Here is a 142,635-nt window from a genome sequence, read left to right on the forward strand (position 1 = left end):
ATTAAAAATAAATATCCTTTGCCTCGCATTGATGATTTGTTTGATCAGTTGAAAGGTGCTGCTGTGTTTTCAAAGATAGATCTTTGATCCGGATATTATCAACTGAAAGTTAAAGAATATGATGTGCCGAAAACTACCTTTAGAACTCGATATGGTCATTACGAGTTTCTAGTAATGCCTTTTGGTCTAATTAATGCCCCTGCTGCATTTATAGACTTAATGAATCAAATTTTTTAGCCTTATTTGGATAGATTTGTAGTTGTGTTTATTGATGATATACTAATCTATTCAAAGACAGAACCCGAGCATGCTCAACATTTAAGGATAGTGCTACAAACTTTGCAAGAAAAACAATTATATGCAAATTTCAGCAAATGTGAATTTTGGCTTCATAAAGTTGGATTTCTGGGTCACATTGTTTCAGCCGAAGGGGTTCGAGTAGATCCGAGTAAAGTATTTGTAGTGGTAAATTGGGAAACTCCAAAGAATGTAATGGAAGTGCGAAGTTTCCTGGGTTTAGCTGGATATTATCACCGTTTTGTTAAAAATTTCTCAATGATTGCTTCGCCTATGACACGATTGCTACAGAAGAATGTTGAGTTTGTGTGGTCTGACGAATGCCAGCAAAGTTTTGATCAGTTGAAGAAGATGTTGACAAAAGCTCTAGTATTGACTCAACCAGAATCAGGTGTGCCATATGTTGTATACAGTGATGCATCTTTGAATGGTTTAGGTTGTGTGTTGATGCAGTCAGGAAAAGTGGTGGCCTATGCTTCTCGACAGTTAAAATCACACGAGAAGAATAATCCTACGCATGATTTGGAGTTGGCTGCAATTGTTTTTGCTTTGAAAATTTGGAGACACTATTTATATGGTGAAAAATGTTATGTGTATACAGATCATGAAAGTTTGAAGTATTTGATGACGCAGAAATAGTTGAATTTGAGACAGAGAAGATGGCTTGAGTTATTAAAAGATTATGACCTTGTTATCGATTACCATCCTGGAAAGGCTAATACAGTTACTGACGCACTCAGTCGGAAATCATCTTTTTTTGCACTCCGATCAATGAATGCCTATTTGTCTGTTAGTGAATATGGATCTGTAATAGCGGAATTGATAGCCAAGCCTGTATTTCTCCAACGAATTTGGCAGTCACAAGATGAAGATTCAAAGTTGGTATTAAAGAAACAAATAGCTCGAGACAAGCAGGATTCAGAGTATAGCATTGATGAAAATGGTATGTTATACTGTCGTAAAAGAATTTGCGTTCCAAATAATTCAGACTTGAAAAATGATATTCTTTCTGAAGCTCACAGTAGCAGGTATTCTATTCACCCTGGAAGTACAAAAATGTATTGTGATTTGAAACAGATGTATTGGTGGCCTGGTATAAAAAGGGAAATTTGCGAGTTTGTAGCAAAGTGTCTAATATGTCAACAGGTGAAAGCAAAATATCAGGTACCAATAGGTTTGTTACAACCTATTATGATCCCAGAGTGGAAGTGGGAACATATTACAATGGATTTTGTATCTAGGTTACCTATGACCCCAAAGAAGAAAGATTCAATCTGGGTAATTGTCAATAGATTAACAAAATCAGCACATTTTATTCCAATCAGAAAAGATTTTCCATTGGAGAAGTTAGCAGAACTGTATATCTCTGAGATTATGAGATTACATGGAGTTCCAACATCCATTATTTCGGATCGAGATCCAAGGTCTACATCGAGGTTTTGGAGCAAACTACAGGAAGCTTTAGGCACAAAGTAAATTTTAGTACCGCTTTTCATTCTCAGACTGATGGGCAATCAGAGCGGGTATTTCAGATTTTGGAAGACATGATGAGATGTTGTATACTTGAGTTTGATGGTAGTTGGGAAAAGTATTTACCACTGGCCGAATTTGGTTACAACAACAGCTATCAATCCAGCATAAAGATGGCGCCATTTGAAACTTTATATGGAAGAAAATGTAAGACTCCATTGCTTTGGTTAGAATTGAGTGAATCCAAGCTAATAGGGGTCGATTTAATTCGGGAAACTAAAGAAAAGGTTCGGATTATTCGAGATTGTCTGAAAGCTGCTTCGAATCGTCAGAAATCATATGCTGACTTGAATAGAAGAGAAATAGAGTTTAATGTGGGTGATCAAGTGTTCTTAAAGGTGTCGCTGTGGAAAAAAGTATTACGATTTGGCAGAAAAGGAAAACTAAGTCCAAGATTTATTGGACCGTACGAGATTATTGAAAGTGTCGGCCCTGTAGCATATCGGTTAGCTTTACCTCCAGAACTTGAGAAGATTCATAATGTGTTCCACGTGTCTATGTTGAGACGTTACAGATCAGACCCTTCACATGTGATTCCGCATACAGAAATTGAACTTCAGTCAGATATGACTTATTCAGAAGAACCAGTGAATATTTTGGCTCAAGAAATTAAAGAATTGCGGAATAAAAAGGTACCATTAGTTAAAGTATTATGGCATCGACATGGTTCAGAGGAAGCAACCTGGGAAACAGAAGAGTCAATGAAAACACAGTATCCAAATCTATTCTCAGGTAAGAAATTCCGAGGACGAAATTTCCTAAAGGGGGGAGAGTTGTAACAGCCAAAAATTTCAGTGGTGTCGGAATAGTGATTCGAAATCACTAAATCCGATGACTGGGACTAGGAAATTAAAATAAAATAATATTTAGAAGTGAGAGAGATGTTATAAACATTTTAAATAGGTGAAAATTAAAATTTAAAGAGAAATTATTAAATAAATTAAGTTGAAAATGAGGTATCGAGACCTCGATTTCGTAAAACTGAGCTGAAAATATTTTTATAAATATTTATGGAGTGTTAGTAATATGACGGTAAAATTTTGTTAAAAATTTTATCGTTTGGGTGGTTAATTAAATAAAAACAACTAAATTGTAAATGTGTAAAACTTGTGAAAGTGATTAAATAGCTTAAGTGTCTAATGAGGAAGGACCTAAAGAGAAAATTTTTCCAAGTGAGATATTTTGGACGGCAATAGCTGAGAAAAAGTCAGGAAATTAATGAAATAAGGGCAAATTTGGAATATTGCCAAGATTAACTAAATAAAGTTAGGACTAAATTGGAATTATCTAGGTTTTTCTTCATTTTTCTTCTTTTTCATCAGCTAAAAACGCCATAGGAGGCCTGTAATAAGCTTTTTTTTCATATTTTTGCATCATGTGAGTTTAATTCTTGCTTTTTCTTTATAATTTTTGTGTTTTTAAGACTTTTACAATTAGGTCCTACTATTAAATTCATTTGTTTTTTATTATATGAGTGAAATTTAAAGTTTACATGAATAAGTTCTGTAATTTTATGATGATTTAGTATGGATTTGAAGTTTTAATCTTATTATATGATGATTTTATTAAGCAATTTTAGTGGAAATTGATTTTTAAGACCTAATTGTAAAAAAGTATGGAATTAAGTTCTAATGCTGAAATTATGATTTACAAAGGTTATGAAGTAGTTTAAAGTAATAGAATAAAATGGTAATTGAGAAAAATTAGTTCAATTGGAGGGTTAATTGAGTAGGGACTAAATTGTAAAAATTGTAAATTTTGGGGTAAAAGTGAAATTGTGAAAATTAAAGTGCATAAGCTATAAATTAGAGTAGAATTTGAATAAATGCTAATGAATAAATGGAAAAATTTTATATTATAGATCAAGAAATCGAGGATAAAAGAGGAAAAGAGAAAATTCCGGAATAGTTCTAGAAATCTCTACAACTACTGTAAATTGTTTCGGGTAAGTTCGTACAGTTAAATTATTAAAGTTAAATATTATTTTATAAATGGTGAATGATATTTATGTATGTTAATTGTTGAAAATAAGTAAATTATGTACAAAAGTTACTAAATTAAACTGAGTATTTCGGAGGAACGGAACGCAGTAAATGAGTACAATCGTTCAGTAAAAAAGATAAATTGATGGTAAATTACCCAAGTAAACCGAGATTCAACATTTGTTGCGAATTCTCGTGTTTGCTTTTCGTTTAGCTCTTGCAAAGCTTCCGCTAACTCATATGAGTCACAGTTAACCCTTTTGGGGTTTCAATTCAGCTCTGATGAGCTTCAGTTAGCCTTCAGGCTTCTGTTTAGCACTTGTGTGCTTCAGTTAGCCTTTGGGTTTCCGTTTAGCAGTTGTGTGCTTCAGCTAGCCTTCAGGCTTCCGTTTAGCACTTATGTGCTTCAGCTAGACTTCGGGCTTCAGATCACGATGTACTCAAATCCGTAAGCCATTCCTTGAAGGGATATGTTGGTAAGTCGTAAATGTAACGTGTGGAAAAAGAAATGTAAGTAATGTTATCATTATTATTATTAAGCTTCATTAAGTATTTTTTTTTAAAAAAAATGAGATTATGACTTACAGGATAAAAGTAACTTACTTGAAATGTCCATATGATTTGAATTTTGGAAAACTAATATTTCGTAAGATTTATAGTTAAAGCTGACGAACTTACTAAGCTATAGTCAGCTTACTTGTAATGTTTATTGCTCTTTGTAGATTAACGGGAGGGTCAGAGGATCGGATCATCACGCTCAAGTCACACTATCTCGATTTTTCGGTAGATTTTGATATAAATACTTTAAATGGTTTATATGGCATGTATAGGAGCTTATATGACTATGTTTTGTATTAACTCATAAATATGTTAGTTAAGCTAACATAAGTTGATATATGATATGAATGGAAATTAACTATGATGTTTAAATACCACTTGAAAGTATGAATGGATATAATGTTAGATAAAATAAGGACTAGTGATATTGTCATGAAACGAATGTGATTTGGATGAAGATTGTATTTATTGAGTTGTTGTTTGTGTTGAATTGGTTGCAAATTTAAAATTGCAGGGAAGGTTAGATGTTTCTAAAGGGGTTATTTTGAGTTTTTTTAAAATAATAATAATAATAAAAGTAATTATATTACGAAAAAAAAATTTGGAGTACTTGAATAAGTCCTTATTCATTTATAATACGTGATTTAGGCCTCGAGGGTTCATAAAAGAGACTTAATGATTTAATTTTAATATGTTTGTTGTTTATTCATGAATTGTTTGTAAATTAACCAATATGTTCAGTAATGTATCGTAACCCTATTTCGGTGACGGTTTAGGGCTAGAGGGTGTTACAGATTAAGCTAAAACGAATTCAAAAATATAAAAATTATTAAAAACAGGGTTGAAATCACATACCCTGCAAGTGTTTAAGCTAGCGAAAACTTCAAGCTCTAAAATGGATACTTTCTCTTAATTTCGATGGAGAAAACTAAATGTAAAAGATGATACCAATTTTTACCTATTTTTATTTTAAGGTAATTTATCAAATTACTATTTTAACCTTAGTCTTTAACTTTAAAAATCACTTAAACTATGTCCATATGTGTTCACTACCCTTAAGAATGGTACGATTACCATTTAAGTCCATTTACTTTAAATTTTCATAGCCATTTGACCCTTTTAACTAATAGAACTCACTTTTTCACCTTTTACGATTTAGTCATTTTTACTTAATTAATCACTTAAACATCAAAATTTCTTAAAAACATTTTAATTCAACCTTATTTTAATCTCATAGACATTAAAACAATAATAAAATAAAAAATTACTCGTCAAAATTGTGGTCCCGAAACCATTGTTCTCATATAACTAAAAACTAGTTATTAGAAAAACTAACATTTTACAAGCTTTTATCACCCCTTATATAGTGTGAACTACCATTATTATGTCACTTTATACCTTGTATATAACTTTAATTGTTATAACAGTTAGCACCACTTGTGAGAATTGGACAAAAAGTTACAACTCAATTAGCCTAGAACGCCTTGAAAGTACAAGTCGACAAGGTTGACTACAAGTAGCGTGACCATTATTATCAAAACCAGTATCATTGCCAGTATGAGTATGGAGGTTGTTAATACAGTCAGGGAGATTACAGATAACATGGTTACAAGCAAGACAAATATTACCAATAACAACCAGGAGTGTAACATCAAGCTTGAGAATTCATTGATTTCGTCTTCCAATTGCACATTCAATCGCAACTAAACTTACTAACACTATAAAAATAAGAGATAGACACAAAGTTTAATTTGTAGCTTGAAAACTTCTTATATCTACGGAACCTTGCCTAAAGAGTAATCCAATATAAATATCATTTATACAATATATGGTTTAAGTTAAACTCACTCACTAAATCACAACCTCATTAGTCACTCTTGTACACAATTAAGATCACTTTTTCACTAAAACTTTCCCCCTTAACCATTATCCCACATGTTTAACATGAAAGCTTCAACAATGTTTTTAGAGATTAAATGTCTTATTGAGCTATATGTTATGAATGATGAAATTAATCTTGGAGACTATCTTTTGGTATTAAGCTTGAGCACTAATAAACAAAATTAAACCCTTTGGTATTGATTTTTATGGCGGTTGTTTTTAAACATGTTATGTACTAATTTTCATTGTTTTAATAAATGACCAAATAGTTGTATTTTTTTCTTCTATTCAACTCCAATAATGATTTTTTAGCAAAACACATATTTTCATGAAAAAATGAATTACTAAATTATATTTGAATAACGAGTATAGTGGTAAGACATATTGCATCATTAGAGAAAAAATCAAGTTTGAACATTGAAAATGATATTTTTGTCTAAAGGGATGGAATTTTTAAACAGATAATTATTTTATCCACTACTAGTGGAATAAAAAAAATCACTAAATAGTTCTATTTTTTTATTACAAGCACATAGGTCATCTTAAATCCACTTATGGATTTTTTTTACTCTAGTAATAATCATCCCTTTTAAACCTTGTGTGTCCTACATCTTTCAGCTAACCTAGCTTCCTTCATCCTTTAGGATCAGCAAGGGGTAGTACATGAATATTTACCTATTGTCTATCGATTATGCCTTTCGACCTAATCTTAAGCTCTGATTCACTTTCTATGGACAAACCTTGCAGAGAAATCCTTGGGTTTTTAGGGCAATAGATTCTCACAAATGTTTGTGTTACTCAAGTCGGCATTCTCACTTTTGCTTCATCTACTCCCGCTCACGTGTCACAAGTCATGGATCAAAGCTCGTAACAATTATACACAAAACGTCCCATAGAAGTAAACTTATTAAATGGGGCTCATTTGACCCACGTGAACTAGCCCGATTCATGGAACCCGTGGAGAAACCCATCTACTTGTAGCCTTGGTGGCCTACTGAAACACTTAAATAAAACTAGAGTTACCAGGGTAAACATTGTAAATCCTAAAAGGATAAAATTGCATAGACTTTAAATCCTTTAGGACTCTTAATTGTAGATGGGCTTTAATCTTGACCATTAATGTAACTCAATTTGTACCGTTGGATCTAGGGAGTTCAACTATAAATAAAGGTCCCCCCTTCATTTGTAATCACTTCATTCATTCCATTCATAGTTGTGAATATATTTGAGAGCATTTACTCAAACACTTGATATGTTATTTTTCCTTTGGCTTTTTTATTTTTCGTTGTTTTTTCGTTTTGAATGTGTTTCCGCTATATTTTTCGGTGCCTTAAAGAATTTTTGCGAGAATTCTCACTTTTGCGAGAATTACGCTGACTTAGGCAAATTCAGAGTAAAGAAATCGTTTAAGATCGCACGATTTGTGAGACTAAAGTTTTAGCCCGTGACAATTGGTATCATAGCTAAGGTTGCAAATGCGCCATTAAGATTTCGAAAGGAACAGATAAGTATAATGCCCCGATGGAAACTTGTTTTGAGAGGGGTAAAAAACAAAGCAGATCAAGGGATATGTGGCTTTGGAATGTCGTGTGGTCCATCTCGAATAATCCATGGGTAGTGAAGGAAACACTCAAGGTATTGGAGACACACACTGATGAGTTAGACCCAATGAAAGAACAAATTAAGAAATATGTGATAGAGGCCCTTCGTTCCAATATGGACACAGTGGAAACACTCATCAATATTGCTATGGGTAATCTGACAGAAAAAAATGATGTTCTTGAAGCTGGGATGACGACTATGAAGGAAGAAAATAAAGCCATAGTGATGCTTTGAATGCAAAAATCAAGGAGCTAGAGGGAGATCTTGCTATGTGCAGAACTGTTATGGTTAAAGGGGTGTTGAGTGCAACACTAAACCGAAAGATTGATGTCCCCAAACTGGAGAAGTTTAAGGGGGCAAGGTTTGCGATTGAAGTAGACAATTTCTTGTGGGAGATGGAGCAATACTTCCGTTCCGTAGGCATCAAGACTGATGATGATAAGGTAAATATTATTGTTCGGTATTTTACTAATTTTACTCTTCTTTGGTAGGGAAAACTTGTCGTGCTTGAAAGAGAAGACTATTTATTAAGGATCAATCCAAAACCAAAATAAAAATCATGCCTGAAGCTAGAATTTCATCACATCTGTTTATTCAATTTAAATTTATTTCTGTTTATTTTTACTGTTAATTTGATTTTAATTATCTTTATTATTTTTACTTTTTTCATATTTAAATTCTCCCTTTTTATTTTTGCATAGACCGTCACACGATAGTTGCCTAATGTGCAACCTGATTAAATTAAAGTAATAATTTTAGATACCACAATCTTTATGTGATCAACCTTATTCCCTATACTACTATTTATATATTGTTTCGGTATGGGAATTCATTTTTGGTGGATTCAACACCCATCAACCTCAATTTGGTACCACTATCGTGGCCAGCATCAGAACAATACTTTACCTCTAGATGTCGAGTCAACTGTTGTACTTCAATGGATTTCGAAGAGAACTAGCTAACTCTGGGTTCGAGTGGCATTTCGGCTCTAACCACAACTCATCTGTTGATTCTTCAACAACAGTTAGTTTTGGCCTCCACTTAGACCTAGTTTAGGAATGCTTCTAAAAAAAACACTTTTGTGACAAAAGCATTCCTAATCAAGTTGATTTTTTAGAGAAAAAGTGCTTTTCCAAGCCAAAAATTGGCCCAAAAGCACTTTTTGTTTAACTTCTCCCTAAAAGTGTTTCCCTCTCCCCAAAAGCACTTTTGAGAAGCATCCTTAAACTAGGCATTAGTTTCACCCAAGTTTTATCCTAGTCGTGGATAAATCACCCAGGTTCGGGTTCATAAACAATGACAATTACCCTATGAAGACTCGTTTTTTGCTACAACTCCGATGGGTTCTCTTAACCAAGCCACTACCTATGAGTTGCCAACTAATTCTTTAAAAGGTTTCAATATTTTCAGAATCAAACTGGACTGGCCAGTTAGACGAAGATCGATTGGGGTATCGGTTTGGAACAATAGATCAAAATGATTTACTCATGAACCAATCAGATCAATTAAACTGGCAGCCAACCTGATTAAATTAAATTTCTCTATTTTTTTAATAACCTTTTTAACAATTTATTCAATTAAACTCGACAAATTGATCCAATTCAACCACCTATCCACTTCTAAAAACCTAGATTTTATATACATATAAAAGCAGAAATTCACGCAAACCGAAGTAGGATTAACACTGATAATCCTTTGTTGAAATCCCACAGACGGTGACCATAAAACAAATCATTAAAACTTAGGTTGTACCATCTCAAAGCTCGAAAAATAAAACCAAGCGAAAAACTAGAAATCAAAGAACAAATTGTTTACACAAATTTCTCCACAATCAAAGATTGAGAGATGATTTTTAATCTACTCATATTAAAAAAATTAATGAGCAAAATCCAAAACAGGAAGAAGAAACAAAAAGAACTGAGAACAAAAATTAAACATTAAAAGATCTCAAGAACTTCCAACACAAAGCCATTGCAATGCGGGCAATTCCCTCGCTGAACCAAAAGCTCCTTCGAACAAAGCCGACAATAAGTATGCCCACACGGCATAAACACCGAGCTCGTAAGGTTCACCTTACAAATGCAACACGTGAACTCAATTCCCTTCGCTTGCACAATCTCTTCTTCCTCATCTTCCTCATCTTCGTCATACTCGTCCTCATCATCTTCGCCCATGTAACTCGACCCTGACTCACCCAACAAATCCATCAACGACATCGTAACAGGTTCCTCAGTCACGGATGAATCATATTTTTCCGCAGCTTCTGCAGCAGCGGCTGCTTCTGCTGCTTCTTGTGAAGCCACTGCTTCTCTTGCTGACAATATCCTCTGGGCTCCCTTTGGCGATGATCCAGGAGAACCATCATCGTCGTTATGGATATTTTGTGGCTTGAAGCTTCTTGATGGTGGACCGTCGCTGGGCATAACGGCATCGACAGGATCTTGGTGATCTTGTGCGTACCGTACGGAACTCCTCCGACCCAATTGCGCCGCCTTGGGGTTCCTTACCGGAGTACGATCACCTATTTCGGCAATGCGGTTGGTTTCAGCAAAGGAAACACGCCGTGGGTTTTGGGGTTTCTTAGCTTGAATGTTAACATCAGATGCCGGGATGGAAATCGAGGTGGTCCAACCCGAACCAGTTTTCCTGAGCTTAAGCTTTTCACGAAACAATTTCCAACTCTTCTTGTCTTTGTTAGCTGGATCATCTCGTACAGTCTCCAGAGGCGTATGGTTATGACTCGACGGCGGTTCAGACCGTTTAGCATGTCCCAAAACATCGTCGAGAGTTAAACCGGCTAGACTGTTGTCAACCGCCGACATCTGCTAAAAAAATCATATTCATAACCTTTGATTATCACTTTCCACCGCATTGCAGTTAAAACATAATAAATTAATAAATAAAACAAATATCAAATACCTTAAATTTTACGTGGCAAAAAAAAAAGAAACAACTATAATGAATTTTTTTTTCCCACAGCTCTCAATTATTGTTCACCTGTTCAAACAAAAACAAGCACTGGTAAATATATTTATTTTGTTCTTTATTCATCTTGACGAGACTCGTCGCATATCAGTTGTTATCCTTTAAAATAAAATTTTAAAGAATTTTTCAATATTTTCGGTATTGTTTTTTAACTCCGTTAAGAATAGCAAGTGCTTTAAGAGTTTAATACGACAAATTATATGTGTGTGCATACCGTCGACAAAGAAAATCTCAACGTTTGTATTAATGCACACATACAACTTGTCTTATCAAGAATCAAACAAAGCATTCTTATTCAGTGAACCATACACGACTGTTGATCGAGTTGGAAAATAAAACATTCATCAAGGATAAGAATGAGCATATTAAATTCTATGCTATTAAGATATCAACCGTTACACGACGAGCCTCTAATAAAACTAAAAAAAGAAACGATGAAATGGGAGCACGCACGCATCCGAGAGGGTAATCCATGTAAATTGGAATAAAAATCTCTCATCATTTTACAGATTACTGGTTCTGTCTTTTCCCCCCAAAGGAAGAAGAGTTTGAAAAGAGGGGATGGTAAGGGAAAAGAGAGAGGAGAGAGGGATTTGTGATAAAGGGAACGAGCGAGTATTATGGGGAATATGTGGAGTGGCCTATTACTTGTTTCTCTTTTGAGAAATTATCTCGTTGTGAGAATATTTATTTTGATTTTTAATTTAGCAAAATTGTATATATTAGTTTCAATACTCACATCTCCTTTAAAATATAAAAAAATCAAATTATTATATTAATTAAGTTTTTATAATTTGACTTTTCTTCAATTAGGTTTGAATAAGATTAGATCGATTCAGTCGGTTGGATTTAGAACTGGTCGGGATCTCAGTATCAAAAAAATCATTAGATCAATTGACTTGGAAATCAATATGGACCGGTTGAATCAAGAAAAAAATCAATTAAACCTAATAGTTAAACTTGTTACCTATAACACCCTAATCTCGAGTACGGAGTACTCGAATACTAAGGCGCTACATCAGGTCACTGAAGCAACCCAGCAAAATTTTCAAATAATTTTAAAACATTGAAATACATTTTATATAAGAGAAAATACTATACATAGTTATACTGAAAATAGTAATAAAAGTAGTTATACAAAATATGTGGAGCTCCAATATCGTCATATATCAAAATAGTCAAAATTACAAAAAATGATAAATGAGTTACAGACATACAAAAAAAATACAAGTAAGGCCTTAGGAATACAATGCCCACTAATAGATAAGGTACTGTACTTTGAATACGTGATGCTAGGAGTCTCTCATCGATGATGTTCCTAGGACACGAACAAAAGTCTACAAATCTAAACATTAAGAAAATTTGAAGGCTGAGCTTTACAAGCTCTGTGATACACAACAAATCTACCATACTTCAAGCAATTCATAAATATAAGCATGCAAATCAAATGTATACATAGAAACATGACATGAGTATCGAATAATTAAAACATGAGTCATTAAATCTACATAACCAAATCACTTGCATATCAAACTTGTTAGATTGGACATACTGCTCAAATAATCGGGTATCCGAATAGTCCCACGCCACTCATGGCCGCTAGTCAAATAATCCTGGGTGTCCGTAGGGTTATCCTGAGCGCCACTTATGACTGCTAGTTAGGTTAGAGCCTGAAGGCTGAACGAAAACAAAACATCAAACATATAATCACAAAAATACAACCATGACATTTGAGTCTCGTACTCTTTTCAATTTGCTTATCATTCCAGCTAAAATATTAACTAAAGAGACATAACAGTCTGCTACCTTGACATTTTGACATTTCCTCATTCAAAAATTAATAACTCTTAATACATAACTCTAAATTGAGAACCGTTTGTTTTAAACGAAACTAGACTTTTGTACGGTTATAGAGATATAAGGATCGTTTCCTATTTTATCTTATAAAATTTTTGGTGATTTTTCAAAATCACTGCTAAATCTGTTTTATAAGAATTCTGTTGCCAGATTTTTATGACCTTCCAACACTCAAAAATTCATATATTTTAAAATACAAATCAAAATTGATCTCCGTTTATTCTAAACGAAACTAGACTGACTCACGTACAACAATGTATAGATCACTTCTTAATTATTTTTATAGAATTTATGGTGAATTTTTGAACTTACTATTTATGTAATAATCTGTTTCTAGCATATTTCACAACTAAGTTTTTAGCTTCATTTTAAAACATCCAAACAAGATTTCCACCCAAAGACATATAACATGCATGCATTATCACACAAGCATCATATTTATGACTTATCAAGAAGTATAGGAGAGTTAAAGGGTACCTCCTTGATGGAAGAACACCAACAAAGTTTCTTGCCTAGCTCTCCACCACTTTGCCTTTACCCTTAGCTTTAGAAGATTCACCACCCTCTTTAACTTCTTTGAGATTTGGAGGATGCAAAAAAAAATGGTGAGAACTCACTCAAACCTCTCTCCCTCTAAAAGACTTACTAAGAAAAAAAATAGATGAAGAAAATAAGAAAAATAAAAATAAAAATAAAGCAATTTAAAAGGAAAAAAAATAATAGGGTAATTATAATATAGGGAAAAATAGGGACGAATCTAATTTATCTCATACCTCAATCTACCAAACCATATTTTCTCATTAATTGAGAGAAGATTTTTTTTCAAAAATGGTAAAATCACCATATTAGCCATCCATCTTCTCCTACTTCACACAAGCTTCCCAACATCCTTATTTTTTTTTATAGAAAAGGTCCAAAATTCACCCAAATTAATTCCAACAAAAACTCAATCCCAAGATACATTTATCCATCGCCAACCCTGGTCAACACTTGAATGTTGATGCAAGAATTTGGGGCCGTTACAAAACTGGTGAATTGATTTTATTCAAATATTTTTAAATTTTTTTTATAATTTATTTAATTGAATTGACTAGATCGGTTGAATTGACGAACTAGTGATCCTCAAATCTTGTTTTTCTCTAATTTAGTTATAGGCTTGGGTTGAGTTACATTGTCAATGTTATAGGTAATCCATTATATATATTAAACTTCAGCTTTGTAATAAGATTTGGATTATCAATGAGTACTGTATGTAGTGGTAACTAATATTATAGTTGTATGTAGTGGTAACTGATATTATACTTTTAAGAAGAGAATTCAAGTTCTAACCTTTAAATCAACTAGGCGTACAAGGGAAGAAATTCTCTTACTTGAGTTGACAAATGGCTAGTTTAGCAATGTTTCGAAAAGTGATTTTAAAAAGTGATGTGGAAATGTGTTTTTGAGAAGTACTTTTGAAAAGTTTTGTTTAAGATTTGAGTGTTTAATATTACTGTCAAAAAATACTTTTTAGAAATAAAATGTTCATTTTAAACATGGTATTATCAAGTTACAAATATACATTTAAATAATATTCAAATTAGTTAATAGTGTTATATTTTAATAAGAATATAAAAAATAATTCATTATAACTTGTTAATATTTTAATATATGAAATATAAATTTTAAATATTTTTAAGCAATAAATATTAATTATTTATAAAATTTATTTATAATATATAAACTATATTTTAAATATTTAAATGTAACCTTTAAATATTTGTAATTAGATAATAGCACATTTGTATTATTTTAAAAAAATATTTTTTTTATTTTTAATTAATGATTTTAATATATTTATAAATTAAACACCAAGAAACAAAAGAAGAAAAAGTATTATGTTATTAGAGAGGTGAAAAAGTAATTAAGTACCAAATGTATTTTGGGAGAGGAAAAGCAAAAAAATTAGCTTATCCTTTTTAAAAGTATTTTTTAAAATTCAAAAATTTCAACCAAAAGTAACTTGTTTAGCACGACCTTTTTTAAACACTATTAAACAAGCCCAACATCAACTAAATTTTTAGCATTTAAATTATTGGGTATTTAGCTAAACTTTTTAAAAACTTTGAGGATTTTAATAAAAATTTTCAAAAAAATTGTTAGATGTAATTAAAACTTTCAAAAATCACTTACTGGCCTCTAAAGTCTAGAAGAAAAAAAATGTACGTGCAATTGATTTTTTTTTTAATTTATTCAAGGTTCGGTTAAAGGTGTTTGAATACCAACAAATATTGAGTGTAATGGTAAAACTTATTACGTTTTTTCGAAAGTAAATCAAAATTTGAATATTAAAAAAGACGTTTTTGAAAAAGATAAATATAAATTTCGTAAATATTAATTATCATGGGTTGTAAATAAGATACATTGCTTTTAAAATATGACTCGAGTTAATTGGAAGTTAGCATTCCACACAAAACCTAAAGGAGAATTCCCACACTCTTTGATTGCTTGGCTGGCAATATTAGACATGTTAGGGGTAGACTTTAAACTTGAATGGAATGCACTAGTTTACACTTTATGGCAAAAATTTATGATATTTTGTTTCATTGAAAATAATTTTTGAAAAATATTAATGAATAAAAGTTTATATTTTTAAAGTTTAGTTGATTTTATGTGATTTTTTGTTGTTTGACAAATGTTATTGAAGTTTAAAGTTGTTAATTGCTCCAACAAACTAATATGAAAGGAATTGTCCGACTATAATGACCACTCCATCTTGGAATTACAACAATCGTGTAAATAAAATAACAAATAACATCAATGTTTGTTTAAGCAAATTGGTTTCTCTACATCTGTAAATGCTAGCTTAGTGAGTAATTCTACTGTCTTTAATCACCAATATAATAAGTTAATAACATTCTATCATTCCCTAAATATAGAAATTTCACATTTGTACCTAAAGTCTGGAACACTCACTTTTATACCTTAAGTATTTAGACTGTAAACACTAAAGGTTTACTGTTCAATTGCACCCATACAATCAGTTTGACCATGAACAAATAAAGAGCTATCAATATGCTCTCTTACATAACCTATACAAATCTAGAAATATATATAAGTGTGTAGGTTTGCTAACATGTTCGTGATTAAATATAAAGCAACTCACTATAATTCTTAACATGCTAATTACAATGAGTTTCTAAGGATTGTCATTGAGTTATGGAGATTTATTCAGATCTAGTTGCTATTTTTCTAGAAGAATTTACTTTAGATTTAATCAAATTGTCATAGAATTTTTTTATCCAGTTTTAAAAAGTTATAAAATGATTATTAAATTATTCGGGAGTTTTAATTTAAATTATTTTTTAACGTTCAACCATAAAACTTAAAGCGACAATTCAATGACCGGTATAATAAATTAATATCTATCGACAATTAAAAATATATACATTAGATTCCATCAATCTAATTGTCAGTATTAAAAATTAAGAAAGAAAATTATTCATATTTTAATTTGTAAATTTTTAATGCTTAAAACTTATTTCATAAAATAAAATTGAATTGTAAAGGAAGAAAGGGAAGGAGAATTTTCTATGAACGCAAAAATTGTTGAAAATTGGAGGGTTGGGAAATGGATTCACACCTTAATTAATGATTAATTAAAATTCTACAAAAAAAAAAAAAATGGTAAGAACCCTCGTATAGTGCGCTTCTCGATTCTTCCACAGAGCTCAATTGTTGAAACCAACCAAAAACTTTTCCTTTTTCAGTTTTATAAAGTCCTTCTCCTTTCTTCCCAAAAGTCTAAGCTTTTTCCTTCTCGTCTTCCTCAATAATTAAGGGCCATTTTCTTCCTCGTTCTCTCAAATAATTTTTTTTTACATTGTCCCTTTGATTTTTCTTGTTTAACTAATTTATCTCTTGAATTTTTCATATAGCTTTCAATCTAACATAGTTGGTTGCTTGTTTTCCGAGATTCAACCATGTCTCATATCCTCTCTTTTTTCCTTTCTAATTTGTCTGATTAATACATAATTTATAGCTTTTAAGCTTTGGTATTTCTTGGTTTCTGTTTTTTATTTTTGGTGTTAATTCCTTAACTCAAGCTAACGGGGTAACCAGAGAGAACGAGATCGAGAAAGGGCACAAGCCAGAGCAGCCCACAAAGCCAAAGGTTCCAAAGACGATGGGTTAACCCCTGAGCAACGGCGTGAAAGGTTCCTCTTTCATTTTTACCTTTCCTTGAATATTTTTAATTGTGTGAATTTTGCGTCTTCGTTTTTTTACTTGTGGCTTTGAGTCGATGGACAGAGATGCAAAGGCATTGCAAGATAAGTTGGCCAAGAAAGCGGCTCAAGCGACGGTTGAATCCGAGCGGCGAAGTGGGATTAAAAACAAGAAATAACAGTGGGAAGTGATTATAGATTGCAGGATAAAAGAGAGAGTGTGATTATATTAATTGGATTGGGAAAATCGTGTCTTTTGTTTTTCATTTTAACAAACGCTTGGTGTGGATTTGTTTTAAAGTGATTTGCAATGGAATTTGATTTCCTCTTTGAACATCAGTATCTAATTGATACTTTCCAATTCTAAACTACAGAAATTCCAGCTGACCATTCAACTAAAAAATTAGCCTTTGAATAAGTTCGATTCAAAATAATATTATGAATCTAAACCCATAAATGTTATAAAAAATTATAAATGAGAAGTAAGATTTTGAAAAATCCTTTTAGCTACATGAGAAAAATTATAAAAAATGGAATGAGCAATGTTGAAATATAGGACCGACAAAAGAGGTAAGACAGCATAAACTGTAATGCTAACATTTACACATTCATTCGTATACTAATGTAAAACCTTATGCTTCCACTACAAGTAAACTATATATATATCATCAACATGTACCCTGTATCAGATTCTATGCTAGTCAGAGTCAGCAATAACGAGAGAGATGATCAACCACCATAATCGAGAGGGGGCTCGAAAGGGCCGCGAACACTTATCCTTTGGTTCTCATAATCGTGATGCTGCCTTTACCACCTTCGGTACGTATTTTAGTTTTGCCAACAACAAGCTTCCCGGAAAAGGCTGAAGTCGGCAGATCTTCGTTGCTTTGTTTCGGTTTTGACGGTGGGGGTGTTTGGATTCGCTGGTTTATATCCTTGAGGGTCACGTCTCCGTGGAAACCGCAGGGTTTAATGAAAGCAAATGGGTAGGCAATTGAAGATGGCAGTTTAGTGGGAGGACATATGAATGACTTCCTACCTAAATAAGCAAAAACACAATGTTCTTACGTGTTGATTCCACAAATAAGACGTCTCAAAAGCATAACGAACACAAAGGTTACCTTTGAAAACAACATTTTGAGGGGTTTGAGTTGCCTGTTTTTGAACAGCATCGGGGCCAGACTCAGGTTGGGCATTGAAATACTCTATGAACATAGAAACAATGTTGTTAAAAAGTGAATATAACAACTCGTAGAGAAAGACGACAATCATGAAGGCACGGAACAAGAATCATTTACCCGAAATATCGATTTGAATGTCAGATGAGGTGTTAAGGCTCCTGAATCGTATATTATAAGGTAATCAGAATATATTAATATGACGATGAAACGAAAATGTTGAAAATCCATAGAAGCATACATATCATTAGAGCTAAGAAGCATCTCCGCATTGTTGAAATACTCAGCAAGCCACCCTTCACACAACTGATCTAAGCCCTCATAACTGAAAGCCGATGCATCCTCTGTAAAATGTTGTTACAATTAAAAACCCGAGTATGCATTCGATTCAAGTTGATTATTATTTGTACGAAAACGGAAAACCTGAAAATCCGGCAACCTGCTGAGATGCATCAGGTAAAACCTCTGCCAGCAACTCATCCCTCTCCTAAACATTGAAAGAAGAAACAAATAAACAAAAGCATGTAAATAACACAACAGGAAAGTAACTTGATACCAATCCAACAGAACTCACTCTTGATTTTAGAAATGTAGATGGCATTTCATCACAGAAAATGGAAGAATCTACTTCGGAAGTGTCAAATTGAAGCACTCTACGTCTTTTAAGTCGAGAAGAGGTCTCCCTCGTAACCTCTGTTTCCTTGCTAGTATCATCTGAAGTTCACAATCTTACTATTACTTTAAGAGAAAGAGAAGAACAGATGTTATAAAAACAAAAGTTTCAAATAAAACGAAGGAAGAAAACTACCATTACAAGTATAATGGTATGAGAGATCACCACATTCCTTAACAGGGGTCGTTTCATTGAACATGTAGGAAAGGTCTTCCTCATTCAAGGTCACCGGAGTCCATACACCTTGGGATGCATCTGTATAGATATTATCCATACATCATTTTGGCTACTTCAAAACTATTAGCTTGAAATCATCATCAACAGAGGCAATAATTTACCAGAATCAGAGTTCTTTTGCACACCATAATTCTCCCCATGCCAATCCCAAGGACTTCTGGTACTGCTACCAATCAAATAATAAACATAAATATACACACACAGACACACATACGCACATACATGCACGCACACCCACACACATAGCTGAATAATATTCAGGCCAAAGCAGAGAGGCAATGCAAATGGACTTCACAACGAATCATCCAATGCAGTACCTAAAAGTGGAATCCATGTTTACATCTCACAAGCATTAAGCAAAATCTTACATAGTGTTTACAACAATATAAGTTCGTAACTAAGTCACCAATTCACCAAGATAATCCATCCATCATATTACAAGTCAATTATGAAACAACAGCAAACAGTTAACATTTCCACCTCAAAAGTAAAAATTGAAGCATTGGATCCAATAACAGTGACTCAAACAAGCATCCCATGTAGAATCACAGAAAGGATACAATGTTATTCAGCAGTGATGTTTAAGCTAATAAAAAACCACAAAAAGGGACAAAAAAAACAAAAAAAAAAAACACAGTGACCCCCACCATTTTCATCAGAGCCCACACCTTCATTTCACTCTCTCAATTACCCATTTCAGTTACAGTAAAAATCAAAGCAAACCCATTTCTAAACGAAGCATTTAATCCATAAAAAATACTTAAAATCAAAGAAAAACACAAGTTCATCCCCAAATGAAATGCTAAAAAAGAAAATACAAAACTCAAAAACAAACATCAGAAACACATGCATTTTAAAACCATAAGAACACGAAATAGAAAAAAGAAATTTACTGATCATTGTTGTAATCCATTTCCTCAGCTTCCCTTTCAAAACTGAACCAAACCAACCCTTTTATTTCCCCCTTTTTTTCTCAGTCTTTACTTCTTCAACAACACCGCCAAAAGTAGCCGTTACACAGAGATCGACATTTTCCTTTTTCTCTCAGTCTTTCACTATTTATCAAAGGCAAAGGGAACGAACCCAACAACACGAATTTCTTTTTTCCTTTTTTGCTTTTGACGAGGGGGGCGTGATACACGGGATATTGGGCTGCGGTTGAATCAGGCGCGTGGTGTTCGGGAATCGACAAAAGCAGCAATGGTATATATACACACAGACGCACAAACACACAAACACTAAGAACAACGTGAGAGAGAAACAAGGGGTGCTGCTCTGTAAGGAAAAGATGGGATCGTGCTTTTAGTTGCGGGGAGAATGAGGTGACTATCATCGGGTAAAGATAAAATGGGACCCTTTATTCTGCCATTAAAATCAATGAAATTTATTGAGTTTTTTATATGTATATAGTATAAAAATTTATTTTAGGGTAAATTTACACCAAGGTCACTAAATTATTAATAAATTTACGTTTTAGTCATTTAACTTTAAAATGTTAAAAAATGGTCACCAAACTATTCAGAAGTTTTCGTTTAAGTCATTGAGCTGTTAATTCCTTTTAAAAAATCCAACTGACGAGCTCCAAGCGACTATTCAATGATTAGTATCTATTGACAAATAGAATAATATAATTTAGATCTAAGTCAATCGAACGGTTGTTGGATATTTGACCCTTATTTGAGAACTTTTGTAAATATTAAGTCATTATATCAACAACCCTTAAAAGGTTAGACAAAATTTAAGTTTTTAACCCCAAAAAGTAATAATAGTTTAGTCACTGAAATAATTTTTTTTAAATTATTCAATAACTTAAAATAAAAAATTTTCGAATAATTTAGTGATTATTGTATAATTTTTTGAAATTAAATGATTAAAATATAAATTTACTAATAGTTTAGTAATTTTGGGTGTAATTCACCTTTTTTTTTTTTTTTATGCATGCATGTGGACGAATTCTATACTAAATTTGGGTGTTTTGATCGATGAATAACAGATAAAATCAGTGTAATGTTTCATTTATCATTAGTTGGATTTGGAATCGAGATTTTGAATATGTATTTTTTATTAAGTAAGTATCACTATTCAATATGGTAAGTAGTTACTGAAAACATGTATTTGTTTTATAATTTGTGACTCATAAAATTTATATTTATTATATTTGATTGAGTGGTTATTTAGTAGGAAAAAAATGAAAATATTTTTATTTTAAAATAAAATTATATTATTTAAGGATATTTTTATTATTTTATATCTTTTATATAAAAAAATAAAAAATATATACATACATGATCAAATTTAAACTCATGCATTAGTTTATTTTTCACTCAAATCATGATTTGTGAATATATCATAATTTAATATGATTTAAAAAATTTAAAATTTAAAGCTATAATAATAATTTTTATAATAAGAATGAATCACACAATCAAAGTAATAATAATAATTTATTCAGACTTGAAAGACAAAATAAATTTCAGCTGGGCTTATACATAATTTATCATTAAATTAAAGCTGAATTTTTAATTTTTTAACATCTGCGAATTGAAAAAATCACCCATTTCTTTTATTCAATTTATCTCACCAACCAATTTATTTTTTACTAATTGAATTGATTTTGTATTAATTATTTGAAATTTCAAACTTTCAATATGTGTGAGTTTAAAAAAGTTATCAATTTTCAATCTCGTCCTATGAGTTTTTTTTTCTAGAATTATAATTTTGAATTTTTTTATTTAATTTATAATTCTTTTCATTAATATTATGGGATGTATCTCGCGTTTTCGGACAAATAATTTTAGGACAAATCAGAGAAGAAACAGAATCAACATCACGATGAGGAAGAGCACGACGTCCCAACAATGCGACAGATGACGTCAGGACGCGGCTACATGTACTCAACTTAAACTGGATTTCTTCTCCTAGTTAAACTCTACTGTCTTTTTCTAGTTAAACTTTGATTAGTCTAGGAATATTTTAGTCATATTAAGACTTTAATATTAACATATTTAAAGGTTGTAACCCTGTTTAGAGAGTTAAACAAAATAACTCTTAAGTGAGATTTTATGAAGAGTTTTGGAGAGAGTTTTTTAGATAACTTTTTATTCGGGTTTTGAGTTTTGATCTTTGGATTATTTTCTCCATCTTGTACTCCTTTTCGACTTTTGACAATTTTTAGTGAAGCTTTCTTTACCCGTGGTTTTTATTCTCTTTGAGGGAGTTTTCCATAGTAAAATTTGTGTGTTCGATTTTCTCTACTTTTCTTACTCGTTGTTTATATGGGTCAATCCCCAACAAATACAGAAGATTAACAAAAAAATAATCACATTCTTTAAAAAAATAAAAAATTATCACGAGATCTCATGAATTTACTCATTCCCATTAGAGATAAATATACAAATTATACATGCATTTTGATCTAATGTGAAATGTCATACATGAATTTTGATTTTGTGTGATTATATATATAAAATTTTAGCTTGATTCAATTTTTACAAATCATTAACAACATTATTGAATTACCACCCTTGTACGTTGATACATTGCATAGGCAAATAACTATATACTAATCCAATATTAAGATAAATGTATGTATTTATTTCTTAAAATGTGTATAATTGAATTAAAATCAAAGTTTTACATATACATATACACCACAATTTAAATTTCATTTACGTAATTGCATTAAATTAAAGTTCATATATTAAATTACACATTAGACTAAAATTCATATATAAATTTGATATTTATCCCATCCCAATAAATTAAAATCTCATCAACAATTTACTAACAGGTATTTGATATAGTGATAAATTACATAAAAGATAAATTTAAACCTTAAAAACTATATTACTAAAATAAATACCTTAAATCTTATACTTTTTTTGGTTCCTTGTAAATTAGGTGCATTTGTTCTTTGATTTGGACTAATAGTAGATAATTTAAATCAGAATAATTCTAGATAAAATAAAATAAAAGTATCATCTCTTTTTATTAATAATTCGGGGTTTAATCTCAAGAATTTGTAGTTTACAGTTTCATAATTACAATTAAAAATGTTTACGCGTCGAATCAAACCTAAATCTAGTTCTAAAAGAATTTCTAAACTCAAGTTTGGACTTACCTCACCCAAATGGCCCATTTATCTATTTAAAAGATCATACAAATATTTTTTATTTAAATTTAACTATAAAATTATTTTTAGTCTCTTTTAAAAAATTAAAAATTAAATTTAATCTTTTATAGCTTTGATTAAATAAAAAAATACAGTTTTGGCCCATTTAAAAATTATTTATTCAATTTATATCAATTTCATCTTAGCCCTCCAATATAAAAAAAGAAAAACTTGTTTCTATTATACTTGAATAATCTTCTTTAGGTATACCATTTACAACCCTCGATATTTAGCGCATTGATTAAAGGTATTTATCTTGATGCGCACATTGTGATATCGGATCGTAAGAATTATTTACTAGTGATGTATAGGACAGTAATCAAGTTTTACAATGATGTGTGAGTTGTACCAAAATTGAACAATTAAAAAGAAAAATATCTAGACCTTTCTCTTTGTCTAAGGTTAATGGACCCTTTCAAATGGAAGATCCCTATAGGATATCAATGGATCTTGTCAACTAGACTATCCCCTATAAGGATAACATATGGATAATACAGATTAAAGTTGGTCGAGCATAATTCTAATTGTTTTATTCTGAAGTAAAGATATTCACAGGGCAGTTCACCCTATTCAATTTTTTACAATCGAGAAGTATTCGATTCTCTTTTGGATAGGTTCTGAAAGGAGAATAAAAGTTGGAACTCCATCCAACGTCTATTATTGAAGTCACCCGATCTTGTAGTACCTATTTTTAGAACGACCAACGTCAAAGTCAAATACACTTCTTGTTTATATTTGAATTTTTTAAATCGACTTATCATATTTGATTATTAAATTTTATAATATAATTGTTAATTATATATATTAAAGGTGTGAAAATGTCATTTTTATTTCACGAATAATTTTAAAAAATTAACATGTCTATTTTTAAAAATATATTTTTAAAATATTTTACTATGCTCTTACTCTTATCAATGTGTAAATTAAAATTTTTTATCAAATAATTTTAAAAATATTAATAGAAATATTATTATTTTTAATTAAGTCGAACTCAATTTTACTTTTTTTTTTAAAGAAAATAAAAGCATACAAATAAATAAATTAAGGTTTTCTTTCATTTTGAAAGTCAACCCCTTGCCCTCTAAATACGTCAAGCCCATATTCTGGACCCACAATGCGGTTCAATAAGGGCACATAGGTTGGCTATGAGGTTATCTTTGACTTTTCCTCTAATTATATCTTACGTGTCACAATTTACAAATTAATATATAAATTTCAATCCTTTCAAACAAATATATATACATAATTGATTGAGATAGTTGCAAGGAGGGAGTTAGAAAATTCATTTAAGAGGAGAGATGAATCGTGAATTTTGATATTAAAATATAATTTTACCTATATATTATTTTATAATTTTTTTAAAAATTTGAAATGATTACGAGACAAAATTATTTTTTTTAGGGTCAAGATTGCTGCCTATTCTTATCTACGCTCTTGTCACAAGTTAATTGACTTGTATTTTCTAGATAAGAAAAATAAAAGATTAGATTCTAAATTTACGAAAAATACATGAATTTAGAGCATATTTTAATATTTTAATATAAATTTAATTTTTTAAATCTATAATATAAGTGTTCCATAATCTAATATATGCATTTCTTTTTTTTTTAAATGGTATCATAATAAATTTAGCTCTTAAAATTTACTTTTTCGTCATTTTGATTTTAAATTTTTTTAAATGAAAAAATTGATCGGAGGATTTTAACAACGTCGATGTAGCAACTTATGTGCTATGTGGTAGTTCATATGCATTTCATTATTGAAGTAGATATTTTTTAAAACCTCTATAACTTTTAATAACATTTATGTATTTCTTATTCTTTTATAAAATACATGTGGGTTGCCATGCGATCTGTCACATTAACATCATTCAAATTTTAACAGTTCAATCAATTTTTTACCACTAAAATAATAATTCAACTAAAATTTAAAAGCTTAAAATCAAAATATTTAAAAAAATTAAGGCCAAAATCACAAAAAGTATAAATGCATCAAAATTTATATAATACTAGAAATGCTATTACACATGTATGGGCATGGAAATCACGAATTTAGAGCAAAAATATGCGTTTAAAAATAACATACAATAAACAATGCAACGCATGGTTTGAAACTAATTAATCATAATAGCACATGAATTATGTACGATATTAAAATAAAAAAATAAAATTATGAGTAAAATAAAATTTAAACACATAAATACAACATCTAAATAATACTAAATGCACTACAATTATTTATTATGATTTTGTTATCAATTGTGAGTTAGTATCGAGTTAAATTGTAACACCAATTTAATTAACAATATTATTAATACTAGGAACTCTATCAAATGCATATGTGTGTGGAAACCATGTATTTAGAACATAGATTTGTGTTTAAAAATAACAAACCCTAAACCCTAAATAATAACATATGAAATATATACGATATTAAATAGTAAATAAAACGAAATTTAAATACATGAATACATCATATTAAGATTACTAAATGAATACAATCATACATCCTAAGTTGGTGTCGAGTTAATTTGTGGCACTATCTCAATAATATATACAATTGATGAGTAACACAAACTCAATAAAAGGGTTTTATAAATAGTAAGTATATATACATAAATTTAGTGACAGAAAATTATTTACGTTAAAAATTATTTTTTTAAAAATTAAGTTTACTCAATAATTATTATTGGTATAGTGGTAAAAAAATTGTTTACAAGTCCATTGTGCATGGATTTAATCTCGAGATATGTTAATCATTTTTTAACCGTGAGTTTATGATGTTTTCCGTTAAACGGTGATATAAAGAATTATGTAAAATCATATTTATAAATAAATTTAAAATCTTTCTTTCTTTTTTGAAACTATATTCCTTTCACGAATGAACAATGAAGTCATGGCCTATAGCGTAATAAATTAAAAAACAATGGTAAGGTACGAAAAATGAAACAAACCTAAACTCACATACTATGGATTAAATATCTAACTTAAAATTGATTAATAAAAAAAAATTAAATATATATATAATGAAATTAATAACATATCATTTAACAAGTGTGTTGACACACCAATGCAATGCAGGGAACATCTTCCCCATGCAAAAATTGCAGGGTCTAATGAAGTTAGTTTCGTTAAGAAAATTCTTAAATATATATATTAATTATTATTTTTAATTTTTTCGTAAAAATATATAATAAATTTTTTTATTAGAAGAGAATGTACTTCTACAATGACAATAATATTTATACCAATTGAGATTTAATCGATATATAATAATTGTTAGGCCACTAAAATTAAAAGTGCACATAAAAAATGTGTGGAGATAGATGTTCTTTCTTGCACTGCATCCCTAAGTGAACTTTTTATTTTTATTTTTAAATTTTGTTCCTTTATTATTTTATATTGCTATATATATAATTTTAAAAATTAATAATTTGTATTAATATAAAATTTGAAATATTTGTCTATTATGTTGATTTTTTTTATATTAATATTTTTGGTATGTCGTTATAACCATTTGGCATATCCAATATCGTCTTCCCTTTTTGTATTGCTTCAGACATACGGATCATGTTGGTTATTATTTTATGCCTGCCTTAGCTGTTATGGCACCACATACTACATATGCCAAACAATCTCACTCTAATCAAGATTAGGTTTTATTAGTAAATTATCTCCTAAATTATATTCTAACTTTTGTATTGCTTTTTAATTTTTATAAATTATTAATTTTGTCTTATTTTACTTAAAAATATATGTTTATTCACTGATTAGGACAAATTTGATAATTACTAGTAAAACCTAAAGATTATTTTATATGATTATTGATTTAAATAAAATATTTTTGTAATTTAAAAAATATTGATTCGACTGGAATTATTATTAATTAAAAAGTATGCTCACCATTAATAGGATTAGATTAGCTAAAATGCAATGGCATTGGATTAGGCATGGGGCATGTAAATCATTTATTTGATTTAGGCATACATTTTCCTTTTTGTTTCATATTTAGGCATATTATTCTTTGTTTGCTTCGATCCAAATTATTGAGCCAAACTTTTAAATCAAATTTCATCTATAACAACAAAAATTTGACCATAAATTTATCTTTTCTTACAATTTAATTAATATTACTGGAAAACAAAACCGCGGGTTACGTGAAATTCAAAGGTGTTTATTAGTTTTTCATGGCTTATTTTGTAAAAAAAATATAATTGTAATTAGCTATTACAAATAATACATTCGTGAAACAACAGTAGGAACTATTGCATATGATGTATAAATGAAAGTACAATTACAATTAATATATCTATATAATCAGAGGTGGATGCTGGAAAACATTTTAGAGGCCGAAATTAAATTATAAATTCTCGAGGCTAAAAATTAAATTTATTATTATACTAATTTATAATATTATAATTTTGATGGGACCTTAAAAGCAATTTTATCATTTGGGAGCCTGCCCCATGCATTTGCTTGCCTATGACCATAATCAACTGTTACAAGGCACAAACATATCAACTCAACTATCGAAATATATCCTAATCTGAACCAATATAAATGTGACAAGAATACATGTAAACCTGTTCATGGGTCAAGTTATCTGCCTAGTCTTGAAAGTTCGTCCGAAATTTGAGAATATTTGGACAAAAAAAGTAAGCTCGTTTAAAATATGAGCTCAAGCCCGAGCTTGACCCTACCATTTTTAAGTTTATAATATTTTATATTATATAATTTAGAACACATGAAAAAAATAAACTTATACTAAATATATAATACTACTATAATGTGAACATTAAAAAAACATTAAGATAACTATATAAAAAAATTCAATAAATAAAAAATGAATAAAATTATTAAATATTAATATAAAATAAAATAAATGTTTTTAAAAAAAATTAAAAAATAATATAGATAGCCCTAAAATGGGCTTAAGTTAATCTTTTACAAATATGGACAAATTTAAATAAAATTTTAAATCTATATTTTGGACCGAGCTAAATTTAAAAAAACATAAAATATATTAATATCATACTTAGACTTGACCCGAGTCATAATCACCTTTAACTACAGGTGATGGGACTTGAATTTAATCAAAGCTCACGTATGGATAAATACAAATAATGAAACTCTTATCTTAAACGCTTAAAATTTTAACACCTTACCCTTTGCCAACACCGCGAATTCCATGTCTATTATTTTCTAAATGGCCGTGTGTGTATGTACTGCGTCACTAATCCCTAACATCATAACCAATCATAAAAAGTTACATCGTCTGAACTTGCTTCCAAGTTCTCATACAGCAATGGTAGGCTACACCAAGCAGCTAAGCAATAGCTATATCACAATAACAGGATTTGTTATGGCAGACAAAAAATAATATTAATATTAATATATAACCAAGAATAAGTCAATTACGTGTAGGAAAGTTAGACCAAAAAGCTAATTATCCTTTTTTCCCTTCTTTTTTTAATTTATTTTCATTTTGCCATTAGTTAGGATATAGAAAAGCTGGCGAAATAATCAAAATAAAATGTCACCAAAAAAAAGATCTCTATATAAACACTCACCAATCATCAATGAACACAACAAACACAGGCAAAATGCAGTACCATTTTTCCATATTAGCTTTGCTCTCAATATTTTTCTTCTTCATTAGGGTAGGATTTGCAGACGACACCACTGTTAAATTCGATGAAAACTATGTAATTACATGGGGAAATGATCATGTTTTGTCTTTAAATCAAGACACTGAAATTCAACTCTCAATGGATAAGTCTTCGGGTTATTTACCTTCTTCTCTCACTAAATAATATTATCATTTTTTTATTTTCCAATATACCCATTTTGCATGCTTTTTAACGTGTTGAAAATTACAGGAGCTGGGTTTGGTTCGAAGCTGAGTTATGGTACTGGGTTTTTTAATATGAGGATGAAGCTACCTGATAAAGATTCAGCTGGAGTTGTCACTGCTTATTACGTAAAAACCATATATATATGATTGTTTAGTTTTCCTTCTTTTTTTTTCCTCTTAATTATTTTACTAATGGGTTGATGGTAATGGTGGCACAGTTAACTTCGAAAGGAAAGAAGCATGACGAGCTGGATTTTGAGTTCTTAGGGAATAGAGAAGGGAAGCCTATTAGCTTGCAAACCAATGTGTTTGCAGGTGGTGTGGGGAATAGGGAACAAAGGGTTATTCTCTGGTTTGATCCTAGTGCTGATTTTCACAATTATCGAATCCTTTGGAATCAACACCAAATTGTGTATGAATTCATCATCTCTTCCCCTTCTCTCTTTAATTTTTTGCTTTACCTTACTTAATCATCATTTTAATATTCTATATCTTTATAATTTTTTAAAACTTAAATTAAAATTTTATCATTTTTAAAAGGGTTAAAATATTTACTAATTTAAAATTTTAAAAATTTTAAAAAGTTTAAATGAAAAATTTTCTATTTTAAAAGGACCGGCCTCCTGCGAACTCCTAATATACCCCTAATTGAAACTGAGGTGTTAAAAAAATAGATATTGTTTACCTTTTAACATATAATTTAATCCAATTTTTATATATATTAATACAATATTTATCCTTTGAGAATTTAATTAGAATATTTTAAATTAATAAATTAATTTATAATTTATAATTTAAAAATAGTTATTAGAGCCATATATGTTACATGGATAAAGGTGAATTCTCTTGTATAAAAGTGTTTGTAATATACTCATTTTATATGTGTTGATTTACAATTGTTTTTTTATATTTTATATAAAATAAATTAAAAATATTTTTAAAATAATATATATTAATTTGTGAAAGGTGATGTTTTTAATCATTTTTTAATTGAGTTGGTATCCAGTTAACTTATAATATCATATCAACTCATATTATTTTATGAAAGAGGGAGTTTTTAGTCATTTTCTATCTGTGTTAATTTGTGACACCAATTCAATTATTAACATCATCTGAGAACTGAGTTGTATCTATATAGTGGTCAAATTTTTGTTTTAAGTCCTCAACTATGTTTAAATTTGTGATTTATTTCTTATATTTCAATTTGACATAATTTGATCTTTTATTGTTATAATATCATTTATTAATCCAAATAGTTAACACAATTAAATATTCTGATTAAAATATTAAACAAAGTCTCCTACACAAAATGTCAATGTTAGTAGTGATAAGTGGGAATTAGTTTTTTTAAGAAAAACTCACATAAACATTTTAACTAATTTAATTAACATTATTAACAAGTTAGGCTAACTAATGATATTATAATAGTTGAGAAATTAAATTATGTTAAATTAAAGTATATAAACTAAATCCTAAAGTTGAGCATATTAGAAGGACCGAAACCACAAATTGACCCTTTCCTAACACACACATATATATATGTATCATGGTCTGGCAATAATAAAAATTGTACCTAAATGTACAGATTCTATGTGGATGACATCCCAATTAGGGTATTCAAAAACAACACAAACATTGGCGTTGGGTACCCATCACAAGCAATGAAAATAGAAGTTAGCTTATGGGATGGAGATAGCTGGGCAACCGATGGTGGCCAAACCAAGATTAATTGGAGCATGGCTCCTTTCAAAGCTCATTTCCAAGGTTTCGATATCAGCGGTTGCCCGAAAACTGACTCCAACAACAACAATAATAATAACGAAGACTGTTTTTTACCCAAACATTGGTGGAATTCGGAGAAATATTGGACGTTAGACTCGAAACAAAAGACAGACTTAAAAAATGTAAGAAAAAAAAATATGAATTATGATTATTGTTCAGACAGGAATCGATATCCAGTGTCTCCTCCGGAATGTCTTATTAATAGCTAGATTACGATGAGGTTTGAGGTTTGAGGTTTGAGATGATCGGTTTATGGCCGGAGCTTGATGGGGTGAACTTAAATAGTTGTTGAATAAGTGAAAATAGATGTGATGGGATGAGAATTGAGGGCAATAATGAAAACACAGTAAATTGTTAGTAAGAGAAAAATGTGTATTCATTAAATTGTTATACTATTTATTGTATAATTTTTAGGTTTGGTTACTTTGGTACATTAAGAGTAGGCCCGAATTTAAGTTAATATCTGAATAAATTTAACATTTAATTTAAATAAATAAATTCAGGATACTTCTAATTTTTTTAAATAATTTCATTCTAAATTCTGATTATATATGTTCTTTTTGATACAATACTTAAAATTATCCATAATCCCTCTGTAGCGCCCCCGTACCCGAGACCATCGCCGGAGTTGAGCACGAGGTGTTAACGTACTTAATTCATTAATTAAACAGCTCAAACAATTTATTTTTAAAATTTCCAGACAAGCTGGCTAACTGCGTCACAGTCGCTTAAAAATTCATATATCGAGTTACGAAACTAGAAATTAAGATCCGTAAATTTTTCCTGAAACTAGACTCATATATCTATCTACTAATTTTTTTTCTAGAATTTTTGGTCTGACCAATTAGTACAGTTTATTAGTTAAAGTCTCCCCTGTTTCAGGATTTGACTACTCTGACTCCTGTGCACTACGAATCAAATTTATTTCTGTACAGAAATCCAATGACTATTCCGTTTGTTTCACTTAAAAATAAACTCAATAAGGAATCCATACATATAAATTGTGAGTCCTAAATATTTTTACACAAATTATGGTGAATTTCTAAAGTCAGAACAGGGAATCCAAAAAATGCTCTGACCCTGTTTCACCAAAACGTAAATATCTCATAAAATACAACTCTTTTACCTATTTTGTTTCTTCCAAATGAAAATAGATTCATTAAGCTTCAATTATATATTTTATTAATCATCTAATTCTATCTCTACTATTTTTAGTGATTTTTCAAACTCACATCACTGCTGCTGTGTGATTCTGTTTTATAGCCAATTTCACCATTTTATGGATTTCCATAGATTGGTTAGCACATAAAGCATACGTGTTATCAAATATAATATCGATTAGCCACTCCAATAGCTAATCATTCTCAAACATTTCCATGCCATCCATGAGCTATATCATAAGATTATATACACAAAAGGATTATAATGCTACACATGCCATATTCTCAAAATATGCAAGCCACCATACCGAGATGGTCCGTTGCTAGTGTGAGCGTGCCTCCGACCGTCCTGATCTCCAAACCGGCTTGTCAAAACTATAAGGAATGGAAGGGAAGGAGTAAGCATAAATGCTTAGTAAGTTCACATGCAAATAACAAATAACTTAGCAAAGCAATTATACCAACCAACATTAACATAATATCACCAAAACATATATCACATTTCTATTCATCATTCATCGTCTTACTACATTATTGTTGTCGTATCAAGTCTCAACCCGAGGGTTAAGTACATACCTGTCCAAAGTGCCCATTCCACAACACTTACCAATACGTCACTTGCATCTTGAGTATTCTTCCATTTCACTAGAAGTTTACCCGTTGAACACATCGGAATATAACTCGGATACATGGAAAGTTTGCACATAAGTGCCACATATGTAGCCAAGCTACCATGTAACCCGCCCATAAGCGAACTCGGACTCAACTCAACGAGCTCGGATGCCTAGTTACATCTCACGAACTCGGACTCAACTCAACGAGTTCGAATGTTCGCATCCATAAGTGAACTCGGACTCAACTCAACGAGTTCGGATGCCCAAATATCCTAATCTATTCCTAAGGTTCAACGGGACTTTCCTCGTTCATACTCCTTTACCATTCTCCTTGGAATACCAATGACGATACTTCGGTAGTCTTTCACATTTTTCACATAATTCATAAAATTTTTGCATGTTGTCCAACAATTACCACAAAGCATAGAATTGCATGATAACAACCATAATGTCGTATAAATAGCATTAAATGATTTAAAATAGCGGTTATATTACAATATTTACATATGAACTTACCTCGTATGCGAAAATGGTCATTTTTATAATTTTGTCCACAACTTGGTATTTTGCCATTTTTGCCCGAATTTCGATTTTCCTTGCTCTATCATTTCAAATATAGCCTAATTAGGAATCATATTATTCAAATCAACCCAAAATCATATTTTGGAAAAATTACAATTTTTCCCCTAAACTTTCACATATTTACACTTTTCCCCAAATCTCGTAAATTAAACTTCATCCTATTTTATTATGTTTTATGATATGCTGATCATTTTTCCCTTCTACAGAAATATCCAATTCTCACTCTAACATGTACTTATGAACATTTGGTATTTTTACCGATTATGTCATTTTAGTCGTTTTTACGTAAAATCACTTAGCAAAAGTTATTTAACACAATCTCAAGCTTCATATTCTACCATAAAACATCAAAATTCATGCATATCATTCATGGGTAAATTTTTAAATATAAACCCTAGCTCAAAATATTGGTAGAAATAGGTAAACTGAGCTACGAGGATTTCAAAAATGTAAAGAACATTAAAAACAGGCATAGAAATCACTTACAATCAAGGCTTAAAAGTGTTGAAACCCTAGCTATGGTGGAGAGAAAAATTTGGCAGCAACTTATGGAGAAGATGATCATTTTTGTGTTATTTTTCCCATTTTATTTCATTTAATATCAAAATGACCAAAATGCCCTTCCTTATTAAACTTTCAAAAATTTCATCCATGTCCAATTTTTGTCCATAAACTTAGAAATTGGTCAAATTTCTATTTAAGACCTCCTAATTAATATTTCAAAGCAATTTCATACTAGAAACTTCTAGAATGCAAGTTTTGTAACTTATTCAATTTAGTCCCTAACTTCAAATTAAGCACTTTATGCATAGAATTTATTCACGAAATTTTCACACAATCATGAACTCATATCATAGACCTCAAAATAATCATAAAATAATTATTTTTATCTCAGATTTTTGGTCCTGAAACCACTATTCCGATTAGGCCCTAATTTGGGATATCACACCCTCCCCAACCTATAAAAAAGAGAAAAATGTGCTTCAGTGTACTCGAACTCATTTTCTCTTGCATTAACAATAATACCCATACCAATCGAATTAAAACTCAATCGATATATAAAAATTGTTAGAACACATAAAAAATGTGTGGAGGTAGAAGTTCTTTCTTGCACTGCATCTTTAAGTGAACTTTTCTCTTCTTCTTCTTTTTTTTTTGTTCCTTTATTATTTTATTATTTTATATTGTTATATATATAATTTTAAAAATTAATAACTAGTAGTATCAGACAATTATATTCTAAAAGAACGAGATAAATATTAAATTTATATATATGAATTTTAGTTTAATATGTAATTTGAGATATGAGCTTTAATGTTGGTGTAATTATAGACATGAAATTTGAATTGTGGTTCATATGTATATATTAAACTTTGATTTTGATTCTATTGTGCACATTTGAAAAAAATGAATACATACATTTATTTTCATATTCGGTTAATATAATTATTTACATATGCAATATATCAATATATAATGGTGCTAATTTAATTATGTTGTCAATTATTTTGTAAAAATTGAATCAAATTAAAATTTTATGTATAAAATAGCACAAAATTAAAGTTCATGTATGACGTTGTACATTAAATCAAAATTCATGTATAGTTTTAATATTTATCCCTAAAAAAGGGCATAACTTGAAATCTCTATGGGTAAGAAGAACAAGCTTTTATATTCACCGAGGTTGCATGTCTGAAATTGTTATTCATGTACGGATTGAACTACTTCCTTGTTCATCTTTAAAAAAATGATCTTTGAATTGTGATGACATGAATATGAACTTTGTTTCGAAGTCGGGAGTGACATGATTTCGTTTCCAATCATAGTAACCACATCCGACATGGTTGGTCTCTCTGTTACGGACGCTTGCACCCACAAAAGACCCACATGGATGCATTTCAATGCTTGAGGTCTCGAATCTCCGTCGCCTACGGCAGAGTCGTCAAGTAGCTCGAAGCTTCTTCCACTTTTCCAAAACTCCCAAGCCTGCAAATCAAAAGTAATGGGACTTAAGCTTGAAAATCATAAAACTTTGAGAAAAGGGTTAATCATTTCAGAAGTCCTAAAACTATGCTCAAGTTTTAAACTAGTCCTTGAACTTCAATAACATTCTAATTTAATCTTTAAAATATTAGTATCGAATTATTTAGGTTAGCTTAACCATTAATTTGGGCATTAAATAGCAATTTAAATTTAACATGAAGCATATTTAAATAAATGGATCAAATTGTAGAGACATGCAATTATTGTATGGAGAGTTTAGATGTGACCTAGGGTTAAAAAAATAGCCTTTTTAAAGAAAAAATTTATTGACACTTTTTATATATGTCTGATCCAAATCAAGTTGTTCATATAATAAGTATACACGTATTTATAATTTGATCTATGTATATTAAATATATTCTATACGAAACTCGAAATAGCATTTAGCATATAAACTAACAGTTAGGTTGACGAAATGATATAACTGATACAATATTAATAGTTTAAAGACTCAATTAAAATGTTTTAAAATTTTAATATCAGTTTAAATGAAAGTAACCCTACAAATTATATGATTTAATTTTAAATTTTGGAGATAAAACAAAACTAACACATCCCAACTAAATTTATGAGACAATCAGGTTGAAAAATAACCCAATTGATCTTTTGGTGATTTACTCTGGTGACATATAACCATTATAATTGATGGAATTAAAAACTGTTTTTAGCACTTTTTTCTTTTTAAAAAATACAAATCAAAAGTGACATATGTAATTAGTATTTACTTATTATGTTCCAACAACTCTATTCGTATTAGCTTCGGATTAATTTCACCCAAAAATTCTCGCCATGACTTTTAAATTTATATGAATGACACGTAATCTCGAGTGTCAATAAAAATAAAGAAGTCCTCGAACAATCCTTTCAATGATGTTAAACCGTGACTTCCAATTCAATTGCTCTCTCTTAGTTGGATCTATGACAGATGCACGTTACACTTAAATCTTAATTTTTTTGGAAATGTATTACAGTAATACAGTGTCCGTGCATCAACTATAAATCTAAGAAAGTACTAACGAACTGAATAGAAAGAAGTCCAAGCTTTTGTTCGGCATGTATTTGTAGATCAGCATCTCTTCACCAGCTTTAACGCAACAACCCAAAAGTCTAACAAGATTCATATGCTGAAGTTTAGCAATAAGAACGAACTTGTTCTTGAGCTCGACAAGTCCTTGTCCTGAACTCCTCAACAGCCTGTTCACTGCTATTTCTTCGTCATCGGGCAATTTCCCCTAATAAAACCGTTTTTGTAAGTCGACAACCGGGAACCATGTTGCATGTAGCACCAGGCAAAAAGGCTGGTTTATTGGTATCGGACAATCTCCCTTCCGGTTTCAAATGCCAACTTGACATAGCCCCATTTAAAACCGAATAGCTGAAATAGCTCTCATTCTCATTCGAAACGTAGCTTTTGAGAAGCTGTGAAAGGAGACGTCAACCATACAATGTTTTTGAAGCATTGATCATTCATGTTCAAGGCGCCGCTAGTCCAAAACACCTCTCTGCAGCGTCTTGCGATTAGTTGATCAATGCCACTGCCATTTTTACCCCATGCAAGAGAAAAAGCTGCAAGAGCAGCGACTAAGTTACGTGTTAGGCTACTTAGGGAAGAAGTGTCCATTTTCAACCATTTTGGAAGTTCTCCTCTAGCTTCATTCCACGCAGCAATGAGTCTGTAGGGAAACCAAAGCTTTCCTACAGGATTCCCTGCTGGAACAGTCAGGATTCAACTCCGTCACTACAACATTCCCATCATCTTCTAAGGTAGCCGATGAGCTTCTCAAAGCTCAACCGGGATTCACGACGATTGGATTCCCACAGTCGTGCATAATCATCAACAAACCATCTCCATCCATTGTGAAATTCCCACTGCGACCATAAACTGGACTGGCTCAGTTAGCCACCCACACCGTGCCAGCTTGGTTGTACCTTAATATCATTGTTATCGGAATCAACAAAACATACAAAATCTAACCTGAATCTTCCATTAGCCGAAACAAGGGAGTCTTCAAACCCGATCAATCCATCAGGTATAATGGTGTCACTTTGAGCATGCGATAGGTAAAACCCGATTGATCATTTAAACAACACCAAATCAAATTAAATCACATTTGTAATGTGCCTGGATTTGAATCTCAACATCTATAATCCATTTACTTTTCTCGAAAAACCGATTAGTCATCGTATTTTACAGAATTTTGCTTTTTGATAATTGCAACACTCTAATCTCTGTTGACATGTGTTCAGACAAGGTCAGTACATGGTTCTTTTCGAGTCACTTCGGAATTTCCCTCAACTCTTGTTTCCTTGATTCTGAAGATTTTGGTTATCTTCTAATAACCGGTCGTACTCGAGTAGTAAATCAGCCGATTGTTTTTGGAGGGAGGAAACATGTGCTTCGGCAGTTTCGATCTTTCTGTCTTTCTCTTCGGATTCAGACTTTAGGTTTTTCAAATTTTTTGATAGAGTTGAAATTTCTTCTTTCAGTTTCTTAATCTCCAAGGACGCTTTATCATCCTTCTCTTTAAGCTGCTTTCTCTCTTCATGAAGACGTTGGACTTCCTCTGTTGAAGATCCGACTCTACTCCTCAACCTGATAAGTTTTTTAATGTAATGGTGAATACGATCAATTATGAACCCAAGGAATAGGGTGAAACCTACAAAAACAAGTTCAAACAGTCAAATACGGAGGATCTACTCAATATTACATATGAAGCTAATACCAATGGCTAAGTAATTCTCGTTACTTTCAGGTCAAGCAATAACAGAGAAATATATAGCAATGCCGTAAATTGATAAGTAATACCACAAAGTCATGAAAGGTGATGCACCGGCATCATTTGACTGCTCAGACTGGAGCTAAAGAATGGTAAAAGAAACGAGAAACCCAGGCATCATCAAAGACCTTAAAACAATGAAAATAATCGGAACAACCAGACACCTTCAGCAGTTGATCACATTTCCCCCTGATATAAATTAAAGAGGATATCGCTTCCAAAGTAAAAGAGTGACAACTGGGATGGAAATTTGACCACAAACTCACAATTTAATAAAAAATACTAATCATCTTATCACTAGCTGCACCCTGAAAAACTTATCAGTTCTATACACAAGCGAAAGATACACATGAACTTGTTTGTTTACCATACGTAGCATATGACTATTGCAAAGAAATGAACTGAAAACAAGCATCGTTCGATCTTTATTACTTCCTATTCAAGCAAACAAAGCACCCATCTTGTGAAATATAAAGATGAGTATGTTTGGTTTACCATATGTACCACACAACCTTGTGATATGGACACTTTAATTGCAATAGGAGTTTTTAGTTTTATTTATTTATTATTTATCAGGTTTTACTAAGAGTTTTAGTTTTACTTATCTATTATATTAGATTTTTATTTTCTTCATAAACTCTAAGTTAGGAATTCTATTTTATGTCAATTAGGACTCTTTCCTTTGTCATTAACAGTCTATAAAAGGCTGTCAATATGAAATAAAGAGGTAAGCAATTATTCTATCAAAAGAAACGTTATTTTGAGAGGGGGTTCAGTCAAGGACGAATCTGCCTTTTGAGTAACCATAGGTCGAAGCAAGAATTCTTTCTCGTCTAGACCTGTGACTAGATCCTACGCCAAGGCGCATAACACCTTGATATGCTAACAGTTGACCACTCGCTAATCAATACAATATTCCTCGTATAATTCACATTATACGCACTTTTTCAGCGAAAAGTTGCATCCATTCAAGCAAAAAAGCGTTAAATTTGAAAGAAATGTTTTCAAATCCTTGACAGCAAACACCTTGAACCAAATGCATTGCATGGTAATATAGCTTTGTACTGTTTAATTTTAACCAAAGGAGTTCATTACAAGACATATAAGAGTAAGTCACAAGACGATGTTACAGTTCATAGCGAGAATAGTCCAGTCAGTTTGGTTACATATACATAAGCTTATTTAAGTTGACTATTTCCGAACACTACACGGAGAACAAAAACACAAAAGCAGCAATGTTAGACGTGTCTCTTGTGTTATTCTAGAATGTGCTAATTGATGATTGTGTTAGATCTATGACATCTAACCGTCCACCAGAAACAGCGAATGAATGAAAAGATCCACCAAGATATTCTTGGTATGGAAATACATGTATGTCGATGCGAGTCACACAGGAAAAACGGAAGGAACATATATTGTTGTTCCAATTCTTCATTTATCCTTTAGTATCTATGTTTGACACATATCCATATCCTCCAAATATAGGAAAAAGCTTTTAAAATTAAACATACCCTAGCTAGACATACACCCCTGTTTGACACTCACACCCGAATTTAACACTTGTTAAAAGAATGCAGTAATGCACCACCAGTAACCATCATTTACTACCTTTAATCGACTGATATGCAATCATTTCTAGCCCTTTTGACCAAGCTACTTTTCCTTTCATTATGAATATCAATGGACTGGATAAAAGTACCATCGAGACTATTGTACTAGAAGTCAGATTGCATTTTGCCGCCTCCACTCCAAAAATGGGCAAATTAGTCCCCATACATAGATCAAAGAGCAAATTGCTCCTTTTGTTAAAAATTCCATCCATTTCTACTATTAAAAATTGGTCCCTATACATCAAAATGAGGAATACATAGCATGTCATGTATAATTGTTTGGTTATTCTATCAGCAAAACCAGTTTTTAATGGTAGAACTTGATGAATTTTTTACTAGAAATGACTAATTTGCTCTTTAATCTAAGCTTACAAGTACTAATTTACCTATTTTTTGAGTAAATGGGGCAAAATGCAATCTGAATCCTATTCTTGGAGTGTTTTTGCCTATTTGTAACTAACAAACTACATTTTAGCGGGAAAATGAAAAACACTAAATAATCTTTTGCTAAACCAATCTAAATTCCAAGAAATTCATACAACACACAAGTAAATTGAATATGGGTAATGTCCCCCCCCCCCGGCGCGAAAAGAAAAACCTAGAATTCAGCTGAAATACTAATATAAAGGGGAGCAAAAAAGGCATACCAATGAGTGAAGCTTCAAGCAAGTGTGTTCTCCAAAGAACTTGATCCATAGGTGACATAGTACCAAGCTTAGCACCTTTGTTTTGGATCTTTAAAATGCTCATAAAACTTGATAAAAGGATTGCAGACATGGTGCCAGCAATGGTTTTCACAGTTGCAGGACCTTTCCCCATTTTTAACTGATCTAAGCTCTTTATAACAAGCTCTCTTAAAGGACCAATCTTTACCAATAAAAGGAATGCCATTACACCTTCAGCAAAAAGAACCAAAAACAATAACTGAATCATCTCCACGAAAAAAAAGAGGACTTGATTGTGAAATTTGAAAAATTCAGCAAGAAACCACTAAGACCAAAAAACTCACTTCAGTGAAGTAGGCTAAGGATCTGCATACTTAGCCAAAGGTAAAAGAAGAAGCCATTTTTGAATAAATTTACTGCAACTTTGTTTTGACAAGCTGAATTATTAATTAATATAATGGACTTCGCTATTTTTAAGGTGAAAAAGGGCAAAAAAGAAACATTGAAAAGAAGCCAATTTTTTCTTTGGTTTAAGCATAAATTATGGTAAGGCAGTGTTGGCACTTTTTCTTTTAATGAGAGACAGGACATTGGAAGCCTAAAAGTCTGGATAATTATCATATGTTGGGTCTAATTATTCTGTTAACGTTTAGAAATATGTTGGAAATGTTTTTTAGAAAATAGATTGATTTTTTAAAAATTTATCGATCTATGTCGTTTTTGAAGAGAGAAAGAAAAATGTGTTTTATAATATATGTTTTTAGTTACGTCAGTTGAAATCGCATATTACAATACATATTTTCACTAAAGATTGACAGTTTAATTTTTTTATTCAAGTGGTTAAATGTTAGTATTTGTCAAGTTTGATTTCTCTTCTATTCAAATTTGTACTTTTTATTTTATTTCATCTTGTTTTAAGCTCTCTTTTTTAATTAATATTTTTGATACATTAGCTCTTTTTGTTAGATGACTACATAATTATGATTTCGTCCTTAAACTTTAAGTTCAATTCCTTTTATAAATATTTTAATATGTTTTTTGTATATCAGATTGTTTTAAAAAAATTAATTAATATTTATAATTAATGAATATATTGTTTTCAATTTTTTTATTTTTAATTAATAAGTCTTTTATTTATAAAATTAAATAATAAATATGTAATTATTTTTTTAAAATGTCAACTAATCTTTTAGATATATTTTTCTTTATATGTCAAATATTTATTTTTTTACCTATATTGCAGGGGAATGGTTATTTTTAATATTATAAAATCAAATAATTATTTCAAATATCATTATTTTTTATATACATTGTGGGTATGGTATTTCAAATATTTTTACATGTAAAATTTTTAATAATTGTTTCAAATACACATACAAAAATATATAATATGTAAATTTACTACTCATGATATGGATTGAAAAATAAATATTACATATATAAGAAACAACATGAAATAAAAAATACATGTTAAAATGCTTATAAAATGAATTAAACTTAAGACTCAATTATGAAATCACAATTATCTAGCTATCTAACCAGAAAAGCTAATGTTTCAAAAATATTAATTAAAAATATTTAAAAAAAGCATAAAACAACTTGAAAACAAAATTACAAATATGAGTAGAAAAGAAATCAAATTTGATACTCAATGATAAAAGCATTAACACTTAACAACCTATCTAAAATAGCTAAGTTATCAATTTTCAGCGAAAACGTGTTTTCAACTAACGTGACTGAAAGCTTTTTCCTCTAAAAAAATGTAGATCAATAAATTTAAAAAAATATATAATTTCTTAAATAATTCGTGAAATGAATTTGGACTAAAAAATTAGACCCACTTAAAATCTAATCCAAACTTTCAAAACAACACAAATTTTTTATAATTTTCTTATATATAATTTTTTAAAATTTTTATAACTTGATATACTTTTAGTAAGTTTTTATAACTTTTTTTATTAATTTTTGTAGATTTTTTATCATTTAAATTATTTTATATAATTTTCTATAATTTATAAATTTTTATAATATTTATTTAATATTTTCTTTTTTTTCATAACATGTTAATAATTTTTATAATATTTGATAGTTTATATATATATTTTTAAAACTTTATGATATTTAATTCTTTTTATAGATTTTCTATAAATTTCCAATTTTTTTATAATATTTTAATAAAATTTTGGATAATTTTTTATAATAAATTTAAAATTTTCATTTTAATTATTTTATATAATTTACTAAAATTTCTAACAGATTTCAATATTTTTTTTTATAAATTTTTGAGAATTTTTTTATAATCCCTACAAATCAATTAAACTCCCGTAAAAAGTTAAAAAATAATTAAGTCATCTATGTTAATATTTTTACACGTCAGCTGCCACATTATCAAAATTTTCATCTCAACTGTTACTTTACTTATCATGTCACCCACCACGTCACTTGCCATGTTAACACTTAACGGTACACATCAGGAGCTTTAATAGAAATGACAGTTTAAAATATTTAATTGATTATTGTTTTTAGATTGAGGGGCCAACTGATTGCATCTTTCAACCAGAAACCCAAATTAATTTTAAAGGTAAATACTAAAAAAAAATTAATAGATGTAGGGTGAGTTTGGATAGGCGGTGCGTTCACTTGTGGTTAATGTAAAAACAACGGTGGCGGTGAGATTAGATACTGTAACAATACTGTAGCGTGAGACAAAAAGTAAACTAAACGCGCCGTACCGCACCGCAGCCCCAAACTCAAAATTTTATTATTTATCCACCAATAGATTTGATATTCTATGATTAGAAAATGTATAGTGGCATTTATTTATTTGCGTTTAAAGTTGATAATAATTTAATCAGCAAAGCATTCAAAATAATAATGATAATTTGGAATCTCTTCAAAAAGCCACAAAATTATGGTATACAAATATACTCTGTAAATCAAACAATCATATTTATTTCCAGAAGAAAGAACATTATCCATAAAATAATCTAGAAGTGGAGAACATGTGCTTTTTTTCCCTTTAGAATATCTCCTTTTTTTTTTAAGTAAACTAATATTTAAAATATATATTATTTTTTATCAACAGAAAAAAATACGTTAAAATAAAAAATAATTAAAAATCTTGAAATTTTTTAAAATTATAACTATAATCACTAAAATTAACTACCACAAAATACAATCTTATTGATAATTGAAATATGTTCAAAATTATACCAAAATAAAATTATAAATTATATAGGTTAGAAACTCGAATCTGGAATTTCCAAAACAATTTCACCATTAAATTAATGTGATTTTTTATTAACGGATTAATTAATTTTTTTGTTAAAAATAGATATTTTGAAAAGAGTCAATAATTGAAGAGCTGTCTAAAGAACAGCAGCCGACAAACAGATAAAAATTATAATATTATATTAAAATATTTATTAATATTAAAAATCTTATTACACCCTATTCTAGTGAAAATAAGAAATTTAAATTATAAATATACGTTAAAAAATCACATCCAATAAATAATAAAATATTTCATTTAAAATTAATTAATAATAATTCTCTAAATATATACGTTATTAAAATAATAAAAAAATTGTTTATATAATGTTGTCATCAATTTTGAGTTAATGTCAAATTAACTTATTACACCAACTCGAACTGATAAAGGTAATAAAATATGCATAATAAAATTAAAATGTATAAATATATTAAAAAGGTGTTAACTAATTGGTAAGTTAAAAGGTTTTATTAATGCAATTGACTGAATTCAAATCTTACTATATGCATATTTTTATTAGTTTTTTTAAGTGAAAATATTAAAACACCCTCGGATAGTATTACTTATTTTAATTACGGAATAACATTCCTATAACTTTCTAACTGAGTTGGCAATCCGATTGAGGGTGACATTCTCTTAGTCAAGAGCTTAATAATAATATAGATTGTTTTTAAATATGTAAGAGTTGTGTGACCCAAATTCCTGTTAAAGAAATAAAATAGAGTGGCAAAATAGGGAATATGTGAGGGGGGAAGGTCGAGGGCCGTAGAAGTAGAATCCGTATAAAACTACTCTTCTTCTATTTAGTATTGATTGCACAAGTAGCCGGAACTCCTATTGTATGATTAGAATTTCAATATTAGTGAATTTTCTTCTCCTTTACCTATGCTTTTTTTTCCTAAAATAGTTTCTACGTGATCGTTTTATATTATTATCATCGGCATTCAATTTTACAAAAGAATTTGTACATTATAATTACAAATCATAAATAATACATGTTCCATCAATTATAGTTAAAATCAATTTAATAAAAAGCATATCGAATTGGAAAGGACACACATGATTTAACTTAAATATAAATTACTTTGAGGTTTGAAATATGTCATAGATCCTTATACACTTCAAAAATTTAAAATTTAGTTTTTATACTTTTATTTTTAAGAATTTAATCTCGCAACGTTTTAGATTTATAAATTCAAATTTAATTATTAAAATATTAAAAAAATATTAAATTTATTGGTATAACATTATGAAATAAAAAAAATAATACTTATTTAATAGTAATGTAACCACAAAAATGACGTTGTAATGAATATGAATTTAAGAAAATAATTTTAACATTATTAAAAGTTAAACTTGAATTTTAACATCTAAAAAGTAGAAAAATTAAATTCTTAAAATTAAAAATATAAAAACTAAATTTTAAATTTACTAAAAGTATAATATTATAAACTTTTAAAGTAATGTTATTAAAATTAAACCAATCAATTGAATGGAAAATTAGATAGTTCGTAAATCCGGATAAAGGAATCGAACAAACCTTTAAACAACCAACTTGGATTCGATAAAAACCAAAAAAAAAAAAGATTAAACCAATTAAGCTGGTTTCTGATTTTTAAATAATTTATTAATTTTTAATTAATCAACTAATGTATAAAGATCATAAAAGATTGCTTAAAATCCAAAGAACAACCTACTTGGCAACATAATTGATATTAATAAACATGGAGAAAGACAGACAAACTGTCAAGTTTTTAAGACAAGTTGACAAGTCAGCCGCCAATAGAATTAAACGGCGTTAAATTTTGGACTCCTTTTTAACAGTTTAGCCAGCAAAGCCGAGCCTTTTTAAACTCTTGCTACTTCCAGCACCAAAAATGACTCCTTCCACTCCCCAACGACAGCATAAATTTAGATGAAGACGTTAATGCATTGGTGTGGAAGGATAGAAAACTTTGCCTACGGTTTGGGTTTTTGAGAGACATCTGAAACTGAGAAGGAACAGAGATTTTTATTACAGAGAGATAAAAAAAAAAAGAAAAAAGAAAAAAGAGAAGAGAGTGAAAGGTCAAACTTTATCAATGGCGTGGGTCAACGGTTGATAACCCTCTTTCTCTCCTTTTTTTTTTAAATCTCTAAATTCTCTCTCTTTCTTTAGCTATCTTTGAATTTCATTTGAAGGGTTCTTAAAAAAATTATTTGATAAAAAAGTAGCTTCTTTTTATTGGGAATTCTGGATATTCTTTCTCAAGTTTGCTGAGAGAGAAAGAAATGGCAGTAAGTTTTTTTTTTTTAATCTTTATTGTGTTTTGGTTTAGTTTACAGTACTTTTCTGTTTGTTTCCCGAGAAAATTTTAAATAAGCTGAGAATTATGGAATTCATTTTATCAAAAACTCTTGTTTTAGTTCTTTATTATATGATCTATTGATTTGGAGATACGAACTTAAGATTGTTTGAGTTTCTTGTCTTTTATCGTCTTGCTTTTTAATTGGTTGAATGAACTTGCGCATCACTTGTATGTGAATATTCTGATCTGGGTATATATTGTATTCTTCTCTTATGGATCAAATTGCCTTACACAATTTTATGGGTTTTTTTAGTTCAATAATGCAAATAAAACTCAAACCATAAAATAATGTGGATTAAATTGATTGAAAGAAAAAAGGTTGGAGACAGTGAGTTATTTAAGTTCCATCTTCTTAAGAGTGTTCATCCAAAACTAATTTGAAAATAGGGTTTTGGGTATTTGTAACACATTATATGTTATCTCTTTTCTCTTTATTTAATCTTCTTTTTTCACCTAATTTATGAACAATCATTGAGTTGTCATTTCGGTTTTGATTTCGGTTTCGGTTTTAGCAACGATCTCATGTACCCAAGTTTGGCAATTGGGAGGGTGAAGAAGATGTTCCTTACACAGCTTATTTTGACAAGGCTCGTAAGGGCCGAACCGGAGGGAAGATTGTGAATCCGAATGATCCCCAAGAGAATCCGGACTTGCGTCGTGATTATGTGGCTCCAAATAAAGCTCCTCCGGCTTCGAGAACGAATCCGGAAGCAAATGAACTGGTAGGAGATGGACCTGTTAGAAGGGGACATGAGTGTGGAAGGAGCAGGGATGAAGTTGACTTCAAACAGTATGCCGACTCTCCGGTACGCCATGACAATGTCAACCGTAGAGCTTTGGGGGACAGTACACCTACACGTTATGGTCGTGAGGCTCCTAGACAAGGTACGAGACCAAAGGTTGGATCTGAAAACAGCATAGAGAAATCACCACTCCATCACCAGGCTCGGGTCACAGGGAGAGGTACCATGGCATCACCTGCATATGAAGCAAAGACTTCGTACGATAATAGCCACGGCACTCCCGGGAGATCCAAGATGAGGCCGAATACTCGAGGCGATGAAAGTGTAATTTCTCTTCTCCATGTCATTTCATTTAAACCTTGTTGTTGTCTTAAAACTTGTTGCTAATGGACTGATTTCCAATACATTAGCCTGATGAAAGTGCTGCTGTTCCGAAATTCGGCGATTGGGACGAGAATAACCCGGCATCAGCCGATGGTTATACTCACATTTTCAATAAGGTGCGAGAAGAGAGGAACAATGGGGGCAAGACACCAGGCATACCAGGTGAGCAATCTCCATACCGTACCACTCGGAACCGGAAACAAGCTAACAGCAACGCTAAGGTACATTGTTCAGGAACCTGTCCAAATACCGCGTTTCTACGAAACTTATTATATATTCATTTCTTGCATACACTTTTTTCCTACAGAGTTGCTGCCTTCCATGGTGCCGAAAATGAGTCCAGTCGAATACTGTAAATACATCGAAGGCTCCTTCGAAACAGAGTAATCTCTGTCAAAGCGAGGTTTATTATATCTACTTGTGTGCCTTTTCTCTTTGATGATAAACACTGTATTCTATTTGGTGAACCTTTTTCTTTCTCGGTTATATTATCGGTATCAAACTTCCTTTTTTCGTTCGTTATGTTATTATCCGGCACTTGGGTAAACATAGAGTGCAACTAGTGTTTAGGTCTTAAAATCTAAGTTTAGTGTCTGGTGGTTCTCCATGTTCAATTTAATGTAAAATAAGCATTGAATGTAGTTAAATAATTAACAAATATTTTGAAGAAATGTGTATGTAACTTGTGTTTTGCTAGTTTAATTCAGTTTTTTATTAGTTGGAACTGATTTTAACTGTTTTTCGGTTCAATCGATCTGCTAGCCTGAGTTTTTATTTATTACATGTAGATTAGGATAAAAAGTATTCTCCATTTCAGCAACTCAAAGGCTCGGCAACCTCATCTAGTAGGTTTCTTTCTCCATTCGGTACGACCTCGGCTTATTTCCCGCCCATCACTGGACAATCTCAAGAGATGCAAAAACCGATGACAATCGTGATCATCTTCTCTTGTAGTTGCAGTCGCAGTTGCAGACCCATTTGTTCCCACTGATACCGTTTTGGAACCCTCTGTTAGTTCCAGACCGGTAAGTGAATCAACCACATTGTACTGTTGGCATTCCCGTCGGTAAAACAATGTGATAGCTTGCAGTTCATGCGTGTCGATAATCTCTTTCGGTATGCTCTGGCCGTACAGACATGCATCATCGTTAGCTTACAAAAACCAAATCAGTTTTGGACATTGAAAATTTTGTCTTCACTGACCTCGAGAACCCATCCGATATAGGTTACATTATTGACATGCTGGTTCATGTCAAGATCAGCTCGTCTCGGCTGCGAAATTTTAAAGGAACATTAAGACTTCCGACAACGAATACACAGTTATTATTGTTCGGCTCGTCATGTTGAGATCTTACCTTAAGTCCTAGCTTGGAATACCGAACAGGATCTTCTAATTTAGCAATCCTTTTCAAACTCTTATTGTTCTTCTCCGAAAACGCTAATCTGTAAACATGAGCGTCACACAAATGATACGATACAATTTCCAAGTCAAAGGAAAACGCGTACCGAGGTTCTCGTGGACAGAAGACAAGATATTCTTCCTTGACATCATCACTAACTTTTTGCATCCGTCTCGTGTCCTGGTTCATCATCACCCATTTGCTGCCATGTGAGATTGATTTCATGTTATAAATCTTCTAATGTGCAAAGAAAAGGGAAAAGAGGGGCTGGAGATGAACCTCGTAGCTCTGCCGATAACTTCACCAGTAGCGACTTCGTTTAGGATCCAATCCCTTCGGGTTCCGATTCTTCCCTCATTTTGAGACCATGTTTCAATTTCGATCACATCCCTCCTACAGCACAAAACCGACGTCAAACCGTGAACCGAGAACATGAAGAAATGACGGTTAAGTTTATATAAAGATGGGTACCAAGCAGGGTACTTGTATACTTCAATGTGCATGCGAGCAGTCACCCATATGAGATGCAATTTTCTCATGGTAGGAGTGGTACCGAACCCATCTGTTGAAAATCCAACACTTTGAGCATGGTTACTTCCAACCTCCTGCAATTCATAAAAAGAAAAAATAAAATAAAATGTCATAGGTTCTAGTACTCTTCACAAATTCAGAATTTAGTCTTTATACTTTTATTTTCACGAATTTAGACCCTTTACTTTTAAGATTTCAAAATTCAAGTTCAATTGTTAATATTTTAATATTTCACTTGATAACCATGTAACTAAAAAAAATAATGTTGTAATAAACTTGAATTTAATAAAATAATTTTAACAATATTAATAATTGGACCTAAATTTTAAAACCTGAAAAGTAGAGAGACTAGATTCTTAAAAATAAAAATACAATGATTAACTTTCAAATTGTTTGAAGAGTGTAGGTAATTATGGCCAATATTAACCAAAAGGAAAATATATATATGAAAATGTGGTAGGGTTTCATTTAGGGTTAACATATCATATCATATGATACCTGTATTTTATTTTACTATTTAATTTGGTATATGAGTTTTTTTTTTCTTCTCAACTTGGTATTGATTGGGAACAACATGTTGGGCCGATTGACCCGTAAACCAGTACAAATCGATTAAATTGGACTAAAATTTTGTTTAATTAATGATCTAATTGGTTCAACTACTGATTTGATTCTAAAAACCTTATCGAAACCGGACTTTGTAAAAGGAAAAAGGAAAATAAAAGGATACCTGCAATAAATTAGCAATGGTTTCAATAGTGGCAATTTTGTTAATCCCAACCTCAAAACCTCTAATAATAAACTTTTCTTTATAAGAGAGCCCATCTTCCGTCAATCCACCCAACCGGAGCCGGTTAACCAAACTCGACCCGACCTGTTGCTGGCACGACATAACGGCTTGAACCGGCGTCAGGCTGAATTCCGAGGAGGAGGGAGAGCAGGAGACTACTGCGCGTGGGCTCTGCCGACGAGAAGCAAGTGGGCCAAGTAAACCCACAAACCTACATTGAGCCAAGGCCTGATTTAGGTCCGTCACATTACAATAAGGAAACTTCAACATCTCTCTCGCTTTGCTTTTTCCCAACAAAGTAGAGACCTTTTAGTTTCATTTTATATTATTAGCAAGCTCTTGTACTCTTCATAAATTTAAAATTTAGTCTATATACTTTTATTTTTAGAAATTTAGTTAATTTATTTTTCAAATTTCAAAAGTTAGGTTCAATTATTAACAAAAGAGATAAAATTAATTTGTTAAATTCATGTTTACTACAACATTTTCTTAGTTATATTGCTATCGAGTTTTTTTTTTCTTTTAATTTCAAAATGTCACATTAGAAAATTTAACAAGAGTAGTAGTTGTATTTGATACTAGATGGACTAAATTCACAAAAATAAAAGTATAAAGACTAAATTATTAATTTATGAAGAGTACAAGAACCTATGGCATATTTTAACCTTATTTATTTGATACTTATGGGACTAGGGGATCTAGTCAGTGGTTTATAATTGACATTGGGATTGCATATAAATTACGGCATTACCATTTGTCACACATAATCCATGTTCATGAAACAATTATTATTTGTTTTTGGCAAAATTATGATGTTAGTCTCTCCCATATGCTAAAATTTAAAATTTAAGCCATATTTGATGGGTTATTGACAAAATCAAATTAATTAAAAATTAATATTTTAACGATTTAATTTTAATAATTATTAAATAATCTAAAATAAGAAATCACATGATAGAATTTTTTTATAAAAAAATATAAAAATATATAAGTAAATAGCGAGTTGCTTATCAATTAATAAAGAATATATTCAATTAATTTTAAAATACACTTTTTTAAAATAATAAAATTTATATTTATCAAATAATTTAATTATATTTTATACTTAATTTTAATTAATATATCAAACATATTATATAATTTAAATTCAGTATCTAATTAGGGACAAGTCCAATTTTTTTAAGGTCGGAATTGAATAATAAATTTTAAAAAAATAAAATCTATATTAACTTTTATAATATAATTAATTAAAATGATCAAAAAGCAGCCAAACTAAAATGCCCCATTCTAACTCATTATACTGGCATTAATATTTTAAGATGAATAATGATTTTTTTTAAAAATCAACGTTAATATATAATTAAAAAATTAAAAAAATTAATTATTTAATCTAACTACTAACACTATAAATAAGATTATCAAATCATTATGTAATAATATTGTGAAGGAATAAAATATAAGATTTGATTCACGTAGTCATAGTTTTGTCGTGATTCGTTTTTTTTTTCGTGCTTTGTTTGTTAGAATAAAGTGGTCTGAAGTTACACGTGATTGATTTTGTATTTTTGTAATTTTAAAATAATATTATATTAAATACCAATTTATTTCTCCATTTTAATATATTAAATAATATATTATTAGTGAATTTACGTTTTAATCATTCAACTTTAAAAATTATAAAATAGTTATTCAAAAATTTTCATTTAAATCCCCAAACTGCTAAAACCATTGTATGGTTTCTTTTATTGGCATTGTCACGAACTTATGAACTAAAATTTAAACAATTTTTTTTCTAATATTTAACATTAATTATCGTATCGACTTGAATTTAAGATATATATTTTTTTCTCATTGATGAATATTAATTCATTATATCGATTGTCGAATCATCACTCAGAACTCATTAATTGGACTTTAAAGAAAACCTTAACAATTCAATAATTTAAATAAAAAATACTCAAATCTAATGATCGTTTGTAACTTTTTAAAATTAAATGACCAAAAACATAAGTGACATTGGTTGTATTTTACCTATACTAAAATGATATAAATTAGGAGTGAGTGCCAGACCGAATTGGGTGAAAAAATTTCAAGCCAATCAAGTTGACAAGCCCTATTTTGTCATCTTAACTCAATTTGAAAATTTTTCAAATTGAGCAGAGTGAAATAAAATTTAATTCGAGTCAAATTAAGTGAAATTGTTTGAGTTAATTAAAAAAATTAAATATGTAAAATTTAAAAGTTTCTTTATATATTCTTTAAAATTATTTTAAAAAATATATTTTTAAAATTTTTATAAATATTTTAAATTTTAAAAATTATTTTGACCTTTTTTTTATATAATTTTTGTCAAGAGGAACTAATTTGCTTATTTTTAAAATTAACGAGGACTAAAGAAATATCTACACTAATCTGTTATTTGAATTAATCGAGTTATTCAATTTGTAAAATTCAACTCAAGCTCGAAAGTCGAATTACTTATTCAAATTGATTCAAAATTAAATAACTTGATTCGATTAACTCAAAATTTAATATTTTTTTTTTATTTTTTTGAATCAAATTGAATTTTGCTCCAAAAATAATAAACAAACATAAATAAATAAATAAATAAAAGCTGACCCAATGACCCATATTCATTACTTAAAACTAGGGGTGAGAAATTCGATTTGATTCGAAAAAATCGAAAAAAAAATTGGAATTTCGAATTATTCGAATCGAGTTAATCGAGTTAATTGAATTAATCGAATCAACTCGAATTTTTTTTCGAATTTCAAGTTTAAATCGAGTTAAATTCTCAAATTCGAATAACTCGAATAATTCGAATAAACCGAATATAAACTATATTTTTAATTTTTTTTTAAATTTTAAACTTTTACTAATTAATAAACCCAAACCCAATTACCCTAAGCCCAAATATTTTATTTTACCTCATTTTTTTCCCTACCCCAACCCCAAGCCCGTTTGCCTAGAAATTGTTTTCCCAAAACCCAATTGGCCTATTCCTCCGCTAAATCAATTCAAACCCCCATGCCAGCCAATTCTAATTATTTTTCTTATTCTCTCCATATTCTGTTTTTTTTATGAAACCCTAAAATTAAACTCTCTATTCAAACCCCCATTTCCATTAAAGTTTTGTTGTGTTCTTTTTTTTTGGAATGGTGTAGTTTTCTATTGTATTTTAGACTTTTGCTTATGTTTTTTTTTATTATAATTTTGTTGTTTATTTCGACTCATGCTGTTTACTTTAACTTTTACTTATGTTTTTTTATTATAATCTTGTTATATTTTTTTGTTGTTTTTTTAGACTAATATTGTTTATTTGAGTTGATATTGTGTTGCTTGTATTTATTTACTTATTTACTTTAATTTTTTGTTGTATGATCATATTTAAAAGCTTTAAAGAAAATTATTTTTAAAAAAAATTACATAAAAATAAATAACGCTAGTCATTTTTTTAAAATTTAACTCAAACAAATATATTTAATTCGATTTGATTCGAATTCCATCTCACTCTACTCGAGAAAATTTCAAATAAAGTTAGAATAATAAAATAAAATTCGAAAACTCGATTAACTCAAAAATTTTTAATTTGATTCGATCGAATGCTCACCCCTACTTAAAACAATTATAACAATACTTTTGTAATTCAATTTAGATAAAAAAAAATTAGTTTTACCATTAAAACAATAATGTCAAACCGACCCAGCTCAATTTGTGAAAGATATTATTCAAAACCTGACCTAATTTAATTGTCTTTCAAACTCGATCCAAAAATCTAAAGTTCAAAGATTTTTCAAATAGGGCAAAATAGCAGACCACAATTCTGTTTTTTTTTTTTTTAAATATATTTAATTCACAGTCCAGAATTTATAATTAATGGTATGAGCCCCATGCGATTTATCGACTGAACTCGGAGACTCAGCAGCCTCATCAAGTACGTTTTTTTCTCCATTCGGTACGGCCTCGGTTTATTTCCTGCCCATCACTAGACAATCTCAAGAGATGCAAAAACTGATGGCAGTCGAGATCGTCTTCTCTTGTAATTGCAGTTGCAGATCCATTTGTTCCGTGAATTTCGGAACCCTCCGCTAGTTCTGGACCAGTAAGCGAATCAACAACATCATCTCGTTGGCATTCCCGTCGGTAATCCAAAGTTATAGTTTGCAATTCATGCGTGTCAATGATCTCTTCTGGCATGCTCTGCCGTACAGACACGCATAATTGTTAGCTTATAAAAGTCGACGCAGTTTTGAACCATTGAAAGTCTAGGGAAAGGAAGAATTTTAGAATGTCGTTTTAACTGACCTCAAGAACCCATCCAATGTAGGTTACGTTATTGACATGCTGGTTCATATCAAGATCCGCTCGTCTTGGCTGCGAAATTTTAAATGAACATTAGACTTTCAACGAATACACATTTATTAGATAAATCAGGAAAACTTACCATAAGTCCTAGCCTGGAATACTGAACAGGATCTTCTAATTTAGAAATTTTTTTCAAACTCTTATTGTTCTCCTCCGGAAAGGCTAATCTGTAAACACCACAGGAGAATCGATATATTGCTCAAAACGAATAGCATAAATGAGAACAAGGAAAATGTAATGTCACACTAATGAAACTCATACAAGCTCCAACCCAGGGAAAACACTTACCAAGGTTCTTATGAAACTAAAGATACACAATAAAAAGTGACATAATTTAGTCCTATGGGACAGGGAAAACACATACCGAGGTTCTCGTGGACAGAAGACAAGATATTCTTCTTTGACATCATCGCTAACTTTCTGCAACCGTCTCGTGTCCTCGTTCATCATCACCCACTTGCTGAAATCATACCGTATGAGATTAAGTTTCAAAATACATCTAATCCTAAGAAATATAGAAGCACACATCGATTCCTGATCAGCACAGATATAAGACAAATGAGAACAAAATTCAAAATGGCATTCGTGATATAGACCTTAAATTGGATGTACGTAATATGCCAGACAAGAACCGTACTTACATAGATGGGCAAAAGCATTAGTCTTTTCATGTTATAAATCTTCTAATATGCAGAGAAAAGGCAAAAAAGGGGCTAAAGATGAACCTTGTAGCTCTTCCTATAACTTCACCAGTAGCGACATCCTTTAGGATCCAATCCCTTCTGGTTCCGATTCTTCCCTCGTTTTGGCACCACGTTTCTATTTCGATCACGTCACTCCTACACCACAAAACCAACACCTAACTGTCAATGGAAAACCTGAATAAATGTTGTGTAAGATAAGGTAAAAAATGCCCACCAAGCAGGGTACTTGTATACTTCAATATGCATGCGTGCGGTCACCCATATGAGATGCAATTTTCGCATAGTGGGACTGGTAGCAAACCCATCTCTTGAAAATCCAACATTTTGAGCATGGTTACCTCCAACCTCCTGCATGCATGCATATATATATATATGAAAATCTGGTAAGGTTTCATTCATTACACACAGCTGCACTTTTCACCAAGGTATAAATAGATTAAACAGACAATGTGCAGGTAACAAACTATATATATGGAAACCCCCACCATTAAAGGCCAGAAACAAGTATTCAAAAATTTGGATTCGGATTTCTTTTGCTTTATGAATTGTAAAAACATTTTCCAAGAACGAAGTCTATCGGATAGCCATATTGAACTTCGATTAAAATCAAAATCAAATCAGACCCCTAAACGGGATAAAGCTCTTCCGGTGCTATTCTCTATGACTCGAACTGGAACCGTTATTAAACTCTTTACCACTCGACTCGAAGCAATAAGCATTCCTAAGTATAAAAAGTTCAAATATTGGCAATGGCATGTAAATAAATAAAGGTAACATAGCATACCCAAAAGCCTCAAAATCCCAAATCGCTAATCCCCAAAATTGAAACTTACAAATGAATCTCTAATTGCATGCAAATATATAAAAATAATCCAAAAACCAGACTTTGTAAATAACAGAAAGGATTACCTGCAAGAGATTAGCAATGGTTTCAATAGTGGCAGTTTTGTTAATCCCCACCTCATAACACCTAATAATAAACTTCTCTTTATAAGACAACCCATCTTCAGTCAACCCACCTAACCGGAGCCGGTCAGCCAAACTCCCCAACTCAGATTCCACTGGATCTGACCCGACCTGTTGCTGACACGACAGAACAGCTTGAATAGGCGTCAGGTTGGAGCGAGAGCAGGAGACGACGGCGCGTGGGCTACGCCGGCGAGAAGAGAGTGGACCAAATGACCCCGCGAATCTACATTGAACCAAGGCTTGATTAAGGTCCGTCGCATTGCAATAAGAAAACTTCAACATCTCTCCGTCTCTCTCGGTTTTGCTTTTTTGGCAACACGGTAGAGACCTTTTAGCTTCAGATTTATTTTATTTTATTTTATTTAGGGTAAATTTCACTCAAGGTCACTAAACTATTAGTATGTTTATATTTTGATCACTTAATTTCAAAAAATTACAAAATGATCACAAAATTATTTGAAATTTTTATTTAAGTTATTGGACTGTTAAGTTGTTTTTAGAAAAAGTTCGGCTAGTGAGCTCCAAACGATAAGTATGGTGGATCAATACCCATTGACAAGTAGAAGAATATATCTTAGATTTAAGTTGATCTAACGATCAATGATGGAGATTAGAGAAGAAAATTGTTTAGATTTTGGTTCATAAATTCATAATGTTCAAAGCTATTTTATAAAAAAAAAATTGAACTATAAAAGAGAACGGGAAAAATAACTTTTAATTAGTGCAAATGATAAGAATAAAAGCAAAAAACAACGATTTTAATAGTTCAATTATTTAAATGATAAGTTTTGAATAATTTAGTGACCATTGTATAACTTTTTAAAGTTAAGTAACGAAAACGTAAATTTACTAATAGTGTAGTCACTTGTAGTGGAATTTACCCATTTGTTATTTGGACTTTATCGGACCGGGAACCGTGTGTGAACTGACGAGGATATAAGCCAGTGGTTTGTTTACAACTGACACTGGATTTGCACATAAATTACGACATTACCATTTGTCACACGTAATTCATGTTCAACAATTATTATATGTTTTATTTGGCTAAATTATGGTATTAGTCTCTTTTAGGCTAAAATTTTAAATTTGGCATAATTTAAAAGCTATTTTCTCCATTAATTATTGTCTTTAATTAATTGGATTAAACTGTTGAAATGATATTTTTAAATACTCTACGATAAAAAATTATACTTACAAGAAAAAAATTACGTATTAATTATTTAAATTAATTAATAATATTATAAAAATTAAAATTAAAATTACATCAAATTAAAATACCATATAAAGATTAAAACTCTACTTTTACTCATCAAAACTATGAACCCAAGTTGCTATCTATTGATTAAATATTTACTCCTAAAAACAGCTTATCTTTGAATCACAATTTTACTAAAAATAAGATGGAACCAAAACTATATTTTTACTTTTTACTTTTAGTTTTTTTTCAAGTAATTACTATTACAAATACAATTATAATATAATTACAAATGTCCAAATAACTACAAAATAAAATCAATATAATGATAAATTTAACCTTTCCATTTATATTTTCTGTTAATTTGACTCTTATCTTTTTGAGTTAAACATTAATTTTTTAACGTTGTTGGCATGACAGCTTGAACGAGAGTTCATATGCGCATCATGTTAACATACACATCATTTGTCTTATATGTCACGTCAACAAATAATTTAAAAAATTTTTAAAATAAATTTTAAAAAATAAATTCATAAAAATAAAAAAAATTAACATAAAATATACGTAAATTATAAAAAAACTACAATACTTAAAAATTAAACATTTTAATTAATATTCTCATTCACAAACATCACTAATACTCTTACTCAGATCATTAAAAGCTAAATCTATTAATCTAAAACCTAGACAGATCTTAAAATTTACGAGCCACACATTAGAATTGCAGCTCGGGACCACAATCTTTAACAAAATGTCAATAAATGTAACTGTGAATTTTTTAAAAAAATTTAATTATTTTAAATAAAGTATTCCAAAAATATGACTTAATTTTTATTCATAATAAATTATAAGAATAAAAAATTGGAGTGAAAATGTGATAAGTTAAGAAGAGAAATATAGGAAACAAATAGCATATAAGATTTGATGCGCGTCATAATTTTGTCGTGAGTCGTGCTTCGTTTGTCTTTTCGTGCATTGTTTGTTAGCTTCGAAAGTTGTAATAATTTACACGTGATCTCTGACTGATTTTGATTTTTATATCTTTACACTAATTTTCAAAATTAGATCAGTTATTAAATTAATAAATTATCAAAGATTAAAATATTCAAAAACTTGATTCAATTAATTTTGGATTAGTTCAAACCATTTTGGTAATTTTAAATTATATCAAAATACTATATTAAATACCAAAATTAATAATAATACATTTTTCTACTATTTTTTAATATATTAAAATAATGTCAAATCCTACAAATTCTTCTAAATTGTTTCAATCGTAGATTAATTATAGAATAATACAAAAAAATAATATTAATAATTGTATTGAATCATCGAAATTGCCCTTATCAAATATGAATTTAATTTCTATACTATTAAAAAATTAAATAAAATTAAATAAAAATATTATTAAAATTTATTGTTTAAAAAATATTATATAATATTTAATAAAATTATTATTTTAAAATTCCTGTGGTTCTATAAATAAAATAATTTATTTAAAATTAAACTACAACCAAAAAATAATAATTTTCAAAACATTGTTAACTTTATTACAATTTAAATTTGTTTAATTTTTTTCTCTCAAAAAACTTATTTAATTTTTTTAATAATATAATAACTAAGTTAACCCATTTAGTAATAAATAAACTAATTTAATTTAATCCCATTTCTGTAATACAAAAACTTACGAGATACTTTAACCTTGAAGCTAGTCATGTAAAATTTAAGCTTCCAAAATTTTCTAAGTGATTAAAAGTTAAATCCTGTTTTATAAGTATAGGTAAAATATATCTATGTTATAAGTCAAATTACATTTTATCTCCTCTACTCGAATAAACAAGTAAATAAATTTATAATATATTAACCCAAATAATAAACCAATTCAATCAATTAAAAATTTCATTCATTTATATAATATGCTACTTATACCAACAAAAACCAATTTTCAATGGCGCAAACGGATAATAGTTCAAATTTTCATTTAACATACAAAAATTAACTTGCTCATTTTTTAATAGAAAAGACTTTAATTTATCTCTTAATACAGAAACTTCCATAATAAATTCGAATCTTTTGAGCTGGGCCGTCAAACTTTTTTAAAATCAGATCATCTCAGAGTTTAAATCATTTCCTACCTTGAATCATTTCAAATTTGGCAGAGCTGAACAATTTATATATATGTGTGTATGTATATGGTGTCAAGTGGAAATGTATGAGTTTGTGGTGTTATGGTATGGATGTCTGCAAGAGACCAACCAAAAAGTGCAGAAACAGAGAATTTATCTTCAAAACATGCTTCATTGCACTGGTTATAATAATTAGCTTACAAAGTCCCGAGTTTCAAATAAGGATACGTGTAGACATAACCTGAAATGAATACAATCTAGTGCTGTCACAATGACTCAACTATAAGTAACTTCGGGAGTGAGTGTCAAATAAGAATATGGATCATGCCAATTCATGAGCATGTGAACATTGTCTGTGATGTTTATGAAGCGACCAAATATATGAAGAAATATACAAATACGAGAAACACATCAGGCCAGAAGCTAAACTAGCAAAACAAAGTCGGAGAAATCAACAACAAACAGGCTTTTACGATGAAACGTAAACAGCAATTGGTTTATCTACACCTGAATAACAGTAGGAAAAAAACCTAAAAGAACATGCATATATGCAAAAGCACAAACAAAACAAGCATGGAATACACTCTAATCTAACTATTGCTCATTCAAACAGTTATCATGTACTAAGAGTCAAATTGCATATTGTTTCTTTTATTAAAAAAAAAAGGCAAATTAATCCTCGTACATTTGATCAAAGAGAAAACTAGTCCTTTTGATTACAAATTTCATCCATTTTGACTGTTATAAACTATCGTGGCTGACAAAATAATCCATATACCTCATTCTGACATTCGAGAACTAGTTTCTAACAGTAGAAATGGATAAAAATTTTAACAGGCTATAAAGTGACATCAGTGGGAATATATGTATTTTTTTCAAAGTCCCAGTTTGCTTTTACATAAAAGGAACTCAAAGCCCTTGCGCAAATTTCCCAGAACTCATCACTTGGCACAAAAAAAATCAGTAGTAACAAAGTTTAGACGTTTGAACTTATTAGGTTCATCATTCCCAGCTAAAAAGGACATATATAATGGTCATACAACAAAATGTGAAAAAAGAAACTAAAAACAGTCATAAAAATGAAACAAATCAAAGTATTTACAGTCATAAGAAGAGGTAAAGCAGAAATGATATTACATTATACCATTCCATGAGAATAGAAATCAAAGACCAATCATAAACACTAGCTGTAAACCTAATCCATTACGAGTACATTCAAACTACAAATTACAACTACATGTCCAAGCAACCACAAAATGTAGAATCAAACTAATACAGAAGACGGATTACGAACGGGATCAAAGTATAGAATCAAACAATTACATCACAAACAAAGAACTGGAACAATCTAGACTAGAGCTGACTAACCTATCTTAAAACTCACACATGGAAATAGCACACAGTGAGACAGACACATATAATTGTGCATGGTGAGTCTCAAACCTATATACTCAAGACTCAAGGTCTCCGCCTTTGCCAACTGTGCCAAGACGGCAAGGCCTCATTGGCAACCTAATCCATTTCTCAAATCTAAGTTATTTAGTTAAATGCCTAAAACCATGAATTGAATCCAATAGACTACCATTAGAGGAAATATGCCATATAATATCAAGGTTCCATTTTTCTTTTGCATGTACGGAACTCGAAGCCCTTGCACAAATTCCCCCAACAATAATCACTTGGCACTCAAAAGCAGTATTATAACAGAGTTTAAAGCGTGGTCATACAATAAAAAATGCAACACTAAGTAAAAACATATGCATACAAAATGTCCCAAACATCACTTGGCAAAAAACCCATGTAAAGGTATCAACCGTATTTCAAATCTAAGTTCTTGAGCTAAGAGCCTAAAACCCATTTAAATGATAAAAAAAAAAACACAAACACAAATATATAATGGAAAACAGCTCAAACGGATTAAAACTATATAAGTTGCCATCAGAGGGAATGTGTATTTTTTTTTTCAAAGTCCCATTTTGGTTTCGCAACGAAGGAACTCAAAGCCCTTGCGCAATTTTCCCAAAAATCATCACTTGGCAGTATCAAAGTTAAGATTTTTTAACAATCATAGCAAATAAGGAATAAACAGACTGATAAAAGAGAATACTTTAGAGGAGAAAAGTCGAAGGAGGCGGCAACCATAGAAATGTGATCAAGGAAAACAAAACAAGAAACTTTTAACCTAATTTACAACCAAAGGATTGATGGGATATTACTCCGGGTAAATTACATCTAATATCACCAAACTATTAATAACTTTACATTTTGGGCACTCAACTTTAAAAAATTACAAAATAGTCACTTAACTCTTTGAAAGTTTTCTTTTTAAGTCACTGAACTTTTAAAATCATTATTATATGGCTTTCTCTCTTTGCATCGCCTACAAAAATCAAAAGCTCTCATTTCTTCTCTCTTCTACGATTCAATTTTTCTCATAAAACAACTTTAAATATTACGAATCTACGAATCAAAATTCAAACAACTTTATTCTCTAATCTCTGACATTGGCTATCAAATCGACTTAGACTTAAGGTATATTATTCCACTCGTTGATAGATACTAATTCATCGTATCGATCATTAAATTGTCGCTTAAAGCTCATTAATCAAACTTAAAAAAAAACTTAACAGCTTAATGACTTGAGTAAAAACTTTTGAATAATTCAATAAAAAATTAAAATACATCCCTTATAGGTTCGCTCCAAAATAAACCAAAGTATTATATTTCATTAATAAGCTAAAGTACACTTAAGCTTACTAAATTATTAATAAGTTTAGATTTTAGTCATTCAACTTCAAAAAGTTATAAAACGGTTACTGAACTATTCGAAAATTTTTATTTAAAATTTAAATTTTATTTTAAAAATTAGTTAATGAGCTTCAAGTAATAATCTAATGATTGATAGTAAATTAATATACATTGATGACTAAAAGAACATATCTTAAATTTAAATTAATTTGATAATTAATGTAAAAACTTAGAAAAAATTATTTAAATTTTGATTCATAAATTCGTAAAATTTTAAAACTATTTGATGAAAAAAATTATAAAAGAAAGAGAATGATAGGTTTATGAAAGCGATGACTATAAAAAAATTTTGTTGAAGAATAATTTTATAATAATATTTTAAAATTTTAAAATTAAATAACGCTAAACTTAATAAATTAGTTGTTTCGAATATAGAAAATTAAAACCATCAAATAGCACCAAATTTTCTTTGTAAACAAACATCCCCTCATGGCCATGGAAGATCAGAATAAGAAAAAGGAAAATTTCAAGTAACCTTTCTCCAAATTTCGACACCTTTTCTTTTTTTCATTATTTCAGAAACAACCTTCGACCGTTCGATTAATCAATAATAATTCAATTCGAAACCCAAAATCAACGATAGAGACGGCGGGTGGTAGCGACGTGGAGGCGGGCTTCGCAAAGCTACAAGGCGAAGACTTCGAATACTACATGGAAACCTACTCCATCATGCTCGGTCGCAACTCCAAGAAATCTATCGTCGACGTCGACTTAGCCAGCCTCGGTGGTGGCATGAACATTTCCCGCCACCACGCCCGCATCTTCTACGACTTCGCGCTGCACCGTTTCGTACTCAAAGTCTTCGGAAAAAACGGTTGCCTCGTCGAAGGCGTACTCCACCTCCCCGGAAACCCCCCTCCGTCAAGCTTGATTCTCAAGACCTCCTCCAAATCGGCGATAAAGAATTCTATGTTACGGACTAGAAAGTAAGCAGCGAATGGGAAAGGAAGAAATTAGTTGACACAATTAGTCCTTTAAATAAAACGGGGAGTTTTGAGAGAACAACAAAATGATGCGTAGAGAATTAGTGAAACGGAGCGTTTTGATGGTAACAGAATGAACCCACGGTCTTTTGCTGTTATTTTCCTTTTTAAGTCTGAGTTGTATGCAGAAAAATAGTTATGCAAAGTATACAGATAATTCAGAATCCTCTTCTCTTCTCTGTTCTTCTTCTTCTTCTTCTCCGTTCTCTCTACTTCTTTTCTTAGATTTCTTCTACTTCAATTTACGGAACGTAACAAAGGTATCAGAGCTTTTTCGATCCTTACAATGGCCGGCGATGGTGTTTTTACTCTACTACAGAAGGAGGTGGGCGGCATGCAACAAGAAATTTCCAAACTACAAGAAACGATGCTACGTTTAGAGACTAAGATGGACACCAAATTCCAAGAGTTTAAGGAGGAGTTTCGTGGGGACTTACAGGCGTTGCTGGGCCAATATTTTGGTCCTCCACCAACTAGATCTCCTGCTAACGACACCACAGACAAGGGAAAATGAGTCTTAAGTGTTTTCCCTGGGTTTTTACCTAAAAAGACAGAGTTTCTACAGGCGCCAGTGGATCCTAAGCTGATGGAGGCGAGTAGTGCGCACCAACGGAATCAGTCACATATGGGTGGCGCGTCGGCGAAGACCAGTCGGCTTGAATGTCCTAGGTTCGATGGCAGCAATTTTAGAGGATGGTGGACTAAATTGGAGCAGTACCTTGAAGCTGAGGGTACACCAGAATCTAACAAGATTCGCATGGTTATGCTGAATTTGGAGGGACGAGCACTGAAATGGCATCAATTATATTCCCAATGTAATGGTGGTCTTCAAATGTTGTCATGGCCAGCCTACATGAAAAGTCTACAGGATCATTTTGGGTTTGGACAATTCGGCAACCCTATGAAAGAGCTGGTGAATTTGAAACAACAAGGAGAAGCACATTCTCTTAAAGTTGAAAGCATTTTGTACAAAGCAAGGTCAGACTATCAAGAGGTTTTTGTTTTTGAGTCATCAAGCTGCGGGAAGGTGCTTGTTCTTGATGGTATAGTTCAACTAACTGAGAAGGATGTATGTGCATATTGGAAGATGATAACTCATCTTCCCCTTTGCTCAATTCCATCTCCCAAAACTGCTCTGGTTGTGGGAGGTGGTGACGGTGAGTTTCTTGCAGAGATTTCTCGGCACAGCTCTGCTGAGCACATTGATATATGGGGAATAGATAGGATGGTTATAGAGGTTTCTAAGAAGTTTTTTCCAGAACTGGCTACTGAATTTGAAGACCCCCGTGTTTGTTTTCATGTTGATGATGCTGTTGAGTTTCTTCGTAATGTTCCAGAAGAGACGTATGATGCTATCATTTTTGATTCATCAGATCCTGTAGGTCCTGCTCAAGAGCTTGTGGAGAAACCATTATTTGATACGTTAGCTAGAGTTTTAAGGCCTGGTGGTGTCCTATGTAACATGGTAGAGAGTATGTGGCTTCATACACATCTAATTGATCATATGATCTCTATTTGCCATGAAATATTCAAAGGTTCTGTTCATTATGCATGGGCGAGTGTTCCAACATATCCAAGTGGTGTGATTGGTTTTCTGATATGCTCGACAGAGGGGCCAGTAGTTGATTTTCTGAATCCCATTAACCCTATTGAAAAGTTAGAAGGAGCTCATCAGCTAAGAAATAACTTAGATATTACAACTCTGAGATGCATAAGGCTGCTTTTTCGTTGCCTTCATTCCTGAAGAGGGAGCTCATATTATTGGTTGATGCTCACGGTGTAATGCAGAAAGAGCCAGTCTGAATTATGGAGAGAAAAATAGTCAAAAGAGGAAGCACAGCTGTTACAGAAGTTCTAATTGAATGGATTGATTCTTTTCCTGAAGATGCTATTTGGGAACCTCTCCACCTACTTCAGGCCAATTTTCCTCACATTTGTCCTTGAGGACAAGGATCTTGTTTTGGGGGGGAGTATTGTTACGGACTAGAAAGTAAGCAGGGAATGGGAAAGGAAGAAATTAGTCGACACAATTAGTCCTTTAAATAAAACGGGGAGTTTTGAGAGAACAACAATATGATGCGTAGAGAATTAGTGAAACGGATCGTTTTGATGGTAACAAAATAAACCCATGGTCTTTTGCTGTTATTTTCCTTTTTAAGTCTGAGTTGTATGCAGAAAAATGGTTATGCAAAGTATACAGATCTCTGTTCTTCTTCTTCTTGTTCTCTTCAAATTTTCTTCTTCTCCGTTCTCTCTACTACTTTTCTTAGATTTCTTCTACTTCAATTTACGGAACGTAACATTCTACTTCATTCTCCCTGTAAGGAGTATTCTCAGGGGAGCACTTGCGCCTAGGCATCACGCGTCGATTTACCAGACTCCGACCGCCACAGCTGGAGTGGTGCCGCCTCATCATGGTTACCATGGCGGAACGAAGACAGGGAGATCAGTGGGTTCCATGGCAAGTTCTGCGGTGGCGGCAAAGAAAGGGAGGGGAAGAGAATATTATGAAGATTACAGCGAAGGAGAGGATGTTGGAAGTGGCGGGAAGAAGGTTAGAAGGGAAGAATGGTATAGTAGCGTAGAGGCCAGTGCCGGAGGAAAGGCAGCCTTGGCGGAAGTATTAGGTTAGCAACATTTATGATTTTTTTTTATCAATTTTGCCCTTTCTTTTATGTTTTCAGTAGTTATGATTATAGAAATATATGAAGAAAATTTTCCATTCTTTTATAATTGCTTTGTAAAGTTAATGATTGTTAAGCATTTAGTGATTAGGTATACATTGTGAATTGGATATCTACTGTTGTTTTTTGTGATTATTGTGGCATTATAAGAAGCAAATTTTTCATTCTCAGTTTTTCGGTATTATAGTTGCCGGCATTGCTGAATCTTGTGATTTGCAGCATTCAAAATGTATTGCCAGGTGTTGCCATTATCGATTTAATGGTTTAATCGATCATCATCTTGTAGGAGCGTCCCGTTGTGTTCTATACATTATTACAAATGTCTCTAGGAGTACAATCTCTGCCGCTACGTTTTGCTGTTAATGTCATATCGTTTTCTGGTTTGTACTTTTTTTCTTGTTCGAGAGTTGCTTCTTGTTACTGTTGCGGAAGCGACGATAATATTAATAACAATATTATCAGAAATATTTAGATAATTATTATGCCAACAATTATACTAAGAAAATTCCCAGTTAAATTGGAGGGGTCACAATGGTCCCGCTTAAAACCCAACAACTAGACAGAACTCACTTAGATATTTATAGCAATAATAACTAAATAAATATAACCAACATAAAGCTATTAAATAAAAGCAAACAAATAAGAAATAAAATACCAGAGTTTTAACGAGGTTCGGCCAATTTAGCTTACGTCCTCGGACACTACCAAATTAATATTTCCTCTAGAAATATTACAAAAGAGAAGATTTTGGGATGATACAACCAAAGGGGGAGGGGTTCTATATATAACAAACCAAACCCCCTCCCTTTCTATCTTTTCCTAATGTGGGATATTGCCAATATTCAACAAATCTCCACCTTGGCGATATTCCACATCTTCGAACATCTTCTCATAACACAAACTTCAATAGTGTCTTCAAATTTGCGCCAACGACGCCATATCAAATGTGTCGGACATTGATCAAGTCTAAACAATGTTCAAACTTGGCCCTTGTAACCACCTTAGTCAGCATATCTGCAGGATTCTCCGTAGTGTGAATCTTTTGGAGAAGTATCTCCTCTTCTTCGAGAATTTCCCGCACAAAGTGATAGCGAACGTCTATGTGCTTCGTTCGTGCATGAAAAACTTGATTCTTTGCTAAATGAATAGCACTCTGACTGTCAGAATACACCTTAAGTTGTTTCTGACCAACTTCCAAGTCTTTAAGCAATCCATGAAGCCAAATTGCTTCCTTCACAGCCTCTGTAATTGCCATATACTCTGCCTCTGTTGTAGACAAAGCCACCGTGGACTGTAAGGTAGATTTCCAACTAACTGGCGCTTTCGCTAAAGTAAACAAATAGCCAGTTGTAGACCGTCGCTTATCCAAATCACCTGCATAATTAGAATCACAATATCCAACTATGCATTGACCAAATGATTCATCCTGCTCGAATGCCAATCCGACATCTATGGTATTTTGGAGATACCGCAGAATCCATTTCACAGCTTGCCAATGACCCCTGCCCGGATCATGCATGTACCTGCTAACAACACTAACAGCCTGTGAAATATCTGGTCTCGTACATACCATTGCATACATCAAGCTTCCAACTGCATTTGCATATGGGACTTTTGCCATGTACTCTTGTTCTTCCTTAGTCGTTGGAGATAACTGGTTACTTAGTTTAAAATGAGGAGCAAGTGGGGTACTTACAGGTTTTGTACCTTCAGACATACCGAAACGTTGTAGTACCTTCTCCAAATACTGTTTTTGTGACAGCCAAAGTTTGCCCCTCTTTCTATCCCGAGTTATTTCCATGCCGAGAATCTTCTTAGCTTCCCCTAAATCCTTCATCTCAAACTCTTTACTCAACTGAGCCTTCAGTCTATCAATCTCCATTTGGCTCTTTGCTGCAATCAGCATATCATCAACATACAAGAGTAAGTAGATGTAGGAATTATCTTGAAGCTTGCGCAAATACACACAATGATCGTATTTGCTTCTTTTGTACTTCTGGTCCTTCATGAACCTGTCAAATCGTTTGTACCATTGTCTCGGAGATTGTTTCAATCCGTACAACGATTTGCTAAGTTTACACACCCAATTTTCTTTACCAGCAACCCTGTATCCATCTGGCTGAGTCATATAGATTTCCTCCTTCAAATCACCGTGTAGAAACGCGGTCTTCACATCAAGTTGAGCTAGCTCCAAATTCAACTGCGCTACCAAGGCCAACAAAATTCTAATGGAGGAATGTTTAACAACTGGAGAAAATACCTCATTATAGTCAATTCCCTCCTTCTGAGCGTAGCCTTTAGCCACTAACCTTGCCTTGTAACGAACATCTTCTTTGTCGGGAAATCCTTCTTTCTTTGCAAATACCCATTTGCAACCAATCGCCTTCTTCCCTTTTGGTAGTTGTGCCAACTTCCACGTCTTGTTTTTCTCTAGAGATTGCATTTCCTCTTCCATTGCACCTAACCATCTATTATTCTCTAAACTCTGAATGGCTTCGGTGTAAGTGGATGGAATATTATCAACAACTGGAAGTGCATAAGCTACCATGTCAGTGAAACGAGCTGGTTTCTGAATTTCTCGTCTCTGCCTTCTGACTGCAATTGGCTCTGATTGCTGTTGAGGTTCTTGGGTAGAAACCTCTTCCTCATCTGACTCTGCATCTGCCAATGAAGAATCACTAGTGGTACCTTCTGCTGGAATTACCACACTCTGCTCAAACTCCACCTGCTGCGGAGTACACTCCACCTGCTGCGAAGTACTACTCACTCCTTCTGGATTTACCTTATTCAACATGGCAGATTCATGAAAGGTAACATCCCTACTGATTATCGTCTTCTTTGCCTCTAGACACCACAAACGATATCCCTTAACACCAGCATTGAAGCCCATGAATAGAGCCTTCTTTGCTCTTGGATCTAACTTTGATTCTTTCACATGATAATATGCAATAGAACCAAAAATGCGCAAGGTGTCATAATCAGTAGCAGGTTTTCCATACCATTTCTCCAAAGGAGTCTTGCCATTTATAGCAGATGATGGCAAATGATTGATGAGATGTTGAGCGTACGTCACAGCCTCAGCCCAAAACTTTCTATCTAATCCAGCATTAGATAACATACATCGAACTTTCTCCACAAGCGTTCGATTCATACGCTCTGCCACCCCATTCTGTTGCGGTGTTCCACCTACGGTGAAGTGCCTTACTATGCCACAATCTTGGCATATCTTCAGGAAAGGATCGCTTTTATATTCTCCACCGTTGTCTGATCGGAGAACCTTAATCTTCCTTCCTGTCTGATTTTCAACTTTAGTTTTCCACTTAAGGAAAACTTCAAGCACCTCATCTTTGTTCTTCATAGGGAACACCCAAACTCGTCTGGAAAAATCATCAATAAAGGTGACAAAATAACGTCTTCCTCCAAGTGATGGAGTCTTGGACGGTCCCCATACATCAGAATGCACATAATCCAGAATACCTTTAGTATTGTGAATCCCAGTGCCAAATTTCACCCTTCGTTGTTTTCCCAGAACACAATGCTCGCAAAATTCAAGTTTGCAAGTCTTTGTACCTTTCAATAATCCTTGCTTGGCTAGAGTTTGCAAGGATTTTTCACCAGCATGGCCCAAACGCATATGCCACAGCTGTGTTGCCTCAGCGTCCTTCTTGGTACTCGTAATTGCTGCTGCTGTTGTCCCGACCACTGTACTACCTTGGTAGTAATACAGATTGTTCTTTCTTATGCCTTTCAACATCACCAATGCTCCTGAAGTTGCTTTAAGAACTCCATCTCGTATTGTCACAACTAGGCCTTTAGATTCTAACGACCCCAAAGAGATGAGATTCTTCTTCAACTTTGGGACATATCGTACATCCCGCAAAATTCTAGTAGATCCATCATGACTCCTCAGTTTAATTGAACCTATCCCGGCTATTTTACATGTGTTATCATTACCCATGTAAACAACCCCTTCATCTAGTTTTTGAAATTCAAAGAACCATTCCCGAATGGGACACATATGATAGGAACAACCAGAATCCATGATCCACTCATCTGCATATAATGTTGAAGATGTCATACTAAGAGAAAAGTCTGACTCTGCTTCACTATTGCATTCTGCAACATTTGCATCTTGCGGAGTCTTCCCTTTTTTCTTCAATTTTGGACAATCTTTCTTCCAATGTCCTTTTTCTTTGCAAAAAGAACATTCATCTTTGGCAACAGCTCGACCTTTGGACTTTCTTCTCTTCCCCTTAGACTGACTTTGCTGACGACCTCTTGTTACCAATGCTTCCACTGCTGCTTCACCTGAACCTTTCAACTTATCCTTTCGGCGTAGTTCATAGCTATACAATGCAGCAGTTACTTCATTGAAAGTTACTTCCGATTTTCCATGAAGTAGAGTAGTTTCAAGGTACTCAAACTCCTCAGGAAGCGATCCCAACAACATTAACGCCAAGTCTTCGTCTTCAAAAGTCACATCCAAATTCAACAAATCAGCCACCAGCTGATTAAAATTGGTAATGTGCTCGTTCATCGTGGTACCAGGAACATAACTGAAACGAAACAGTCTTTTCTTCATATGTAACTTATTTTGACTGTTCTTCTTCAGAAATTTCTCCTCCAATGCTTTCCACAATTTACTTGCAGAAGTCTCTTTACTGAATGTATACTTCTGCTCTCTGGAAAGACATGATCGAATTGTACCACATGCCAATCGGTTGATGGTCTTCCATTCTTTATCATCAACCCCTTCTGGTTTTTCTTCCTCAATGGCAATATCTAGACCCTGTTGAAAGAGGGCATCTAGAAGCTCACTTTGCCACATGCCGAAATGACCTGTTCCATCAAAAATTTCCACTACAAATCTCGTATTTGCAGTTCCAATCCTCGGCAAAATGTACGAAGTGGAAGTTGTTGATATGGATGGTTTTTCTTCTGTCATTTTTGCCATAGCTTCTACTTAATAGCCACCAAATGCAGAATACCCACAAGCTTTAGGAAATGTTTCTGATGTGTAAGATCAGACTAAGCTGCAAACACAGAGCATACTACAAAACCTTGGCTCGGATACCAATTGTTGCGGAAGCGACGATAATATTAATAACAATATTATCAGAAATATTTAGATAATTATTATGCCAACAATTATACTAAGAAAATTCCCAGTTAAATTGGAGGGGTCACAATGGTCCCGCTTAAAACCCAACAACTAGACAGAACTCACTTAGATATTTATAGCAATAATAACTAAATAAATATAACCAACATAAAGCTATTAAATAAAAGCAAACAAATAAGAAATAAAATACCAGAGTTTTAACGAGGTTCGGCCAATTTAGCTTACGTCCTCGGACACTACCAAATTAATATTTCCTCTAGAAATATTACAAAAGAGAAGATTTTGGGATGATACAACCAAAGGGGAGGGGTTCTATATATAACAAACCAAACCCCCTCCCTTTCTATCTTTTCCTAATGTGGGATATTGCCAATATTCAACAGTTACACCGTTAGCTGAGCCATACTGAAATCTTTAGGTTCTTTAATGCCGTAGATAAAAATAGAAAATGTATATCACGTATGGAAAATTCTTATATTGACATTATTTGGTTATATCTAACTAAAGTCATGCTTTATTCTACCGGTGGGTATCCTTTTTTTTATCTTTTGAGTGATCTGATTTTTGAGAATTTGTACTATCCATTGGTTTAACGCGGTCCCGAGTCATTTCATTTTTTGGTGGTTGTTAAAGATACTCCTCGGAATTGCCATTGTTTGTGCTGTGGAACATACAATATGGTCATCATGTAGTCTATGAGGTTTTAGGCATATAATTTATGTTGCTTTCAATATGTTCCTTCGGATTTTATAGCCGCAAAATGATTTGTAGGATCTCATAGAACAGTTTTATTGCTTTCTGATATTCTTTCTCACCCGTTTTTACACTGCAGCATGAACTTTCAATTTTGTCAACATTTTCTCTTTATATTTTACCTGATGTAAAGAAAAGTACAGTCTTTCTTATTTACGTAATGGATAATAAGTTCTATCCCATTTGGTATTATGATGTCTGCAGTTCCGGTAGATAAGAAAGGAGAAGGAATATCAAGTGTTGACTGTGAATCCGACAATCAACAACTTATGCAGTTGGAAGAAAAGGATGTGGTGACATCTGTGGCAACTGTGCTTCCCGATCTTTGTGGTCCTGGAGAATGGATGACCATGGAGAAACTCCATACCGAGGTTAGTTCTAACCTTAGCGTGACCTAAATCTCTAACTATTTCCATTTTGTGCTTTTGACACCCCTGCCTACTAGACAATAATTGTCTTTGTGCTTTTTTTTTATTCTTCCCTTATCAATAAGCTTTACCATGCTTTTAAATACTTAATATGAAAATGGTTTTCGATATTTACCATGCTGGAATTATAACATACACTTACCCGAGAAGGGCCACAATCTTTCTTTCTTTCTCATTTTGTTTACCACAGCCCTGTGGTTTTTCGAGTTTTAGGATTTTACAAGATTGCTTGCTTACTATAACTTCGTTTTTCTTCTTCAGTTAGTTGAACAGTTCGGTAACATCTGGCATCACAGCCAAGTTAGAAGGTATCTTACATTAGAGGACTGGCCGGGTCCTGAATCGAAGGTAAAACCATGGTACAGTCTGCCAATGTTATTAAGAAAATACCCGGAACACTTTGTCATCAACACGAGATCCAAGGGTCAGATAACCCTGGAGTTCGTCTCTCTTGTATCTTTGCTTTCATAAGGTAATGTTTCATCATCTTAGCCTACATGTCCGGTTTGGGCAGAAATCGATGTTAATATTTTTTTTTCTTGAGAGTCACCCAGTTTGAGCACTTTAATTGGCTTGTTGTGTGAATGAATTCCAATATTTTATGGTGGCAATGAAAGAATCCTGGTTAGAAACCATAAAAAATCTCTCCGATCTCAAATTGGCCTGCATTAATTTCGAACATAAACAACTAAAGATAAATTAATTACGGTATTAATGCATTTCATTAAGTGTACGTAATTTTGATTGGCATAGTAACAAATTTAGCCTTCAATATTTACATATTTTGATGTTAATTCTAAATTTAGCAAATTCAGCCTTAACATTTACATATTTACACAATTGTTGCAGGATAAATTTGTTAAATTATGATCAAATTGACAGAATATGTAAATTTTAAGGTTAAATTTATTGTTATACTAATCAAAATCATGTATTATTAATAGAAAATATTCAGATCGTGATTAATTGTTTTTAATTATTCATTTTCAAAATTAATAGAAAATAAATTATTTTAATTTTTTAAAAGGAAAATATTGAGATATTTTCCTAATCATTTTTCTAACTTATATTTCATTGTTGGCATCCTTTTGAGAATTACCTTGTGAAACTCTATTATAAATAAAACAAACTTATTAACGAGAGATGCACATGTTCAATATAAGTATATTTAATTTTTTAGAAAATGTTTTTATATGGTTCGAGAATCATATATGAATTTTGTTGTTAATTTATGTTTATTAATTTCTTAAAAAATTATTTATTTTTTAAAAGTAAGTTTTAAATTTTTTCTCTCAATTTTATCTTGTTTAAACAAATTGATTTAACCTATTAAATCGATTAAATTAATAATTTAATTGATTCAACTATCAATTTAATTCTTACAATTATATTACGAGTTACGACTATTAACAAGCTGTAATAATCCTAACAACATACCAACATTAATAAAATTTTAAAACAAAGTTTATTAAGCTATTAAAAATTAAAAAATTAAAAAAATCCTTTAAATAATTATTTATGTTATCAATACAATATGTATGAACTATCAAACTATAATTTAATCAACTTTTTCGTAGGAAAACAATTTGATTTAAAATTGAAGGTTAAGAATTACAAAAAGTTAAAACTAAACTATAAAGAAAGGTTAAAATATATCTATAGTCTCTGTACTTTTCAAAAATTAGGAATTTAGTCTTTGTATTTGTATTTTTAAGCATTTAGTTTCTTTATCTTTCAGATTTCAAAATTCAGGTTCAATCATTAAAATTGCTATTTTTTTTGTTAAGTTCAAGTTAATTACATGACTATCAAGTGAATAGTTTTCTTTCTTTTTCTTTTTTTTAATTTCAAAATGTCACATGAATAAATTTTACAAAATTTAAATTTTACAATGTTAACATCAGACCTAAAATTTAGAATTTAAAAAATAAAAAGATTAAATTCTCAATTTTTAAAAAAATACAGGGACTATAAGCACATTATAACCTTAAAAAAATGTTCTCTCCATTAACAACAAACAAAACAAAGGATGGTCTAGAATCTTCCATTCCTTGCTCATCGTTGAATTGACTCAAAAGTAATACTTATTCACAAAGTTATATTTTGTTATGATTTTATATAATATTTGATAGAATATATTTTGTTATAAATTTTTTAAAAATAAATTAATTAAATTGATGACAAGAAAATTCAACAAAATAAACGAATTACAGAATTTAGTTAATGAAAAGTAATTTGAACAAAATCCAGAACCAATTCTGCAATTTTTATTATATTAATAATTCAAAATTTTTCATCAATCAGCAAAGAATTATATATGAACTGTCAAGTAAATTGTCAGGTCAGTTCCATAAAAAATTTAACGATTTAATTATTTAAAAAAAATTTAACTATTTTTATCATAATATAACTAAAAATTGAATATCGATAGTCAAAGTAAGAAAAAGAATTAAGACTAATTAATAAAAAAATTTAAAATACATCAGTCTTGATATTTTTATTTTATAGAATTTAATTTTTTTATTTTTCAGATTTAAAATTTAAGTTTAATTATTAATACTATTATATTTTTTTATTAAATTTGAGCTAATTACAAGTCATTTTTTAATGATTATTTTTAATAAAAATGTCATAGTAATAAATTTAATAAAAAAATTAATAGTATTAATAGTTAAATATAAATTTTAAAAATAAAAATAAAAATATAGGGGATAATTTTTTTTTTAAAAAAGTAAAGGTGGTCTAGAATCTTCCGTTCTTTTGCTCATAGTTTGACTTGTCTTAAAAAAGTTCCTACTTACGCGCGAAGTTGCATCTTGTTATGAACTTTTACATATTTCTTCGATAGAATATATTTTGTTATGAAAAATGCTTCAACATAAATAAATAAATAAATAAAATTTAAGTTATGTTATCACTAACTAAGTAGTGATGACCTAAGCTTTCTGACATAAAATTCAAGGTCTAATTTTGGATTCAGTCCCTCTTTTATTATGAAATTTGAAATTCATTTTCTTTACTTAATTATTCATAATTTGATCTTTTTAATTTTATGAGCAAATTAATAACACCAGTTATTATCATTGAGGTGGTAATTTATTTATTTTTTAAATAGCTTTAAACACTGTATTGATATTTAAGTTTATCATTGATTATACACAATTGATTTAATCACTAAGTAACAATGTTATGAATTTAAACTTACAAATAGCATAAATATTAAAATTATATTAAAATACATTAAATCTCAAATTTTAACATTAACAAAATAGAAGGACTAAAACCAATAAAAAAAAAAGTTGAGATATTAGGGAACAGTAGCATTTGTTTATAATATTTTTCTATTGTACTGCAACTTAGCAAGCAAGGAGTGATTTCTATATCTAGCTCTCTCTCTATATATGCATGCACCCCTCTGCTCTCTTAAACTCATTCCTTGTTTCATCATCTTCTTCAACCTTTTGTTTTTTTTGTTTTTTTGAGTTTCATTTAGCAATCTTATGAAAAAGAATGAATATGGTGAAGGGATTCAGATTCCACCCAACTGATGAAGAACTCATTGAATACCTGCAAATCAAAACCTTCAACCGTGATTCTCTTGTCCAAGTTATTGCCGAAATCCCGGATATCTGCGAGTCCGAGCCTTGGGAATTACCCGGTATATAATCTCTTCTTTGAAATATTCATGTTCAACATATGAAAATCTTTAAAAAGAATAAGCGTGTGTGTATGCGGTTGTTTTTCAGGGCGTTCAGTGTTGCAGACAGGGGATCGATTGTGGTACTTTATGTACCCACCAAAATATAAGTATCGGAATAGTAAACTAGTTAGCCGGACCACTCTGGAGGGGTATTGGAAGATTACCGGCAAAGCTCGTAAGATAATTAACTCTGAAACCGGAATGGAGATTGGTAACAAGAAGACTTTGCTTTTCTATAAAGGCCAATGCAATGATAAAATCAAAAATAATACTTGTTGGGTTATGCATGAGTATGAACTCAAAGCTATGCTTGACTCAACTAATTCTCATCAAGTAAGTAATCTTTCCCACTGCTGTGTGTGTGTTAATGGGGTCGACTTTTTAGAGAAACTTTTGAAGTATTGTCATTGGGAGCCGATTAATTTCTCAACAGGTCAAAATTATTCATTTAAAGCTGCATGTCCAATAAAATAAGAGCAATTTATTGGATCGAGCTGTGGCTCACCAAAGAGCCATGTGTATCCACCCTTAGTAGAGTTTGAACCCAAATCCTTAAATGGCATTAATGGGTAAATATACAACCAATTGATTATTGATACCATTTAAGAAACATGGGCTCAAACCTTATTAAGCGTGAGTGCTCACATCTTCTTAATAGGTAGTGTTGTACTACATACGGTCTGATCCGATAAAGAGTTCTTACTCTATTAAACCTAATGCTTGCCCTCTTTGGGCACTCTATGGAGTCGAGAGACAAAATACTGATTAAGAATAGTATCGACCCGTTGAGAGATCCATCAGCTTTCGAAAATTTCTTCGAAAAAAGTTACTCTCCTCTCAACAATATCTATATAGTAGTCTTTTATATTCATTCATGAGCTTTCATTTCACCAATAAATATATTTTTGTCCTCCAATTTGTGTAGAAGACTTTCAAACTTTGTAAACTGAAGAAAAAGACCAACATTTCCAGTAAAGAAGCCGGTCAATTAGATCAGTATTCTCTTTCTGATTTAGATAATCATGTAGCAAACAATGCACTATTAGAGGTTAGAATTTAGACTTTTTATGTTTATTTTCTTCATTCAGTTTCCAATCTCGATTATGATGCGCATATTCACAATCGCCGTTTCTTTTCCTACGGTCAGGACATCCTAGACCCTAACGGGTCAAGTGAGCCGGAAGCATCTAACAACCATAACGATGTTCATAACCATTGCAGCAGCGTCGATACATATGGTGATGAAAGAAGCAATCAACATAATACAGTTGATGAAGGTGAAGGCTCAAATATATCAACTAATTTCGTAAACCATGTTGCAGAGGATGCAATCCCAGAAGTAAGATGCGGGAATCGATTATCCATGTGGATGATGTTGAAGATGACTATCTAAAACTGATTCGTATTTCTCTTCTTCAGGTACCTTCGCACATTTTTAAGGTGTATCAAAATGGACTTGAGGACAATAATTGGATTCAAGATCTGTATAGCACCAATGAACAAGATGATGAGTCTTGGAACTCAATTATCACTAGCTTCGACGAAACTATCATTAATGAAAGTAGCAATCAACATAATATAGTTGTTGCGGAAAAGGGCATCGAAACGCCCATCATTAGCTATGATGAAACCATCACTAATGAAAGAAGCAATCAACATAATATAGTTGTTGTAGAAGGGGGCACCGAAATGTCTGTCATTAGCTATGATGAAACCGTCGCTAATGAAAGAAGCAATCAACATAATATAGTTGATGTGGATGAGGGCTTCGAAGTGCCTTCTAACCTAAAGTATCTCGTTGAAGAAGACACAATTTCAACAGTAAATTCTATCTCTCGTAATCATTTATCGATGCAAAATGTAAAAATAAAAAATGCAAAGGACTAACCTATTTTTGTCTATGTTTCAGGACTTGTTATATAAAGATGGTTTATATAGCAGATCACTGTTTGGTGAGTTATTAGCGGAGCCAGAGGCAACTAATAACTTAAACTGGATTCAAAATCGATACATCACCAAAAAAGAAGATGGTGAGTTCTTGAATTCAACTTTAGCTGATAAAAATAAAGCTGACCTTCAAGAAGGAAACACGCAATGGTGTTTGGCAGCTGACGGTGAAGGCTTCAGCTTGCCCTGCATAGGTGCGCTGACGGAATCATCAAATTCGATGGAGAAGTCTAGTAAAAGACCACGTCGAATGTGATGGATTAAAGTTGTGGTATAGAAACTGGAGTGCTCAACCTCCGGAGAGAAGAATACCCTCTACTAGCAAACCCATATGAGCTCTGGGTCTAAGTATGTGGACTCATTTATACAAAATGGTGCTTTTATTGAACCAAAAGCGATGACCTCTCTAATATTAGCACCACTGTTCAAAGCTTCTGCTTGGTTCTGTCTCTATATACTTCAAATCACATCAAATACCAAATAATATAAGGGTCAAAATTTATGTTTTCTCTCAGTTCTTTATTATTTTATATTGATTTCATTAGCACTTTTTTTTTTGTACAAGTGATGGTTCATAGGAATGTGTAGGACCATTTTTAGACTTTGTTTGGATCTTGAATTTCGACCATGTATTTGGTTTAGTTGATGATTAGTGACTAGTTGGTTTGGATTATGTATGGGGTTTATGTTATGATTATGTTTTTATAATGTATCTGATTTAGTTGGTTTTTATATGAAGTATCTTAAGCAAAAATTATAAATAAATTAATATTATTAATTGAAATTACAAAATTAACCATTGGATCCTAACAAGTTATATTGTTGCTATATACTTAAGGATAAATTTAGAATTTAACCCTAAACAGATAAACAGTCAGAATATCTATATTAACAAGATTCTTAACTGACGGTCCAGACTGTCATTTGACGGACATGTTTGTAAATATATATATGCGCATATGTTGTCAGTATAGGTCATTAAACCTATTCTGACGATCACATTTTCTGTCAAGTGTTAGCCTTTTTGACAGTGATTTCTGAACTTAAGACAGCTTTTTATCTTTAGCGACGTGTTTTGTAGCGTCAGTATGTAACAACTTGTTTGTAGTGTAAATAAAAGAAAGAAAAGATGAGAAGTGCTCATTTTTTTCCTCACTCTTTGCTGGCCCTTTGCATGGAAGAAGATAAAATTTTCTCTACTCATTTCTTGTCACTAATTCAACCAAAAATCTACACTTACCCAAATTATTTTCTAGCTAATATCTTGTAGAAAACTCATTTCTCAGCATGGTTCCATCATCTTTACCATTGGAAGTAAGGGTTGTCATAAGCTAGTGAAAAAATGCTTGAGCTAGTGTGAGAAAGTGAAGAATAAAGTAAGAAAATGCATTTTTGTCATCCCAAAAATGGTTACTTAAGGTTAGCTTACAAGATTCCTTCATGAATACGATTATGGGAATTATGTGTTACATGTTTTAAAGAAAAAGAGTCGATATGCGTGGATGGTGGAACTTTGACTAAGGAAAGTCTTGGACCGGTGAAGTAGAGGAATTTGGTGAGTTTGCTCATTCAGAGGTAAATTCTCAAAGAAACATCCTTACCTTGTTTAAGTTAAATTTGATAATCTTTAAAGTTTAAATGATGAAGAGCTAATATGAAATTTAATTAATGTCAAAATGGGGAAGAAAGAAAATGCAAGAGCTACAAACAACGATTAATGACCAAGATGGGGAATATGATTTTAGAAGAAATTGTCGAGAATAACTTGTCTCCGGAATCTTCCCAAAAAAAACCACCCAAATTCATTCCTTAAGCCAACTTTAGAGAGAAAACAAAACCTAAAACGTCTGTGTAGGATTGTGTTGTTGGCTTCTTCCTCTTATGCAATCATCAGCTTATGCATCAGCAAATCTGGAAGTAGACGGAATAGATACTATCAGTACTTCTCATAAACAAAATTGTAATAAAGTACAACATAACTGAACTTCCAGTTGAAATGAATGCAAAGATTACCCTAGCTCAGAGAGCTTCAGGTGAGCTTCAGTGTAATCAGCAAAGAAAGCATCCTCATCCTGCAAAGAAGAGATGATAATCAGAATTAAAATTCAACTTTTTAATTGGTGACTGTATCAAAATCTTGATTCGTTGTAATGGAAGGAAAAGATGTCAGAAGGAAAGAGCTATGTACAGCCGCATATTTCTCAACCAATGGACGGAAAACAGGGTCGGAAAGGAGAACTTTGTCAGTTGGCAACTGTAACAGGCCGTCCTTCTCTCCAGTCAAGAGCTCCCTATAATATATTATCCAATTAGCATAACTTAAACCGATTCTAGGACAAATTGTTCATCACAACTCAAGGGAGAAACGCACAACTCATAAAAACAGAAACTCACTTGAAGTAAGAGTTGTCGAAGATAAGAGGGTTGGTAGTCCATGGTCCCTCAAATCCAGACCTCTCCTTGTGGCACCTTCCCTGCATCGAAAGCAAAGAAAATATATATCATTGTAAGTGGATAGGAAATTTCAACATTGCAAACTTCAAGAAAACAAGACAATTTAATATTTTAGAACAGACCAGGGTGTGGCCACCAGAAAGAGCAACAATGTCCTGGTCGCTAAGACCCATTTGATTACTAAACACCTGCCTCAAGTGATCAGCTCCTGCAAAATATTTATCAAAAAATTAAACCAAGATCATCACTGACACTGAGCCTGTTTTAATTCTCAATAGAACAACAACATTAGAAGACAAATCGTATAGACTAACCCTCAGTAGCATTGGGAAGACGACCCTCAGGTGGTGGGTGAGGCTTGTCCTGCATTTATTTCCAAACACCTTTAGGTAAATACAGCAACATTGAAATATACAGTTAAGTGTTTACACCACTATTAAGAACAATTGAACAACTCAATTAAAATCCATTTAAGTGTTGTTGCTCAAAACAATAAACCATGCTCTAACATTTAACCATTTTATAATGAAGAAAATCTACAGAAACTAACTGACAAATCCCAAAACTAAACTTTGATTCATTGTATAATGTGATACAAAAACATCGATTTGCAGCAACTGCATACAAAAAATTTCGGTACCATTTATCCAGTTACTTATGTGCCATCGTTTTATCATATGAACAAATAATAATATTCATCCGACATGACAATAATTTATTTATTTGTCGTTTAAATGTCTATGCTCTATAATTAAATTAAAATCAAAGTTTTATGGGTATAACTACACCAAATCAAAAGTATCACACTGCATATTGAGTCGAAGATAAAATGTAATTTGGGGATATATCCTAAAAGCACAGCATTATATACTAACCAGACCACATCATTGAATCATACATTAACTGTTGCTGAAAGTAGTGTGTATTAGAGATATAGACTCACCTCTCTTCCAGGATGGAATGGAATTTCAGGCCCACCGGTGATCTCAACAGCAACAACACCAGCAAGCTACAAATTTTAAAACGCCAAAAAGAATACAGTCAAAACCAGTCAAACTCTCAAACATAATCGGTTAAATCTGAAAGCAAGAACAGAAAAGCCGATCAAGAGTTAGATACCTGATAGAAGTCAGCGTATGAAAGGATAGGAAACTGCTCCTTGATCGGCTCGAGAAGCCTGACTGCAATATCGAGACCGTTGTTAGCAGCATGAGCGAGCTCAGCAGGTTGCTTCATGGTTCCGAATGGACCTCCGGTCTTGGTCTTGACATCAAAAGTTCCAGCTGAGTGCCACCTGTCCCCACCATCACCGTAAGGCCTATCAGCTTCACGGATCTCAAAACCAAATTTCAAATCAGACGATAGAAAAAAGAGAAGCTTACGCTAGACGGAGCATGAGTGGAGCACAGTTCTTCTCAGCAATGAGACCTCTTAGCTTCCTCTTAGCCTTTTGAACGGCGTTTTGGTACTCCTCGCTAACGGTTGGGTAACACTTGGTCATTTTTCTCTGGTTTCTACAAAAAAAACAATAAAATTTCAAATCATATCAACAATTTCCAAAACAGGTTCCAAACTCAGATCGAAAACAAACCTTTCGCCGTAGAGTGCGATGAAATGAAGATAGGAAAGCCACGCTATGGACCCGAGTTGAGCACAAGCACACTCTGGTGAAAAGGAGGAGAATATATATGGGGGAGTGAAGAGCGGAAACGGTGTTTGTTTTGAGAATGGACGGCTTTGATGTGGGTTGAAAATTAATGATATACGGCTGTGATTGTGGGTCAGGTGGGCTGATTTTTGTTTTTTCTTTTTCACTTTCGAAGAAAAAGATTGGTCAATATTTTTTCTCAGAAAAAAAAACTATTTATTTTATTTGGAAAATTCGACGGGATTTAGGGAGAGCGAATTTAATAGTAACATCTGGATTTAAAAATATATATATAGATTATATGTACTCACACTCAGTGTGAACACCTTCAAATAAAGAAGATGCCTTTTGAATTGAAGCGATTATTGCAACACCGGGCTAGGTACGCCAACGTTTATGACCCATATATTTCTAAGATATGATTTTCATACCTTGCAAATAAATCACGTTTGTGGCAAGTATCCATTCATTTTATGAGTTTATAAAATATAAAAAATTAGTGATTAGATTTTTTCTGTTAAATATATTAAGAAATAATAAATTTTATTTTTTAAAAACCAATTTAGTTTGATATATTCAATTTTTATTTTTAATTATTCTAAATTAAGAAAAAAATAGAAATATATGAGAACTTTTTTTTTGGTAAAAAAATATGGTTGCATGAAAAGTGATAATTTAGTGGTCAAACTAAACGTGGTGGCATAAAAAGCGACTAAATGTTCAATATTAGCTTGTAATAAGTTAATTTTGTCTATCAACTAGTGCGAGTTTGATTTTAAAATAAGCATAAACGGTATTGATATTCACTTAATTATGATTAAAAATTCTTTTAGTTATTTAATTATGAAAAAAATTAAGTTAATCGTTTAAGTTTATGATAAATTGATGGTGCGGCAGTTTTAAAATTAATATAATAACGTATTTAGGACTTAATAATTAAATTATAAAAAAAATTAGTATAAAACGCCATACAATATACATAAAAAATAAAAAAGTATACGACGAAAAAAAATTTTAAAAAAAAAACCTCCAAAATTTACAAAATCGAATAGAAGGAAAAGTCGAGGTGAAAAGGGGAGGGGATAATGCGTTGGCAGAGACAAAGACGAATAAGATGGAAATGTGGTCGGTGTGGGTGAATTTCATATACTGCAGTGGTTACCTTTTGAGCGGTGGAAGACGGCAAAACTTTCAAGTTTTTGTCGTAGATTTGGGATTTGTTGAACTTTTTTTAGAAAAAAAATACATATTTTTTTTTGGTAGAAATAAAATAGGTAAAGCCTAAATACAAGAAAAATTAGTTACTATTTGATCTCATAAGAATACTCGAACGATTCTCCTTTTCTAAAAAAAGCTTTATCTTATGTGGTGATTCTAGAGAAAAAACATATTTTTTTTATCTAATTTAAAATCAGATACAAATCTATGAACCAATCAAAAGACTTAAATAAGAATTCCTCACATTAACCACTAATATTTACCGTGAAGTAAAAGCCAAAAAAAAAAGCACCAAATCTTCATTTCTTTTACAAATCAAGTCAAAACTCAGGATTATATTTTTCCTTACTCTCTGGGGTCTTTTTTCTTGTTTGAGTGGCGATTAATAGTTGAGCATCTTTTGAAGCCAGTCTTTAACGTATTGTGTTATGGAATACTTTAGTTTACCGTTGGAATTTAAAATGTCAATTAATTATGTTTTGTTTTCATTTTGTTCTTGAAGTGTAATTAGCCAAAACGCTACACTTAGGGTCAGTTCTTCATTACTTTTGAAAAGTACTTTTAAAAAGTGCTGTAGAAAAATGTTTTTGAGAAGTGCTTTGGAAAAATTTAAGTGTTTGATATTGCTGTCAAAAAGTGCTTTTGAAAAGTAAAATGTTCATTTTAAACATGATATTATAAAGTAACAAATATGTATTAAAATAATGTTCAAATTAGTTAATATTATGATATTTTAGTAAAAATATAAAAAAATAATTTATTATAACTTATTGTTAATATTTTAATATATAATATTAATTTTAAATATTTCTAAGTAATTAATATTAATTATTTATTAAATTTAATTAGAATATATAAACTATATTTAAATATTTAAATATAATAATTAAATATTTGTAATTAGATATTGACACAATTGTATTATTTTAAAAAATATTTTTTATTTTTAATTAATGCTTTTAACACATTTGTAAAACTCATATTAAATAACCAAGAAAGAGAACACAAAATAATAGCATCAAACACATTTTAAGTCAAAAAGTAAGGTTAAAAAGGTAAAATAACAGCCAAAAGAGCTTTTTAGCTGAAAAAGCTAAAATTGACTGCTTTTTCATCTCTAAAAAAGCTCATCTCAAAAGTTAAAAAAATTGCCCCAATGATATGTGTTCTTCATTGCTTTTAAGAGAAAAGCACTTTCTTTAGAAAAAGTTCATCCCAAAAACAATGGAGAACACACCCTTAGTAATAATAGCAGCTTGGTCAAAACAGTGCATATTTCTGTTTGTGTTTTAGTTCTATGGTGAAACGATTCGTTTTGAACAGTTGTTGGCTAACAGCATGACGGGCTATATTGACTGTTACTTTTTCCTTTTTGTACCGCTAGAAGAGGATAAGTTGGTTATGAAAATTATAGAATAGATTCTTACTCTTTCTCTCTTCTCTCTTATTCTCTGAATTTGAATTCTTCTACTTCTTCTTCTCTTTATTTTTCTCTTATTTCAAATATTGAATCACAATAAAGGTATCAGAGTTGCTACATTCCTTAAGGCCAGCGAAGGAGTTACTACTCGACTACAAAAAGACATGGCTCGGTTGCAAAAGGAAATGTCTCAGTTCATGGTGGATATTGATGTGAAGATGGATGAAAGATTTAAGGATTTTCAGGAAAGTTTCAAGAATGACATGCGAATTGAATTTTATTCTCTTTTGGAATAATTATTGGGGCAACCACATACTTTAGGCGCTGCCAATTTTGGACAGAGCAAGGGTAAGGGCATTTTAAGGGAACCTCTACATGGTTTTCCTCCTAAAGAGCCAATTATATTGTCACCACAATCAGATTTGGGATCATACTCTCGTGTTAGTAGTGTAGAGTCCACTGCCAAACAAGTTAAGTTTGATTGTCCTTATGTAACGCCTCCTTACCCGAGACCGTCGCCGGAGTCGAGCATGAGACATTGCTAAACTTATTTTAGCATTTAAACAAGTTCAAAAAAATTTCATAGTAAACTGTCCATCTGCGTCATTTACTCAAACAAATCATATAAGGATAGCTTGACTTATCCATTCATTTACTCAAACAAATCATACTCATGACATCATATAAGGGCTAAACAAACATAGATATTTGCATCACAATTGCAACTTTCATTTCATGCATCATCATATACATATCATTACAATCATATAATTCAGTCCAAACAATTTAACATAGATAAATTCATTTCATTATAATCATTTATCTCATAAAAAATATCATTGACATTCATCAATATTCAACGTTCAATCAAGGCAATGACATTTTCATTCATATCATGATATTAGGAACCTTTACTCATACCTTTACGAATTTCTCTTTATCCCGTTCATCTTATCAAGTAAGCCAAGTGCACTACATTATATGAGCATTAAACAAGTATGGATATTTATCACAACATGAACTTTCATCTCACGTGTTATCACATATATATATCATAAACTTTTATTCATACTTTTCTGAATCGAGACTCATCATAATCGTAATTTTATTCAAACACCTTCGCATCACATTGAACATGGTCAGTGCAACTCGGTTGGAGAGTACCTCTGTCTAAACAAGACGGTGCTCATACGCGTCGGGAGGCATCACACTATCACGGATCCGTGGCATGTATAGCTAGACTCTTACACATGCTAGGTTAGTCCGAGAACCGACTAAACCATAGCTCTGATGCCACCAAATGTAACGCCCCCTTACCCGAGACCGTCGCCGGAGTCGAGCATGAGACATTACTAAACTTATTTTAGCATTTAAACAAGTTCAAAAAAATTTCATAGTGAACTGTCCATCTGCATCACAGTTGTAAAAAAAATCATATCTCGAGTTACGAAACTCAAAATCCAATTCCGTAAATTTTTCCTGAAACTAGACTCATATATCTACTTACTAAGTTTTTTCTAGAATTTTTGGTTGGGCCAATTAGTACAGTTTATTAGTTAAAATCTCCCCTATTTCAGGGTTTGACCACTCTAACCCCTGTGCACTACGAATCAAATTTCTTCCTGTAAAAAGATCCAATGACTATGCCGTTTATTTCACTTAAAAATAAACTCAATAAGGAAACCATACATATAAAGTGTGAGTTATAATTATTTTTACATAATTTATGGTGAATTTCTAAAGACAGAACAGGGGATCCAGAAATTGCTCTGACCTTGTTTCACCAAAACGTAAATCTTTCATAAAATACAACTCTTTTACCTATTTTGTTTCTTCCACATGAAAATAAATTCATTAAGTTTAAACTCCATATTTTATTCATCATTTAATTCTATCTCTAACATTTTTAGTGATTTTTCAAACTCACGTCACTGCTGCTGTGTGATTCTGTTTTATAGCCAATTTCACCATTTTATGGATTTCCATAGATTAGTTAACACATAAAGCATACGTGTTATCAAATATAATCTCGATTAGCCACTCCAATAGCTAATCATTCTCAAACATTTCCATGCCATCTATGAGCTATATCATAAGATTATATACACAAAAGGATTATAATGTTATACATGCCATATTCCCAAAATATGCAAGCCACCATACCGAGATGGTCCGTTGATAGTGTGAGCGTGCCTCCGACCGTCCTGATCTCCAAACCGGCTTGTCAAAACTACAAGGAATGAAAGGGAGGGAGTAAGCGTAAATGCTTAGTAAGTTCACATGCAAATAACAAATAACTTAACAAAGCAATTATACCAACCAACATTAGCATAATATCACCAAAACATATATCACATTTCTATTCATCATTAATCGTCTTACTACATTATTGTTGTCGTATCAAGTCTCAACCCGTACATACCTGTCCAAAGTGCCCATTCCACAACACTTACCAATACATCACTTGCATCTTGAGTATTCTTCCATTTCATTAGAATTTTACCCGTTGAACACATCGGAATATAACTCGGATACATGGAAAATTTGCACATAAGTGCCACATATGTAGCCAAGCTACCATGTAACCCGCCCATAAGCGAACTCGGACTCAACTCAACGAGCTCGGGTGTTCGTATCCATAAGTGAGCTCGGGCGTTCGCATTCATAAAACATCAAAATTCATACATATCATCCATGGGTAAAATTTTAAATATAAACCCTAGCTCAAAATTTTGGTAGAAATAGGTAAACCGAGCTACGATGATTTCAAAAATATAAAGAACATTAAAAACGTGCATAGAAATCACTTACAATCAAGGCTTAAAAGTGTTGAAACCCTAGCTATGGTGGAGAGCAAAATTTGGTAGCAACTTATGGAGAAGATGATCATTTTTGTGTTATTTTTCCCATTTTATTTCATTTAATATCCAAATGACCAAAATGCCCTTCATTACTAAACTTTCAAAAATTCCATCAATGTCCAATTTTTGCCCATAAACTTAGAAATTGGTCAAATTGCTATTTAAGACCTCCTAATTAATATTTCAAAGCAATTTCATACTAGAAACTTCTAGAATGCAAGTTTTGTAACTTATTCAATTTAGTCCCTAACTTCAAATTAAGCACTTTATGCATAGAATTTCTTCACGAATCATGCAATCATATCATAAACCTCAAAATAATCATAAAATAATTATTTCTATCTCGAATTTTTGGTCCCAAAACTACTATTCTAATTAGGCCCTAATTCGAGATATCACACCCTATTTCAAAGGGTTGGATTTTTTAAGATGGTGGTCGAAGTTAGAGCAATATTTTGAGGCTGAAGGTATAGGGGATCAAGCTAAGGTGCGTATAGTTATGCTTCATTCGGAAGGGAAGGCCTTAGACTAGCACCATTTTTTCACATCAGAGGCAAGGTGCCCTTCACTAGTTATCTTGGGAAACTTATGCTAAATGGCTTAAGATGGTCTCTCAAGCAATATAGAACTGTGGAACACTTTCATGACCAATTTGTGAGTTTACTAAATCAATTTCACTTCTTTGAATCTTATGCTTTGAGTATATTCATTAGTAATTTACGAGCTGAGATTGGTCAATACCTTAGGCTGTTTAAACCTCATAATTTAATTGATGGTTATTTGATAGTTAAGCAAGTAGAAAATGTAGTTAGAGGCAATCCTAGAAAACACATGGGTTCTAATTATGGGGTAGGACATTATAAAATCTTGTTTCCAAACTCACAAGAGGGCAATGTGGGGTTTTCTAAGCAACATTATCAAGGGTTCAAGTCATCTGGTTCGTTGACTGAATCCAATGTTACAGGATGGGCCCCTAGTGCTAGGGTCAATTCTAAGTTGCCCATTAGGACCTTGTCCCAAACAGAGATGGAAGATAGGAGGAAAAAAGGGGCTTTGCTTCTGGTGTACCTTAGGTTACAAGTGTAACAAAGCATAGCTGTACCAACTCTTGATTGAGCCTTTTGTTGATGTGGTTGATACTGTCCTATTGTTGAGAACTTTCAGGATTGTCCTGAGCAACTTGACTATGAAGACAGTGAAAACAGACCTCCCTTACCTGTGTTATCTCTTCATGAATTGAAAATGACACAGGGGCATCAAACTATGAGGTTGGCAACTTGAATCAATTTTTAGAGGTAATTATGTTGGTTGACTCAAGGAGTACACACAATTTTATGGACTCTAAATTGGCCAAAAAGTTGCACTTATCCGTGGAACTAGTTGATAAGATGAATGTAATAATTGCTAATAAAGGGAGTATGTTCACTCAAGGTATTTGTAAGGTTGTTATTTGGGAAGTTCAAGGGTATCAGTTCACTACCAACTGCTTAGTACTTCTTGTTAAATGATGTGATCTCGTCATTGGTATTCAATGGCTATCTTCCTTGGGTCTATAATGTTGAATTTCAACCCCCTCATTATGCAGTTTTAGTACTAGAGTCACCAATGTAACCTTAGTGGAATTCCACTAGGATTTCTTCAAATTGTCTTTGGTGACCAGTTTTCTAAATACTCCAGTTTGGTAGAAATGGTATTTGTCATATGTTGTTTTCTACATGCACTCAAGTAGTTTTATCTATTCCTCAAGTTAATCTGCCTCAGGAGTTACAAGACCCGTTGTGTAACACCCCTTACCCGTATCCAACACCAGAATAGGGTACGAGGCATTACCAAAACACATACACTTGTAAACGTATTTAACCGAGTTATAAAATTTCATCAAAATTAAAACTTTCAAAATAATTAACATGTTTCTATAACTTTTCCCAATATATCCTCAAAATATTATAATCATAATAATTAGGGCCTGCGAGACCCGATACATACTCATGCAATTTAATGCTTCATTTCCATTTCATTCAATTCGCAATTTCTCATGTTCATAATTTAAATCATATCACTAGCAATTTCCATTTAATTCACGTGCAATTCAATGACATCAAATTCAAAACTAATACGTATTTACCATTTAACTCAATGTTTATTGATTATACCATTCAATAACACATTTATGAAATTCTCAATTTAGCAATGAAAATATCACTTTAGTTTGAATAACAACATCGTCCTGATATAAATACACTACCACTTATCCATTTACTTTAATTCTTTTGGGCCCATTTGTCACTTACCATCCTTAATCAAATTAGGGAACGGTCACGGAAAATTGAGTACTTCACTTTCACTTTGCCATAGTATAACTATGGTCTTACGTATGATCACTTATCACTTGTCCCTGATCAGATAAGTGTAGCCACCTATCACTTTGTTTCTTGATCAGATAAGTGTAGCCACTTATCACTTTGTTTCTTGATCAGAATATATCCTCAAAATATTATAATCATAATAATTAGGGCCTGCGAGACCCGATACATACTCATGCAATTTAATGCTTCATTTCCATTTCATTCAATTCGCAATTTCTCATGTTCATAATTTAAATCATATCACTAGCAATTTCCATTTAATTCACGTGCAATTCAATGACATCAAATTCAAAACTAATACGTATTTACCATTTAACTCAATGTTTATTGATTATACCATTCAATAACACATTTATGAAATTCTCAATTTAGCAATGAAAATATCACTTTAGTTTGAATAACAACATCGTCCTGATATAAATACACTACCACTTATCCATTTACTTTAATTCTTTTGGGCCCATTTGTCACTTACCATCCTTAATCAAATTAGGGAACGGTCACGGAAAATTGAGTACTTCACTTTCACTTTGCCATAGTATAACTATGGTCTTACGTATGATCACTTATCACTTGTCCCTGATCAGATAAGTGTAGCCACCTATCACTTTGTTTCTTGATCAGATAAGTGTAGCCACTTATCACTTTGTTTCTTGATCAGATAAGTGTAGCCACCTATCACTTTGTTTCTTGATCAGATAAGTGTAGCCACCTATCACTTTGTTTCTTGATCAGATAAGTGTAGCCACTTATCACTTTGTTTCTTGATCAGATAAGTGTAGCCACTTATCACTTTGTTTCTTGATCAGATAAGTGTAGCCACTTATCACTTTGTTTCTTGATCAGATAAGTGTAGCCACCTATCACTTTGTTTCTTGATCAGATAAGTGTAGCCACTTATCACTTTCCACTTGTCACTTGATCAGATAAGTGTAGCTAAAGCTACCACTTATCACTTTGTCACTTGATCAGAAGTACTCAAATCCGGCGTTCCGCTCAATTTGATCATTTATTCATATATCAGGCTTACCAACATGTGTTAATTCATAAACCATTCATGGTATTATTTCATGCCAAATCATATACTGAATATACCATACACACATACTATGAACTTTATTTTCACACATGAGCTTAAACCATGACCAATAATGCACAAAAATAAGCATCATTCATATTTCATCGTTTATGAGTTATAATCAAACATATGACCATTTATACACGAATCATTCATATATTTCCCAATTTTCCTCCTCCTCCTCTCCATTCCACATCCTTAATGTGTATAACACACTTAAACAACATTAACCATAATTTCAATATTCACTAACATGTATATTCAAAGCTGTTTATCCGAGTCAGAGTCACTAAATTATTTTTATCCGGAGCTACAGAGCTCCAAATTAAGATCCGTTAATTTTCCCTGAAACTATACTCACATATCTTCATACCATAAAATTTTCATAATTTTTGGTTCAGTCAAATAGTACAGTTTATTCTTTAAAATTTCCCCTGTTTCGCTGTCTGACAGTTCCGACCACTCTTCACTAAAAATTAATTATCTCATTGTACAGAATTCGGATGATGTTTTAGCTTGTTTCTTCTAAAAATAGACTCATTAAGGATTCTAACCATATAAACTATAACTCATAATCATTTTTGTACAATTTTTAATGATTTTCCAAAGTCAGAACAGGGGAACCCGAATTCATTCTGACCTTGTCTCACAAAATCTATTATATCTCATGATTTACAATTCCATTGCTCCCATCATTTCTTTTATAAGAAACTAGACTCAATAAGCTTTAGTTTCATATTTTATTCATCCTCTAATTCAATCTCTACAATTTTTGGTGATTTTTCAAAGTTACACTACTGCTGCTGTCTAAAACTGCTTTAGTGCAAAATGTTGATTTCCATTTTGCCCCAAATTTCACAGTTTATACAATTCGGTCCTTTCTCAATTAACCCCTCAATTAATCTAATTTTCTCAATTAGTACTTTACTAGACATTATAAGTTGTTACACAACTATTGAAATTCAGAATTTCCACATATAACTCTATCTTCAAACTCTTTTACTATTAGGTCCCAAACATTCACTTTCTATTCAATTCTTTCAATAAAATCAGCATATGAACAATTTAAAGCTCTAATTTCATGCTAAATCATCATATACTTCCAGCACATATTCATATCAACTTTCAACTTCTTTCATAAAATCAAAAACTAATGGATTTAACAAGTGGGCCTAGTTGTAAAAGTCATAAAAATACAAAAATTTCAAGAAATAGTCAAGAATTGAACTTACTTGTAATAAAAATATGAAGAACCAGCTTGAAGAAGCCCTTCCATGGTGTTTTAGCTGATGAGAATTCAGAAAAATGAAGAGAAATCTAGATAATTCCACTTGGGTCCTAACTTTATTAAGCAAATTTTGCAATTTTCCAATTTTGCCCTTAATTCTCCTTACTTTCTTGCTGATTTCATGCCTCTGCCGTCCAGCCCAAATAGACCTTGGGTCTATTTGCCTTTAAAGCCCTCTTCCTTTTATCATTTAAGCTATTTAATCATTTCCCAAAATTTTGCATTTGTTACAATTTAGTCCTTTTTGTTCAATTAATTATCGGAACTTTAAAATTTCTTAACGAAACTTTAATACTAACTTTTTAACACTCCATGAATATTTATAAAAATATTTATGGCTCAGTTTAAAATCCCCGAGGTCTTGATACCTCATTTCGATTCTAATTATTTTAATATTTATTTCTAGTGTACTATTCACTATTTCAAAAGTTTTCCTAACTTCATATTTAACTTATACTTACTAAATTAATAATATTTTCTACCCATTTGTCGAATTTAGTGATCTCGAATCACCGTTCCGACACCTCTGAAAATTCAAGCCATTACATTTTTTTTTTCGTCGGATTTGTGGTCCCGAAACCACTGTTCCGACTAAGCCTAAAATCGGGCTATTACACGTTGAACGAATTTGATGATGTTTTCTAAACTCTTAAGGGCCTCACTCCTAACAGACCATATGACCACATAATACCTTTGCTGGATGAGAACCAAGTGGTGAGAATCAAGCCTTATAGGTACTCCGCTATTCAGAAAATTAAGATTAAGAAGTTGATTCAGGAAATGTTGCAAGTAGGGGTGATCAGGAACATCACTAGTCCTTTTACATCACCAATTGTCATGGTGAAAAAGAAAAATAGGAGCTGGAAAATGTGTGTTGATTATAGACAACTAAATCAACTCACCATCAAATATAAGTTTCATATTCCTGTGATCGAGGAACTTCTAAATGAGTTAGGAAAAGCCTATTTCTTCAGTAAGTTGGATATTAGATTAAGGTACCACCAAATCAAAATGTGAGAGCCAGACATCTACAAAACTGTTTTTAGAATGCATTAGGGACATTATGAGTTTATGATCATGCCTTTTGGCTTGACCAATGCCCCTCTAGTTTTAAATCCTTAATGAACCAAATGTTTAAGCCATTACTAAAAAGATCAGTCATGGTCTTCTTTGATGACATTCTCATCTACTCTAGAGATTAGTAAGACCACTTGAAACATTTAAAAAAGGTTCTTACATTGCTGAGGGATAATCAACTTTATGCTAAAAAGTTTAAATGTAGTTTTGGCACAACACAAGTGGAGTATTTGGGCCTTACCATTGCTGCTCGAACTGTTATTATAGATAGAACTAAAGTAGAAGGAGCTTTATCTTGGCCAACACCTCAATTAGTGAAGGACTTGAGACGTTTCTTAAGACTCTCTGTGTATTACAAGAGATTTATTAAAGGATATGGTATTTAGGCTGCTCCTTTAAATGGTTTTCTCAAGAAAGGAACTCCTTAGAAGTGGGATGAAGTTGCTCAATCTTCATTCTAGCAACTTAAAGAAGCTATTTGCAAGGCACTTGTGCTAGTGTTGCCTGATTTTAAGAAGAGTTTTGTGTAGAAACTGATGCGAGTGGACAAGGTGTTGGGCCAGTGCTGCAACAAAAAGGGAGACCTGTAGCCTATTTCCACAAAGCTTTAGGTATTTGACACCAAGCATTGTCGATTTCTGATAAAGAGATGATGACAGTAATTATGACAATTAGAAAGTGGCATCCTTATTTGGTAGGTCGACACTTCCAGATCAAAATTGATCAACAAAGCCTTCGATTCCTATCATATCAACATGCCATTACACCTTATCAGCAAAAGTGAGTATCTAAGATGATTGGATATAATTTTTCCATTGCTTATAAAAGGGAACTCAGAATATTATAGCTGATGCTCTGTCTCGAAGACCTCATGTGCTGGAAGGCCAATTGTTTCAATACTTAGGCCATGCCAACCTCACTTGGTCAGACATTTGGTCTTAAATTCTAGAGCCCTATACTCAAGATCCATAGGTTCAAAAACTGTGCCAAGAACTTCAATCACATCCACAAGTACATCCTAAATTTTCTTGGGATGGAATTCTTCTTCAAAGGAAAGGGAAGGTAGTGGTGGGCAGTAACACAACACTAAGAAGGACCCTTTTTGATCTATTTCATGGAGGAGCTATTGGTGGACATTCTGGAACTCAGGCAACTAGACACATGTTGACTAGCATTGTGTATTGGAAGGGGTTATCTAAAGATGTTCGAAGACGGACTAGAGAATGTGAAGTCTGCCAAATGTGTAAATGAGATACTTTAGCTTATCCTAGACTACTACAGCCCTTACCCATTCCTACAAAGTCCTGGTAAGACATAAGTATGAATTTTGTGGAAGGATTACCAGTCTCTCGAAGTAAAAGTACTATATTGGTAGTAGTGGATAGATTGACCAAATATGGTCATTTCATGGCATTGCACCATCCCTTCACTACTGCATCAGTGGCCTATGCGTACCTCCAACAGATTTACAAGCTCCATGGTGCTTTTGAATCCATTGTCTCTGATAGAGATAAGGTATTTTTGAGCCATTTTTGGCAAGATCTGTTCAAACACCTAGGTATACAATTGTATTTGTCTACTGCCTATCACCCTTAAATAGATTGGCAAATTGAAACTCTAAACAAATGTATTGAGAGCTACCTGCGGTGTATGTTTGGATAGAAGCCTTCTGAATGGCTTGCTTAGTTGCCTCTAGCAGAGTGGTGGTACAATACCACTTACCATTCTACAATTCACATGACCCCATACGAGACCCTATATGGACAGGAACAGTAAGTTTACTTCCCTTATTTAACAGAAGTTTCTCGAGTGGCTGGGATGGATACGAGTCTTCAACATAGGAGGCTGTGAGAAATCTATTGTGATTTCATCTTAAAAAATCACAAGAATGAATGAAGCAGATAGCTAATAGGAAGAAATCTAATAAGGAATTTGAGGTGGGTAATTGAGTGTATGTCAAATTACAACCATACAGACAACACTCCATGAGGCAGTTTCGAAACCAAAAACTTGATCCAAGATACTTTGTCCCTTTTTCCCGTGGTGGCTTGAGTTGGCAAACGTTGCCTGCAAATTGACCTTACCTGTTACTGCTAAGATACACCATACCTTCCATGTCTCACAAATTAAATAGCATGTTGATTCAACTGTGGCTTCAGTTATTCTACCAACTACTAATGTAGACGGTTCTATGCTCAAAAAACCAATTTGAATATTGGATAGAAGAATGATCAAAAGGGGAAACTGAACTATGACTGAAGTACTTGTGGAATGGGCTGATATATTTTCAGAAGATTCCATATGGGAGAACTCGAGTGATCTACATCAACAATATCCACAGTTTGATCCTTGAGGATAATGATCTCATTCGGGGGTAGGTGTATTGTTATAGAATATTTTAGTTTACCGTTGGAACTTAAAATGTCATGAATTCTATTTTGTTTTAATTTTTTTCTTTAAATGTTATTAGCTAAAACATTGTGTTTAGTAGTAATAGCAGCTTGGTCAAAATGGTGCATATTTCTATTTGTGTTTTAGTTCTATAATAAAACGGTTCATTTTGAACAGTTGTTGGTTAACAGCATGACAGACTATATTGGTCGTTACTTTTTCCATTTTGTATCGTTGGAGGAGGATGAGTTGGTTATGAAAATTACATAACAGTTTCTTCTTCTTTCTTTCTTTTCTATTATTCTCTGAATTCAAATTCTTCTAATTCTTCTTCTCTTCTTTTAAATTTCAAATCACAACATATTAGCTACGAACTTTAGTGCGTTCTTGTTAAAGACTAATACTTACAAAGGAAAGGTAAGCTCCGACAACAACGTCCAAAGTTCCAGTGAGGCGAAAAGCAATCGTCATCGCTTGTTGCTTCACTGTTTGTGGGTATGACCAATCACCATTTTTTGTTTGGTTTTCATGGGTTTTTTTATTTTTTTTAAAATTAGGACGAAATTTAAAAAAAATTATAAATGTTGAGGGTTAATTTCTAAAGCTGCCAAAATACACCCGAGCCGAAAGTTTGCCTCTAATGATCAAAGTCAAAGAAAGCCTGAGCCAATAACATTTTTTATCTCGAAAAAAGCTAGAATCCATAAGAACTCAAGTTAGAGAAAAATCTGAATCCGTAAGAGTTCAAGTCTAAGAGAGATCTCACCTTTTCCATTGTCAACTTGCTTTTTTGTTGATGTCTTTCTCTATTGTTACAGGATCAATCACTTCTATGGTTTAAGATTTTAAAGGTTTTTACAACTTTCTCTCTTGTAATTATTTTGTCTAGATTTCTTTGTAAGGCCCAAATTTTGCCCGGGGCCCAAAAACCAAATAAAACAATTACAAAACCCATTACCGAGTTGCAAGCCCAATAAACCAAATAAATAAATACAAAATAAACCCAATAACCTAAAACCCTAAAGCCCAAATCAGCCCACTATATTAACTTTTTCAGTAGCCACCCAAACCCTAGCCTCCTATTCAGTTGCCGCTCCTCCCACGAGCACGCGCTTCCACCACTGGCCTCCCCACGCATACCCCTCTCCTCCACGCGTTTGACACCCCTCAAAGCCTGCAAACAAGCAATAAAAGAAGACACAAAAAGACAAAAACCATGTGCAAACAACAAAGGATATAGCAGAGAAACAGTAGCGAAATGTAAAGAGGACTATCGGCTATAAAGCTTTGGGGGAGAACTGATTGTAAGGGGGGGTTTTCCTAATTCAAAAAGGGGGAAACGGATTGTAAATAGGGGGACGGATTGAAAAAAAATCAATTAAAAAAACAGTTTACCGAAGGTGATTCGCATTTTTTTCTCTGTTCTTATTCTTTTTTCTTACTTTATTAATCTACTTGACGAATCTAAAAAAGGAGTTTATTTACTGTTTTTGGTGTCGATTTAGTCGACGTTGGCTCCTCCGATCTGAAAGTCGACAGATCCTTGTGGGTCTGACTGAAACCACGACGGTGGTGGAGGCGTATCATGCGCCGGTGAAACCCAAGAGTTGGCCAAGGTGAAGAATAGGAGAAAAAGAAAGGAATTTCGGGGGTTTTTGCTTAGAAAAATGGTTTTGTAAGCTTTTAAAAATATAAATGTATAATAAAAGTTGTATTAAATTTAAAGTGATGCAATTAAGAGGTAGGAAACCCGCGTGTTGACCTGCTCATTAGACTGGAATTGCGCACCTTAAAGGGGGAATTTGTGCAAACAGTCCCTCCCATTTGCACCACCTCTAATTTAATACTATTCCATTTCTTTCATTTTTGCCCTGAACTTTGCGCGTCACTCCAATTTAGTCCCCGCTTGAGTGCTGTTTTTTTGGGGTTGGGAACATTGGCACTTTAACCCTTGTGCATTCACGCGCATTCCATTTTAGTCCTTAAGCCTATTTCAACTATTTTATTATTTACACTTTAACCCTTTTATTATTTATTTATTTCAATTTGCCTTCTTAATTTTATTTAAGTTATAATTGAGTCCTCTTATTTTTTTAATTAATTTATTCATCAGTTTGTCTATTTACATGTTTAGTTATATATTATTCTTTTTTCATTTTATTATTTCATTCATTTTCCTATTTATATACTGTTCAATCACTCATTTTACTATTATTTAAGATTTTAAATTTCATTTTAATTTTAGTTTATTTATTCATTTATTTTATATTGATTTTCATTTCTTATTACCCTGTATTTCGCTTTAAAAATTGTTTATTCTTTTTTATTTTTCTTGTTGTACCATCATTATCACGTACATCTATATTGTTTATTTACTTACTATTTTTCATGTATACATCTCATCTATATTGTTGCTCCATTCATTTTTATATTTCATGATACTTACCTATTTTCATCATATACGTTTCATGTTATTTCATCTTTTAGTCAATCTTATTTATTTTGTTAATATTATGATTTGACCAATAATATTATTTTTATCCTACACTATTGCTATCATCGTATTATTAAACTAATTAATCTTATATTGATTTTGTTACATTATATATTTTTTTCTTTTTGTATTTATTTACATTATTATTACTATTATTATTGTTATTATTATTATTATTATTATTATTATTATTCTTGAGCAACATATACTTTACATTATTATCAATGTTAAAAAATTTACATATGTTATTTCTTTTAAACTATTATACAAATTATTTATTTTGAGATTTTTATATACGTCTTTTATTTTAACTTATTAGGTATATATACATATATTGTTCATTTTAAATTTCTTATATGTCATTTAGTTATATCGTTTTATATGATAATTGTATTAAATTCTCTTTATTATTTAGTGTAAACCTTTCTACTATTATCAATTTTAGAATTTCATATGTTATTTATATTAAACTTTTGTATATATCTTTCATATGTTAATAATTTTAAATTCTTTTATTGTTATTTGTTTTGAACTTCCTATATACATTACTTGTTTTATTTTTTTTTTAATTTTACTTCGGATTATATTTATATATAAATTTTCATTTAAACTATTTTTGTATATTGTTTATTTTAAATTTCTCATTTATACATTATTTATTTTAAGCTATTTTATATGTATTTGAAAGGGTCCCTTTTTTATTTTACTTTGTGAATTATTTATCTTAACTAATTTAACATATTATTTATTTGAAATTTGCTTTATATATTATTTTATTTCAAATTGTTTTATATTTTATCCATGTTAAATCTTTTTCATATGTCATTTATTTTGAACCATTCTTTGGTATTACGAGTTTTAAATCTTAGTTATTTTATTTGTTATCAATTTTAAACTTTTATCCTATTCACTTTGAATCATTTTTCGCATGTTATTTTATTGTTGATGAGTATTAAAAAGTAATATACATTATGAATATTGCCATCACATACATTAGAAATTATTTATTGACATTTTCATGTTGGGGCATTCATTAATATTGTATCTAATTCGTGTTTCATTATTCCATGCGCCATTTTACACTATTGTTTATCTAGTTTAAATCATATTGTGTATTAAGTCCCAAAGTTTTAGTTTAAATCATATCGTGTATTAAGTCCCAAAGTTTTACTCAATATGGATCGTTCTGTTTTTATTCCAAACAAAATAAATACACATCATTTTAAATTGGACATTTGCTATTATTTCATAAAAGGAAAATTCTCAAATAAAAACAATATTCCGTATTCAAAATTCGGGAAATCATGCCCTAACTTACTGGGTTTCGATTTTTTCTTGTTTAACCCAAATAACGGCATGTTCTTTTAAATCATAATACGAGTTTTAAATAAAATGCTTACTCTCTAAGATTTGAGGTGTTGTGTCCTAACTCACTGGATATGACATCTTATTACCTCGAGATAAGATTTTTTGCAAATAAGGTAATATTTCGTGTTTGGAAATTTCGAGAAATCGTGCCCTACGTGTTGGGTTTCGATTTATCATTTGACCAAATAAACGGATATCCTATTTAAAATTTCAATGCATGAGTTTTGGAAATCATGAGATGATTTTGGGTATCGAAGGTTGGAAATGTCGTGTCCTACGTGTTGGATGTGATATTTTACCCTTTCGAAATAAGAGAATCTTAATATCCACTTCAAGTTAGGTAAACATTCATAAAAAGGGATCGTATTTCAAAATTTATTTTAAATCTTTTCAATTTTCAATATTAAGACATTAATTAATCAATTAGTTACCAATTTTGGGCGTTACGAGGGTGCTAATCCTTCCTCGTACGTAACCGACTCCCAAACCTGTTTTCTCAAAATTCGTAGACCAAAATGTCATTTTAGTAAACTAAAATGTTTTATTAAAACAAGGGTGATCCGATCACACCCAATAAAGATCGGTGGCGACTCCCGTTTTAATTTTCACTTTCAAAACCAAAGTCGACCCCCCTTTTTTTTCAAAAAATGGTTTCGACATTCTTTGTTGAGAATCTAAAAGGTATTTAAGCATCTCTGAAAAAGCATGAGCATTGAACAAGTCTACCCAAGTAGCAACCACGGAAAACAAGATATTTTTCTTTAACATGGAAATGTTGGAACTCCATCTTGATAAATGGATCTCAAAAAATAAAAGAACTCTCCTTGGTGGGGAAAGTCATTGTAGAGAAACATGTTAGGATTGGTCCATTCAATGTCATCATTTCTAAAGCTTGGTCCCTTCAAGGTTCAATGAAAGTGCATGAATTCATGATTTAGAATATTAGGTAAGAGTTACACCTGAGTTCTGGATTTTCATTAATAATATCCCTGATGATCGTTTTATGGAACACTAAACTAGACTACGATCATGACTAAGGCAAGCGCATCTATTGTAACAACCCATTTTCGGTAAAAATCGGAACAGTGGTTTCGGGACCACAAATTCGAGCCTGAAAAATTAAATTATTTAAATTTCATAAAATGATAGATATTATGATAGGAATATTGCATGAAAATTTTTATAGAAAAATTTTATCAATTATGTGTCTAATTGCAAAAAGGACTTAATTGAATAAAATGTTAAAGTTGTATACTAATAGCTATAGGGATTATATAGCTGGAGAATTCAAAATGTATGGTCCTTATATGGAAATTAGGCTATTGATGAAAAATATGTAGATATTTTTAATGAATCATCCATGGAAAAATAGAAAAAGGTAAAGGACTAAATTAGAAAGTGGAAAAGTTAAATGCTATTAATTAAATTAAATGAAGAAGATATCATTTTATCATATTTTCCCCAAAAATTCCATGGAAACCCTAAGAAAGAGAAAGAAATCTTTCTTGGCCAAATTAGGTAAGTTTTATGTCCTGTTTTTAATGATTTTCATATTTTTATGATCGGTAAAGCTTAATTTCTCTATTTGGGGATTAAATTGAAAGGAAATAAAAGTTTAGAAAATTACCCATGGATGAATATGCTGTAAATTGAAAGTTTATAATAGAAAATGAAAGGTTATTGATAGATAAATCACATTTACAAAGTGATTTTTAGTGAAAACATGTGTAGGGACTAAATTGAAAATTAGTGAAATTCTTGAAAAAATTCTGAAATTTTTGAAATGCATGTGCTGTAAAAGGTATATGGAAAATTTTTATTAGACTTGGAATAAGGAGTAAATTGCATAAATTTCAGTTTCCGAGCTTAGGGACGAAATCGTCATTTATTAAAAGTTTGGGGGCAAAATGGTAATTTTTTCTAAAGTGTAAATTGGACCAAATCGAGTTGATTTGCATTAAATTGATGTCAAATTTACTCCTATAGATCAGAATAAATCGAATGTGGAGTTAGAACGAGGAAAGGAGACAATACCGGATAAATAGACTTTATGTATACGAACATCCATTGAGGTAAGTTCGTATAACTTAACTATGCATGTCTTTGTGCTTGATTTCAATTGTATTTGTGATTTTATAAATGTACATGTGAAATGATTATATATCCGATAAAGCCCGATGATTGATAATATTTGAAATAAATGATAATACTCGTAAAGTGATCAATGACTCAAATGTCATTGTTGAGCTTGAATTAAATCTGAAATGTAAATTACATAAATGCGTAAAATTATGAGATTGGACATATATCCAACAATTTCTTGATAAATGCTAAATCCCGTTTAAATAAATGAAAGTCGATGAATAAAGGTGGTTACCGATATGAAATGAAATCTTGCATGTGTTGTAGAAAGGTTGTCCCGAAAGGGTAATCTTTTGCTCTCATTATGAAAAGGAAATGTACACCTTGTGTGTACCATGTGAAAAAGGGATAGTTTTGGCTATCGAATGTGAAAAGGGATAGCTTCGGCTATCGAATGCGAAAAGGGATAGCTTCGGCTATCAAATGTGAAAAGGAAAGGTATACTTTGTGTATACCACATGAAAAGGCTATGTACACTTTGTGTATACACTTGAAACGACATACTTTGTGTATATCATTTGAAAAAGAAAGGTATACTTTGTGTGTACCATTTGAAAAGGAAATGTACACAAAATATACCATTTGAAAAGGAAATGTACACAAAATATACCATTTGAAAAGGAAATGTACACCTTTAGTGTACTAAGGGAAAAGGAAATATCCATCGATGTTTTCAATGATTCAATGGGTAAAATCGTGACATGAAAAGAAAAGAGATTGTTACATGTGTTCACTTGGAAAATATGAAATGATGTTACATGAAATAGGATATGTAAATATGAGATGTTTATGTTTGAATATGAACGGTTTGATGAATACATTCATTCATGAAAATATATTGCTACACTTTGAGCGTATCACCCGAGTGATTATCACTACTTCAATCGATTATTGAATAAAGTTCTGAAAATAAATATACTGGAAATTGAGATGAAATAATATGAAATGTATCTGAAATACATGAAAATAACTGACATACATGTATATGAATACATGAGGTGGAAAAACATGTGTATGAAAATCCGAATATGGATGAGCTTGTATATATGTTTATTTTGGTTTACATGCATATGACTAACATGGGTGATGAGAATGTGTGATAAAAACAAATGGTATAATTGTGCCTTGCATGTTTAATTTGAGTAAGAGTGGTTGGTAAGTTGATTACCAAGTTATACAGACTTACTAAGCATTATATGCTTACTCCGTTTTATTTTTCCCTGTTTTATAGTAAATCGAAAGCTCGTTGGATTGGAAGCTCAGCGAAGATCACTCACACTAACCATCATTCCAATTTGGTAGAAAAGGTATAACAATTGTGGTTATAATGGCATATATAGGTTAAATGGACAATGATTAACATGTAAATACTTCAAAGTGACTAGCTATTGGAATGGCTAGCTATGGACATACCTTGGTGTTATGTACAAAAGTCTATATCATGATATACAAGTTTAAATGGATAATGAATGAATAAATTAAATTTGTATGTTTGGCACAATATGCATGTAATACCCCGAAAATCTTTACAGTAATATATTATCCTTGATATAATAAAATAAGGAAATAAAGTGATAAAAAGGGAAGTTTTGAGTTATGGCAACATTGGGAAGTAAATTATGATATCTTGATTCAGGAAAGGACTAAATTGTAAAAGTCAGAAAAGTTTTGTTGCCTAAGAGTAAATACTCAAGACTTAAGGGGTTAAAGTGTAAATATGAAAAGTTGAAGGACCAATAGTGTAAATATTTTAAGGGTAGAATGATCTAGAAACTAAGGAAAATGGATAAATTAGGACCAAATTGAATAAGTGAAAAACTATGAGGGACTAAATTGCAATTTTACCAAATTAAATGATGACTCAAGGATGGAATTCTAAAAGATCATGAAGGGCAAAATGGTCAATTAGTAAGAGAGAGAATTCTAGAATGTAATGATTATGTTGATGATATTTTAAATTAATTAATTAGATAAATATTATTTATTAATATTTTATGAGATATTTAATATTATTTTATTATTATTTATTTAGTATATAAGGAAAGAAAGATGAAGAATTTTCATCTTTCCTTTCCATGCAAACCAACGTGAGAAAGAGTAAGAAGAAAAGAAGTTTTCTTTCTTTACAATTTAGTCATTTCACCAAAAATTCATTATTCTCACCTAAAAATTGAAAGAATTTCCATAGCCATCAAGAGAGAAAGATAGCAAGGAGATGATGGGGAGCAAGAATATCAAGTTGGATTCAAGAAATAGAAGCTGGAGGAGAGAGAAAAATCAAGTTAAATATTGAAGTTAATAAGAAAAGATAAGAACATTAAGATTTCAATATTTTTTTAAGTCTAATATTGTTGAAAAAGCATGGAATTGATGTTAATGTAGAGTTTTCTTTTATATGGTTCCATGTTTTTGATATATTAGTGAAGGGAAATGAGAGAAAATAATGGGAAACATGGTAGAAAATGGAAATAGGAGTGTTATAAACTTGGTAATCAATATGTTGCACTAAAGTAGTTTTAGTCAGTAGTAATAGGCTAACTTTGAAAAATCACCAAAAATGATAGAAATTGAATTAGAAGCTAAGGGTGATATGGAATTAAAGCTTATTGAGTCTATTTTTATATAAAATAAATATAGAAAGTAAAGTAATTCTGCATTCTAAGATATTTATATTTTTGTGAGACTGGTTCAGAATGATTTCAAGATCCCTTGTTCTGACTTGGAAAAATCACTAAAAATCATAAAAAAATAATTTTATTACATACTTTATATGGTTAAATTCCTTAATGAGTCTATTTTTTATAAGAAACAAATTATAACATCATTTTAATTCTGTTTAAAGAGATAATTAAACTTTAGTGAAGAGTGGTCAGAACTGCCAAATAACAAAACAGGGGAGACTTTAATGAATAAACTGTACTAATTGGCTAAACCAAAAATTCTGAAAATTTTATGGTAAGAAGACATATGAGTCTAGTTTCAGGAAAAATTAACGGATATTAATTTTGAGTTCTTTAGCTTAATATATAAATAATTTAGTGACTATGACGCAAATAGACAGTTTTGAATGTACATATAAGTAAATAGTGAAATTATTGATAATGTTACTTGTTGCATGTTATATAAATTAAGGATGTGGAATGGATAGGAGGAGGAGGAAAATATGTATGAATATTCATCTAGCATGGCTAATTTGCATGTTTTAGGCTTAGGGACTAAATTGAATAAAAGTAAAACTTTATGGGCAATTTTGTAAAAATTTTAGAAATGACTAAATTGCATGAAATAGATTATTTTATTATTTAAATTACAAAATTTAACGAAATTATCAATTCAGTTCAAGATTGGGGGAAAACATGTTTTAGGGATTAAATTGAAAAGTGTTGAAATTGTGAAAAATTTTGATATTTTATAGAATTCATGGACTGTTATCGATATGTATGATAATAATAGCTGGAAATAATGATTAAATTGCAAGAATTTTATTTTCTTGACCCTAAGGATGAAATCGCCATTAATTAAAAGTTTAGGGGTAAAATGGTAATTTTTGCCTGGAGCATTAATTAAATGCATTAGAATATGAAATGAATGAAAATGATGATCAAATTTATTTATATAGATCCAGACGACACAAATACGAGACTTGATCATGGAAAAGAAAATATATCAGAATAATGAAATCATAAACACGAACAATCAATGAGGTAAGTTCGTGTAACTTGAATTATATTCTTAAATGCTTGAAATGCATGTTTTTAATATGAATATGATTTGAATGTTCATTATATGAAAATTGATGAAACATTGATATATTTGATAAAATGGGAAGAAATCCCGGTTGAATGAAAGGAAAATTCGATGGATCTCTGAAAAGGAATTGACGGTAAAAAGGATCTAGCCCGGACGGGTGATCCTAACCTGATATAGCCCTCCCGAAGAATATGTGTAAAATGGATTTAGCCCGGACGGGTAATCCGAATTAGGGTCTGAATTTAGCCTGGACTGGTAATTCAGATCAAAGCTCATTGGAGTAATTGTCGTTACAGGGGATTTAGCCTGGACTGGTAATCCCGACAATACTCTATGAGTTTATATTACAGGGGATTTAGCCTGGACTGGTAATCCCACTGTAAGAATGAGGTTCGCGGGAGTGTGCTCTATGATAGAAAATGTGTAAGACCATGGTTGAAAGATACCATGGCAACCTGATATGAAACGTGTAAGACCATGGTTGAAAGATACCATGGCAACCTGATATGAAACGTGTAAGACCATGGTTGAAAGATACCATGGCAACCTGATATGAAACGTGTAAGACCATGGTTGAAAGATACCATGGCAACCTGATATGAAATGTGTAAGACCATGGTTGAAAGATACCATGGCAACGTGACATGAAATGTGTAAGACCATGGTTGAAAGATACCATGGCAACGTGACGGGGAAATGAATAAGACCATGGTTGAATGCTACCATGGCAACATGACAGAAAATGAGTAAGATCATAGTTGAAAGACACTATGGCATCACGTCGAAATAAATAAGATCGTGGAAGAGAAACGCCAAGATATCTGTTGAACAACTAATATTCAGGTAATATAACAAATGCTTAAATGAATTGGTTATACAAAATGGTAATGTGAAATGTTTACAGGAATTGGTCATATGGAAATAAATGTACAAAATAGTTGTATGAAATAATTTATAAGATAGATAAATGAAATAAGTATAGGTACATGGAATTTAAATTATGTTAAGTTTAATACGAACCATTACCGAAATAAATATACCTAAGATATAAGGAAATGATGGTGCATGAAATGTTGATATAATGAAATGAATGATATATGTTATTAAAGAAACGGTAAGAGAATAATATGTATCATGACATGTACATATGAGATTATCTTTTTTATGTTAACATAAGGAAAATATGTAAGTTAAGACGAGTATTAAATTCAAATATGACATATTGAGAAAATAAGAATTTATATGAAATATGTGTAAGTACACTAACAAGTGTTGTTGTTGATGCTTAGGCAAGTGCCAAGCCATTGATTGAATGGTAATATATTTATTGATGCATTGAATTGATAAGTATTTAAGTGATTTTTTTTTAGTGATTTTCAAGTGGTAGTAATGCTCCGAAACCTTATTCTGGCAGCGGATACGGGTTAGGGGCGTTACAATACATAAATATGAACAAGGAATGTAGATAGACATGAGTATAAATTGTCATTTGAGGTACCTATGGGTACATTAGTTGGATGTAGTTATATGACATGTATGAGACTTAATTTTGATATGAATTAACTGTCTTGAAATGAGTTATCAATACGTATATATGTTAGTGTAAATGGGTAACAACTTGGGTGAGAAATATGGCTTGGAAAATAGCCTAATTTCATCTACACGGGCAAGATGCATGAGCGTGTGTCTAAGTCGTATGTGACATACGGACAGCACCACGGGCGTGTAGTTCAGTCGGGTGTCCCCCGCATTTTAAATTTTAGCTTCGAATTAGCCACACGCGTTAGACACAACCGTGTGTCTTGGTCGTGTGAATGGCACGGGTTTCAAGCATGGTCGTGTGTCAAAATCGTGTGAAAATGGCTTAAAATGGTGAAAAATCAGTTTACCACACAGCCTAACCACATGTGCATGTGCCCAGGCTGAGTGTCATTTTCATGCTTAAGAAATTGCAAGTCAGAATTCCATACGGGCTGGCCACACGGCCATGTCCCAGGCTATACGGGCGTGTCCCCCTATCTTCAAGGAAAAATTTCCATAGTTGCTAGTTTAGTCCCGAACCACTTCCAAAGCATGTATTGGGCCCCGTAGGCCCATATTAGGGACTTTATGGTAAAATTTGAAAAGAATTGATTTGGAATGCAAATTTATGACTCAGTTTTGTATAACTACTAGTGTATAAGTCCGGTAATGCCTCGTAACCCTATTACGGTGACGGATACGGGTTAAGGGTATTACACCTATCGAATGGTAGTATAGTTATGGTGAGTCCAGAATATCGTATCCACAAGGACTAAAAGTACAAGTATTAACTTTCTTTCTATTATTTAACCTAAAATATAATGGATTCGTTTTATTCTAATATTAACTAACTAATTAACTACTGAATGCGATGGAGAGTGAAGAAAATAATCGAATAAACCAATAATAAAGACAATACCTGAGGAAGAATCCACCTAGACTTCACTTATTATTTCAAATCTGAACCAACGATTTATTCACTTGTCTTGATTCGTAGAAATCCCTAAATTATGTTAATATCTGTTTCGAGACTAAAAACAACTGACTCTAGGTTGATTAATTGAAATTTCTTTCTAATTAAAACCCCTATTGTCGCATTAACTCAATCTATAGATTTTCTTATTAGATTTGACTCTAATTCGGTAGATTTATGTCTCCCTATTTCTAGGGTTGCATGCAACTCCGCTTAATTATGCGAGATCTACTCTTAAATAGGGACTTTTGCTCCACTGAATAAGCATATCAAACTTGGAATAATATCCTGAAAATATTAAGGCAAGAATTAATAACTCATAATTAAGAACAAGAACAAGTATTTATCATTAAATTCAGAGCTTTAAATAAGAAGATCAGTCTTAAGTTTCATCCTCCCTAGGTAGTTAGGGAGTTTAGTTCATAATGTAGTAGAAAAACATCTCAAAAATAGGAAAAAACAAAACATAAAGAAACCCAAAAACTTCGAGAGAGAAATTGGAGGGAGATCTTCAGTCTTCAAGGAGATCCTACTTTCGAGCTGAATCCGTTGGCGTTCTTCGAGTAATTCCTGTGTTCTACTTTGCGTGTTCCCTTAGGTCCTCTTCTAATGTGTTTATATGGAATTTAGAATGCTCAGAAACCCTAAAATTTAGTTTTTTCCGCGTATTTGGGAAACAGGGAGCGATATCGACACGGGATACCACATGGGCGTGCGGCCAGCCCATATGACTCACACAGGCGTGTGCTCAGCCTGTGTAGAATTTCTTCTTGGCCGTGTGGATTTTTCAATTAGCCCGTTTTGTCCATTTTTGGCCCGTTTTATGCTCTTTTTGTTCCCCTATGCCCTCTTGAGTATAAAACATGAAATTAAGGGATTAGGAGCATCTAATTCACTAAATTATATGATAAACCATCCAAAAATATGCTAAGTATGAGATTAAAATGTGTTACTTTTATGGTTTATCAATCCCTATCTAGATGATTTCAAATGAGAATCTGTTAGGATCGGTCATTTTTTTTCTTTAACTCATTGAAATAGACGTTGATAACTTGAAGAATGTCAAATATGGAGGAGTCATAAGGATTAAAATGACAATCCATTCGACGAACCATTTATGGTTAGCTTTGGATCTATGTATCAACATCTCGTTTCAATACGAGAGGCTCTCACACTTTTATTATATTTGTGGCTGCTAGGACACAGTAAACGAAAATGCTTGTCAAATTAGATGGAAAAGTTGATAAGATATTTGGACTCGGGTTGAGGGCAAATGCAGGTTACCAGAAAATTGTGACATCAGGGAAATTGAATTGGAAAAAGGAAAACTTCTTATGGAGGAAGACAATAAAGACGCATGTAAAGGTGCACACAACAAAAAATCAATAGATGTTTAAATATCTGATACACAAGGTGCTTATGGACCGAGTCGGGTTGGATTCGGGTCGGGTTTAAATATAATATTAACATATTTTATATTTTTCTAAACTCAGTCCAACCTAAAATATATGCCTAAAATTTTGCCAAAATATGAACTATTCCACCTCTTCAAAGAATAGTCAGTAGGAGCTACACTTGAAGAGAATTTTTTTTGACCTCTAAGTTTTGGGTTTTCATTAACAATATCCCTATTTAGATGATTTTAAATGAGAATGCTATTAGGATATGTTAGGACCGACATGTATAAACAACGAGATAATAAAAGTGGAGAAGAATAAACACATATTTTATGTGGAAAAACTCTTCTGAAGAGGATAAAAAATCACTGGCAAAGATAATTTCACTGTCGTGGCAAAAACGAATAGTACAAAAATAAAGATAAAACTAAACCCTGAAAATAATAATCTTCAAAATGTAAACACTAAATTTAAATATGTAATGGGTTCAATCTATCTAAGGTAGAAAAAAGCTTATTTATAGGCTAAATTCGTAGGCCACATAATATTAAAATAATTTATATTAATCGGAGTTCGATTGGGAGAAATAATTAGAGTTTAACTAGAAGAAGAAAGCCGAAAAAATTGCATGACACGTCACCACGTTGTGATGTGAAATTCGTGTCGTTAGAACGAGGTGTGTCGCGCCGTCGAGATGATGGTCTTCTTCTTGTCATGACGTCGGCAACTCATTGGAATGAAGAGCTCTTCCTCGTTGCGACGTTACTCTCTGTTTGTGTCCTAATTTGACCAAAATGTAAAGCATACTCCACAGTCTACAGGATCGGTGAATTTTTTCCTTAACTCATTGAAACAGACGTTGATAACTTGAAGAATGTCAAATGTGGAGGAGTCATAAGTATTAAAGTGACAATCCATTTGATGAACCACTTAAGGTTGGCTTCAGATCTATGCATCAACATCTCATTTCAATACGAGAGGCTCTCGGACTTTTACTATATTTGTGGTCGCCTAAAGATATGCATCAACATCTCATTTCAATACGAGAGGCTCTCGGACTTTTACTATATTTGTGGTCGCCTAAAGATATGGTGAACGAAAATGCTTGTCAAATTAGATGGAAAGATGCTAAGATATTTGGACCCTGATTGAGGACAAAAGTAGGTTACGAGAAAATTGTAACATCATGGAAATGTAACGGGAAAAAAAGGAAAATTTCTTATTGAGGAATAGGATAAAACGCACGTAAAGGTGCACACAGCAAAAAAATCAAGAGACGTTAAAATCTCTTAATACACGAGCCAACTACCAATTCTAGAGTAATTAATGCAAACATTACATCCGTGGAAAATATTCTTAGTCCAATTAAGGGAAAGTCAAGCATGCCAAGCATTTATGAAAGCGATGTGGGTCGGGCACTTGAGCCCACTCAGGATCAAGCCGAGGTAATAATCTTAATGGGCCTTAAACGCTTAATAAGCCCAGGGGAAGTTGGAGGCCGAACTAAGATTGTGAAAAGAAAATCCAAGCTTGATGTGGAAAGTGGGTGTTTGGTACAGTGTGGCGAGCAGTAATGGGAAGCACCAAGTTTCCTAAGCATGGAAACGATCACAGAGGTGGCCATTGAAGGCCTTATTCTAATGGAAACCCTGTCAAGTGACTTAAGCCTCTTCAAAGAGTGAGAGGCCCGACTAACAGGCAAGAGTCATAGTCGAGTGAATCTACTCCAGAAAGGGAAATTCAGAATTGACCTCACTTCCCACAACTTTTGGACAAGTTTCAAAGAATCTTCTCATCATCTCAATACTCGGAATCCCACTTTAGAATTAGATGAAGTGTCTTGCATTGTTGAAATCTACAAGTCTGGTGAACATATTTAGGGCTCCTCGAAGTATGTATGATCACATGAGATGATAAACGCCTCGTAATTGACAATTATTGGCTTTCGCTTTTAATGCCCACCTTTAGTAGACTAGTCTATAGCATTTAGTTTTCTTTCTTTTGTTGTGGATCGGACGATCATTTGTGCCTCACTCTCTCTAGTGAACTAAGGAGCCCTTAGGGGAGCCGAAAACAACGAATGGATTCCCGCGGCTGACAAACCTTGAGTTTGATTTCCCTTCTAAGTTCACATGCATAGTAGTGATAAGAGCCTCAAATGCCAGATCCTTTTGGCCTGATCTTTTCATGCTTGTATTTTTTTTAGCATCTTTTGGCGGTTTCTACTGGAGCCTTTTCTTGCGATATGAATGTTTATCTTAAAAAAAGAAAAAGAAAAAAGGAAATGACGAACTCTTTAAAAACATTACAAAAAAGTAAAAATATGTAACCAGCAGTAATTTAATGTTTCAAAAATATAGAATTGTTTCGACAATGTGACTTGTCGATATCTGAAAATCGACAAGGAAAATAAAAGTAAATCACTTCTGTCGAAAACAATATAGCATAAGACTCGAGAAACATTATTCCTTTTGTATTATTTCAGTAAATACTTCTAAATTGATAGCATTTTGATAAATATATATTTTTTGTATTTTTAAGATAAAAAAGACCGCAAAAAGAGACATTAGATTTTTTACTTCTCTCCATTTTCCCTTCAAATTTCACTTGTGGGCACTTTTTTCTTTTCATTCGCTATATTCCAAATTTGCATGAAAATGGGGATGGATTTTGTTCAAGCAAAAAAGTAGGTAACACGGCTAGGAACGGGCGGTAACCGATTGTAATGGCTCTCAAATTACCAATTTGATGTTGAAATAAGCATATCAAGTCACTGACCTCTTTTCCAGATATTTTCATCAATTGTGTATCATCTAATTTATATTCCTTAAATCATTCCAACAACGGATGACAAGTTTAGGAATGCATTCACCAAACATATCAATGGAAGAGCAACGAACAACGATAATGACCAAGATGGGGAATGTGAGTTTAGAAGAAATTATCATAAAAAGCTTGTCTCGGAAATCACCCCAAATAAAACCACCCAAATTCATTCCTTAAGCCAACTTTAGAGAGAAAACAAAACCTAAAACATCTGTGTAGGCATGTGTAGTTGGCTTTCCTCTTTTGCAATCATCAGCTTATGCATCAGCAAATCTGGAAGTAGACGGAATAGATGCTGTCAGTACTTCTCATAAACAAAATTGAAATCAAGTACAACATAACTGAGCGTCGAGTTGAAATGAATGCAAAGATTACCCTAGCTCAGACAGCTTCAGGTGAGCTTCAGCATAATCAGCAAAGAAAGCATCCTCATCCTGCAAATAAGAGATGATATTCAGAATTAACATTTAACTTTTCCGATTGGTGATTGTATCAAAATCTTGATTCGTTGAATGAAAAGAAAAAAGGTCGGAAGGAAAGAGTTATGTACAGCTGCGTATTTGTCAACCAATGGACGGAAAACAGGGTCAGAAAGGAGAACTTTGTCAGTTGGCAACTGCAACAAGCCATCCTTCTCTCCAGTCAAGAGCTCCCTACAAGGTTTTATCCGATTAGCATATATAAACTTAAATTGATTTTGGGACAAATTGCTCATCACAACTCAATGGATTTGTATTTGGAACAATGACGGATACACACAGCTCATAAAAACAGAAACTCACTTGAAGTAAGAGTTGTCGAAGATAAGAGGGTTGGTAGTCCACGGTCCCTCAAATCCAGACCTCTCCTTGTGGCACCTTCCCTGCATCGAATGCAAAGAAAATGCATATCGTTGTAAGTGGATAGGAAATTTTAACATTTCAAACTTCAAGAAAACAAAACAATTTGATATTTTAGAACAGACCAGGGTGTGGCCACCAGAAAGAGCAACAATGTCCTGATCGTTAAGACCCATTTGATTACTAAACACCTGCCTCAAGTGATCAGCTTCTGCAAAATATTTATCAAAAGATTAAACCAAGATCATCACTGACACTGAGCCGTGTTTTAATTCTCAATAGAACAACAACATTAGAAGACAAATCTTATAGACTAACCCTCAGTAGCATTGGGAAGACGACCCTCAGGTGGTGGTGAGGCTTGTCCTGCATTTATTTCCAAACACCTTTAGGTAAATACAGTAACACTCGAACAATTCAACAACTCAATTAAAATTCATTTAAAAGTGTTGTTGCTCAAAACAATAAACCATGCTCTAACATTTAACCATTTTATAATGAAGAAAATCTATAGAAACTAACTGACAAATCCCAAAACTAAAATTTGATTTAATGTACAATGTGATACAAAAACATTGATTTGGAGCAACTGCATTCATAAAATTTCGGTACCATTTATCCAGTTACTTATGTGCCATCGTTTTACCATGTAAACAAATAATAATATTCATCCGACATGACAATAATTTATTTATTTATCGTTTAGATGTCTGTAATTAAATTAAAATCAAAGTTTTGTGTACAACACTAAACAAAGTTGTCAGTATCACATTGCATATTGAGTAGAAGATAATATATAATTTGGGGATTTATCCTAAAAGCACAGCATTATAGACTAACCAATCCAGACCACATCATTGAATCATACATTAACCGATGCTGAAAGCAGTGTGTATCATAGATTACCTCTCTTCCAGGATGGAAGGGAATTTCAGGTCCACCGGTGATCTCAACAGCACCAACACCAGCAAGCTACAAATTTTAAAACGCCAAAAAGAATCCAGTCAAAATCAGTCAAACCCTCAAAAATAAATCGGTTAAATCTGAAAGCAAGAACAGAAAACCCGATACCTGATAGAAGTCAGCGTATGAAAGTATAGGGAGCTGCTCTTGATCGGATCGAGAAGCCTGACTGCAATATCGAGACCGTTGTTAGCAGCATGAGCGAGCTCAGCAGGTTGCTTCATGGTTCCGAATGGACCTCCGGTCTTGGTCTTGACATCAAAAGTTCCAGCTGAGTGCCACCTGTCCCCAACCATCACCGTAAGGCCTATCAGCTTCACGGATCTCAATACCAACTTCCAAATCAGACGATAGAAAAAAGAGAAGCTTACGCTAGACGGAGCATGAGTGGAGCACAGTTCTTCTCAGCGATGAGAGCTCTTAGCTTTCTCTTAGCCTTTTGAACGGCGTTTTGGTGCTCCTCGCTAACAGTTGGGTAACACTTGGTCATTTTCTCTGGTTTCAACCCAAAAACAAGTCAAATAAACAATATAATTTCAAATCATATTAACAATTTCAAACAGGATCCAAACTTGGAACGAAAATAAACCTTTCGACGGAGGGTGTAATGAAATGAAGATAGGAAAACCTCGCGATGGACACGAGTTCTTTGTTTTCTTTTTGGCCTGACTATGGACACGACTTGAACCAAAAATTTTATGGCACACTCTGGCCAAAGGGAGGAATATATATGGGATAGTGAAGAGTGAAGAGTGACGAGTGAAGAGTGATGGCGTTTGTTTTGGGAGAGGACGGTTTGGTTAATGCCGTATGGCTGTATTGTGAGTTAGGTGGGCTGGTTTTCAAAAAGCTTGGTCAATATTTTTTTCTAAAAAAAAGTAAATTAAAAACATACTAATTAAAATTTTAATTATCAGATTCAATATTTGTTGTTCAAAGAATAACTTAAACTCATGTATTCCTGCATTAATAATAATATTTATATTAATTTAGTTAAAATTTAATTAATTAATAGTAATATTTTTTAGTGTAATACTAATTAAATGATAATTAAAATATTTAGAGTTTTATTTAATTAATAATCTTATTTTATATAAATAAAATAAGATAATTTTTTAAATTAAAAAATCTATTTTTATAATAATATCAAAATTAAACTATAATTATGTCAAATAAAATTATAAATTAAATTATAATTACCACAACATTTTTTATATTTTATTTTATTAAAATAATAATTTTATTTTAAAATTAGCAACTTTATTTACATCAAACTTTTAAATAATAATTATAAATTAAATTATAATTATTTTTAAATATTATTATAAAAAATAAAAATTATTCTCGAAACTTGTCTATAATCACAAAATTAAAAAATGAATATATAACTATATGGAATTGATTTTTTTAAAAATAAGTTTTTCAACGCCATGTATTTGCAAGATATTACCACCATAGAAATAAATGGGTCATAAATGTTGGCGTACCTACTACCAGTGTTGTAATCATCGCTTCAATTCCAAAGGCATCTTCTCTAGTTGAATATGTTCACACTGATAATTCCATTTTTTTTTGGTTAATAATTAGTATTGACTAAATTATAATTTAGTCCTTCAAAATATAAAAAAACATTTATAATGTAGTAAATTGTATCATGTAGCATCTGATTATTAGTTTATAAGATAAAAATGTCATGTTATATTTTCGATAAAATTTTTAACAAAAATAATTAAAATAAATAAACTGTATAAAATGAATATCTAAAATAAAAAAGTTTGATAATTGAATGGGTATCTATATATGTTGTATTAAATTCGCTCTCCCTAAATCCCGTCGGAATTTTCAAATAAAATAAATATTTTTTTTGTAAGAAAAAATATTGACCAATCAACTATTCGAATGAGAAAAAGAAAAAATAAAAATCAGCCCACCTAACTCACAAGCACAGCCGTACATCATTAATTTTCAACCCACATCAAAGCCGTCCATTCTCAAAACAAACACCATTTCCTCTCTTCACTCTCCCCTATATATATATCCTCCTCTCTTTCACCAGAGTGTGCTTGTGCTCTACCCGTGTCCATCGCGTGGCTTTCCTATCTTCATTTCTTCACACTCTCCGACGAAAGGTTCGTTTTCGATCTGAGTTTGGATCCTGTTTTGGAAATTGTTGATATGATTTGAAATTTTATTGTTTATTTGATTTTTTTTTTGTTGTTGTAGAAACCAGAGAAAAATGACCAAGTGTTACCCAACCGTTAGCGAGGACTACCAAAACGCCGTTCAAAAGGCTAAGAGGAAGCTAAGAGGTCTCATCGCTGAGAAGAACTGTGCTCCACTCATGCTCCGTCTAGCGTAAGCTTCTCTTTTTTTTATCGTCTGATTTGAAATTTGGTTTTGAGATCCGTGAAGCTGATCGGCGTTATGGTGATGGGTGGGGACAGGTGGCACTCAGCTGGAACTTTTGATGTCAAGACCAAGACCGGAGGTCCATTCGGAACCATGAAGCAACCTGCTGAGCTCGCTCATGCTGCTAACAACGGTCTCGATATTGCAGTCAGGCTTCTCGAGCCGATCAAGGAGCAGCTTCCTATCCTTTCATACGCTGACTTCTATCAGGTATCTAACTCTTGATCGGATTTTCTGTTCTTGCTTTCAGATTTAACCGATTTATGTTTGAGAGTGTGACTGGTTTTGACTGTATTCTTTTTGGCGTTTTAAAATTTGTAGCTTGCTGGTGTTGTTGCTGTCGAGATCACCGGTGGGCCGGAAATTCCATTCCATCCTGGAAGAGAGGTGAGTCTATATCTCTACTACACACTACTTTCAGCAACAGTTAATGTATGATTCAATGATGTGGTCTGATTAGTGTATAATGCTGTGCTTTTAGGATATATCCCCAAATTACATTTTATCTTCGACTCAATATGCAGTGTGATACTTTTGATTTGGTGTAGTTATACCCATAAAACTTTGATTTTAATTTAATTATAGAGCATAGACACGACAAATAAACAAATTATTGTCATGTCGGATGAATATTATTATTTGTTCATATGATAAAACGATGGCACATAAGTAACTGGATAAATGGTACCAAAATTTTTTGTATGCAGTTGCTGCAAATCAATGTTTTTGTATCACATTATACAATGAATCAAAGTTTAGTTTTGGGATTTGTCAGTTAGTTTCTGTAGATTTTCTTCATTATAAAATGGTTAAATGTTACAGCATGGTTTATTGTTTTGAGCAACAACACTTACATGGATTTTAATTGAGTTGTTCAATTGTTCATGTTGTCGCCGGAGTCGAGCACGAGGCGTTACTTGACTTAGCTTACTAATTCGGGGCGTAAAAATTTGCTTTTAAAATTAATTTTTCTACCTCGGATTTGTGGTTTCGCAACTACTGTTCTGTTTAGGCCCTATTTCGGGATGTTACATACCTAAAGGTGTTTGGAAATAAATGCAGGACAAGCCTCACCCACCACCTGAGGGTCGTCTTCCCAATGCTACTGAGGGTTAGTCTATTCGATTTGTCTTCTAATGTTGTTGTTCTATTCAGAATTAAAACACATCTCAGTGTCTGTAATGATCTTGGTTTAATCTTTTGAAAAATATTTTGCAGGAGCTGATCACTTGAGGCAGGTGTTTAGTAATCAAATGGGTCTTAGCGACCAGGACATTGTTGCTCTTTCTGGTGGCCATACCCTGGTCTGTTCTAAAATATCAAATTGTCTTGTTTTCTTGAAGTTTGCAATGTTGAAATTTTCTACCCACTTACAATGATATACGTTTTCTTTGCTTTCGATGCAGGGAAGGTGCCACAAGGAGAGGTCTGGATTTGAGGGACCATGGACTACCAACCCTCTTATCTTCGACAACTCTTACTTCAAGTGAGTTTCTGTTTTTATGAGTTGTGCGTTTTTCCCTTGAGTTGTGATGAACAATTTGTCCTAGAATCGATTTAAGTTTATGCTAACCGGATAATATATTATAGGGAGCTCTTGACTGGAGAGAAGGCTGGCCTGTTACAGTTGCCAACTGACAAAGTTCTCCTTTCCGACCCTGTTTTCCGTCCATTGGTTGACAAATATGCAGCTGTACATAACTCTTTCCTTCTGACATCTTTTCTTTCCATTACAACGAATCAAGATTTTGATACAATCACCAATTAAAAAGTTAAATGTTAATTCTGATTATCATCTCTTATTTGCAGGATGAGGATGCTTTCTTTGCTGATTACACTGAAGCTCACCTGAAGCTCTCTGAGCTAGGGTAATCTTTGCATTCATTTCAACTGGAAGTTCAGTTATGTTGTACTTGATTTCAATTTTGTTTATGAGAAGTACTGATAGTATCTATTCCGTCTACTTCCAGATTTGCTGATGCATAAGCTGATGATGATTGCAAAAATAGGAAGAAGCCAACGACACAGATGTTTTAGGTTTTGTTTTCTCTCTAAAGTTGGCTTAAGGAATGAATTTGGGGAGGTTTCCGAGACAAGCTTTTTTCGATAATTTTATTCTAAACTCACATTCCCCATCTTGTTGTTCGTAGCTGTTGCATTTTCTTTCTTAGTGGATGCTCCATAGATATGTTTGGTGAATGCATTCCTTAAAGTAGACGTTGTGTTGAAACTTGTTATCCGTTGTTGGAATGATTTGCGGAGTATAAATTAAATGATACACCATTGATGAAAATAACTGGAAAAGAGGTCAGTGACTCGATATGCTTATTTCAGTATCAAATTGGTTACTTGAGAACCGTTATAATCGGTTACCACTCGTTTGTAGCAATGTTACCCCACTTTTCTGTTGGAGCAAAGATCCGTTTCCATGCTATATGTTCTTGGAGGCTTAGGATTACATATTTGTATGCTAGAAAGAAAAATGCAAATTTGTTCTTTTGTTAATAAATTTCACTGTTAAACAATGATGGAAGGTAATATAATTAATTTTTATTTGAAAAAAAATTAAATTAAAATTTTCATTTTATGGAAAAAATCTTTTTAAAAAAGATAAATGGGTAATTGAAAATATAAATTTTCAATCTTAATTATCATTTAGTTCCACATTATTAAAAAAAAAACACCAATTGATGGAATATTTAATAGAAATAATAATTTACACTTTTATTTATCTTATAAAGGTTAATTTGTACAAATTTTTAATATTAAATGTAAAATGCAATGTAGATTGTAATTATTAAATCGTTGGTAGTGATTTTACACTAGGAATGATAGGATGTCCTGAGCACTTTTTTGACTCTAAATCTAAAAATTGAAAGCACAAAGAACATAAGAATTGTTTACACAATTTGGTTTCTTTATGTTGGCGAAATTTAATTTAGTGAAAAATATTCACTCTCTTCAACAGTTAGAATAAGTAAACCTAATCTATCACATATCTTGTGATAATTCTTCTCACTTTCGAATTTTGAAGAACAATACTTTCACCACTAAATTTACCCTGTGAAATCAACAAGTAAAATTACAACACAACCGATTTTACTAACAATTTGCGCTTTAAGAAAAGTTCCCTAACATAAATAAGATAAGTGTTAAAAATTTTCAGTACAAAAACCTATACAGATCTTCCTTAAATAGATCTATGTTTGAGACTTACTAACATAAAAGCTCTATAACAATTCCATTTAAACAATAATATAATAATATATTTAGAACAATAGAGAATAAACCAAATATGGACTTTTGGCAGCTAATCTCACAGCGTGTCAATCCAATCTAAATTTCTATGTTGAAAGAGATTGTCTCGAGTGATTTAATTCGATCTAATCTTCCATGTTAATTTCCTAACTAATATGATCATTGTTGGCTTATACTTCTAAACAATTAGCACAACTCATTCAAATCATTTAATAATTTGTCAATACTCAAATATGGAAATTGTCACTCAACTCTCATGCTTGGGAAGCTGGCCAATTTCATATTTTTCAACATTCTCCCCCTTTGACAATTTGTTAAACAAAACTTATACAATCCCAAAAATTATATCTAACATGAATTATCTGCTCCCCCGAGCATGTTCTCATTATTAGTTAGCAAATAACTTAGTGAATTAACTATTAATGAAGATGCATCACTAAGTAAATATGAGATAAAACATTAAGCATCAAAATTAAGATAGTCCATATTAGCTGCAAAAACTATCATAGCCAAAGGTAAGGTATCAGAGTATTAACAATATACAGTTATCTAGCAACTGTAATAAAAAAAACTAACCAAAATAAGAGTGTCCACAAAAATATCTTCCTCTCAATTCCAGCCTTCCCTTCAACTTTCTTTTTCCCCTTTTTGTTTAACAAATCTGTCAAATCAATTTTCATCATCCTGGGCTAGTGGATCAGATAAAAGAGCCCTTTGTTTGCCTATATTCACCCAGACTGTTTTGGCCTCTGCTCGTAGTCTGTCACATAATTGTTGATTGAAGTCTATGGCGGCACTGAGTTCAACAATGGTTCTAGCTTTCATCCCCTTAGACATAGGAGTAGTGTCTGTAGCAGTGAACACTTTTGGGGGAAGAACTTCTTCAGCAAGTTGTTTTTCTTCATGGTCAGAAGCTTCTTGCTACTCGTTTAGGACATGTTTTCCTCAAGCCACTTACGAGAACGCTTTGAGTATATGAACTCGTTTCTCTTGTTGTTCATTGGCTATAACTATCTTTGGATTTTGAGAGAACTAACACTTGGAAGATTAGAGGGGTAGGACAATAGTTGCATGGTAGATAAGCATGCTGGACAATTTCTTTTACAGGCCAAGTGGGATGAAGGTTGTCTGTGAGGGCTGCTGCAGTTTGGTCTACAGTTTCATCAAGTTCAACCAGATTAGGAGTATGACAATTTTGATGCCATATGAATCTATTCAGGACCAAAGTTAAGACGCTTGCCTTGAACAAACATCTTGTGGTAGAAGGGGTGGCCTTCAACTATAATTCCTCTACATAGCAGACTGAACCAAACAAGCCTGCATTGTGAAAATTTTGATCAATTCTATGATCTCCAAATGACCCCACATTTATATTCTGTTCATTTATTAATTCTTTAAGGATCAACTTGACATAACATTTGAAGCAGCTAGGGTCTCGGAACACTTTTTGTTCTTCAACCCTTATTCTTTCTTCCCGTTTTCTGGCTGCTTTAATAGCATCAGCTAGTATATTGGGCACACTTGCCTCTTTCATTTTTTTGTTCCTCTGTGCAGCATTGGTGGGAACATTAGGGTTTTTGGTACAGGATTTCATGATTTTACTTACACATTATGGGTCTTAAACCTATAGTTAAGACTAAAGGTGTTCATAATTCGGTTAAAACCGAATTGATCTAATTCAGTTAATCTTTCAGTGGCCGAATTTAGTTCGATCGGAAATTGATTAATGACTTTTTGAAATTTTGGTTATAAGCTAATTTAGTTTGAAATCGAGTAATTAACCAAAATAAATCATATATATTATATATAATGTTAACTTTTTGCTTGGTTGTTAACTTTAAAAATTTATTTTGTGTTTCTAATGTCTTATTTATTGTTCTCACCCCTTTAAAACAAAAATTTAACTATTAAAAAGAAAATAAATATTAGCAGTGTATTTTATATTTTTTAATATTTATTTTAATCAAAAGACAAAAAATATATAAATTTTGGTTAATTCAATTAACGATCAAATTAACCAAAATATTTCAATTTGATTAATGTGTTTGAAAAAAATTTCGATTCAATTAACGGTTAAAAATTTTTATATTTCAAATAATTCAATTAATAATAATTCGATTTGAGTATTAACCGGATCCATTTGAACACCATAACTTAATAACCATGTTTTCATCAATACCAAGACTTCTTTAGCTTTAAATATTTTTTAATTTCTAAAACTAAGTAACTTATAATAACATCACTGAATAGGACGACTCAAATTGAATGTTGTACACTAATCAAGAAAACTTGTTTTTTTAACTCAATGCAACCGGGTAGGAATGATCCGGAAAGATAGGTACCGGGTCGAGAATAACGGGCTTTTTTTTTTTTTTTGTTGTTGTTGGTGTTGAAGGTTGTTTAGCAATGTCATTATAATTTTGCGAGAGAACCTAGGGGTTGTTTTTGCAAATTTGAAATGTTTAAACAAGCCTGAGTTTAGGGTTTTCTAACTTTGAAAAAATAATTTCACTCCCAAACCTTCGAAGGCTCCTTTTTTATTTTTATTTTTACTTGAAGGTCTTTCCTCTCCCCTTTCAACTCACAGTTTTGTCATTCAGGGTTCTCGAGATTTACATTTCCAGGTACTGCCTAACGCTCTTCATTTCCTTCCATGGAAAATTCGATCAACTTTCTGCTCTTTCTCGACATGGGTTTTTGTTGTAGATGATTCTGATGAATGGGTTTTTTTCAGAATTTAGCTTTCATGCTTTATCCATGGAGTTTCAGTTTTCAGCACCTTGATTGGTTTCTTTGCTGTTATTTATGAGGAAAGGACTTTTTCTTTTTGGTAAAAAGGAAAGAACTTTATATATAAAAATATCAATTCCTTGGTTTTCATATATTTTATGTGAACACTGGTGTTCATTTGCATCATAGTTATGCAAAGAACAATTTTTTAGTGATACTTTAGGGCCATTATTCTATTTGAAAGTTGTGTTCATACCATTTTGTTGATTAGGTAGCTGTTACTCATTGCGAGTTCCCATTTAGTTTTGTGTCTATGTGTGTGTTCATGAGAGGGCTGACTTTTGATTATGTTGTACTCAGTTGCTTCTTATTGTCTGACAGAAAACAAATGAAGAATGCTTAAAAAAATAATAGAATATTCTAAGGGCCAAGGGATAATCTAATGCACTATGGTGAGATAGTATTAAATGCTGGATTAGTATGGATTTTCATGTGATTGATTCAGAAGGGGGCTTGAGCCATCATGGAATGTCAGATGACGGGGATGCTGAACCTAGTGAAGGTGGAGAAGCAAATCATGTGGAGAATTCTTTAGCTTGTGAAGAAGATGGGATTTCTGAACCATATGTGGGCATGGAATTTAATTCTGAAGATGCTGCTAGAACTTTCTATGATGAGTATGCTAGACGTATGGGATTTAGCTCCAAAGCCGGTCATTTTTCTTCACAGTATAAAACTGATGGGACAATAGTTGCTAGGGAGTTTGTCTGTGGCAGAGAGGGTTTGAAAAGGTCTGCTGAAAGCTGCAGTGCAATGATTAGGATAGAGTTAAAAGGAGAAAAGTGGGTTGTTATAAAGTTTGTGAAGGAGCATAGCCATTCAGTGGTGAGTTCCAGGAAAGTGCATTACCTTCGTCCCCGCAGGCACTTTGCTGGTGCTGCAAAGACCATGGCTGATAGTTACCAAGGAGTTGGAGTTGTACCTAGTGGTATGATGTATGTTTCTATGGATGGAAACCATGTCTCCATGGATGCAAACAACCGTGGCATTAGGAAAACTCCTCCAGCAGAAGCAAATTGCTCAGGCAAGAATGTTGGGACACTGAACTATGTACTTAGGCCAGTTAACAGAAAGAGAACGCTGGGGAGGGATGCTCAAAATCTGCTTGATTATTTCAAGAAAATGCAGGCTGAGAACCCTGGTTTCTTTTATGCAATACAGCTGGATGAGGATAATTGTATGGCTAATGTGTTTTGGGCTGATGCAAGGTCAAGGACAGCCTACATGCATTTCGGTGATGCTGTTAAACTGGATACAAGTTACAGGGTAAATCAATATAGGGTGCCGTTTGCTCCATTTACAGGGCTGAACCATCATGGTCAGGTGATTTTATTCGGTTGTGCATTACTATTTGATGACTCTGAGGCATCTTTTGTTTGGCTTTTCAAGACATTTCTCACGGCAATGAACGATCGTCGACCTGTCTCCTTAATCACTGATCAAGACAGAGCCATACAAACAGCAATGTCTCAGGTGTTTCCTGGTGTTCGGCACTGTATTAATAAGTGGCATGTTTTAAGAGAAGGCCCAGAGAAGTTGACACATATATTTCATGTGCATCCTAATTTTCAGGCGGAACTGTATAATTGCATAAATTTGACTGAAACTATTGAGGAGTTTGAATTATCTTGGAGTTCTATTATTGAAAAGTATAATCTTGGGGCACATGATTGGCTTCACTCACTATATAATGCTCGAGCTCAATGGGTCCCTGTTTATTTTCGGGATTCCTTTTTTGCTGCAATAACTCCCAATCAAGGATTTGATGGCTCTTTTTTTGATGGATTTGTGAATCAACAGACCACGTTACCTGTCTTCTTTAGACAGTATGAACTAGCAATAGAGAACTGGTTTGAAAGGGAGATTGAAGCTGATTTTGACACAATATGCACCACACCAGTCCTGCGGACACCATCACCTATGGAGAAACAGGCAGCTGATCTATATACAAGGAAAATTTTCACAAAATTTCAAGAAGAACTAGTTGAAACTTTTGTTTACACTGCTAATAGAATTGAAGGTGATGGAGCTATCAGCACATTCAGAGTTGCAAAGTATGAGGATGTCAACAAAGTGTACATAGTAACATTAAACTACCCTGAAATAAGAGCTAATTGTAGCTGCCAAATGTTTGAGTATTCTGGCATCCTTTGTAGACATATTTTAACGGTCTTCACTGTGACAAATGTACTTACATTACCACCACATTACATTCTGAAACGATGGACACGAAATGCAAAGTCTGGGGTTGGAACTGATGAATGTGGTGGCGACTTGCATGGTCAGGAGTCCTTGGCATCAAGGTATAATAGTTTGTGTCGGGAAGCAATCAAATATGCAGAAGATGGGGCAATAGCTACTGAGACTTACAATGTTGCAATGGCGGCTCTTAACGAAGTTGGGAAGAAGGTTTCTGTTGTAAAGAAAACTGTTGCAAAACTTGCATCTCCCGACTCACTGGCCACTGGTGCTGCCTATGATGACAAGAAGAGCTCAACATCAGCACCAGATACAGCCCCTTCGCTATGGCCGCAGCAAGATGAAACTACACGTCATTTCAATCTTAATGACACTGGTACTCCAGCTCAATCTGTCTCAGATTTGAATCTGCCACGCATGGCACCTGTTTCCCTTCATCGGGATGATACTCATCCTGATAACATGGTACAATAAATGATTATTCATTTTGCTTTAATGTCATTCATTTATCCATTGGTTTTGAATTGAAGAACAGTATACTGAATGAACCTTTATGGGTATATTTGATGTAGCCGGTTCTTCCTTGTTTGAAGTCAATGAGATGGTTAATGGAGAACAAGAATTCTAAACCTAGAAATAGGTTGGCAGTCATTATTTTAAAGGTATATGCATAGTAGAATTCTAATAGTCAGTGAGTACATAAAATCCCGAGTTGCAACTTAATTTTTTACTTGTGTCAAGCCATTTTCTTATGCATATCTGATATATAATTGATACAGTTGCAAGATTATAGCAATAGTCCATCAGCTGAAATGGATGTTAAGTTTCAGCTCTCAAGGATTACTTTAGAACCCATGTTGAGGTCAATGGCTTATATCAGTGAACAGCTTTCTACCCCAGCTAACAGGGTTGCCGTCATCAATTTGAAGGTATGTTAATCCATAGTTAAGCCATAATCTTCCATAATGATTATGATATTTTACGATTCATTTTCTGGTGTTGTGTACTTTGTACTAATCTATGGATTTCAAACAGATTTATGTTGAATCTACGATATGAGTCTTGCTTTGACATTTCTGTTCATGATGTAGTGGCAATTAACATGTCTCAGAAGATTTGTTACTTTTGTTGCTTCTAGTGCATAAATTCTTTGTCCCTTGGACAACAAAAGCATGGTTTTCTTGATAACCCTTTGTCTTATTGCTTACTAGAATTTCCTTTATTTCATCTTCTCTTACAGCTTCAAGACACCGAGACTAGTACAGGAGAGTCGGAGGTTAAATTCCAGGTGTCCAGGGATACTTTAGGAGCAATGTTGAGATCAATGGCGTACATCCGGGAGCAGCTTTCGAGTGTTGTAAGCATCCTCTTTTTTTCTAACTACTTGCAATTTACCCTAGAATTTCATAGGCGTAAACGATGCAATGGATACGTGGTATTATTTCATTGTAGGATCCTCCGGCCCCTACTAAATCTTAATGTACCTTCATATTATAATCTTAATTAATTTTTACTTTTTTTTTTTTTGCAGTGCGAACCACAAGCAGAGCCTTTACCAAAGAAGCATAGGAAATAAAAAGGGCAATGAAGTTGGGGATGAGTGGTCGTCTACATGCCATGCCATCGTGCGTCAGTGACAGATAGCAACAAGGTGATGATGATGATGATGATAATGGGAGTGCTCCTGCTTGTGTATTGAATGGAATTTTTTTGCCCTTTCTCTGTAATTTGTTCCTGTTTGGGTAAGCACGTTGTGCAACATACAACATACATGTAGAAAACAAGAAAAAAGGTGAATCAATCATAATGTGAATACAACCATTACTTTTAAGGATCAGGTTTTTTTTTCCATTTTGGGAAGTTGAACTGTGAATCGTAATTATGCATTTATTTAAGATTTTAGTTTCATAAAAAGTAAGAAACAGCCAGCTAAATATCAACAAAGGCAGGAACCATTTTATTATCAAGTATATGAAATGGTCACCTCTATTTAACACTACGAAGATCCAAAGACCAAACCAATAAGCAGCTACCTCTACCCGGAAAACCTACTCAGCTTAAAAAGAGAAAAAAAAAATCCATTTTACACCAAATACAAATTTGTTAACCATTGTATGTCCCACGCTATCCCCCTGTTCATAAATCTCTCTTTTCAAGTAGGTTAATATGGGACAAAAAAATATATAAGACTGGTCGCAGCAATTACACACAAGACTTGGACTACTCTTAATCGCACAGCTATAGTACCCACCCACCAGCGAAGTTTAAGAAATGCTGCAATGTCAATATGCTACTCGCTGATTCAGCATTTGAATCGTGAAATAACAGCATTTGACCTTGGATTGTTTGACGAATTAACTCGCTGATTCAGTCGGGTGTATCGTTCCTTCCATTGCTTGTACCTACAAACTCCGATAGTCTATAACTGTGACTTCGTCCTCAGGTGCATCTAAGTCTTGGTAACTGCATGAAAGAAAAAAGGGGAAGGTTTATTAGTCTGACTGTAACCAAAATAACATGCACAATATTCATCTGAGCTGATGCAGAGTTAACATAGCACCTCTCTCTTTCCAAAAAACAAATCAAAATGGATATCGCTCTTGTTGCATTGATCAGTATAGATAATCGGATTTTATGAGAAAGAAACGACGAGTCAAAGTGAAGAGGGGAGGGGAGTCATGCGACCACCTTGCGATGTGAATATAGATTTATTACGTCCCTTTGTATTCCATAGTTACATGGAACACGAGCCACCTCGAATTTTATAAATAACAAGTTTCCCACCTATATTTGAAAAAAACACTGCTGGAATAACAGCATAGATCCCAACACCATTTATGATAAACATACATTTTCTGAATTTATCAAATTATAAATTTTAGTTAAGTTTATGCTCTGAAAGTTCAATGGCTGCAACATCCTATTGGTTTGGGAACAGTAGTAAGCATGCTTACCTACGTAAGTGCCGAGGATCTTGTCGGAAGCCAGGAGGCAAAAGAAAGGGGGCCGGTCCACTTAAATTAGGTCCAGGGCGTCCACTTCTACTATTGCCTTCAAAAGGAGGACCACCCCGCTCTCTGAACACTTGCATTGCAAGTTCAGGTGGAGCTGGAACGAAGGGCCCCAATGGACTGCGATCACACATATAAGTTATCACAAAAATAATAAGTTAACTACCACTCCATGCAGAACAGCACAAGACTTACCCAGCACCGGGAACAGGCATCAATACTGGTGGAGGTGCAATATCTGAAGAAAATGGAGCTGCAACATGCATCCCTTGTCCACTAAAAGAGTCAAACATAGGATCATCATGGTTCCCCCCATCAGGACCATCATTGTTGGACGGAAAATCACTTGATTGAGGGTTCTCAGATCTATCAAATCTGTCACTACCATTAGCTCGATTATCACGTTCTCTGCGTAAGCCACGTTCATCTTTCAAGCGATTTTCCATTATTTTACGTCTCTGAGGCTTGTCCTTCTGCAAGAAGATACAAATTATGAAAAAAAGGGGGAAAGTGAAATTAGAAAAGCACTCTAAGCAATCATAAAACCAAACAACAATAATTATAGCATACCGATATGGGTTGCTGCATAACAGGTGTCCCACCAGGCGCATCTGGATCACTGTGAATGGCAACAATGAATATCTTATAGATGTATTCTTCAAATAAAAATATAAAAAAGCAATATGCAGCATATAAGACCTAACATACTTCATGTAGTTCTGGAAATAGAGCTCTTCACGAACTTTAGACGTTAGCTCAATCACAAGTTCCGGATGTTTCAGTTTAAGATGCTTGTGCACAAATTCTGCAGCATGAAAGAGCTTTGTGCAACCCTTAGCACCACAACCATACTTCCAACCATACTTTTCATCCCTTATCTTCCGGACAAAAGGATCCAAAGATTCAACAGCGGCAGCATCTAATTTGTCCTTAGCAGTCATTACTTCCAAAGGATCTTGACCTCTCAATCTATCTTGCCAGTATGAGTCCAGTTTCTTTTCCCACTCAGACCCATTACTAGTAATATCAGAACTCTTTCCCTCTGCTCTCACGTGCCTAAAACCCTTAGCTTCACTAGTTTCAATCATACCGTAGTAATCCACACCATGGACACGCCACAAGTAAGTTATAAGAGTATCAAGAAGCTCAACACCTTCCAGGCCTTTTACAGAAGTCAAGCCACGTACAATAATCACTGGGCCTGCAAAACTACCATGATATTTGTCCCTACTTATTTTGTCATTGTCCGACCCGCTTAAAATATTTTCCTCAATTCCTTTTTCAGAGTCCAGTTTACGTACGAGGCCCTGTGCTTGTCCAATGTCAATCTGAATTCTTCTGGGATCAGAACTGACTGGATGAGCCTTTGGAGCCAGAGAAAGAATATCAGTTTCTTTAGTAGGTCCCCTACCATGCCGCCTTCTTTTCCCACCAATGTCTGTTTCATCTTCAGAATTAGGTTCACTGGTTTGTCCGGATTTATTTGATGACAAAGCATTGACACCAGGTGTTCTGCACCACAAACATAAATTATTGGGAGCAGCTGGATAGAAATTTGCACAAAGCCAAGTTGAATATACACATAAAATAAGTGGGCACAGCTGATCTTACAAGTCCAGTGTTCCACTCTGCAGATCAAGGAAAAAGTCCTTCGCAACTTTGCGTGCAAGCTCATTCCTCCTAAAAAATAAATGGCAAAAAGAAAATGGAATTCAGAAAAGAATCCAATGATAGCATGATAGAAGACACCAAATCCATCAACAACACAATGCTGGATAATGTAGGACATAAATCCATCAACTTAGTAACAAATTCATGAACTGAAAATCATGAAATATGCAAGTAGAACTAACCTTTCAATAACAGTGACCAAGTTTGTTGGATGATATTTGTCTCTCAACCTACATGCATAAGCAAGTCCAATTAGAAATTTGAGGGGAGTACAGAGGCAGAAAATTCACTTAACAACAAAATGTACCATTCCTCATCTTTGTGGGCATCAAAAAATGCTCTTTTTTGGGTAGATATATACTCTGACTTGTATTCTTGGTACCTACACAGCAAAACGCCACATTTACTAAACATTCCAGATTAAGCTGCAATTCTCATACATGAAAAAAACCAAAATGGTAACATTATTCCACATTTGCACCTGCGCTCAGCTTCAGCTGGTAGTATATCATCCTCAAGCTCTTGAATGAATTGCTTGTATGACATCAATCCTTCTCTGAAAATTTTACTTATCATATCATACCATTGAATCAGATAAATAAAGATCCAAAATTAGATGATATGAACAACCCCGAAATCAACCTCAACTGAAAGAGGACATAAATGATACCAACAATGCCATGAAATGAAAATAATTAAAACCTTATCTAAACCAAGAGCCCAAAAACAAGACAGAAGCCAACCTTTGAGTAGTCCCTGAATTAGAAGCATCACCATATCTACCACGGCCTGAATCCCAATCTGCAAAAGCAACATCATTCAGCAACTAAAATAAAACATCATAAATTGAAAAGTTGGATAATTAAGTTGACTGCTGCTGCATTATACGTGCATCATCACTCGATGGAATTTTAGAAGGAACACACCAACTCATTGTAGTGTCATAATTAATAGCAATTATGCATCATTTCATAGATGGTCAAAGTTACATAGGTCATTGGCAACTGATCTACTTTCCAAGTGACAATACTATCTAAAGAAGGGGGAAAAAGAAAATCTAAGTGCAAACCCATGGTTAATCTCCATTTATCATAATTAATCGCATGAAGATATTGGGAAAGTAAATTCTTTATATAACTATCATTAAAAATAATAAATCAAGATTTTATATTAATAACTAAAAAAAAAAAAAACTAATGGGTCTAAAACTGGACCTTTCAAACTATAGTAACAACAAGTGGCAGAAGGAAGGAAAATACAAAGGTCAAAATAGAAGTGCTTCAAGATTATGCCAAGTGCAATAATTGAAGTCTGAAGAAATATAGAAGCATTTAAGAAATTCCCGGAAAAGATCACCTTGATAACCACCAGAAGAGCGACCAAAGTACCGACCATGAGGCCTATCATCAGGGTAACCGGGTCTGCCCATCATCTCGCGATCATATCCACCACCATAATCATAACCAAACCTAGACCATCAAAAGTGTGTTACAGCGTGAGCAAATCTGAATATAAACAAAACTGCCAGTGAAGATAATAATTCATTTATGAATGTATTACATATAAGCCAAATACGAACATAAACAGATCTCCAGAATCCAGTCGTATTAGAAGACACACCGGATAGAAAGCTAAATGAGAAAACAGAATGCATGATTCATTCCACAGGTAACGTTAAATGATTACATAAAACAAATAAATGCAAGATATTCAGAGGAACTCTGGTATTTTTTGCAAAAACAATGTAGCTTTCAATAATAAGAAAAGGAGAGTCAATTGTTGTTATGAAAAACAAAGTATCCATGAAACACGCATGCATTATCAAGAGAGAAATGAAATCAAAAGTTGAATAAATACACAAAACCCTCAGGAAACCAGAGCAAACACTTACACGCCCTTCATTGACCATAAAAATGTTACCCTAACAAGGAAAAAGAAAAACATCTAGCAGAAACATACCCCATGGACCAATCTCCTACATTTAAGGTTCATTTGCAGCTTAAGCAATAGCAATTAGGATTCCTTAGCAGTGTTTGCATTCCAAATAGTCAATCATGGCCGAACAAGGTATATACTACAAAACTATACAGGTCTGCACTTAAACTACTGATTAACAAATTTCCAAGCTTTAACCAGCCAAGCAAAATACAATGTTTAATAAATCAGAAATAAGTCCATGAATTAAACACACCAAAACACCTAAGACGGTTAAAAAAAAAAGCAGTTCGAAAACAGATTCAAATTTAGTATCAATACATTTTAATTGTAATTGTAATTACAGACAGAAATCTAAAAAAAAAATAAAACATTACCTTCTATCTCCAGGTCCAAATCCGCCTCTAGGGCTCCCTCTCCTCCCTTCATACCCTCCATCCTCACGCCTAGACCTCTTATAAGGCGGAGACCTCCGAGGAGGAGGCGAGTGTCTCCTATCCCTGTAATTCAACGGCGGTGGTGGAGGGCTAATGCTACTACGCCGTTTGTAATCTCTCTCTCTGGTAGGCGGAGGCGGAGGAGAGCGGTTGCGATCGTAGTAGTCGCGGTCCCGTCGCTCACGCGAATCTCGGTCGCGGCGTCGAGGAGGAGGCGGAGCTGGGGGAGAGGAGTTGGGATCGTCAGATGGCGCAAGCTCTCTGTTGTTATTATTGTTGTTATCTTTACGGTCGCCGCCCCCGCGGCGATCTAGAGAATCGACCGGCATGTTTATGACTTCGGCCATGGGGTTGGTTAAACGGAACCCTAGAAAGATAGAATATAGAGAACAAAATCTTAAATTATTCCTAATTATTTTGCGGACACTGAGGACCCTCAGTAACTAGAAATGAGTAGCCGATCCGCTCGAGAAAATCAAATATTTATCTTTTACATCTCCTCATCTACCCTTTTTTTCTTTTACACCCATCACAGTAATAAAAAAAATTATGGTATTTAAATAAGTTAGATTAAGCGATAAAAAGATAAATATTTTTTTGAAAATTTTAATCAATTTAAAATTACCGACATTTCTATTTTTTAAGATTTTATCAACTTTTTCTAGTTATTTATGATTCAACAGTTAGTTCAATTAATTGAACACCAATTGTCGGTTTTTATTACATTGGTTCAGGGTCTACAACTACAATTGGGCCGTAAAAAGTTAATTTTGGGTTGGATCGAAGAAACAAAGCCATTAATTCTAGCCCACAACCTAAATCTCTTTGTGTCAGAATCAGTATATTATTAGTTGTAGATTTTAGGGTTTGTTATGCATGTGGTGAAACTGAACCATTTGTAGCTGCCGCAGTTCCCTTCTCGCCGAAAATCTCCCGTCCTCCGACGACAATGGTTGCCGCCAAGAAGACCGTAAAGACACTTTTACTCGTTTTCTCTTCTTCTTCTTTTTTTTTTGAATAGTTAACCTAAATTTTCTGAAAACATGCTAATTCATTTTTATGTTGTTGATGATGGTATTTTGATGCAGAAGAAGACCCATGAGAGCATTAACAACAGATTGGCTCTCGTTATGAAAAGTGGGAAATACACTTTGGGTTACAAAACTGTTCTCAAATCTCTCAGAAGCTCCAAAGGTTTTCCATTGTTTCTTTAAAATTGAACTTATTCCTCTCCCATATTGAAATGTCGAGCAATCTGGTTGTTTTTCTGAACATCTCTGTCACTTGTTGTTTGTTTTGTTATATGAAAAATGATGGGTTTGATTTCTTGTTTTGAATAGTAAACTAAAAGTGAATGAATTCCATTTTGGGAGATAGTGTTTAAACAGATTTTTTCCATTTGTGTTGCTAAACTAATGTTGATTGAGCATTGGAAGACATGTATACTTATTTTGTTATGTGTTGTAGGTAAGTTGATTATTATTGCCAACAACTGCCCTCCTCTTAGGAAGTCGGAGATCGAGTATTATGCCATGTTGTGCAAAGTTGGAGTTCACCACTATAATGGAAGTATGTTCCTTAACCCACCATTATAATTACTTAGAATCAATGTTTACTTTTCATATCACATTGAATCGAAATCCATTTTACGATCCCTTCCCTGGCCCTTTCAATTCTTTAGTTTTAGTTATTTGTGAAAAGCCAGATAGAATTGCTTTTTCTAGTGCTGCTGATGGAAATGGTAGAAGGAACGTCTAATCTGTATGTCACTTAGAAGCCATTTGATGAATTATTGATATGGACGATGTTTTTTTTAATTGGTAATATTGTATCTTGATGGAAGCTAACTGTTATTCTAGTTTTCACATGTAAATTGTGATGGTGGTTGGTTTTAATGGTTGACGATTCCCTTAAAAATGTGTGTTCTGTTTTTGCAGACAACGTAGATTTGGGAACTGCTTGTGGCAAATATTTCAGAGTGTGCTGCCTCAGCATTATTGACCCTGGTAAATATAAGGGCATTGATGATAACATGTTCGATTTTCATAATCCTCTTATCTATATATTGTTCTGATTTTGGTAACATCTTGTGTTTTCCAGGTGACTCTGATATTATTAAGAGCATGCCTAGTGATCACTAAGCTACAGCGGATGACATATCTTCATAGGTTTTGTTCTGATATAGTTTCTTCTATTTTTTGGGTAGTTTGAAACATTAATGATACTCTGAAATTCAGAACTTTCTTTGTTGCCATCTTGATGTTCGACTTGTGATGATGATATTATTGGTCTATGTTCTGGAAATTTTGTGAGTCAATTTCGTTTTAAGACTATTGCCATCTTTGTATTTTGTTCTGGTTTACTTCTGCATCTGGATAATCTGTTCTATCTTGCTATCAATTTGCTCATTTGTAGTGTTGTTAAAGGTTGATTGTTTCTGCCATTTCCTTGCATTTTTGAAGGCCTTAAAAGCTTTGCTCAGTAAGATGGAGAAGATTGGAAAGAGTAAAAAAAGTAGTAAGAAAACATGATACATTTTTCAAAATTGAAAGAAAAAAGTAAATTTTTTCATCCATTTCTTAGAATTGAAAAATAAAGAGAGAAAAGAAATTATTAAAAATACATAATTTTTAACATTTATTTACTTTACTTTATATTTTTTTTATTGGGAATGATTTGTTTTTATGTATTAAATAAAAATATCAATTTCTTATTATCTCTAATTTTTATTTTTCCTACCAAGCATGTTAAATTTTTTTTCCTCTATTTCCATTCGTCTTTTTTCCTTTTCCTTTTTCATTTATTTGAGTACACTCAAAACTCTAAAATCACTAATGAAATGTTATATTTTAAAATGAGATTATAGTGTTTGAATTTCAACATTTTAATTATTTTGTAATATCACATTATGGCCATCTTGTAATATAAAATGTTAATATGCCTTATTTTTTAAGTAATTTTGTATAATAGGTGCAATCTTAAATTTTGAATTAATTTACGTTTTTTATTAAGATTAATTAAAAATAAAAATATGTATTTCTCTTCTTAATAAATAACTAGTAGATGTCATAAATTACAATTATAATAATTATGATTTATAAATTTATTTCAACGTAATTTATTTATTAATATATAAATGGTAATAAAAAGTAAGAATTGTAATAATTTATCATAATTTTATGAAAATTGAGATTAAAAAAATTAAATGAACTAAACTTGTTTAAAAAAATAAATTCTATAAGAACAATTGAGTAAAATGTGTTTTTAGGTAATTTTATATTCCGTTAATCAAACATTTCAATCTTACATTCCAGCCAAATGAAATAATAATCTCACATTCTAACTATAATCCTATTATGGATTGTAATTTAAGACTCGATGAACCAAATGTTTTCTTAAATGTACACATAGAGATTTTAATATGATATTAACCATTTAGTATGACAAATTCTTGAAAGATTAAAAAATGTACTTGGTAGAGCCAATTTTAGATCCTCAAATCACTGATGTAGCAGTGAAGACCTTGCAAGGTCCACAAAGTTGTTTAAAAGGCTCATTTTCATGGTAATGAGCGAGACCTCAACCTGATGCTGATTCTCTGATAAATAGAGAAGCTTTGGAGTTGGTAGTTCTCATGCATCTCGATAGACATTGTGATCTATAGAAGTACGTGGAGCAGTTGCCGAGAGTGTGGTGCTGGTACTTAGATTTGGGCCAATTATAAACGTATTGCGACCTAAAGTTCAAACCTAAACGAAAGGTCAATCAAGAGGTAGGGAAGCTCATCACTTTTCCACGTAGCTAGCCAACCATTGTGCCTCTTAACTTTGGAACCTATATAGTCTTGCTGTCAAGTTCATTAACACCATGAAAAAGGGTTCAGTGAATCAAAGATAAGCCATGCTATGCATAAAGAAGAAAGAAAACCGCAATTATTGGACCAAACATATTTGTGGGTCGGTTTGTCCCCATTGTCACCACTTTCTAAATCCTAATTATGACCATCGAGATCACCTTCCAAAAACACCAACTCTCACCATGCGTCAGATTTTATATTTATGATGCAGTTATTTATACGTATTTTGCTTTATAACCCAAATTAGCACTCCTTATTGGCTTTTGCCTTCATGTGAAATTGGCATCAACCCATGTGTGAGTGACAAGCAAAGATTCCTTAGCAGTGACCCATGTATCCTACCTACTGAAAGCAAAGAAAATAAGTCCAAAACCTCATTAGTTGGCATGAAAAGAAAAAGGTTTAGGGATTGACAAACTGAGCTGACTGACTTATTTGATGTCACTAAAACATTAACTTTAAAGCCTTTTACTTGCTCCTTTATTTCTCATTCTATTTGTTTACCTTTCTTCGGTAAATATAGAAAGGAAATCCCTGTACTTAGAGATGGATTATATTTCGATTTTTCTATTGAAAAATAAGTAAATTAGTCTTTCTATATTTTGAAACGTACAAATTAACCATTTAAAATGATATGTTAACTATAGGGATCAAATTAGTAATTAACCATTTAAGTTAACTTTCCATACCATCATTTAACGGATAAACTTTAACAAAAAGACTAATTTACCCCTTTCTTACTTCCCATACTTTCAGTATAAATTCATCAACTTCTTCTTCATGAAAAGAGAGGCCCAACTCTTTGAATGCTTCCTGTTTTACCTACCATCCACCATAATTACCCCCCTACCTTTTTAAATAGTTGAACCCTTAAAATTGACAACCTTTCCGAGTTGGCCCCCATTTGTCTATCTAAAATAACTTCACTGTCAATTTTATTTCACCACATTAGCCTAAAAAAGCTAATAAAAATGAAGAAAACCTGGGTTCATTATTGTTTACAAGCACTTAAAGAGTCAACTACACAGGATTTAGATTAATCCCAATGCTTTAACACACAAAAAAGAAAGAAAAAAACATGTGCAAAAGTAGCAAGGTCTCTGAGATTTTAATAGTTTAAAGATATCAAAGATTCCACTGACAGTAAATAATATATAAATGGAATTTATTAACTTATTGCCCAAGAAGCTGATCTCGTGCATGGTAAAATACTAAAATATAAAATCCTTTGTTTTGAAATAATATATAATGCCGAAGAAGCTGATATTATCTTCAGATTCTGTTAGCATGCATGGTAAAATGCTAAAATATAAAACCCTAATTTTGATTTAAAACTTAAAAACCATGTTTCTCTTTTATAATAGGGTAAATTCCCTTGTTGGTCACCCAACTTTTAATACGCTTTTATTTTAGATAACTAAAACGAAATTCTTGCAATTTAGTCACCCAACTTTTAGGACACTTTCATTTTAATCAACCAAACGTTAAATCTCTAACAGAAGTTAACTGTACATGCCACGTTATGTTTATATTTTCATTTTGGTTACCCAAAAGATATTTTTTTAAGTATTGATTGGGGTAAAAAAATCAAGGATTAAAGTGAAAAGGCGATAGAAACTAAAACTATAAACAAATATTGTTAAATTGTACTTGTTTATCCCATTGCGGAAATTTTAAATTTTATTTTTTAATTAATATTTTAAATTTCAAAATATCAAATAAATTGTTGAAAGTTTTTTATCCATTGATAAAGTCAATCGTTTTATTACTATAATATTAATTAATCAATAAATTGTTCTTCTTTTTTTTTGACAAATAATTTATTGTTTTTGGGTAAAAAGAAGTCAAAATTAATCAATTTAATTACTTGTAAGGATTTTGTTTGCTTTTAGCTTAGCATGCAAGATCCAAGATCATATAATCAAAAGAAATTTGGATTCTGTAGAGAACTATTAAAGACAATAACTTTCATCGATAATTTTTAAAATAATTTCAAAACATCAAAATAAATTAAATAAAATGTTGAAAATTGCTTACCTATTGATAATGTCAACCAATTTGTTACTATAATTATGAATCGTAATATTTAAAAATTTATTTTTCCGAACTCAAATTTAGAATTTTCAGTAATGCATGGGATAAACATGTACAATTTGATAATTTTTGTGTATTATTTTAGTTTCTACCTCCTTTTCATTTTAATCATTGATTTTTTTATCTCAATCAATACTTAAGAAAGATATTTTTTGGGTGACTAAAATGAATGTGCAAAATATGACATGGTGTGTACAGTTAACCGTTGTAAGAGATTTAACACTTAGGTAGTTAAAATGAAAACACCTTAAAGATTAGATAAATAAATTACAAAAATTTCATTTTAAGTGACTAAAATAAAAATACTCTAAAATTTTGATAAGCTTAATTTACCCTTTATAATATTGTTTAACTACTTTTCTGATCAATTATCCTTGGATCTTTCTTCAAATATCTTTTCTTTTGTGTCTTTTAGTAATTAATTTAGTTTATCAAAGTTAATGATGAATGACTAAATTAAAATTTCAACTTTCTTTTAGCTTTTTCATTTGTGGTCCAAACATGCAAGAAAAACTTTAAGATAAAAGAACGAAGTTAAAGAGAGAAATAACATTAGTTAAATCACACCAACAACCACTCAATTTTGAGGTAGCTAACATAATAGTTATATTAGTTTCATTTCAGTCACTCAACTTTAGAAAAATGACAAAACAATCCTTTTTGTTGTTTTCCATTACAGACGTAAAGACAAAGTGACATGGCATATAACAACTTGCTTGGTGTCATTAACCGTCTAGCTGGCCGGTTAGCACCAATTTAAACAACCATATCAACAACAATTTAGGGTTTATGCAATAAAATAATAAGAGAAAAAGAAGAAGTAGAAGAGGAGGAAGAGGAGGAGGAGGAGGAGGAGAAGAAGGAAAAGAGAAAAAAAATGGAGATGCCTGGAGATAAAACAGATGAAAAACATACTCCCTCCTTTGTAAATCCTATTAGACTTCAATTTCCCTTTTCATAAATCTTTGGGTTTTCAAGGGGGAAATCAATTGGGATACCCTTTTGCTTGAGGTTGACTTACCCGATTTCGGGGATATCTTAGATAATAAACCAGAACAAGTAACGGAACCTCTTCTTCAACCTTGTTCAATCCAGAATCCCGATGAAGAATTGATGGTGTCTTCTTGGATCGAGGAGATCAAAAAGGTTTTGATGAAGGATGATAATTTTGATCATAGGGTTGAGACCCCGATGATGATTTCTTAGCCAATTTACTAGTTGATTCACCTCCTTATAGCAACAAGGATGTGGTTGGCATGGACGATGGTGGTTTGCACAAACAGAGTTAGACCCACACCGACGTCGATAAAGATGATCCCATTGCTAAGAAACAGAGAAGGTATAAATTGATATTCCCAATTTATCATCTTTGTCTATTGTTCTTTGAAACTTCATTTTGTTTCTATTTTGTAAGTTGCATGTCTAATTTGAAAAAGAGGTGTAATGGCTTACCTGAGGAACTCAAGCTCAATCTAGCTTTTCTTTTAAAGCTTGTTCGATCTTCCCAAATTTCAAACAAACGCAAGTATTTTGCGAATACCCAAAACTGAAGATAATAAATGGTATTACTGCAATTGATGGATTTGAATGGTTTCTTTTTCAGGTAGTCGAGAAACAAAAATGCAACTATGAGATCAAGGGAAAGGAAGAAGATGTATGTTAAAGATCTTAAGATGAAGAGTAGGTATTTAGAAGGGGAATGTAGACGACTGAGCCATGATTTTCAGTGCTTCATTGCTCAGAATCAAGCTCTTCAGATTTTCTTTTCCTCCTCTCTTTAATCACAATCAATTTCTGTTGTTTTGCCCTAAACCAACCCAACCTTTCAGATTTTTTCCTTAAACCCACCCCAAACCTTGACCCTTTAGCTACTTCACCAACGTAGCAAGTTAACTGGCCCCATCAACTAGCTAACTTACCACATCAGTGGTTTCGTTAAGACACTAACGGAAAATGTTAATAAGTGACTGTTTTGTCACTTTTTGATAATGTTAGTTATTGTTTTGTCATTTTTCTAAAGTTGAGTGACTTTGATTTAATGTGCAATTGTATACATGAACTTTAATTTGGTGTAATTATACACATAAAACTGTAATTGTGGTTCAAATATATACTTGAAACTTTAATTTTAATTTAATCATGCACATTTAAATAAATAAATACATCAATTTATTTTTATATTGGATAAATATAATTATTTTTATATATACAAATATAAACATAAATTGATGTTATATCAATAATTATGTTAATAATTTATAATAAATGGATCAAATCAAAATTTCACATATACAATTGCACATTAAACCATATTTCATATATAGTTTTAGGATTTGTCCCTATATTTATAAATTATAATAATTGATTTTGATCAGAGAAATTCTAATTTATAATTGTAAAATAAAATAAAAAGTTATTACGATACAAAACAATGAGTTTCACTTTACTCAACAAGTGAAAAATAAGTCCTAGTAATTTTTTTCCTAATATTTTATAAAAGAAAAGATAGTATGAAATACATATATTATCCATTTTCAATAGTTTAATGATACATTGGTAATTTTATTTTAAATTTCAAAATTTTTATTTGAATTTGATTTTTTTAAAATAAAAATATTAATGTAATATTAAACCATTAAAAAAATACAAATAACGTGACGTGGTTATTTTATATATATATTATAATATACTTTTGTGGCACGTCTCTATTTGCTATTGTGGTATTTTATTATTCTTTCGTTCTTTCGGCTCGTTCTCTTTCTATCGTTCTCCGATTCGATTTGTTGAGTATGGAGGCGGAAATCGCTTTATTTCTATCATGCATTTCTTTATTTTAAGTTATCTCTCTCCATGTTAGCTTTTCTGGATTTTTAATTTTTTTCCCACATGTAAGCGTGGAATGCCATATCATTTAAAATGTGGCTACGTGGGCTTGCCATGTTAATGTTTAGAGAAAGCTGTCAAACATTTAAGGGTTGATTCAACATTTCATTAAAATCTGACTAAAATTTGATTAGATTAAAAAAGTTAATTTTTTAAATTTTCGAGTTATTTTGTTTTTTAAAATAAATTTAAATAAATAATTTAAGTTTTTAAATTTAGGTTGAATATTACAATTTGAATATCTCAAATAACAACTTAATGTAAATATCACTTGGGTTCCTGACAAATTTGAAAATATGCGAATTGGTTTCTCTCAAAAAATTATCAGAAAAGAAAATCAAAATAATCTGTGTTACGAATATCTTATTAAGTGGATGTCTATCATGATCAAGTTAGAGTTTTGATGTACTTTAAATTCTAATAGTTATTAGAATTAGATCTCTACTTCTTTTATACTTCTTATACCTATAAATAGAGACTTTGATGAATAAATTACCTTCTCTGTTGCTTTTATATTTTCTTTGTTCTTTATTCTCTCTATCTCTTTTTATTTTATAACAATTTTAAATATTTAAAATATTTTTTCCAAAAATTTTATAAAAATTAAAAATTACTATGAAATCTTAAAATATATAAAAATGCTAAATGATATTTTTAAAAATTAAAATGATAAATTTGAGGTGTTAAACAAATAAATTATCAAATCAAGTTTATCATACTAATTATCTTGTTTTTCTCTTATTTTATTTTAAAAGAGTTTTCAAATCTATATGTTGTTTATGTTCCTTAATTTATAATTTTGTCATATTGTGAACAAGATTTCAATATTACTTGTTTAATTTTTTTAATTTAACTCAAATAATTTTATTTTATTTGGCTCAACTCGAATTTTATTTCACTTTGCTTGATTAAAAAAAATTCAAATCGAATTAGGATGATAAAATAAGACTTACCAACTCAATTAACTCAAATTTTTAACTCAATTCAACTTGATTCGATCAAATACTCATCCCTAATAAAAAGTTGAGAGTCAAATTACTCCGATAAAATAATTATAGTGAAATTGACACGATTAAAATTTTCTTCACATCTTAAATAAATAGAGAGTTAATTGCATCACATGTCCCCAAACAATGGCTCTAATATTAAATTAATCCTCAAATTTCGAAACATTTTAATTACATAATTAAACTATCGAGTTATATTAATCAAGTCCTTTCATTAGTAAAATAGTTAATTTAATTATTAAATGACACAACAAATATTACGTGGGATAATTTAAATAAAATTTAAAAAAAAAACAACAAAATGTTAAAATAAAAAATTAAAAGAAATGTAAATATTGAGATATAACTTTTAAGAAACTTCAAAAACTAAAATTGTTAGTAACTTTCATTTTGGTCGATATCCAAAATGTTTCAGCTTTCAACTTGGTATAAAATTTTATCAAATATATAATTTTAAAAAATCTTATTTTTTATAAGAATTTTTATTCATATTTTTAATTACATGTTTAAATCTATATTAATTATTTTTTTTATTTTATGACTAATTATTTTAAAACATATGTATTTTCCAACCCCAATTATTTATTGTAAGAAGCTGACAGAAGAACACCAATTAGTTTTTGTAATTGGAGCATTTAAACAGCTATAATTGGACAAGTGTTGTGTATGCTTCTAACTTTTTCTCCACACCTTAATTCCTGCAATAAATTAATGAGGGAATGAATGTGCTCATCCCTGTTAGTTAGAAGGCCAATTCTTTCTTTAATAAATCAATTTTATAAATATATTTATTAAAATTTTATTTATATATATTAGAAATTTTTTCTTCTCATTTAAATCAAGAATTTATTATTATATTGCTTATAATTATAATGGTAACCATTCAAATCAAATATGAATACCTTTTACAATTAGGATGGAATCTAATCGTACAAATTTCGAAATAAATTTATCGCAACATAAAAATTGTTATAATAAATATCGATAATAGTGATAGAACGATTGTAAAGCAATAAGAACACATAGATTTTACTTGAAAATCTTTTGGAAAAAAATCATAGGTAAAGTAGAAAAATTCACTAATGTTGAAAAATGAATAATTCAAGAGGAGCTTTTACTACATCTGTTTAAATGTTTTTCAACCATATTCTAATCAAAGTCAAATAGAAGAAGAATAAATTCTATATGAATTCAACTTCGGCCCTCGGCCCTTCGCCTCCACAGATCCCCTTATTTTGCCACTATATTTATTTCTTCAATAAATAATAGAATTCAAATCAGATAATCTATAAAAAAAATGGATTTTGTATTAATTCAATTGAAACTCTACCCTACCATGAAGTATGTCTGCCATTTGTGATAGAAAATAAAAATTATCTAGGATTGGTACCCTTAATTCAACTGACGTCAGCTTGTCGCAACCAATTTCTTTAGTTACATGAATACTATAACAAAGTTTTTGATGTTAACTCCTGGGATAGTAGCTTAAAACACAAATTAAGAGGTAAAATGCCCATA

At 32.1% G+C, this 142,635-nt stretch overlaps 15 protein-coding genes, 2 long non-coding RNA genes and 2 pseudogenes across 27 annotated transcripts; 9 read left to right on the plus strand and 10 right to left on the minus strand.

Annotated features, from left to right (window-relative positions):
- Positions 1-9,621: 9,621 nt before the first annotated feature.
- Positions 9,622-11,443, minus strand: LOC107938985 (uncharacterized). Of its 2 annotated transcripts, none has more exons than XM_016872262.2 (3): positions 11,289-11,443; positions 10,770-10,847; positions 9,622-10,672 (listed from the first exon to the last, which is right to left on the minus strand). In XM_016872262.2, exon 3 carries the CDS (start codon positions 10,670-10,672, stop codon positions 9,788-9,790), a length of 885 nt encoding a protein of 294 aa, XP_016727751.2. In that variant the 5' UTR covers positions 10,770-10,847; positions 11,289-11,443; the 3' UTR covers positions 9,622-9,787. The 2 variants fall into 2 exon arrangements, with proteins under 2 accessions (XP_016727751.2, XP_040930972.1); XM_041075038.1 differs by having other exon boundaries at positions 9,622-10,675.
- A 4,789-nt stretch (positions 11,444-16,232) lies between these two features.
- On the plus strand, positions 16,233-17,231 carry LOC107938999 (uncharacterized). The gene is made up of 2 exons (XR_001695022.2): positions 16,233-16,888; positions 16,983-17,231. It is a non-coding gene; the product is annotated as an uncharacterized lncRNA (long non-coding RNA).
- On the minus strand, positions 16,958-20,364 carry LOC107938997 (protein XRI1). 4 transcript variants are annotated; one of them, XM_016872285.2, is made up of 9 exons: positions 19,879-20,364; positions 19,087-19,148; positions 18,884-19,003; positions 18,650-18,789; positions 18,499-18,562; positions 18,317-18,419; positions 18,196-18,236; positions 18,019-18,102; positions 16,958-17,936 (listed from the first exon to the last, which is right to left on the minus strand). In XM_016872285.2, the coding sequence occupies exons 1-9, from the start codon at positions 19,896-19,898 to the stop codon at positions 17,671-17,673; spliced, it is 900 nt and encodes a 299-aa protein (XP_016727774.1). In that variant the 5' UTR covers positions 19,899-20,364; the 3' UTR covers positions 16,958-17,670. The 4 variants fall into 4 exon arrangements, with proteins under 4 accessions (XP_016727774.1, XP_016727773.1, XP_040930973.1 ...); XM_016872284.2 differs by having other exon boundaries at positions 19,087-19,151; positions 19,879-20,355; XM_041075039.1 differs by having other exon boundaries at positions 18,890-19,003; positions 19,087-19,151; positions 19,879-20,341.
- Positions 20,365-28,718: 8,354 nt separating this feature from the next.
- On the plus strand, positions 28,719-31,214 carry LOC107938981 (xyloglucan endotransglucosylase/hydrolase protein 2). Its single transcript, XM_041075042.1, has 4 exons — positions 28,719-28,939; positions 29,035-29,135; positions 29,228-29,421; positions 30,595-31,214. Exons 1-4 carry the CDS (start codon positions 28,735-28,737, stop codon positions 30,998-31,000), a joined length of 906 nt encoding a protein of 301 aa, XP_040930976.1. The 5' UTR covers positions 28,719-28,734; the 3' UTR covers positions 31,001-31,214.
- Positions 31,215-36,058: 4,844 nt separating this feature from the next.
- LOC107938980 (B-cell receptor-associated protein 29) lies at positions 36,059-40,755 on the minus strand. Of its 2 annotated transcripts, XM_016872258.2 has the most exons (3): positions 40,587-40,754; positions 40,225-40,473; positions 36,059-37,847 (listed from the first exon to the last, which is right to left on the minus strand). In XM_016872258.2, exons 2-3 carry the CDS (start codon positions 40,466-40,468, stop codon positions 37,483-37,485), a joined length of 609 nt encoding a protein of 202 aa, XP_016727747.1. In that variant the 5' UTR covers positions 40,469-40,473; positions 40,587-40,754; the 3' UTR covers positions 36,059-37,482. The 2 variants fall into 2 exon arrangements, with proteins under 2 accessions (XP_016727747.1, XP_016727746.1); XM_016872257.2 differs by having other exon boundaries at positions 40,225-40,755.
- LOC121205089 (G-type lectin S-receptor-like serine/threonine-protein kinase At1g11410) lies at positions 36,192-37,046 on the minus strand. Its single transcript, XM_041076018.1, has 3 exons — positions 36,983-37,046; positions 36,689-36,897; positions 36,192-36,422 (listed from the first exon to the last, which is right to left on the minus strand). Exons 1-3 carry the CDS (start codon positions 37,044-37,046, stop codon positions 36,192-36,194), a joined length of 504 nt encoding a protein of 167 aa, XP_040931952.1.
- A 4,638-nt stretch (positions 40,756-45,393) lies between the features above and the next one.
- On the plus strand, positions 45,394-47,690 carry LOC107938993 (RPM1-interacting protein 4). The gene is made up of 4 exons (XM_016872275.2): positions 45,394-45,790; positions 46,374-46,928; positions 47,015-47,209; positions 47,296-47,690. Exons 1-4 carry the CDS (start codon positions 45,785-45,787, stop codon positions 47,323-47,325), a joined length of 786 nt encoding a protein of 261 aa, XP_016727764.1. The 5' UTR covers positions 45,394-45,784; the 3' UTR covers positions 47,326-47,690.
- On the minus strand, positions 47,677-50,059 carry LOC107938990 (oleoyl-acyl carrier protein thioesterase 1, chloroplastic). 2 transcript variants are annotated; one of them, XM_041075043.1, is made up of 7 exons: positions 49,650-50,059; positions 48,872-48,993; positions 48,668-48,781; positions 48,495-48,590; positions 48,344-48,431; positions 48,192-48,260; positions 47,677-48,111 (listed from the first exon to the last, which is right to left on the minus strand). In XM_041075043.1, exons 1-7 carry the CDS (start codon positions 49,977-49,979, stop codon positions 47,827-47,829), a joined length of 1,104 nt encoding a protein of 367 aa, XP_040930977.1. In that variant the 5' UTR covers positions 49,980-50,059; the 3' UTR covers positions 47,677-47,826. The 2 variants fall into 2 exon arrangements, with proteins under 2 accessions (XP_040930977.1, XP_016727762.1); XM_016872273.2 differs by having other exon boundaries at positions 48,860-48,993; positions 49,650-50,049.
- Positions 50,060-53,420: 3,361 nt separating this feature from the next.
- LOC107938992 (oleoyl-acyl carrier protein thioesterase 1, chloroplastic) lies at positions 53,421-56,072 on the minus strand. Its single transcript, XM_041075044.1, has 7 exons — positions 55,688-56,072; positions 54,993-55,126; positions 54,800-54,913; positions 54,439-54,534; positions 54,154-54,241; positions 54,015-54,083; positions 53,421-53,909 (listed from the first exon to the last, which is right to left on the minus strand). The coding sequence occupies exons 1-7, from the start codon at positions 56,027-56,029 to the stop codon at positions 53,640-53,642; spliced, it is 1,113 nt and encodes a 370-aa protein (XP_040930978.1). The 5' UTR covers positions 56,030-56,072; the 3' UTR covers positions 53,421-53,639.
- A 6,175-nt stretch (positions 56,073-62,247) lies between these two features.
- LOC107939001 (spermidine synthase 2-like) lies at positions 62,248-64,662 on the plus strand (annotated as a pseudogene).
- Positions 64,663-64,969: 307 nt separating this feature from the next.
- LOC107938984 (FHA domain-containing protein FHA2) lies at positions 64,970-72,457 on the plus strand. Its single transcript, XM_016872261.2, has 3 exons — positions 64,970-65,486; positions 71,623-71,789; positions 72,108-72,457. Exons 1-3 carry the CDS (start codon positions 65,039-65,041, stop codon positions 72,315-72,317), a joined length of 825 nt encoding a protein of 274 aa, XP_016727750.2. The 5' UTR covers positions 64,970-65,038; the 3' UTR covers positions 72,318-72,457.
- Positions 72,458-75,219: 2,762 nt separating this feature from the next.
- On the plus strand, positions 75,220-78,225 carry LOC107938995 (putative NAC domain-containing protein 94). 3 transcript variants are annotated; one of them, XM_016872280.2, is made up of 6 exons: positions 75,220-75,504; positions 75,593-75,879; positions 76,475-76,594; positions 76,694-76,885; positions 76,966-77,367; positions 77,456-78,225. In XM_016872280.2, the coding sequence occupies exons 1-6, from the start codon at positions 75,357-75,359 to the stop codon at positions 77,747-77,749; spliced, it is 1,443 nt and encodes a 480-aa protein (XP_016727769.1). In that variant the 5' UTR covers positions 75,220-75,356; the 3' UTR covers positions 77,750-78,225. The 3 variants fall into 3 exon arrangements, with proteins under 3 accessions (XP_016727769.1, XP_016727768.1, XP_016727770.1); XM_016872279.2 differs by having other exon boundaries at positions 75,221-75,504; positions 76,472-76,594; XM_016872281.2 differs by lacking the exon at positions 76,475-76,594 and having other exon boundaries at positions 75,224-75,504.
- Positions 78,226-79,149: 924 nt separating this feature from the next.
- LOC107938996 (L-ascorbate peroxidase, cytosolic-like) lies at positions 79,150-81,629 on the minus strand. Its single transcript, NM_001398628.1, has 10 exons — positions 81,539-81,629; positions 81,330-81,461; positions 81,067-81,241; positions 80,891-80,956; positions 80,262-80,310; positions 80,070-80,155; positions 79,888-79,967; positions 79,682-79,784; positions 79,507-79,565; positions 79,150-79,404 (listed from the first exon to the last, which is right to left on the minus strand). The coding sequence occupies exons 2-10, from the start codon at positions 81,446-81,448 to the stop codon at positions 79,389-79,391; spliced, it is 753 nt and encodes a 250-aa protein (NP_001385557.1). The 5' UTR covers positions 81,449-81,461; positions 81,539-81,629; the 3' UTR covers positions 79,150-79,388.
- A 14,408-nt stretch (positions 81,630-96,037) lies between these two features.
- Positions 96,038-97,330, minus strand: LOC107942912 (uncharacterized). The gene is made up of 2 exons (XR_001695938.2): positions 96,780-97,330; positions 96,038-96,468 (listed from the first exon to the last, which is right to left on the minus strand). It is a non-coding gene; the product is annotated as an uncharacterized lncRNA (long non-coding RNA).
- A 14,401-nt stretch (positions 97,331-111,731) lies between these two features.
- LOC107942908 (L-ascorbate peroxidase 2, cytosolic-like) lies at positions 111,732-114,372 on the minus strand (annotated as a pseudogene).
- A 1,282-nt stretch (positions 114,373-115,654) lies between these two features.
- On the plus strand, positions 115,655-118,269 carry LOC107942909 (L-ascorbate peroxidase, cytosolic-like). Its single transcript, NM_001327470.1, is given in 10 exon segments — positions 115,655-115,696; positions 115,791-115,922; positions 116,012-116,186; positions 116,298-116,363; positions 117,039-117,087; positions 117,195-117,280; positions 117,383-117,462; positions 117,567-117,669; positions 117,786-117,844; positions 117,947-118,269. Coding segments are annotated over 9 exon segments (753 nt in total). The 5' UTR covers positions 115,655-115,696; positions 115,791-115,803; the 3' UTR covers positions 117,963-118,269.
- A 3,293-nt stretch (positions 118,270-121,562) lies between these two features.
- LOC107942910 (protein FAR1-RELATED SEQUENCE 3) lies at positions 121,563-126,054 on the plus strand. Of its 2 annotated transcripts, none has more exons than XM_016876638.2 (6): positions 121,563-121,858; positions 122,346-124,688; positions 124,796-124,885; positions 125,003-125,152; positions 125,464-125,580; positions 125,755-126,054. In XM_016876638.2, exons 2-6 carry the CDS (start codon positions 122,445-122,447, stop codon positions 125,797-125,799), a joined length of 2,646 nt encoding a protein of 881 aa, XP_016732127.1. In that variant the 5' UTR covers positions 121,563-121,858; positions 122,346-122,444; the 3' UTR covers positions 125,800-126,054. The 2 variants fall into 2 exon arrangements, with proteins under 2 accessions (XP_016732127.1, XP_016732128.1); XM_016876639.2 differs by having other exon boundaries at positions 121,642-121,858; positions 122,325-124,688.
- Positions 126,055-126,157: 103 nt separating this feature from the next.
- LOC107942911 (serrate RNA effector molecule) lies at positions 126,158-131,967 on the minus strand. 2 transcript variants are annotated; one of them, XM_041075045.1, is made up of 12 exons: positions 131,218-131,967; positions 130,262-130,374; positions 129,649-129,706; positions 129,387-129,473; positions 129,213-129,287; positions 129,088-129,135; positions 128,846-128,914; positions 127,943-128,746; positions 127,805-127,853; positions 127,430-127,707; positions 127,178-127,354; positions 126,158-126,686 (listed from the first exon to the last, which is right to left on the minus strand). In XM_041075045.1, the coding sequence occupies exons 1-12, from the start codon at positions 131,622-131,624 to the stop codon at positions 126,626-126,628; spliced, it is 2,226 nt and encodes a 741-aa protein (XP_040930979.1). In that variant the 5' UTR covers positions 131,625-131,967; the 3' UTR covers positions 126,158-126,625. The 2 variants fall into 2 exon arrangements, with proteins under 2 accessions (XP_040930979.1, XP_040930980.1); XM_041075046.1 differs by having other exon boundaries at positions 129,387-129,461; positions 131,218-131,796.
- Positions 131,968-131,975: 8 nt separating this feature from the next.
- On the plus strand, positions 131,976-133,610 carry LOC107942906 (60S ribosomal protein L30). The gene is made up of 5 exons (XM_016876635.2): positions 131,976-132,247; positions 132,366-132,471; positions 132,745-132,846; positions 133,215-133,283; positions 133,378-133,610. The coding sequence occupies exons 1-5, from the start codon at positions 132,227-132,229 to the stop codon at positions 133,416-133,418; spliced, it is 339 nt and encodes a 112-aa protein (XP_016732124.1). The 5' UTR covers positions 131,976-132,226; the 3' UTR covers positions 133,419-133,610.
- Positions 133,611-142,635: the final 9,025 nt, after the last annotated feature.

Source organism: Gossypium hirsutum, chromosome A08 (assembly GCF_007990345.1).
Source record: "Gossypium hirsutum isolate 1008001.06 chromosome A08, Gossypium_hirsutum_v2.1, whole genome shotgun sequence".
In the NCBI taxonomy this organism is placed as follows: domain Eukaryota; kingdom Viridiplantae; phylum Streptophyta; class Magnoliopsida; order Malvales; family Malvaceae; genus Gossypium; species Gossypium hirsutum.

Coding starts and splice junctions, on each gene's coding strand:
- LOC107938992 (XM_041075044.1), bottom strand. CDS start 56,029: ATGTTGAAGTTTTCTTATTGCAATGCGACGGACCTTAATCAAGCCTTG. Junction 54,914..54,992: donor GTATACAAGTACCCTGCTTG/GTGGGCATTTTT, acceptor TTTGTGGTGTAG/GAGTGACGTGATCGAAATAG. Junction 53,910..54,014: donor ACATTGGATGGGTTCTTGAG/GTCAGTTAAAAC, acceptor TCTGTACGGCAG/AGCATGCCAGAAGAGATCAT.
- LOC121205089 (XM_041076018.1), bottom strand. CDS start 37,046: ATGGATGGAGATGGTTTGTTGATGATTATGCACGACTGTGGGAATCCA. Junction 36,898..36,982: donor TCCAATCGTCGTGAATCCCG/GTTGAGCTTTGA, acceptor CTGTTCCAGCAG/GGAATCCTGTAGGAAAGCTT. Junction 36,423..36,688: donor TCGCAAGACGCTGCAGAGAG/GTGTTTTGGACT, acceptor CGGTTTTATTAG/GGGAAATTGCCCGATGACGA.
- LOC107938980 (XM_016872257.2), bottom strand. CDS start 40,510: ATGATTCAGTTATTGTTTTTGGTTCTTTTTGCTGAAGGTGTAATGGCA. Junction 37,848..40,224: donor GCTTGAAGCTTCACTCATTG/GTATGCCTTTTT, acceptor TTGTTTTTGTAG/GTTTCACCCTATTCCTTGGG.
- LOC107938993 (XM_016872275.2), top strand. Junction 46,929..47,014: donor ATACTCGAGGCGATGAAAGT/GTAATTTCTCTT, acceptor CCAATACATTAG/CCTGATGAAAGTGCTGCTGT. Junction 47,210..47,295: donor AAGCTAACAGCAACGCTAAG/GTACATTGTTCA, acceptor TTTTTCCTACAG/AGTTGCTGCCTTCCATGGTG.
- LOC107938984 (XM_016872261.2), top strand. CDS start 65,039: ATGGTTATGCAAAGTATACAGATCTCTGTTCTTCTTCTTCTTGTTCTC. Junction 65,487..71,622: donor AGCCTTGGCGGAAGTATTAG/GTTAGCAACATT, acceptor TGATGTCTGCAG/TTCCGGTAGATAAGAAAGGA. Junction 71,790..72,107: donor TGGAGAAACTCCATACCGAG/GTTAGTTCTAAC, acceptor TTTCTTCTTCAG/TTAGTTGAACAGTTCGGTAA.
- LOC107942906 (XM_016876635.2), top strand. CDS start 132,227: ATGGTTGCCGCCAAGAAGACC. Junction 132,248..132,365: donor TGGTTGCCGCCAAGAAGACC/GTAAAGACACTT, acceptor ATTTTGATGCAG/AAGAAGACCCATGAGAGCAT. Junction 132,847..133,214: donor AGTTCACCACTATAATGGAA/GTATGTTCCTTA, acceptor CTGTTTTTGCAG/ACAACGTAGATTTGGGAACT.
- LOC107938995 (XM_016872279.2), top strand. CDS start 75,357: ATGAATATGGTGAAGGGATTCAGATTCCACCCAACTGATGAAGAACTC. Junction 76,595..76,693: donor CAAACAATGCACTATTAGAG/GTTAGAATTTAG, acceptor TCCTACGGTCAG/GACATCCTAGACCCTAACGG. Junction 77,368..77,455: donor AAGAAGACACAATTTCAACA/GTAAATTCTATC, acceptor TCTATGTTTCAG/GACTTGTTATATAAAGATGG.
- LOC107938985 (XM_016872262.2), bottom strand. CDS start 10,672: ATGTCGGCGGTTGACAACAGTCTAGCCGGTTTAACTCTCGACGATGTT.
- LOC107938997 (XM_016872284.2), bottom strand. CDS start 19,898: ATGGATTACAACAATGATCA. Junction 18,790..18,883: donor ATACCATTATACTTGTAATG/GTAGTTTTCTTC, acceptor TGTGAACTTCAG/ATGATACTAGCAAGGAAACA. Junction 18,237..18,316: donor CTTCTTAGCTCTAATGATAT/GTATGCTTCTAT, acceptor TATACGATTCAG/GAGCCTTAACACCTCATCTG.
- LOC107942910 (XM_016876638.2), top strand. CDS start 122,445: ATGGATTTTCATGTGATTGATTCAGAAGGGGGCTTGAGCCATCATGGA. Junction 124,886..125,002: donor TGGCAGTCATTATTTTAAAG/GTATATGCATAG, acceptor TAATTGATACAG/TTGCAAGATTATAGCAATAG. Junction 125,581..125,754: donor GGGAGCAGCTTTCGAGTGTT/GTAAGCATCCTC, acceptor TTTTTTTTGCAG/TGCGAACCACAAGCAGAGCC.
- LOC107938990 (XM_016872273.2), bottom strand. CDS start 49,979: ATGTTGAAGTTTCCTTATTGTAATGTGACGGACCTAAATCAGGCCTTG. Junction 48,432..48,494: donor TTCTGTCCACGAGAACCTCG/GTACGCGTTTTC, acceptor TCATGTTTACAG/ATTAGCGTTTTCGGAGAAGA. Junction 48,112..48,191: donor ATATCGGATGGGTTCTCGAG/GTCAGTGAAGAC, acceptor CTGTACGGCCAG/AGCATACCGAAAGAGATTAT.
- LOC107942911 (XM_041075045.1), bottom strand. CDS start 131,624: ATGGCCGAAGTCATAAACATGCCGGTCGATTCTCTAGATCGCCGCGGG. Junction 129,474..129,648: donor AATTCAGGGACTACTCAAAG/GTTGGCTTCTGT, acceptor TGATATGATAAG/TAAAATTTTCAGAGAAGGAT. Junction 128,747..128,845: donor CAGAGTGGAACACTGGACTT/GTAAGATCAGCT, acceptor TTTGTGGTGCAG/AACACCTGGTGTCAATGCTT.
- LOC107938981 (XM_041075042.1), top strand. CDS start 28,735: ATGAACACAACAAACACAGGCAAAATGCAGTACCATTTTTCCATATTA. Junction 28,940..29,034: donor CTCAATGGATAAGTCTTCGG/GTTATTTACCTT, acceptor TGAAAATTACAG/GAGCTGGGTTTGGTTCGAAG. Junction 29,422..30,594: donor TGGAATCAACACCAAATTGT/GTATGAATTCAT, acceptor CTAAATGTACAG/ATTCTATGTGGATGACATCC.
- LOC107938996 (NM_001398628.1), bottom strand. CDS start 81,448: ATGACCAAGTGTTACCCAACCGTTAGCGAGGAGTACCAAAACGCCGTT. Junction 80,156..80,261: donor TCTTCCCAATGCTACTGAGG/GTTAGTCTATAC, acceptor AATATTTTGCAG/GAGCTGATCACTTGAGGCAG. Junction 79,785..79,887: donor TTCGACAACTCTTACTTCAA/GTGAGTTTCTGT, acceptor AATATATTATAG/GGAGCTCTTGACTGGAGAGA.